The sequence below is a fragment of the Ambystoma mexicanum genome, chromosome 9, assembly GCF_040938575.1.
Source record: "Ambystoma mexicanum isolate Mex_15411 chromosome 9, UKY_AmexF1_1, whole genome shotgun sequence".
NCBI classification, from domain to species: Eukaryota; Metazoa; Chordata; class Amphibia; order Caudata; family Ambystomatidae; genus Ambystoma; species Ambystoma mexicanum.
Window position 1 is genome coordinate 908190082 of NC_090931.1, and position 144179 is coordinate 908334260.

Below are 144179 nucleotides of genomic sequence, written 5' to 3' on the forward strand. Positions count from 1 at the left end.
TCACAATGGCTACTATTTACCAGCCACCTGTTCAGATCTCCCCTTTCCTCTCCGAGTGGGCAGACCTTGCTTCCACCCTCCTGGCCTAAACCACTCAACTCTGTCTCCTTGGGGACTTCAGCATCCACCTGGATGCTTCCTGTCCCTCCACAGGGCTCTTTAGTGACCTCTGCCACTCTCTTTCCCTCTCTATTCTTCCATCTAGCCCGGCTCACTCTGCAGGGCACACTCTTGATGTTCTGAACTCCTCTCTAATCTTCTCACCACTCCTCTCCTGGAGTGACCGCTTTCTCCTCTCCTCTCATCTCTCTCCACTCATTAAGCCAAGACTACCCCCACACTGCCACCCACATTCTCAGTCATTCGACCCATGCAGCGTGTGTCAGTTGAGGCTTTCGCCGCCTCTTTCCCTCCCCCTCCTGCACCTCTAGCTGACTCACACCCTGACACAGCCCTTTCCATGCTGCACTCTGCTATCTCTGATACTCTAAATGTTCTTGCCCCTGTCATGAGGATCCGCATGAAGCCTAAAGCCAAGTGCAATTCCTGGTATGACTCAGACCTCGTCATCCTTAAACGCAAGTGTAGGGTAGCTGAGAGGAAATGGTTGGCATCTTGTACATCCTCTGACAAACTGGCCTGCCGCCTGCTCCAAAGGCAATACTGACTCTCTGTCCTCACTAAGAAGAGAGCTCACATACATACCTGCTTTTCTGTGGCATCTAACAACTTGACCGAACTCTTTCAAATCTGCAAGGAGCTGGCCAATCCTGCCATAGTAAATACCTCTCCTGTTCCCTCCCAGGCCCTCTGTACAGCCCTGGCGTATCACTTCATTTCTAAAACCCAGGACATCCTGTCCAACCTCTCGGCTTCTCCTGCCTCTCCCTCCTGTCTCTCCTCTTCCTCCGCCCCCCCTCCCTTCTCTGCCTTTCCTCTCTTCTCCCCTGACAAGGTTTCTAGGCAAGTCCGATCTATGAAAACCTCACCAAAACAGTTTCTTCCCTGCTCTACCAAACCAATCAAAGACCACATTGACACCCTCGCTCCAGCCTTGGCCGACTTCTGCAACCACTCCTTTGCCTCTGGAACCTCCCCTTCCCCTCTGAAGCATTCTCTTGTGCACCCTCTTCTCAAGAAACCCTCAGCCGACCCCTCCCTTCTGGCTAATTATCGTTAGATCTCTATCATACTTTTCCTGGGCAAACTCCTGGAAAAGCTGGCCACCTGCCAGTTAATCTTCACACTTAATCTGTTGGTTGTCTCCATGATCATCAGTCTGGCTTCAGAGCAGCCAGAAGCATGGAAATTGCTCTCCTGAACATCTGTGAAGACCTGCTCTCTAACCTTGATTACAATCTCCTCTCTGTCCTCATCCTACTTGATCTCTCCTTTGCTTTAGACACAGTCAACCATGCCATCCTGCTCAACCGTCTCCGTAATGACCTGGGTATCACAGATCAGGCTCGGGCTTGGCTGACATCTTTCCTCTCTGAACGACCCTCCCACGTGCAACTTGGGTCCTTCCTCTGCTCTATATCTCCACCTGCGGTGTTCCCTAGAGGTCTAACCTGTCTGCCTGGTTGTTCAACCAATACTTGGCACCTCTCGCCCACTGCATTGCCACACTTTGCTCCAACTTCCAGTGCTATGCGGCTGACACCCAGCTTGTTTTCAGGCACCCCTCTGCCTCCTTTTCTCCTTCTCTCATCCCCGATTGTCTCTCTGCAATTCGAGAATGGTGTGCCACCAATGATCGCTTCCAGAATGCCAGCAAGATGGAGATCCTCCTTATCGGCACACCTACACCTCTCTTTCCCTGCAATCTCTTCCTGCTGCCACCTGCGTGGCTAAGAACCTCAGCCGTATTCTTCCTTTCCTCTCCTTCCCCCTGAAGCTCACTGTCTCTAGAGCTCTGGTACTCTCTAGGCTTGACTACTGTAACAGCCTCTTTTTAGATCTGCCTGCCTCTACTTTCCGTCCTCTCCAACACATCCAGAACAGGACTGCAAGACTTGTCCTTGGCCTCAAGCCCAGGGATTGTATCTCTCCAGCACTGAAATCTCTCCATTGGCTCCCAGTGGCTGCAAGGATCAAATTCAAGACCCTTTGCATTGTCCATAAGGCCTTCAGGGGTCTGGGACCAAAATATCTCCAGCTTTCTCTTCTGAAGTATCTCCCTATTCGAGCTCTTCTCTCTTCCACCTCCAACTCCTTGAGGGTCAATCGCTTTTTCAAGCAAAGAGCAGGAGGCAGATCTCTCTCTTCGGCTTGTGCCTCCCTCTGAAACAGCCTCCCTGAAACTTGAGCAGAGCCATCTCCGTTTCCGGAAGCTGCTCAAGACTTTCCTCTTTGCTTCTGCCTTCTCTCTTCCCCTTCCCTGCTGATCTCCTCTCTGTCACTGCACTGGTTACCTGGCTACCCTCTGACCTCAGGCCAATGCCCCCCAGTTGCACACCTGCACCGCTGCCTGGCAACCCTGCACTCAGGGCTGTATCTGTAACCCTACCGTCCCCTTACCATTACCTGCACTCCCATTCACCTGCTGCCTGCACTTAACCCTTGCACTGCCACCTGCTGGCCGCACTTCCTTTTTCTTGTTTTGTTTGTGTTATGTCCTGCACTTCTCCCCCTCCCCTTCCCCTGGCACTTCTCCCCCTTTCCTCTCCCTGCACTTGCATGATCCCAATGTCACTGGGCCTAGTAAGATTGTTGTCTTGTTCCCTTCCCATGCCTCGTCGGGCCTTGAAACACCTGTGCACAGGCGTGCTATAAATAAAATATCATATATCATATCATATCAACCAGTCTAGTCATTTCTTACTGTGGCATGACATTTTTACAGGCATTCTCTAAAAAAGTAAGCATAGTAAGTGTTATTACCCATCTAAACTAGGTGCAGCCAGTCTAGCCATGTCTTACTGCATCATGGCATAATTTCATGGGCATTATAATGAAGTTGGCATGATAAGTGCTATTGCATGTCTCTACTGGCTTTTTGCTGCAGCTAGATTAGCCATTTCTTACTGTAGCTTGACCTTTTGTACTGGGAATCTCTGATAAAGCAATCACGATAAGTTTAATTACCTGGCTAGACTGGCATTTGGGTACAGCCAGTCCTTTCTGTGGCATTATATATTTTTTTGGGCAGCTATGATAAAGTAACCATGATAAGTGTTATTACGTGTCTGGCCTACATTTCACAACAAGTTTTGACATGCTTTCTTATGGTAGCATTGTATTTTTAATGGCAAACCAGTAATATAGCTCAATGGGTTGAGTGCTCGCTGTGATCACTGTGTGATCTGCAGGTCGCCGGTTCAAATCCTGGCAAGGCCAGCTCAGCCTTTCATTCTTCTGAGGTTGATAAATGAGTACCAACTTCGTTTGGGATGATCATTGTATCTAAATATGAGTCTGATTATGGAGATTGTCATATTCTTGTGAACATCATAGAGAGGGGTTGATTATGGAGATTGTGACATTTCTGTGAGTCTAAGAGAAGCAGTCTAGTCACAGGATCTTCTGATACAATGACTCAAGTAAGGATGGAGGCTATCCGTGCTCATTTTTGGGCTCCAAGAGGGGATGAAGGCAGCTTTTCAACTCCTAGGGATCAGTCATTCACACACGCACTCACTCACTCATGCACTAACACCCTCACAAACCCTCTCTCTCATACTCAAGGGGCCTCATTATGAGCATGCCAGTACAGAAAAAATGCTGGTAAAACAGCCAGCACTATCGGCTCTGGCATTTTTTCCAGATCAGCATACACTGGGTCTGTCGGTAGGGGCAGTGAGCCACCAGCAGGCCTGTCCTACTGGTAGGTCAGTCCCCTCCCGGCAGATAAATCACTGAAGCACCGGCACCGTTAACAACAGTGCCAGTGTTTCCCACTCCATGGGAATGGGAACTTACTGTTACTCCGCCCCCCCTAATATTGCAGTAATACCGGGATGTCGGGTGGCGGGCACGGTATTGCAGCTTTCCCAGTATCTCGCCGGAATTACCGGTGGGATACCGGGAATGCTGTAATGACATCCAAGGTCTTGTGCAACTTCTCACGTTCACTGGAATTTTGTACCTGACAGTCCGTTTCTCTGATGGCTCAAAGAGCCGTGACTGGAATGATCTGGAAAGGCTGCAGAGGAGTCTGTTGCTTTGGTTTGGTAGTTAAGGGAGGGAAATGAATGCCTTCTTCTGAGATCTGTCTGGAACCTGCAAGTCATAGGTCCTAATCTGGTTTGTGCCGACCCGTATTTTAATTGTATTGAGGTCGAACAAATGATTGCCATTAATTTTAGGAATAATTTTGCAAGTACTTAGTGTCTAGAAACAATTCAGTTTGTGGTTCGAGTCCCGTAAGTGCCCATTAATGTTATGGTTATGGCCACTGTTGGGGTTATTTTGGCTCCAATGAATAATAGAATCCTATTCAGTTTTCTGCATCACCTCAGGATTTTCTTTCTGTTTTTCAGCATGGCTCAAGCAGCTCAGACTCCGACTGAAGAACCGACGACCCCCGACTGAGGAGCGGGACCCTGTGACACCAGCCCCGTGACAGAGGACAACACTTGTGCTTAGGATTTCCTTCCATCTCCCTTTCCCACCCCTCTTCAGGGTTGTCTTTGAGGCAGACAGCGTTTGGTTCCTTTTCTTCTGTTTGCATTGAGGGCTGGGGCTTTTTAGTTTGGGGGGATTTACAGGTCGGGGTTCACCAGGCGAATGTCTATTGTGGATGAACCTTGTACAAGTTACGACTGATTTACAATTGTTTTTCCTCTTGTGCTATGTTTCTGGCGCACTTACCTTATTATTAAAGAAAGCTGTTGTTCATGAAATCCTCTCACTTCTTCTTTTCATATCACGTGAAACAATGGGTGTTCTCTGCTTTTGCCTCCTCCTGACCCCCACCCCGTATCACATATTTGATTGGTTCCTTGTCCTCAATGAGCAGGTCCAGGTTCATGACAGATATATGATTAGTACCCGGCGAGAGACAATCTGAATGCAACAAGCATTCTGATTGGCTCTCGCCAGGTGCCTACCAAGCCGGGAATCCCTCAGTCGGGATTCCACAGCCTTTGTCCCCGGCGGAGGGCGTGCAACCCTTCAGCCAATGAGGAGGCTCGAAGCGGGGCCATCCCCGCTCCGAGCCTCCCCGCGGCTGAGAGGCTGCCTTGGCCCCCCGCCGGGGACTCGGGTGAGGCTTTTTTTTTTTTTTTAAATTCCCTTCCCTCCCTCCCACCTGCTCCCCCAACTTACCTTCTTGGTCCTGCGTCCCCAGCGGGGGACGAGGGAAGCCTCCAGCCGTGTGGAGACTCGGAGCGGGGCTATCCCCGCTCTGCGCCTCCACATGACTGGGGGCTTCCCTCGTCCCCTGCCGGGGACGCAGGTACATTTCTTTTTTTTTTTTTCCCTCTCTTCCCCCGTCCCACTCCCGCCCTACCAACCCCCACTTACCTTCTTTTTAATCCTTTTTCGGGAGCGGACGCGCTGGGAACACTTGTGTTCCCAGCGCGTCCGCTCCCGATGGCTGCCATGGAAAGGGAAAACAGACTCCGTTTTCCCTTTCCATGGCGGCGGGAATTTTCTTGGTGGTTTTTTTTTTCTGTCCCGAAACGCTGCAGCGTTTCGGGACAGAAAAAAATGCTTTTAGTGCCCCGGTCACTCAAATAATGCGGGCCGGGGTACTAATAGCAATAGAACCCTCGCAGCGGGGGCATTACCGACTCAGGTAATGCCCCGGGGCCTTCGGTAAGGCCCTCGCTTCACTCGGGGCCTTACCTATGGGCCCCGGGGCATTACCTGAGTCAGTAATGCCCCCATCGCTCGGGTTCTATTGCTTAATTATTTTGTCCCATATGCCCTAGAAAAAACATTTCTGATCATTTTAACATACCCTTTCAAGATTTACAATGTTTTACTATTGAACATGGCATCATATTCTTATGAAATACAGCAAAGAATACCCCGAACAAGCCTGTGTTCCTTCATGAACTAGTCCTGGGCATTTGGAATTATGGTGACATCTTTACCCCGCCAGGGGATTACCATTAAGGCTTGCTCAGCAGATCTTTGGCCAATGAAGTACTGGGGAGCGGTCCTTCACTCAACTGCACTGTGCTTCTGCAGCCATATGCACAGTGTACCTACCGCCAGATGCATAGACAGGAAACGGCCTCTACATGCCATGCTTGAAGTAGGTGATTCTGCCCGCTCAAGACACTGCAGAATAGTGAGATCAGATACGGAAGGTTCTGGAAGAGGTTTGATCACTGATTGCAAACAGGAACCGGAAGTACATGGAAACAGTGCCCCATTTGTCACAGCGCTGTGTCACATTCCCAACTGTGCCCTGTTATTTACAAAGACGTGTTTGAAGGAACCCATGATTAAACCTACATGCCCTGTGAATATAAACGGTTGGGCCTTCAAGATGGAATCATAAATAGGAGGATAACCTGAGTCAGTAAGGAACCAGGAGCGCTACATTCTCAACTGTAGCTATTAAGGCTCCAAGTCAAGAGAGGGCACCAACATCCCCTGTGAGAAGGTTTGAGAACCAGAGAAAATACAGTAGGACCCCAAACACCCAATCCCGCAAAACGAAGTTCTCAAGAGCGAGCCATCACGCTAGGGGCCCCCAACACCAAACCCTGGATATGAGAAACGTAGAGCATTGGAAAGCAGAAAAGGGGCCCCATAACTCCCACACCACACACACAGGACTAGGGTCTTGTGAAAAGAGAGCAGGGCCTAGAATTCACGAATCCTAAGTATAAGTATCCTAAACCCTAAGGGAAGAGAGAAGAGCTTCAAAAATCCTAAATATAAATGTGATGGTCAAAGATCACAAAAGAGGGTGCCAGGGCGTTATTCAAGTCTTGGCTTGAGGTTTTAAGCCCTGAGAGATGACGATATCACAGCCCTAAAACCCCAACTATGGGCATATCTCTCCAAGACCCACAGAGAAGACAGCAGGGCCTCAAAACTCCAACTCGGGACAAATGTGACCCGGACCCTTGTTGAACATAAGTGGGCCCATAACCCCAGGCTTAGTCATACACGACCCATACCCTGAGAGAAGGCAGTGGGGATAGAAAGTATATAATAGATCCCATGAGAGGAGTGTAAGAGAGAACCCCCAACTGTGCACGTGGAGCTGGAGGCCCCAGTCCCAGAAATAATGACCCAGACCCCAGAAACACCCACCATGGGCCTATGCGTTCCAGAACTTAGTAGGATACATGATGGCACAGCATATACACCCTGGGGACAAAATGGTCTCCCCAAAAATGGTCTCCCCCTGATAACAAAGCACACACAAATGCCCCAGCACGCCAATTTTTAATGTAAAGGTTTAACGTGAACAAGACTAGTAACAGATGAGAGACAAATTGTCAAATGTACTCACAACCTCTGTATTAAACCTGTAAGAATAGATCTGATTACAGAATCTGTTTTAGTTGTCTATACACATGTGACCGGTTTAGAGTTGCATTATATGCCCAATCATTATCTCTGGTTACCTTACCCCGGGCAATCATTAAGACATTAGTTGCCCAATGCTCTATTGTAAACACACAACGCTCCTTGGTCTTTGGCAATGCCTCTTGGTCTGGCTCTTGTATGGTTAGGCCCTACTGCTGCATACGCTGCTGCAGCATCAGTTTGATTAGCACCATGGGCGTAATTCTAGAGGGAGGGCATGCCACCCCCCCCACTCCAACTTTAATGGCGCACCATTTTGTCCCCCTCATTTGGCAGGTGCCAATTTCCTTTAGATGTCATGTCCCTCCACTCCCAACATTTTAAGCAAAGTTACTCCACTGATTAGCACCAAGGATCATTATGATTGGTTATTTATAATGCACTTACTACCCAGAGGTTTCTAAGCGCAGACCCGGGGATCGAACTTGTGTCGCCCCATGTCGTCTTGCTTCCAAAGCGTACGTGTTGCCGTTTCGCTATCCTCTGAAGACCAAGACGGTTGTGCGTATTCCACTGAGGATACTACAGGACCTGGACTGTCGGCCCTTGCAGGACTAGGCCTGAATAGTACTGCAAGGCTTATCAGACGACTAGTGAGACTTCTACAGGGCTGGTACTGTATTGCACCGAGGCTCCATTAAGGCTGAGAATCGCACTGCAGTTCCTGCAGGACCGGGTGAGGTTACCGCTAGGGCTCTGACACAGCTGAGACTGACTAATGAAGTGACTCCTGAAGGGACAGAGTGATCACACTGAGGTGAAAACAGGCCAGGGAATGTCTCCCATTGAGGGAACTGACAGAACTAGACCTAATGGCATTAAGGCTCCTGCACTGTCAGGCCCAACTGCCATTCAAGGCCCCTCCAGGGCTGGGACTGACTACCACTGAGGCTCCTGCAGGGCTGCAGCTCACTACCAGTGGCACACCTGCAGAAAAGGGGCTAGCTACCATTGCGGCTGCTGTGGAACTGAGACGAGCACCCAACACCCCAGATGGACTAGGCCTGACTACTGCTGTTACTTTACTGGTCTTGGGGTGACTGGCAGTGAGGCTGCTGCTGCAAGACTGGGACTGACTTCTATGACGTGTTGCAATGGTCCAACAGTTACTGGGGCACCTGAAGAGAATGGTCTAGCCCATACTGGATGTTGTGCAGGTGTGTGACTACTTCCCAGAGGTGAACATTGAAAGGCTCATTCAACACCAGTTGGTGTCTAAAGAGTTCTAACACACACATGCAGAAGGGCCTGTCTGGAATGGGTAGCTGTGCAAGGAGCGGCCTGCTTAGCACCGGGCGAAATGCACCGAGATACTCCAGGAGGGCCCTGGCAATTATCTGGAGAGCCAGAGAGAGCCTCCCGAAGAGTACCAGCAGTTACACAGCAAGGGTCTTTGATGGCACCTGGAGAGGTGCAGGGAGTGGTGCGACTATAGAGGGACCTAGCTAGCACTAGGGAGTTCGATAAGGTGACACTATGCTGTGAGAGGGCACGCAGTAAATAGACCATGTTTTCCCATTGCATTTGCCAATCATAGCTGTTTTTGTGGGTCTGTGAACTGGTACAGCTGCCTTTGTGCATGCATAATTGATGGAAATGGGGAACAGAAGAGGGGCATACTGCTGGACCTCTCACCTTAGCCCAAGCCACATTGGATTGCACTCATTGGTTGTCCCATCACCTGACAATGAGGCTTTGACACCGGGTGCCTGAAGACCCTCCCATTATTCCTTCCAGTCTCCCTTGCAATGTCTCTGTGCAGGCTCACCTCACCTTGCGCTATTTAGCACCATGAGTGGGAAACGCAAGCCGCTTCCACACAATTGCACTCAAAGACATCTGACCACGGATTTAAAAAAATGATGACCTCAGTAATTCTTTGTACAATTCAAACAGAACAGCACTAACACTTGTAGGACATGAAAAGGCTGAGTAAAAAAAGAGGGAGGGGTCAGAGGCACAATGGGTTGGGGAGGAAAGTGATTGGGGCTACAAGGGAGGTGTAGGGTCATTGTTGTCTAACATATCCATCTGATGAAGCGATCGAAGAAGCTGGGGTGGGAGAGACGGCTGTAATCCTTCTCCCTGAAGATGGCCGCCCTGTCACCAAGGCCGATTTGCATCAGGATGTCCATGTCCAGATCGTCACCGATGGCCACCACGGTAGGCATGACGTCCTGCTTCCTCATGGAGGTGACGGCCTCACTTAGGCTCTTGTTACCAGTGATGCCATCGGTAATGAATACAAAGGAGAGTTCGGTGTTACGCCGGGCACCCTGCAGCTGATTCAGCACAATGTTGTTGATGGCATAGATGATGGCCGAACCAATGTTGGACGATGAGTCGAGGTATTTAATCTCGGCCAATGCCTCTGAGATGTCGGTCAGGTTGTAAGAGAACGGGAAGGCAAGTACTTGCTCATTCTCACTGCCATACTGCAAAAGAGCAATGCGTGCATTCATGGTGTCGTCGTCGCGCTTGGCCAGGGTCAGCCGCCGGGCCACCTCCTCCACAAATGTGTGAGCTCTCTGGAAGTTCCGCTCGCCAATCCTCTCTGAGCCGTCAAGCAGAAACACTATGTCCACTGGCCGCTGTGTACACTGAGCCACAGCCAGTTCTTCAAAGAACGTGGAGGGGAGAGAAAATAGAACAGGGAACTCAGAACACAGATCAAATGAGCAATAATAGGACAGGAGCAATGAGAAGGCAAATTGATGGCCACAGACCACGTAAAGCAGTAGAAGGAATAACATAACGAATAAGGAGAATGTAGCATGTGTAACACCAGCAAAATGAGAAGGTTTGTGGGCAACACAAATCCAATAGAGGCAACTTGAGCATCTAAAAACACTTTGGAGAGCAGACAGTGTGGAAAACACTACATGAGGAGACAGCATGAAGATTATGGAGCCACTGAGCAGTCGGAGTACTGAGTTAAAGGAGAGGAAGTGCTGAGAACATACAACAAATTGGGAGGATGAGCTGAGGACACAGAGCCAAGGAGGCGGTACCACCACAAGGAACACACAACTCGCTAGGAGGCATCATCAGTGGAAAACAATGAAGCATGTGAGGCAACAGGAACGACAGCACACAACAAGGAGACATCGCTGGAGCACATTGATTACACAAATCAGCAAAACCTAAAGCAGATGGGGTTGTATCACTACCACACTGAACTTGTACTAATGAGAAGGTGGGATACAGAACAGACGTCCCGCAGGTAAACATTCAGAACCATCAAGCCAACAAGGAGGGAGGCTACACAAGGCCACATGAGGCAAGATACAACACATGCGGCGAATGACGTAGTAGCTCACAGGACACACACAAGAAAGCTGTCTTTCAGAATAGAAGGCGGGCAAGGAGGCTACATAGAGCACACATATAGCCAATGGTAACCACTGCTTTTTTATAGCCCCACCGCATTGAGGGACATGTCCCTCATAATCACGGTGGGATTTGGGAGGGACGTTGTCTTTGTCAAAGACCCAATGTGTGTATCCAAGGCCAGAATGGAAGCAGCAATAATTCACAGTACTGCACTGAAAAGTAAGATATACCTTGTTTAATAGGTATACAATTATCTAACGAGCAATGTATGCTCCTAACACATTTATCCTTTTTATTTGATCATTTAGAGCCGAAATAAATGTCTATTCTGAGTAGAGTGGTAGATGGTTGGATATAATGTAAACCGTGGTGCCAGGGTTGCTGCATTTTCCAATGCAAGCATCTGAAGCACTGATTCTCATGAAATACCAGCACTTATTCATACAATCCAGCACGTGACCAAAGCTTACCTGCCTCAGAAATTATCTGATAGCAAGAGGGACAAAAAATACTGGCATATATTTTGCAAGACATGATCTCTATGGTCCTTGCGGGGAGTGTATCGTGTTAGTTTTGGGAAAGATCCCCTTCGACATTAGTGGATCTCGGTGCTGCTCAGGGTCTTCTTATAGCGATCATGTTTTGTGTTTGGATCATCTGAAGCGTGGTGGCATCAAATCCTGATCACTTGCCGGAGATACGTCAGCAATACAAGGACAATCCCCCACCCAAAGAAATACATTTAGGAATAAAAATCAGATGAGTAAAATAGTATAAAGGAACCCAGATGGAGGTGGCGAGCTAAAAAAGGGAATGTCATGGGCTACCCTTGATCTCTCCTTCCGGCCTCACTATGGTTTACGCCATTGGACCACCCTTTGCTTTCCTACGATGGGTGGATCCTCCTTCCCAGGCGCGCTCCCTGCCTCTTTCTGTGCGGCAGGGCGCGCGTCTATTTGCAGAGCCCAATGGCTGTCGCAGGGTCCCCTACAATGTCTGTGTGCACCATTTTGAAGGTGTCAATGAAAAGGTCGGTCCAGTTCTGTCTCTCGTCTCCGCTGGAAAACTTGGCACGCTGGGCAGTATAGACCATGACGCCCACCAGCTGGGAGTAGGGGCTGGAGTCGGGCTGTGACTTGGCAGATTCCAGGAACTCCGCGATGAGTGGGATGGTCTTGGGGTAATAGAGCTCAAGACCTTCTTCGTTAAAGTCGAAGTTAATGTGGGATTCAGCGTTGGGTGTCCTCCCATCTGCAAGTGAGCGTCAAAAAATACTTTCAGCTCTGACCAGCAGAGGAGAATCCATTTACATCAGGGTTCACAGTCTAGCACACAGCATCCTGCCAGGAAAGGAGGGCAAACTCACTACAGGTTGTCATTTTGTACCATATGGGTCTGTGCAGGTACGTTTGGCTTTATTTATGTCTGGGTATAAGAATCAGGGATGTGATATGTGTAGACTTTCCAGATGCTCGTGTATTTTGAGTTCTTTCCTCTCTGTGATTTCGTTCAGTTTCTTTCTGCTATCCCCTTTTCTATACGTACGTGTCTGGGTGCTATGCAATCAGGCACACATGCAGCTCATTCAGGGTGCCGTCAGCATGAAGTCCAAACTGGCAGCCTGAATTGTGCAGTCTCTCATGGGGAGCTCTGAGTTCTGGGTAGTTTCCCTCCCGCAGGCTTGTCCAGCAGTTCCTGCCTTTGATGGACCGCACATGCATGAATGGATGCGTGTGTGTGTATGTGTGTGTGTACATTTTCGGGCGCTAGGGTGGCAGATTGTGACTCCAGAGATAGTTTAATTGCCTCTTGGGACCTGCAATATCTTTTTGTGAACTGCCTTTGGGACTCTGTGCTAGATTAAGCTTGAGATAACCTAGCCTAATAAAGGGTCCTCAGCTGTCATGGTCTTCATGTCGCTTATCTTTCCCTCCTTTCTAAACTATTCATTAGTGGGTGGTGGTTTGGTGACCTTCTGATCGTCTCCTTTGTAAAGCCTTGGTGTGTATTTCTCTAGCTAGACCTCGTGTAACTTAAAATGCCCAGAAAGACTCCTCTGCTGTTGCTTTTGTATATGTATTGAAAGAGAAAAAGGGAATTTCAAAGTAAAAGTGACTTTTGAATGTCAAAGCTTTGCCCTGATGAGTCCCCTAGATGGGTAATGCTAGTGGCTGTGTCCTTGGGGATCCAGCATAAGGCTTTGTAGAGCCCAACAGGTATGTGGGCTAAGCCTAATCAGGTTTCCCTTCTACTGCAGCTCTCTTGGCATCCAGGCCTCTCTTACATGACACTGTCTAGTTCTGAGAAAACACCCTTTAGAAAGAATCACCCTGCCGCTGTGAGATAGCGAGATTATCACACACATCATATCCGTATTTTGGTGTAACAACCGTCTCTCAGTCCCTTTGTGTTTCTGGATATGCAGCTCTTAAGGAACCTTAAAATGGTTTTCAGTTAGGTGCAAAGGCCTATGTTTACGAGGTCAGCTTAATGTACTTCGTAATGGGCTGTTTAACTGTGTATCAGGGCAAACAGGGTTGCATCCACCACATAGTGGTTGCAGTGCGGGGGCATCATTATCTGCCTATCAAAGACACTGCAATGGCAGATATTCACACACCAAAAGGCCTGAATCTAAGAACCTGAGAATGTGAGGCTAAAGTGGGGGAGAGATCAAAGAACAACACTGCAGAATGGGGCTGAGGAGAGATGGGAAGCTCTCAAGGCAACCAGAGCAATAAGCAAATCATCAGTGTGAACAAGATCCAAGATTGCTGCATGTGGGATCAAACCCAAATTATATGCATCCGGGGACCTGGGGTACTTGTTGGAATGCATGTTTCATGTCCCAACGTAGGGAAGAGGTTCATGTTGCACACGTCATATTAGAACAATGGTGTGGCTAGGTCAGATGTGATCTTGCAATTTAACATGTGTTCAGTGTAGGTAAATGGAGTTGGGTAAATGTTACTATAAGTGTTACTTTGTGTTTAGTTTGGATAGATTTTAGATTTGCATTATGTAGCATCATAACAGATAGTCATGGGGACACGATATAATTGTGCAATGTACAATGTCTAGTTTTTAGAGTGGGAAGCAAGGAGCTTTATGCATGCAAGAAAGAGAAGCCCACAGTGGGAAAGCACTGTGAGGGGTGCTGTAGTCCGGAACAATGTACATGTGAGATTCAATAATGGTTTAGATGGGAGACATGTTCTGGGATATTAGGGAAGTATGGGGTTCGTTTTGAGTACATGGGAATATTACAGACCACCGTTCCCCCATAGCTGGGTTTCATGTAGGCCATGGAGAGTTTGGTTTGCGGAGCTGTACTTTGCATGGCCGGAAAGGTTGAATTACCAGGTCAAGGAAGGAGGAATGAAGCAAACCACATTTGGGTAGCTTGCAATAGCATGAAATGGTTACTTTAGGCAAAGATTATATGAAGTGCCTTTGGGTCGTGGGTTTACGACTAGATGGGTTTTTTGGATATAGAGAACAAATCTTCCTGGGAGCACGTAGTCTTGTAGTTAAGTCTGGCCAAATGTTGAGCCAAATTGGGGTTAATTAATAAAACACATGAAAGGGATGCTGAAGGGCAGAGTTTGCTGGTGTTTTATGGGTCTCGTTTGTGCTCTCAGGAAGATAAGCAGGACGTGATCTGGGCCCTGTGTGATCTGAGATGGCAGTCGCAAATAAGGTGACATGAAGGAATGCAGAATGAAAAACATCGGACACCAGCGCGTCTGGGATGATAAGATGCTTATTGCTTGATCAACTATATGGTTGTTTGTTTCTCTCCCTCCTCTTGGTTGAAGTGTTCTTGTAAAAGCCTCACACAGCATGTACTGGGTTAAAGGTTTCCTACCAAATGGGACAAGTCATACATTGAATTGTTTTTAGATTATAAGGACATTATGTTTAGAATGTCATGATTGATTATGGAAAGAAAACACGTTTGTAAGGGGATTGTGTTTTGTCAATGTGTCCAATAGGGTAAGAGATCATAGGGGGATTAGATTTCCTTGTACTTGGTTAGCCTATGGGATTTTGGGGGATGATGTTGTAACAGAATATGTGTGAATATGTAAATTGTTCAAATGTGTATAAAAGTTGCAAGTTTATTTAGCACTGGAAGGGACTTTTTGTTTTTAGCTTTTTGAGACTGACTAACTGCATCCGGCCACCAGCATGCAATAAACTTGCTTTTCTGATAAAGTGCACTTACTCTCCATTGGGACTGTTTTTTCGCATTGGATTTTGGAGTCACATTCCTACATTTGGTGACCCTGCGATGTGATCTTCAGGCCCTCTATTGGGGGATTTCCTGGCAGCACATGCTCAGCTGCGGCTTCTATCTGCAAATAATCAGTTTATGTGCACATGAAAGAATGGCCTGCCGGTGCCATATTGATTTCAGACGTGCCTGTTTACTCAGCCAAGGTGCTGAGGTCCACCTGTGCAGGCTATTTGATGAGGCACCGCTTCAGAGAGCTTCGAAGGACCTCTATTTATGTGAGGGCACTTTGCGAGAAAACCAAGGAGGGCTACAGGGAAAACGTTATTTTTTATTTTTGGGATTGTGCAAGAGGTGAAGGGAGTCAGAGAGGTTGTTGAGTTTTGTTTGGAGTCAGCAGGTTAATTGAAACCAAATGAAATGGAGAGATTAAACTTATGAATGTGATCTTATGGCAAATCGCTATATCTTGTAAGACCTTTTTTTCAATTTTTTACTTTTACTACCAAAAATAATAAACAAAGTATGAGAGGAGATCTTCCCATAGTCGGGGAAAGACAGCGTTGTAGAATAAAGCCCTCTACTAGTAATAAAGAAAAGGGACCAGTGTTGTAGTAGAACACATCGTACTCCTTTTTACTCGAGTGAAGGAGATATATACAGAGATATATGTATATTTTTATATATTATGTTGTCTTATCCGCAAGAGTGTTTATGTGGATTAGTTTTGAGGTGAGTGATTATTGAAAAATCTAAAGAATTCGGGTGAAGGAATTGGCTTTTGTTTTGTAATTCTGGTAATTTTTGGAGTGCCGCAGGATCGGCTTTTGTGAAAATGTTATGCCTATGATAATAAGGTAGGGGGTATGGAGACTCCATTGAATGTGTCAGTTGCTCTCATGGAATTGGGAGGAATCCTTGGAGTGCCACCATGAAGGGCACAGGCAATTAAAGGCAAGATGTTTCATCTTGGCCAAAGGAGGCAAGCATGGCAGGAGTATTTTGGAAAGTAGGAGCAGCTGCCGTGGACTAGCAGAGTTTACAGAACTCCATTCCTGAATGAAAGGGACAGGGGATAGCCTTGGCCTCTGGAGTACACCAAGATAGCTCAGTGGGAAAAGCATTAGTAGCTGAGATGTTCCTGTTTTGTGGCGCACTAGGTATTGTTCAGGAATAGACTTAAAGCGGTGATATTGGTCAGGTTTCAGTGATATTTCTTTGGCCATTTTAAACTTATTACAAATAGTTAGTATACATCCCCTTAGATAATGCATGAGAAAAGGTTATCTGAAGACAGACCCATTCCCCTAAAACAATTACACATGTATGCGCAAGTGTACAGCAAGGGCATAGGAACACACACACACAATCATGGCAGTACACTTATGCTGAGACTACTCTGTCACCTGCAGTCACACAGGCAGCACCCAGCAACACTGTTTTTAGTGACCCAGGCACATGCGGACCTATGCATAACAACAACCTATGGCTACATAAGTGTATGTGTACGGCCCTGGGATAAAATTACTGTACCGCAATGAACAGTGACACACTATGCAGGGGTGAGTGTTTTAAGGGGCAATGCCTTCCTTTTGCCAGGAACAAATACATGGTGAATAGATGTATCATGTTTTTATTTTTGGTAGACATTGGTTGTTAAATTGGATGCAAAGGAAGTAGGATACTATCTGAGATTTCAGTTCAATAGGGTTTGAATTGGTTAATATTCATACATTTAAAATGAAAATCATTGATGCAAGCATATAGGGGAGAATTACAAATAAAGCGAAGGGAGTAATTGGGTAGACAGCAGCCGGCATGGGTATACTTGGTTATAACATGTATATCATGGCAATTGGAAGAAAGATTCATTATCAGTGGTTTAGGCTTATTTTATAATGTGGGAACACAGTGTATGTGTATTTGTTGGATAATAGGGATAAGAGTAGGTGATAATGTTAGGCAGTGATGGAAGGTGGAAGAAAACGTATCACTATAGTGATCCAGGGGAAGAGGACAATTGGTTTGAGACAATGGAGCCCTCTTTAATTACTGGTGGTATCTTGGGCACAAAGTGTGTTCATGGGAGGGATTGATTTGGGAGACAGGGGTTTTGGTTGGAGTTGAGGTGGCATTTGTTGTGCCTTTGGTGGTAGGGCAACATGGTCCATAGCCTGGGCATCTCATTTCTTGAAAAGGGTGCTGTGTGGATGCACACGGGGAGAGTTGAATAGCAGGGGGAATTCATTTGTTGATCCTTATTTGCATCATGTTTTTATTTTTCAGCTTAGGACAGTATACTGGAGGCCTGTAGGGTGGTCATATGTGAGATTGGGGATCTATATAGGATTTACAGGATATATTGGGGGAATAACTTGACTGTCTATATTAAGCATTATTATGGATTTAATGCTCAGTGGGGGCCCAACATTTGAGGAATTTGTTTTCCAGAGTACAGGTAGCGATTGAACGCATTAAGGACAGACATTATCAAGAGGCTCATCTATCTGCTTACATTTATCTCATTATTGAGTCAATGTTTTAGTAGGACAGGTGTTAGGCATTAAAATTAAAAAAATATGTATTTCAGTAGAGTCTTTTTTAGGCTGACAGTAACAGTAGTTAGAGCACTAGGAACAAGTAAAATGATACGCATTAGAGTAGTAATTATTAAAGTAGATTTATCACACTTCTTTTAACAGGTGATGACCAATTGAATCACACAGGTGAAAGGGGTGCAATAGTTTTGATGTTTAGATACATCACCAAGGAAATAGATAAACATGGGGAGGTGCCTTATACCATGCTTTTAGTATAAACAATGACACAACCGCAGAAGGAAGGTCTCTCGAAAGTGCCAGCGTACTTGTGGATAAGCAATTTGCATAATGCAGGACTTTTGAAAAATATTGCAATAGTGAAGATTAAATTAAAGCTAGGTGCAAATATATCAAAAGTAGGGTAATAGCATATGTCAAAAGGAATGGATGAGGTAATATAGCTGACCATTATGCCACTATGAGAACAGGGGAACACAGCAGTATTGCTTGAAAAATATATGGGTTAGTAAATGCAGAATGTCACACTCACAGTGCATTTAGGTTTTTTCAAGACGGCAGAAAGGGGGGTTGCAGGGGATGAGATGGTACATAGTGCCACATGCAACTCTATTGCTGAGGTTAATAGAAGTATTGGTAGAGCACAATACTAGGGGCTGTGGAGAAATGCACAGTATAGAAGGAAAGCACATATTTGCCAGCATAGGGAGCAACAGAGTAGAGGTAGTAGCCAAAAAGGCAGGTTTATTTGTAAATAGTGAACACTATGACACAAATAGAACTAGTTATTATTGTTACAGATCCCTAAAGCGCCCTTTATGGCCTCACTAGTATACAGCTTATAGACCTGCAGGCACGAGCAGCATAAGAAAGAAATGATTGGAGGATATGAAGGGGATGTGCATCTTCCCCTATGGACTTTCTTTGGAAAAGGAAAAAGAAAAGAAAAGGGAAGTGCAAGTATAGTTACTTATATTTAGAACATTGTGTAGGGTAGCATCAGATTAACTGTATTTGCCAGCACATACAAGATGAAGGAAAACATTGAAGAAGTATTACAGGTATAGTATTTTTAAATATATAAGAATATTTTTTTTGGTTTTTTGTCCCACTTTTAGAACACGGAGGGAGACCTATGGATAACAGGTGCAGTAATTTTATTATATTATGTGTATATCTTGTCTTTATGTGTACAATAGTGAATGAATAAGTAATCAATAGAAGAACAATTCTATTGTGTATTGTTTGTATTGGCCAGGGACAGATCATTACTGTAGATCGTAGTAATTAGTGGTAGGCAGATGCATGCAAGCATATCTCACACCTGCCTGCAGAACCCCAGCTGTGCAAAATTCAGCTTAATTGTTAGGTGAGGATTTCTAAGGATATTTTAGGCATTAAACAAAATATATCAAAGTATCTCCCGACAGTTCCAACCATATCTGCAACAGCAAGCTGCACCAGCGATCGATAACTCAGCTTCAACTTCTTTCCTGGAATGTGGATCAATCACTTAGATGATCAACGAGACACTAATACTAATCCTCATCTGGAGACCAACCCCAGGATCAAAACGATGAGTATACATACGAGTCTTGTGACTTTTTGTTAGAGTGGGGCATCCATGTGGACCAATGGACAGTGATTTTTCTTCAGTCGCCCAAGAAACAGCTCACAGGAACAAGAATGTTGTGCTGAATATGTGTCTGTTATTTTCCTTTTGTCTCTTTTGTGCTTGTCTTTGTTTAGGTGTAATGGGAACTGTGGGAATTGGAGAGGGTAGGAATGTAAACGTTTTTGTTAGTAATGTAGGGTCTCATGACATAATAATGCCCAGAGGAAAAAGGGATATTGAGTAAAGAAATATTGAAAATGAAGGGGTCGGTGTGGATAGTACCGTGGATGTGGGTTTGCCTCAGATAATATATGATATAGTGACATGAGAAGGGTGGGGAGAGAAAGGTCTGCAGATTCTTGTCATATCTGCTTGCTTATCCCCCACACTTCTGACATTCCCAGAATGTTTATTTCAAGCAAAGTGTCACCAAAGATAGCATACCGTTTAGTGCACTTAGCTTAATGCAGAGTACAAGGGCAATTTAAAGCACAGTCAGTCCAGGCATCGATCATATCTGTTGATGAAAATGAGTGTGTGAAGAAAAAAGGAGCACGAAAATGTACGCTGTAACCAGAGACCAAAATTGAAAATCGAAGGTTCTGTTTTTTCATATAACTGATGGGAGCAGGGGGTAATGAGTTGCAGACCAGGAATAATGAGGGAGGCTCAGTGAAGCAGTGGCACAGATTAATGATGATTGCACTGAGACATGAATCTGTATGTGAAATGTTTGTGTGGCTCAAGGAGTCAGAGAAACCTGTTAAGATCCAGTTACTTACACATTTTTCTCTGTGTTTTACGAGTGTCGGCACGAACACGAACTGTATTCAAGTCCTTTGTATTGCTGATCTTGCTGGAGGGATGTCTGCACTGCTTGATCTTTACAAGTCTTGCAGGCCCTTTGCATATCTCCAACTTCCTCCAGCTTGGTAGGGAGTGTGCAGTATAATCACACTGCACTCCCCAATCGTGGTAGTGCCTGAAGCCCATTTGGCAGTCTCAGGTACATTGCCTCGAGCCACCTCTGTACCTTTTTTGTCCCCTGCACCACTTGCATACCTTTATTTCATCTAATGTGAATTAGCTTAAGACTCTGAATGGACATGACAGAATAGAACTTTTGAGAAGACATAAGCGAAGAAACGATCTGTCATCAAGTTCTTCAGAGGCATTAAAGAACATTCCAGAAAGGTTCCATCTCTTCAGCAGGGCCAAAATGGTCTAAGCTTCCCAGGTATGAGTTATTCCTTTTCATGAACCACTCAGAATGTGTGTTCAGTCGATAAAGGAAGAAATGAGAGCCTTGCGTATTATGACATTGCTGAACCGCTACACCCTTGACCATCTGGAAGCTATGCAAGGCAGGGACTTTCCCAAAATAGGGAGTATGTGTTGCATGTACGTGTCCCCCCCCAATGATTTGGATAATGGGACCATATCCCAAACAATCGGAGCGCTATACAATCTTAGAGTGGTCATGGAGAAGGAGGCCTGGATTGAAGATTATACTTGGATAAACTCATTATTCTCCTGGATGACCTCCTGGATGAGCACAACTGTGAAGATACGCATACCTATTTTTTTCTTTTTGCTTATCATTTTCTGTTCCTGCCAGGTACTCGTGAGATGCTGTTCTGCCAAACTACCTAGAACAGCTGCGATGATGTCAGTTCCTCTGTCTACTGGGTAGGGCCACTTCCATCTCAAATCATACAGGCACACATACTGAGTCAGTGATGAATCCAGGGTTAATTGGGCCTTCTGGTTCATTTTGTGTCCTTCACCTGATTTGGGTAACTATTTTGAGCATTAGGTAGATTGCGGAAATGGTGGATGGATGCGTTTGTCTTGTACGCTGGAGAAGCATGCCCGAAGTGGGAAGAGCATGCAGGATGTTTGCAGTGTTTGAGTTTCCCAAGAAGATTTTTTGAAAGAGCGAGAATTAGATTTAGTAGTTAATGAATTATCTAAAGGGGGGAATGTTAGGATGCAGCTTTCAAGTCCAAACGTAGGGAAGAGGTTCAAGTGTGCACATCGTAGTAGAACAATGGTGTGTCTAGGTTAGATGCAATGTTAACGCAATGTTGCAATTTAACATGTGCTCAGTGTAGGTAAATGGATTGGGATATGTGTTACTATAAGTGTTACATTGTATTTAGTTTGGATACATTTTATATTTGTATTACATAGCAACATAATAGAAGTCATGGGGACACAATTCAATTGTGCAAAGTACAACATATAGTGCTTAGAGTGGGAAGTTAGGAGCTTTATGCATGCGAGAAAGAGAAGTCTGTGATGGGAAAGCCACTGTGAGAGGTGCGGTAGTCCTGAACAATGTACCTGTGGGATTTGATAATGGTTTAGATGGGAGATATGTTTAGGGATATTAGGGGAGTATGGGGTTCATAGTGAGTACATGGAAATATCACAGCTCACCATTCCCACATAGCTGGGTTTCGTGTATGCTGGATATGTGGATACAGGGAACAAATCTTCCTGGGAGAATGGAGTCTTGTTTTTAAGTCTGGCTAAATGGTGAGTCAAATTGAGCCGAATTCAGGTTAGTTAATAAAACACATGGAAGGGGTGTTGGCGGACAGAGTTTTCTGGTGGTTTATGGGTTTTGTTTGGGCTCTCAGGAAGATAAGCAGGACGTGAGCTGGGAGCTTTATGATCTGAGATGGTCACAAATAAGGTGACATGAAGGAATCCAGAAGGAATAACATGTGATGCCAGCGTGACTGGGACGATAAGATGTTTATTGCTTGATCAAAGACATGGTTGTTTGTTTCGTTATGCAGTCTTTCCATCGAATTTATTTCCATCGAATCATTATCCATCGAAATGTATTAAATGAAAAGCTTTTCCATCGAAAAGCATATTAATTGAATGCATTTCGATGGATTTCCAACTCAAACATACCTTTAAAATAGATGTATGGATGTTTGGGTTGGAAATTCAATGGAAAGGGTTAATTCTGTTGGTAATTCATGGGTTGAGGAATGGGGGTTGGTGGGGGGATTAGAGAGAGGGGACCCCTTGTAGGTGGGGGTTTTTGGGGAGACCCCCCAATAAGGACCAAAACATGTAGAGGGAGCTGTCCAGTGCTGAAATACATTATAGATTTCAGCACTGGACAAGGGTTAATTTTTGAAAATTGGGGTTGGGGGGATTAGGGAGAGGGACCCCTGGGAGTTGGGAGGGTTTGGGGGAACCCTCCCCCAATAAACACCAGAAATGTTAGAAGGAGCTGTCCAGTGCTGAAACACAATATAGATTTCAGCACTGGGCAAGGGTTACATTTTTTAAATGGGGGGGTGGGTTGGGGGTTTGGGGGGGACCCCACTATAAACAATAAACACCACAAGTTAGAGGAAGTTGGCCAGTGCTGAACTACTTTATAGATTCCAGCCCTGGACAGCTCCCTGTAACATTAAAACGTTATGCATGTTTCATAGACTTTCCATGCAAAAAATGTAAAGTGTTTATATAACGAAACACTATTTGATGAAACGGTTTTGATGCACTTTATGTATGGGAATTCTATGAAACATCTTTCAATGGAAATGATTCGATGGAACAAACCATTGATGGAAAAATTTCGATGGAAAGACGTAACCGTTTTGTTTCTCTCCCTCCTCTTGGTTGAAGTGTTCTTGTAAAAGTCTCACACAGCACATACTGGGTGAAAGGTTTCCTACGAAATGGGACAAGTCATGAATTGAATTGTTTTTAGATAATAAGGAAATTATGTTTAGGATGCCATGATTAATTATGGAAAAAACATGTATTTGGGGAAGGGGATTGTGTTTTGTCAATGTGTCCAATAGGGTAAGAGATCATGGGGGGATTAGATTTCCTTGTACAGGGTTAGCCAATGGGATTTTGGGGGATGATGTTTTAACAGAATGTGTGCGACTATGTAAAGTGTTCAATTGTGTATTAAAGCTGCAATGTTGTAGAGCACTGGAAGAAACTGTTAGTTTTCAGCTTCACAAGGCTGACTAATCCCCTTTTTGCTCTCTTGACAAAGTGAACTGACTCTGTTGGAGCTTTTATTTCCGCACTGGATTTTGTAGTCACATTCCTACAAACCTTTGGACTTCAACTCCCACCAGCCCTAGGCAGCATTATCAGTGCAGAGGAATCATGTGACTTGTAGATGCAGCGTATCAGGAAATAGGTGGCGTGTAGCGTGTGGGGGTGTTTTCGCAATAGCACTAACTGAAAGCGCTCACATCCAGGAGCAATAAAATGATCTGGGACTGGAACATCCATCAATGCAGGAGAGGCTAATTCTCAAAATGGTAATAACGTAATAAAAGAAGTGCCGTCTGCTAGGATAATTAGAATGGAAACATAGAAATAACCCAGTGAAAATAAGTTGCTCAAGGCATCTCCGAGAATACTAGTTGGCATAGTGGTACGATGCCATTGTAGAGTGCACAGCAATGATGGGACTAATGTCAGGCCAGTGGCACTAAATGGACTAGACAGAGGGTCAAGCCACATCTCCATCAAGAGGAACCTAACATACAAATAGGCATCAGTGACATTTGTGTAATGTACTGTCTGAAAGCCAAGATTGTGGGGAAGACCCCTCATCCCAGCCGGGCGTGCTCTGGCAGTGCCCCCCAGAGACCATGACAGCAGGCAAACGGGAACCGGGATAGCAGTGGGGGAGCAGTGGTCAATGACTCAGCACATCTGAGTCTTTGACTCGGAAAAAGGCTCTCTGCAGTATTACACTGCCTTCTGCCTGGTTCTGGCTGCTTACTGCACTATAGTTGTGGGCATTATGCAATGAAGATGGTGGTTAGGAGGATGGGCTGTTGTAAACTAGCTTTCAAAATCCAAAGGGTACATCCTGGCATGCCACAGTCTGGTAAAACATATCCTGATAACGTTCCATGTCACTTCGCAAACAGTAATTACTGCATGGTACTTTACCACGCATAATTACTTCTACATTTTTCAACAATTTTTATTTTATTTTTAAGGGGTTCCTCCATGCCCCTCCCTCCCCTTACCTTCATTACTGCCCCTCCCGAATCATTCCCTCCAACCCACTACCCACAAATACCTATATTTTTTTCGATTACATTTCGAAGTAATGACTTTGTGGTAAAGTACCACAAAGTAATTACTGTTGGCGAAACAACGGCATACCCCTGATAGAGCACAGCCTGGGAGTGTTGAGTGAAGGTGAGCCCACAGTGCAGGGGTCACAGTTCGGAAGACTATCATTTGAGAGCCCATAGTTTTGAGGGTATCAGTGTGCGAAGTTAGTCCACCAATATGTGACTAGAAAAATAGATCTGTGATTATGATGTGCCTATTGCAATGTCTAACTAGAATATGCACCTGCCTGAGAGGTCATCATTATTTGTGGCGAGGTTTTAGCAGACAATGCTGTTGCGTGTTGAAACCATTGTGCAGCGCGTGGCTGTGCACAAGGAAGAGGAACCAGAATCCTATGCTTGTAAGAGTGGAACGGCCAGTGATGGAATGAGGAAAGCTGGTGGATAACACTGCTGCAGACCCAATCCTAGTTACTTTCTTTTGGCCCCAATATGGTGGACATTGGTTTTCTTTCATTCTAAATCTGTTTGGAGGAGTATTGGCGGTTTAAGAACGATGGTAAGTACTGTTGATAGTTACCTCAGTACGTTTGTGAGAGAGACATGCCAGATGCACAATTGCCTCTCAAAATCCTGCACAAAAGTGTGATCTTAGTAGTTGAGTGTGTTGCAAAGTAGAAACCCCATTCTCTTGAGGTTGTGTAATCCCTCTGGCTAGGCCATGGCTCATTTTGTCTTGCTGATGCTTGTAGACCATTTGAAGACTCAGTGAATACTGTGACTCCTTGATGGACTCTCTAAAGGTAATCTTTTTAGTTAGATGCAACTCAGGGACATTATTAGCTGACATAACCCAGTCTAATGAATTATTTTCCACAGGGTTTATCTATATTCTTGGCAGATTACTGCTGCATTACATACATGCTTCTTTCCTGTCCACATTAGACGGCCTGGGTTTGTGTATTTACCAACTCAATGAGTGTCTAGTCTATTTTTGTATCTTTATAGAAGCTGCTCATGGAAGAAGCTGGGCCACAGGAAGCCAGAGCAGCGGAACCATAAATCAGCATTGCATTCTGGGGGTGGACATTACTTGACTTGCCTAGTGCCCAACCCGCTTCTGTGCATTGTTCGCCTTTGACATCTATATATATGAACTTGAGGTCCTAGCTCTATATTTCGTTACGAAAACCCCTATGAGAACCTTTCGACGAACTCCAGAGCAAGTGCTGAGTAGTACTGAACCATATCGTTTGGCTGAATTGGAATATATGACCTAGAATATATGTGCCTGTGCAATGAGAAAACTCACTCTCATCTGGGGTTCCGATTAAGGGTGTTTTTCGAAATTTTATGACTCCTACTAGTGAATGGGAGTTCAGAGTTAGTTTGTAATGAGGAACAATGTGTGGGCCTCCTAGTGGAAAGACTGAGTAGTGCATTCTAAAGAAGACAGCCGGAACAGTGCCTTGAGCCAAACTGTAGGCAAAGGCACCCTTTTGTGGTTTCCTCTATCCTTTGCACCCCTTGCACTGGGGAGAGCAAGCAGATGCAGACTGAGATGCTTCGTAAGGTAGTGATATTTGCATAAAACCAGTTGAGGCCTTTCCTGTCGCATGAGAATCGGGCAACAATTGCATGGGCGATTATTGGAGCTAAACTAGATTACGGCTCCAGCTTGCTACATGGAGTAAGCAAAGGAGAGATGATGAGTCTCCAGATCACGCAAAACAATGCAGTGAGAGCAGATGAGGGATTGAAAAGGAATGACCATGTCTCGGAAGCCAGGAGAGCACTGCATTGGCTGCCCATGGCTAGCAGGATATCCTTTCATCTTCTGTGCATTACTCATAAATGCCTGTGTGGAGTCAGTCCGGCTTACCTATCTAACTGTATTTCTTGGTTACCGTCTCCAAGAACACTGAGGTCCAACAATGTGGGTCTCCTCCAAACTCCTTGGGCAATGCTTTACATGGTAGCCCAGGGTACTTTTTGTGTTGCTGCACCTAGTATTTGAAATGCTCTTCCTCCAGATCTGAGACTGTGTCAATCCATTGGAGGTTTCAAAGCTGGACTAACGATGTTGTTGTTCTGCTGATTTTGGATCTTACTTCTTACTAAAGCTGCCTGTGCTGCTGCAGGCCACGTGTGCCATGCAGTGGAACAAGCCTGTAGTTCCTGCACAAGTATACACTAGAGGCCATTCATGGTTCCCCGATGTCCATGCCATTTCTAGCAATACTTTGTAAGTTTTGTTTTAACCTTCAACTTCCACAGGAAGCCATTTTACAATGATTTCCCTTTCTGAAAGCTGTATCCTCCGACTGTGATGTCATGACAGAGGATTACGGAATTCATACTCAACTACTGACGTGACAGCAGGGGAGTACCGCGGTTTCGCTGCCAGGTATCATGTGTGTCTACTTGTTGGGTTGCTGTGGGGTATGGAGAGGTGGGATCTGGTATTACTAGTGATGCATAGAATTGCCTCAAGTCTCCCCTCTACACCCCTTGCAATGCTGGTTATGGGGATAGTGAATTGGATTTTAAAGGAATGTGGGGTGTGTGAGGTGGCTGCATATGCAGCATAAACTACTGTGTGTGAACGTGTGGTTACACGTGGCATCAGAGACAACAATGGCTTTGTGTCCATTGTCCTGAAGAAGTCACTCATAACCCCTGGATGGAATATGTCATTGTGGTTGATATCTACCCATCTGTAGTTTGCCCTCAAAATATCTGATACAGTGGGAATCTCCTGGTTCTAATTTCCTGTTCCTCTATCGTTCCCCTCAGCTTTAATCTGGCAAACAAACAATGGTGCATAATAGCTCATCCACACCCAATGCACACCATCATCCACTGCACACAGCACAGATAGGAAACTGACTACTGGGCATGCAGGCACGGGAAGCAAAACACACGGAGCCACTGACTGCATAACATAGGGAAACATTGAATCCAGCAAACAGGAAACACACACTCTCTGTAGGGCACAGGGGGATCATGAATGCGGGTTGTAGGGACTCGCTGGCTGCAGAACCCAAGGACACAAGAATGCAGAGACTGCAGAAGACAGGTATACGCTGACTGCGGGGCAGGTGGACACACTAAATATAGGCCAGAGGTAGGTAGCTCCTGCAGGGCTCAGACACTGACTGCAGAACCGAGGGATACCCTGGATGCAGGGTGTAGGGAAAAGCTGGTGCCAGGAGACACTGACTCCGTGACAGCTGATGACAGACTGCAGGACTTGTGGTGGCGCTGGCTGCAGGACACAGGAGCACACTGAATGTAGGACAGATAACAGTGAACATAGCATGCAGGTTCCCAGACACCAGGAGACAGAAAGAGAATGACGTCAGGACACAGGGAGAGAATGACTGAAAGTCACAAGACAACACTGGCTGAAGGTCTTGTGGTGAAACCAGGGTATTCTGGCTGCTGGGCACCATGGTTGCCTGACTGCTTAGAGACTGACTGCAGGGCACAGGGGCAGTGATAGATAGATTGGGAACCTCGAGAGTAGGGCACAGGGAGACACGGAGTGCAGATCAGGAGGGGAGGGGGTGCCTATTGGACAGAGGGAGACGCCGACTGCTGGACACTGATAGACACTGACTGCAACCTATGACAGGGAAATACTAACTGCAGGACATATGTTTGCACTGCCTGCAGGACACAAGGAGACACTGGCTGCTGGACACTGGATGACACTGGACACTGGCAGACACTGACTGCAACCTTTGGCAGGGAGACTCTAACTGCAAGGCCTAGGTGTGCACTGCCTGTTGGACACAGGGAGACACTGAATGCTGGACACTGTATGACATTGGACACTGGCAGACACTGACTGCACTCTATGGCAGGGAGAGACTAACTGCAGGACATAGGTGTGCACTGCCTGCAGGACACAGGGAGCCACTGCCTGCTGGACACTGGACGACACTGACTGCAACCTATGAAAGGGATAGACTAACTGCAGGACATATGTTTGCACTGCCTGCAGGACACAGGGACACACTGACTGCTCGACACTGGATGACACAGGACACTGGCAGACACTGACTGCAACCTTTGGCAGGGAGACTCTAACTGCAAGGCCTAGGTGTGCACTGCCTGTTGGACACAGGGAGACACTGAATGCTGGACACTGTATGACATTGGACACTGGCAGACACTGACTGCACTCTATGGCAGGGAGAGACTAACTGCAGGACATAGGTGTGCACTGCCTGCAGGACACAGGGAGCCACTGCCTGCTGGACACTGGACGACACTGACTGCAACCTATGAAAGGGATAGACTAACTGCAGGACATATGTTTGCACTGCCTGCAGGACACAGGGACACACTGACTGCTCGACACTGGATGACACAGGACACTGGCAGACACCATGACTGGGAGACGCGGATCGCAAGACACAGGGAGATCCTGATTGCGGGACACAGTGAGTAACTGACTACAGGTGTGAATTAGGGAGACACTGACTAGAGGACTCAAGGAGAGGCTGTTGGCAGGACACAGTGTGAAGCTGATTGTGGGAAGTATAGAGACACTGACTGTGGACCACACAGAAAAGCATTTTTTTTACCTGTTTGGCAAGGAAGATCCGGGCAGACAATCTGAGGGTCTGTAATGGAAAAGAAACGGTGGTGGTTAAATAAAAAGGGAAAACAATATCAGTGTCCGGTACAACTGCACAACAAGCAATGCTCAGCAGTGAGCGGCTGGAGACAGGTCATGCTGCAGAGTGGTTGAAGTGTACGGAAAAAAGTAGTGGAACTATGTTCTCTGCCGGCCTGCCCCGCTCCCCACAAACCCTATCATCAAGCCCCCTCCCACGCGCAATCCAACCCTCCAAACAAGCCCATCTGCTGTTTAAGAGAAAGTTCAGGGCGCTGCACTGAACTGCAAGTTTCAACTTCTTCCTACACTTTTATTTTAAAACGAAACCATTCCGGAACGGTTAATTTTGAAAATAGATTGAAAGCAGAGGAGCACCGCTCCCAACCGCCCCCGCCCACTGTGACCAATGCTGAACACCAGCCCTCGAGAAGCAGCCAATGAAGAGCAGTATCAGACCTGGGCACAGCAGCTCCTCCATGCTGTCGATGAACTCCTCGGCCACGAGCTCGGAGAAGAGATTCATCTTCCTGACTCGTGAGGGGTCATTGCAGGAGATGGAGCTCAAGGTCTCGTCGTCCTGCTGCTTGTGGAACATGTCCCCGATGCCGATGGCATTGACAATGACATCGCCCTGGCAGAGTGCGTTCAGACCAGCATCTGGATCGCGAGGGTCGTGTCGCCCATCGGTGAGCACCACAGCGAACACCTTGGCCTTTTCCCGCTTGGTCTCTTTGATGAGCTTGTTGTAGGCGAACTGCAGGGCAGATGGTGTCCAGGTTCCACCCGCAATCCACTCGAGTCGCTTCACTGCCTCCTTGAAGCTGGACAGTGAGTCAATCCGGTCATCATTGAGTTGGATAGCTTCAAAGGTACCCTCATGACTGTACTGCACCACACCGACACGGGCACCTACAACAAATAAGGCCAATATTAGACCAGCAACAGGCCGGAGGGAAATCCAATCACACCTGGTCAAAGGTAGACCAACTGGATTAAAGCAGGCACTCACAAAACAACAAAGGCGATATCAAACCAAAGACACATAGGTGGTAAACCCCAAATCAACCACCTGCCGGATACTGTGTCAAGATCAGGCTACGGGATAAGGGAGGAAAACCAAATAATAACCGCTCAACACAAACACCTATAGGACAAAAACCAAGAACAAAACCATAATGCATCTTACTTACCTGTAGCAATAGTTTCATTGGCTATTGTATTCTATATATGTTCATGATTTACAATGTGCTGCAATTTAATGGGCATGGACATATGCTAAAGAGACTTTAGACTTAATAAAATAAAAATGATCATGGGCATTTACTTGAGGACAAGTATGTAATCAGACCCTTTCCCTGGAAATATTTAACACCTCTTGATTATTTTACTTTCTGCATGACAACAGCTCATTGTGAAAAACGTCTTTTACCTCCTGCACTGAGGGGTACAAGAGATTGGGAGGCCATCAAATGACTCTTTAAGCCACATAACTACTGGTAAAAGCGCCCCCCCTTTCCTTGTGCAGCTTGGCCCTTCTATAGATGAAGGCCCATCATTCTGATCTTTCAATCTCCTGCGTAACCCTCTAAACGCTGCCAAGAACATCACCTGTATCAGACTTGGGGTCTTTTGCAATGGATCCGAGTCTGCTGACCACGTTGATGACGAAGTTCTTCTCGAGGGAGAAGTTGGTGTAGCCAATGCTTTCAGAGCTGTCAATTATGAAAACAATGTCCAGAGCCCCACATCTCTTCTCACAGTCTGAGGAAAGAAAACAAGTAGAAAGTGTCACACTCCTGGGAGGAGAGCAAATAAGAAGAGGGCAGGGATGTAGAGAAGAGGTAAGGTTGAGTGGGAAATGAAGCCAGCAACACCGATAACAGAATCACCATGCCTCTAACCCTGAGAAAAGCAAACATTGACACTGAAACACCCAGCCAACCAGCAAACCCCCAGACCATCACACCATTAAAACAGAAACTCATTAGATTGGAAATTGAACGTAAGACACTGATCACACAATCTAAGATGGAGAAATCTCCTCATTTAATGTAAGCCCTGTATGCGCACATTCAGGCTTCTTCTCACATTGTTTAAAAAACACCATTGTCCACTCCATACTCAACAGGCCATCTCCTGGCCATTCCAATTCCTGCCTCATCTCCTTCCTCTTTCCTCTCAAACCTCCCAAAAGGTTTGTCTAGGGCAGACTTACCCAATACCTCACACTATTTCCTGAAATCTCTACCAGTCTGTTTTCTGTAAAAATGGACTCCACTGTGAAGGTTCTTCCTCGTGCCTCAAACACCATATCCTACATTTGTAGGACTGTTATTCCGCTCTAAGAGTCAGCCCTATAGAGTTACATCACTGCGGGGCACCAGACGTACCTCCACCTCCAGCATAAATCATCTGGACCTTGTTGATACATTTCATAGTGTTGACCATCACCCCCAGAACCATGCAGTGTTGGCTATTACTGTCCTGGCGTTAAGCCAGCTTCCTGCCAACCCTACAACTGGCGAGTGTCCCAAAAATCCTGGCTCTGAGCGGTTTCCTGCCTCTCCGCCTAAAGTACCTTCCTTGCTAATGGCATCCGCTAATTTAGCATCTCCTACTATCCCTTTGCTGATGATGCCCAAATCTTCATTTACATCTGTTTCCTGATTCCTACAAGCTTGTATAATGACCAACTGTTCTGCCATGCAATACTGGATGGAAGCACAATCTGGCCAGGTTTGCAATCATTTATTAATCCTCATCCGCTGCTCACAAATCTATTGTATCTCTCAACACTTTCGTAGACTCCCACAACTATATTCTCCCTTGAAGCCTTGCCCTGAATTAATTTCATGGTCCTTCTAAAGAGAGAAACAAGTCTCTTTATTGTCATCACGTCAATGATATGATATGATATTTTATTTATAGTGCGCCTATACACAAGTGTTTCAAGGCGCGACGAGGCAAGGGGGTAACAAGGGAGGACAAGACAGCGATCTTACTAGGCCAAGTGACATTGGGATTGTGCTAGTGCGTGGGAGAGGGAAGCAGAAAAGTGCAAGGGGAAAGGGAGGAGGAGAAGTGCAAGATATAGGATCAAGACATAGGAAAATAGTGCGGCCAACAGGTGGAGGTGCAGTGGTTAAGTGCAGACAACAAGTGTTGGATAAGTGCAAGTAGGGGGACTGTAGTGATGCAGATAGAGCCCCCAAGTGCAAAGTTGCCAGGAGGCAGTGCAAGTATGCAACGGGGAGGGCAGGGACCTGGGTCCATGATTCGGTGGGTAGCCAGGTAACCAGTGCATTATCAGACAGAAAGTAGATCAGCAGGGAAGTGGGAGAGAGAAGGCAGAAGCAAAGAGAAAAGTCTTGAGCTGCTTTCGGAACCGGAGATGGTTCTGCTCAAGTTTCAGAGAGGCAGGGAGGCTGTTCCAGAGGAAGGCCCCAGCCAAAGAGAGAGATCTGCCCCCAACTCGTTACTTAGAAAAGCGACTGACCCTCAGGGATTTGGAGGTGGAAGAGGAAAGAGCGAGAGAAGGAAGATACTTCTGAAGAGAAAGCTGAAGGTAATTTGGTCCCAGGCCCCAGAAGGCATTGTGGACAAATCAAAGGGTCTTGAATTGTATCCTTGCAGCCACTGGGAGCCAATGGAGAGATAGGATCCCTGGGTTTGAGGCCAAGGACAAGTCTCGCAGTCCTGTTCTGGATGAGTTGCAAAGGACGGAGCGTAGATTTAAAAAGAGGCTGTTACAGTAGTCAAGCCTAGAGAGAACCAGAGCTCTAGAGACAGTGAGCTTCTGGGGGAAGTAGCGGAAAGGAAGAATACCTCTGAGGAGGTGCAGTTGGTAGTTAGACTTCTTAGAGATGTCGGAAATGTGAGGGGAGAAGGAGAGGGTGGAGTCAAAGATAACCCCAAGGTGTGGGAGCAGGAAGAGGGCAAAGGGAGTCTGGCCAGAGAGTGGCAGAAAAGGGGGGTGCAGGTGTGCCGATGAGGAGGATCTCTGGCTTACTGACATTCAGGTAGAGATCATTGGTGGTGCACCACTCCTGGATTGCAGACAGACAGTCAGGGGTGAGGGAAGGGGAAGAGGTGGCAGAGGGGAGCCTGAAGGCAAGCTTGGTGTCATCCGCATAGCACTGGAAGTTGGAGCACAGAGCAGCAATGCAGAGGGCGAGAGGTGCCAGGTATTGGTTGAACAACCAGGGAGAGAGGTTAGACCCCTGGGGAACACCACAGGTGGAGCGAGAGATGGAGTAGAAGAAGGACCCAAATTGGACCAGGGAGGGTCGGTCAGAGAGGAAAGAAGTCAGCCAGGCCAGAGCATGATCTTGGTTGACCATGTCAAAGGCAGAAGAGAGCTCCAGTAGGATGAGGACAGAGGGGATGTTAGAATCAAGGTCTTCACCGATGTTCAGGAGAGCAGTTTGCATGCTTCTGGCTGCTCTTAAGCCAGACTGATGGTCATGGAGACAACCAACAGATTCAATATGAAGATTAGGCTGGGAGATGGCTAACCTTTCCAGGAGTTTGCTCACGAAAGGAGTGATAGAGATCGGCCAATGGCTACAATCTATATTAGATTTTGAGTATCTGCAAGCTCTTCCCCATCTAACCTTTCCCTCCGCCACGATGCTCCTAAGTGCAACGGTCCTCAGCAAGCTTGACGAGTGTGACAACCTGATTAACAATATTCCTTCCAATCCTTTAAAGAAAGTATTGAACATTGTCACTCGAACCCTTTTCAGTCATTCCTGACCCACCTCTAGCCCTTTTACCAGCTTCAACATGTTGGCTTGCATTGTGACATCACACTTTGAAGATGCCTCGTCCTAATACTCACATCCATTCCTGGCCTTTCGCTTTCTCAATAGACACCAACACCCCTCATTGTTTGGATCACACATCCTCCCCTGCCTCTAGGTTCCAAGGTTGTCTTTTGCTACCTTGAGATTGGGGCTGAAATGCAGCAATGCCATTCGCAAGAGCGGCCAACGCACCGAGAGCTTTAAAGAAATCCCCAGACAACACTTGCAGCCTACACTACTCTATACCCACCACCAACCACCAACACGGTCACTGGAAAGCAGACCCTGAATTCTGACAACTCCTTGGAGCCCATTTGACTGTGATTAGTTTATTTGCTGTTGTTGTCATGTGTGGTCGCCCTCTCCAGCTATACCATTCTCTTGTCATGCAGGTGACATGTGAACAACGTTTCTGATGGAGATGCTCAGCAAATCTAAAAATACAAATACACATGAAAACAATCCTTAAACCACAACACTGTGCCACCAGCAAGTCAACAAACAGGAGGAATCTTTAAATCCGAAAAAGAACATCTCACCAGACAAACACACGTAAGTCCGGACTCCTCCTATCCACTGTTGCAGCAATTCCCCACACCAGGAAACCACCAAACACCCAACCAGGAAAACAGCTACATCAAGAAACCTTTCATCAACTAAATAGTAAAGTCCGTCAAAGGAGCACCTCTAATAGAAACAATGGGCCTCATGAAAAGTTTGCCGGTCTGGAAATAAGGGTGCTGGTAAGCTCACCGGCACCCTTTTCCTGACCGGCAAACTACGTGTTTGCCTGCTGGAGCCACTGTGCCCGACAGGTCTGACCCTGCTGGGCGCAGCGGTCAGCAAACCCTGTCACGGAAGCACCAGCACCGTTAGCAACGGTGCCAGTGCTTCCGTGTCCCCACTCCATTAGAGCCCCATGGGAATGGGGATTAACAGATTTACCGGTGCCTGATTTCCCGGCCGCTGGACTCGTAATGAGCCAATGGCACTCGGAAGTCAGGCGCCGGTATATTTTTATGGGTCTGGCAGCAACCTGGACTGGCGGACCCATAATGAGGCCCAATGTCTTTAAAAAAACAGCAGCACGTCTTCTCTCCCAACTAGGAGACTTCTTTTTGGCCATCACCCAAGAGACATAGCTCTAAAACAAGTAACCTGCTGATCTAGCAAAATAAGCGACCTCAAAACACAAAAGGCCTCAAAGGAGGAACACTCTGAAGCTCAACATTACCCAGAGCATTGCAAAATACATTCACCAAAAACGAGATGGTCCTGTAACATGCACCATCAATTCAAGGCTGTTTGCATAAAGGTGATAAACAACACAGGTGAGTTCAGTATTTATAGAGTTTACTCCTTTGTTCTTACTCCTCCTTTTTTGATCAACATTTTATAATCTTGTCAGGAAGTGCAGAAGTGGCCACCATATGTTTTGCTAAAAATCAAGAGGTTTTTCAAAGACAATTATGTTTATTTCGGTCCGAATAATTGTGAGCAAAAGATTGCCTCTTTGGAAAGTATTGCCTGTGCCGTCATAATACACATTGGGGCTCTTTGCAGGATTCCCGGTGTCCCGTCTCTGTCACCTGATATCCTGGTATTACCGGGATATTACGGTCGGCGGAGACGTCGGTAATCTCCCATTCCATGGAGTCCCATAAGACTTCATTGGATGGGACTGCCGGCCGGTGCAGGGGATTCCAGCATTTATTTGCCGGTAGGGGCCTGATCTGCTGGCAGGTCAGGCCTGCTGGTAGATCAGAGCCCCCACTGGAAACTTGGGATTCCCTCATCCAGTAAAAATGCCAGTGCCGGTTTAACCAGCAGATTTTCCACCATTTTTACCAGACCGGGGATCACATAATGAGGTTCATTATGTTCTTGAGAGGGGAATGAAAAAAGAAAGGACTAAGCTCAGTACATATGTCACTGAAGACAAAGGTGTGTAGTGTGAAACCTTACTACAAATCAGCCTTGAATTGGCGCTACACAGTGCAGGACTGTCATTTTCGTTCGACGCATTTGACATGATTTTCCAGTTGGGGTGATAGTGGCACAACTTAGACCTTTGAACATAATTGTGGCCCAGCACTAGTTTGAATCTTATATGACCTCATAATTACAGTCAACAGAAAGCACGACAAGGCCTCCATCCATTTTAAATGACCCTAAATGGGCGTGACCAGAAGACCGTGGAGTCTGTTGGCACGTGCGCTTACCACAACGCTCAGCCCAGATACAAAGACCAACAAAAGCCTCACATAGGAGACACTGCGAGCATCTAGAGCACATCTTGCATTAGTGTCACTGCAGGTGATGGTCTCTGGATTCTGTGTGACGTGGGCACCTCTGTGTGGGACCCAGATTGAGAGCTCTTGCACTCACCGCAGCAGCCACAGGTTTCCCTCACGTATGTCATCACATCACAGTCCTGTGGAGAGAAAGAGGAATCAGTGGGAAGCTCTGGGATAGGTGGTGATGATAGAGCCTGTGGAGGGAAACAGATTCTACCCCACAGAGATCAGCAAGCGATTTAATCGTGGTCGTTGTCAAAAGCGCTGGCAGTGTAGGAACTAGTGATGTTGAAGCTCCGAAGGGCAGAGGCCCTATTTCTAATGTGGTGGTGAATCTTGGGTATTGCACACACATAACAGAAGGATATAGGCTATCTAGAAAATGCACAGTACTTGACAATGTCATTAGCACATATTATAGCACGTTTCCTATTAACCCCTTAAGTGCCAAGGACGAGTATTCTCGTCCTTTTTGCATAGATTGCATAATAGCCTATCAAAAAGAAGTTTCCTCACCACGCATCTGCGCCGACAGCTCGTGTGGTGGTGTGAAACACTGCATGGCCATCAAGAACATGGTGCCCAGATCTATGCACAGAATAACAGGCATTTGCTCTTGCCCATAAAAGGGCTGTCTCTGCAGATGCCAAGGAACCAGAAAGTGCAATATTCATTGTGTAGTGCTTAAGCACATCACAGTAGGTGAAGGAACTTGGAGCAGGCTAACTTCCACTGACCAGTTGTCTCCATAGATCTCTCAGATAGAAACATTTGGAAAATATTTAAAGGGTTTAAGGTTTATCAACTTTATAAAATCAATGTCACAGAATAGAATTTTAAAAGGAATAAGTGGATCTCAAGTTTGGCAGTGGAAAATGGAGACAGTTGCATCCTTCTGTGTTTCACATGTGAAAGCAGCCAGAGCAATAGCGGATAATTCACCAGTGAAGGGTGACCTTGCTATTTAGATAGTAGCCGATTGTATAGTTATACTGTTCTGGACAGATTGTGACAGGGATCCGCGAGAGAGCGGATCCGACGCAAACAAACTGATAGTAAGAGGCTTGTATTGGTGGGAACAGCATGTTAAATGTCAGACCAGCTTACTAAGGAGAACCATGCTACATGGATGGGTGGCAGAGTGGGTGAAAGACATACAAGGCATGATTATGACAGTCTCAACCAGCTGGGGTTGTTCTCAACAGTATAGAGGAAGCAGCTGGGATTTGACTTCTCAGTACAGAACTATAAAGGGCCTTGACCATATTTTGCATGGGAAATTTGAAGTCACAGAACTATTGGAGACATTGCAAGGCATTTGTTTAGAATATGAACATTCATGCTTAGGAAAGGAAGCCACTTCTTTACTCCTAGCCCCGAAGACCTCCGATGAACTTCATGAAGGATGAATCGCACTTACGGTTAGTCCTGGGTCGCCTGCTGCTCCTGGGTTTCCCTGTAAAAATTTGACAGAATGAGTGGGGGGTTCTCTAGCAACCCCGTCGCAAGGAAAGGGGTGGGAAGTGGGAGTAGACAGTAAGGGGAGGTGGGAGTGTAGAACGACACAAGTCGGCACAGAGAGGGGGAGGAATGGTGCAGGAATTACAGCAGGAATGAGTTCGCCTGGGTTGTGAAAGGATGCTGAAGAGAGGAAGGTAGAACTATGGAAAGAGGTGGCATGTGGAGGCCAGAGAAGCTTGGAAGGGAGGCGGAGAATCAGGAAGAAGCGCTAATGAGTGAAACCAAGAAGAAGGTAGGGAGTGAGCAGATGCCAGCCTAAAGCCTCCAATTTGTGTTAGCAGGACTCTGGAAAGTATTGCATGCTACTTGCCCTACTCTTCTCCCAATCCAACTCTTTAAGGTAGATTGTGAGTGCACATAACCAATCAGGCATCTGTCTTCACTGGGGCTGTGAGGTAGGGATTCTGCACACTGCATATATGATCACTTTCACAGATGACGCCCAAAGACCTCTACATAAGCAGATGGGCAGACGGGCAATCTGCCATTCTCGCACCATACCCTCCTCTGAGGTGCCCCCCTGCAATAATACTCTATGGCCTATATCTTATTTTCTAAGCAGCAAGCGTTACCTTGGCCAACCTGGAATAAGAGTAGTGGTACAACGTTCCTTACTGCCAGCAGGCCTCGCTCACAAATACAGCTCGTCTCCACTACAGGGTGGAGAGCAACGCGTCGGTTCTGATGACAGGGCATGGGAGAGTAATGGGGCAGTGCTGCAAGAGCAGGGAGGGTGCAGAACTGACGATACGGACGAGGCACGATCAGAGAGCACAAATGAAATGGAAAGCAGGGGATGGAGTGCAAGAAGGAGGAAGAAAGGATTGGCAGAAGGAGTAAAAAAGGGGGTGGCTTTGAAGGGAGCATAGAGGAGCGGAATGAAACACAATCATGGACTTGATGGACAGTACCTCAGGTCCAGGATCCCCCTGAGCTCCTCTTGGACCAGGTTCTCCTCCTGGTCCTGGATCCCCCTGAAAGGAAAGTGAAAAGATTTCATCAGGGATTTTAACATCTAGTTTCTGTTTTCACCCAAACCAGTGTCAAACCTTGCAACCATGATGCTATGACATCACTCCACTATAAACCCAACCTCAATATACCTGATACGTGTATCAAACTCCATTCTTAATGATCTGAAAGCGTTGGTACTTAGGTGCATGACCTTACCTCACTCATAATAAAATGTAAGGTTCCTGGCATGCTGGCCTCCTCTCACATCTATCGCAACCTCAGGATCCATGATACAGTGAGGTCCCTCAGCTTCTAACACAAACTTAATATCCAGGATCCCTTGAGGTGTCTCCAATCATAACAGAACCGTAAGATCTTGGCTACGCTGATCGAATTCCTACACAACCTCTCGATCCCAGAGACCCCCTTTTTCTCCTTTAAGTCATCATGCCATCATGGTGGCTTGTCTATCCTGACCTCCAATACTGGGTGGAGACCGATGCCTTCTGGGCATCAGAATTCTTGATCCCGTGACCCTCTGCTTCAATGTCCTTTTAAGATCACTGATATCTGACCTTAGTCCCCTACATTTACAACATCTTATCTTATTCTAGTTGGAACCCTAGCTCAGCGCCTTCACCTTGTGCACATCATCCCATGAGCGTCTTTGATGCTACACTGTGCAGGCATTGAAGACTACAAAGCATACACTCCGGCATCAATCAGGGATGTCAGAGCTGTGCGTCATGTGTAAGCATGTTCCAGACATACTCCCATAGTTAGTTCCCTAATAGCTCTGGCTCGCACCCCAGATCAAATCACAGCCTATCTCTGGGCACTACAGGTAAGGCAGTGGTGACTTTAACTTTGGGACATGTTGTAGCAGTGAACTTACCGGCACACCCTTGTCTCCCTTTGGGCCTGGAGCACCCTTTGGTCCAAAGTCACCTCTTCCTCCCTTTAACACAGGAAATAGGAACATGTTTCGATTAGAATGCAAAACATATATATATATATATATATATATATATATATATATATATATATATATATATATACTTAAAAAAACACCAAAATCTCGTATAAATTGAAAAGTTAGAGATACGAATGTGTTATAATGTGATGTTTAACTCTGAACTATTGGAAAATGTATACAATGTGTATTGCCACAGTTTTGGCCAAAGGTACAACACTGCATGTTCACTTTTGGGAGGAGATTTTCTCCAATAGTCACGACAGCATTTTGTGTGCGTGTACCTCATTGAGCAACAGATAGCTAACTCGCAACAAGGCAACATCATGATCCACCCCTATTTTGTTCAAATGAACTATTTCTGTTTAATAATAGTGTATCACAAACTGATGTATCGGTGCTGACCTTGCTTTTTTGTTCGAAACGTTTCTCTCCCCGCGCCACTATTTCTGTGATGCCTGCGTCAACACGTGTTAATGGTATGTATAATTTCCCTCCAATGTAAATCCCATTGGGGGTCTTATGGTTGACTAACTGTACACAGAATCATATGTCACGTACCTGTGGGCCTGGGGGACCCTTCTCCCCATTGTCTCCCTGCAAAGAGAAGAAGAATTGTTAGACAGTAACAGCCGGAAGTGGTCAACAGAGGAAGAGGCTGCACTACCTCTTCCTGTGAACATGTAGTGCATCTGCCCCATGCGCCAAACCATGGAGAAGGATGAGAAGGGCAGGAGTCTTCCTGAGGTGAACACCAATGAATGAATGGTTTAAAGCAATTACTGTGTGTTGTGGTCTTCATGAGTGGGTTTAACCCAGGGGCGTGGCTAGGGGGATGCTGAGGGGCTATAGCCGCGGGTCTGTTGGTTGGATCCCAGGATAGAAGCTCAGGGGCTACAACCAAAAGGCCAGCTAGCCCCGAGTCCCGACAGCCACAACATTAGCATAGCCCCAGATCTTTTCCAGACCTAGCAACACCCTAGCCTGATCCTGACAAAGGGGTCCGTGCTGTTCCCTGTGTTTGGGGGAGACTGACGAGTTCTCACTCGTTTCTGAAGTTGGCTAGGACTCAAGTACCCACTCAAGTTGGGGACACTCGGGGTGGGGAATCCCCTCTTCCCTGGAGTGTGTGGTGATGAAGCAGTGGTTCGCTTATGTTGGGGACATTAAGTGGGCGCCTCATCATTTACTATGCAAGGTCAAGGCTCAGAATGGCAGGATATGTAACCCTGAGGGGAGGAGACGGGAAGTGAAGCGCTTACTTCAGAGATATGTGTGTGAGCCCTGCCGTCACATGTTAGAATCCTGGCAGGCCTAACTCCGCCATTCCTACTTCAGCGTCCTGTATATTAAGTGCCATTGATTGGAGTAGTAATAAAGATTATTATTCCAGCACTTAATATAGGGAAACATCCTATAGGAAAATGTGACATTATAAATATGTTTCTATATTTTCTCAGCAAATGCTAAAGATGGGTGCCTACACTACACGTCATGGGTGATGTAAGCTCTTCCAACATCCCATGCACCATTAACACTTATGATGCGTCGTAAAGGCTCTCTCCCGCTGTCTGGAGATGCCCCTAGTATCCAAGTAGTTTCCATCAGCATTATCAAACCAGAGCTCATCTCTTAAGCTCCGGAGACTGGAGTCCCGTTTCTTTGTGGGTGTTTTGTAAGGCGCCAGTAGCAAACATAGCTGCTTCGCAGCGCCCGAAGCGGAAGGAGGAAGGAGAAGGGATTCTGAACCTTCAAAGCCTTGGAACATTCTGGAACAGTTAAGTGCAATGGAAGGGACGGGGGGGGGGGGGTTTCATGACAACCAAGTGAGATAATCATGTATGACAACAAGTGCAAATAAGCGCAGCAGTACGACTCTCAAATTGATCCATAGACCCCCGGGCTCAACACCTCATTAGACTCCATAGTACCCAAATGGCCACAGGCTCCGTTGAACATCTCGATTCAAATGAGAGCTTGAAAGGTACGCCTCGCTCTTAAGGAGGCGGGGGGGCGGTGGGGGGGTTATTCATTGAGAAGCTTCCAGTGTTCACCAGCCGGACCCTGAACTTCCTTTTTCTGTAGCGGGGCAATGAGAGGGAGGAGTTAGCAGACCATAAAGCAGGTGCACACATTCTTAAAGGCAATCTGCCTTTAAACAGGAAGCTAGTGCAGGCTCAGAGGGCCGATATGATATGAGCCCTGGGTGTCAGGCCCCAAATCTGCCCAGTGGCCTTATTTTGGTTTACATGCATCTGGTGTAGCAGTCCTTTGGAGAGAAGCAGGAAAGAGGTTCTAGAGTTTCAGAGAGCAAGAGGACTATAGCCCTCATCATCGCCCGCCATTTTGTGAGACATATTTAGCAAAGGCAGAATGTGTTTCAGCATATGCAGGTGCTAACGCCATTTCCTAGTGATGTAATGGATCTGGGGGAGAAGGAAAGTATGGTATCAAAAGTAATCCCTAAGTCTTCTGCCACTGCTATGAGAGAGGGGGCAGCACCCAAGGTGATAGGTCAAGTGACAGGCAGGGCAGGAGGGATGGGAGAGCCAAAGGTAGAACTCTTGGTTTGTGAGGGGTGGCGGCACATGCGGTTTTAAATCATCCAATCATTGATAGTAGACAGGCAGGTATATATGTAAGCCACATTTGAGAAGAATCACCCAGATTTAAGTCAATCTGGGTATCATTAGCTAGGGCCCAGAAGGATGTAGAGTGGGGAGCCGTAAGGCCTGCAAGTGGCTTGACAGTTGCATTAAAATGGCACAGTGGGAGGACACAGCCTTTGGCCCACACGTCATATAGGTAATCACTCTCTGCACACTCTCAGCCGGGCAAGTGGCACCGGGGCCAAACTCAGCCTTTCATCCTTCCGAGGTCGATAAATGAGCCCCACACACCGTGGGTAATAATAAGCAGCGCTCAGATACCTGAGGGTTCGTAGCGCTATATAAATGCCTAATTATTATTATTATATATTTGTGATTTAGCCCGTAAATGTAAACATTCAGTTTAAGTTCTCATGTGTAGGGTCCTATGTTAAGCTCTATGACCCTACACATGAGAACTTCTACTGAATGTAATCACATAAACCTTGATGTTTAAATTTACAGACTAAATCACACATTCACAAATAGATGTGTGCAGTGAGTGCTAACAAAAATACCCTTGCAGATGTACAGGTGAAATGATAGATGAAAGCACATATCCGCAAGCACATGGACGCACACAAAGATTGATACATGCCCAACATACTTTCAGTATGGTTACAGCCAAAGAATAAAGGACTCCTATATGGAGATAAGGGCATGCACACACTAAATCATCCCTCATCAATGTATTTTATATGGTTAACTTTACACTGACACATGGACCCCAGACGTATGGGTGGGATTGCACAAAGGTCGGCTAATGATGTTGGCCACGAAGATGCACGTTTTAAGCCATGGTGGCATTTATATCTATCTATATCTATCTATAAGCATACATCGATAACCAAATCCATATGTGTTTACATGGATGTGCACAGCAACGCATGCATCAGTAAATGAAACCCATATATGACCTTGTAGAACAAATGAACCAAAAAGAGTTGAGTTGGTCACCTATGGATAAAAGAATGCATCCACAGATATGGAAGCCTCAATAAATAGGCAACATAGGCACCGATGAACAATGTCCTCTAAATGAAAGCGCAGCGACACACAAATCTAAAGCACCTATAGATTAAAGCAGAAGACCACAATCACACCCATAGCAAAGCAGGTGCTTATGTATGTGTGCAAACCTGCAGACTAGAACCTACACAAACACAGAAAGGAATCCGTATAGATGAACCAGTGTCCCCTATATGCACAGGTGTGAGGCACAGGCGGCGAGTGCAGTGCATGAGCCAACGATACGTCAAATGATGGAGACCAGTCTGCCTGGCGTAAACCTTGCGTAGGAGCCTGGCCAGCACTTCCGGCCAGAGCACCGCTGCATGGGAACCTACGCATTAGACAAGCAGGGCCCAATCTGGAGATGAATCGCAGCCGAGTCTGGTGGCAATACATACCGGGGGTCCTCTGGAGCCGGGGTAATTGAAGCCTGGCCTGCCGCGGTCACCCTGCGAGAAGGGGAAATAGATACAGGATAGTTCATATATTGTGCTTCAGATAATATCCCTATCATCGACATGTTCATTATTATCATGTTTTTAAACACATTTTATTGAGCCATGCTGCAAAGTACCACCCTGGAGCATCATCATCATCATCAGAAAGCGAAGGCCATAAGGTAAGTACACACTTGCATTGTACCAATCGTTCCCAAGGAGTGAGCCAAACTATAGGCCTGTGTGCTTCAACAAGGTCCATTCTTTTGCTTGTATCCTCGTCATATCATGTTACTGGGTTGCATGTTCCCTTGCCATTGGCATGGGCTCTTGGTTGCATGGGATCTGAGGGAGAGACAGCTTGGGTTTGGTGAGTAGACATGGAGGGAAGATGCAAGGTAGCTCTGCTGTTGTGCTGGTGTGTGCAGACTGGAAGCAGCCGGGGTCTGGGTGTGGGTGTGTTTTCACTTGTGGTATTCAGAAGGGGAGCCTTGTGTGCACAGAGAGGGAGGTTCTGCTGGCTGGCACTGTGTTGAACAAGCTGGTGGGAGAGATGTAGAGTTTGGTTGATGGTTTTAGTGGGGTGCACGTAGGAGAAAAGTCCCACGCCCAGGAGGACATCACAGTGGAGGCCCCAATGCAGTCAGATTGCAATATAGGAGCTCCCGGAACAGGCCATTGCGGGGGAGTGCCTTGGAGGAGTACACAGTGATTGACAAACTACAGCAAAACATGAGCGGGGGCTTCCAGGAGCAGAATTAGAGTGCTTATCCCCCAGGACAAATTACAGTGAGAGAATCATGACTATTATTAATATTATTATCACCAATATCACTATTTGTCGTCATCATCTTTATGTTTATGATTTCTATATTTATTTATTTAATTCTATTATTATCATTACTATTTGCATCCACATTATTATTGCAACTATAATCAATGTTGCCATTGTTGTTGTCGTGATCCTCAGTCTAACTATCACCATGTCCGCCCGGAGTCCATACCAATGGCAGCGGTGTGTGGTATACATCCCAGTAACACAATATTACATAATTATACATATATTCTTTGTTAAACTATCCCTATCCCTAATATAATTACCATTATTGTTATCATTATTAATATTATGATTCATATTAACATTATCATCATTTTCTAGTAACATCAAAACATTTTCTCTTACATTTAATTTCCCTATTTATAAATACTAGTGAGTGTACTATTATCATCCTTGGTAAACATCATCATTATTGCTATTATTATGACCTTTTGGGGCATACATGTCACCTTCATTGTTATCATTATTGTGTCCTTATTAGTTCAATTATTATTGCTTTTATATAATATCACTACTGGTAACCTACTGGGATTGTCATGTTATAACAATGAGCATGCTATATTAATTGCGATCAGTATTGATGTTAGAATTAACATGATTACAATGATCATATTATTATTGTTATCATGGTCCTTTTTCATTATGGATAATAATAATAATACATATCAACATTATTATTATCAGCACTACTATCATTATTCCAATGGTCATAATCATTATTAACCACATCAAGGTTTTAACATAAGCTGCAATTTTCAAGATGATCATCTGTGATCATGACCTTGATTACTATTATTATTGTTGCTATTGTTACTATTCTTTTGTATTAACTTCACTATCATTTAACCGAGCAAATCCCTTGACTTTGGGAGACATATTGGCCAACTAATAATATAGGATAGTGTAGCATCCTGCTCCCTAGTCCACAGTGAAGCAACTGCTCACATGTTCCTCTGTGGTGCTACGGATGCTGGTTGCTTTGCTCGAGAGCCCTGTGGTTTATACTTTATCTTAAGTAAACTAACACAAAGAGGCTTTCTAATGGCACCATCCGTTCAGAGAAGTTTCGTGGGTGCATTACAAGTGCACATCAAATGCACGCATGCGCACATTGCTTAAGAAAGCTCTGCTCCGACGTTAAGAAAATGGCCTCCATTCAGTGATGTAAAAAACTAGGACACTTTTGTGCGCAGCAGCTGCCAATTATTTTGCCATTAGAATTCACTGAATTTCAATGGGAAATTGGCAGGGTGTTTAAGTTTTAGTGGATTGCTGCCCGTTTGCTCGATAATAAGGGCCATAGCTCTAGTGACACAAACTAGATGACACAAGACGTCAAAGTTCATGTGACAAACAGGCGATGTTGTAGCAAAAATGGGATGGCGTTACTTTGTAGTCAAATAAAATGAAAACGCAACTCACCTGTAACAGTCGTTTTTGTCATAACTGTTATAGAGAGACACACTGTGCAGGATCCTGCCATCCAGCGGATCGGTGTGGATATTTCTAAAGGTGTGTCTACATTTTCCCTAACCTGTCTGTCTAGGGGTGAAGAGGCTGTGTGTAAAACAGGCCAGCCCTGTAAGAGAAAGACAATTTTCTAGAGCCTACGGCTTGCTTTTGGGCTAATTTGCATACCCACAATGCTTTGCGGATGTAGCTGTGAACTGGTGGTGAAGCTCCAATGATAATGACTTACTCTCCACAACGCCCCCCATACACCAGCATCATCTCCAGATGGCTATTGTGGACTGACTGTGTTTATGTGTATGTGTGTGCTTGCCGGTGGGCACTTGGTCTCACCTCTCTTGAAGGAAGGATGGATGGGTGGGTCGCCTGCCAATCTGACACCGAGATCAAGCTGCAAAACGCCCGCAACAGGTCCTTCCGCTTTCCGGTTGCAGCCTGGTGGCATCGCTGTAGACTCGCGCCCTGCACCTACACTACTAAGCCGTTTTCTGCGCTGAGGAAATGGCTCTGATGTTGCCACTTTCATACATAGAGTTCACGGCACTGTCCGTCCAAAGCTTGTGTCCATCCTCTCTCGTACTGGATTCAATGGAGAAATGCGTTGTAACTCTGTTACATGAGTTCCACGCAGCTGCCGCTGCCTTACATATGACTTTTGAAAATGTAATGTCTACAGATGTGACAGTGCCACTTTAGCACGGCCCCCTTCCCCACGCCCCATGTATTTTTTTAGTAGATAGATTTAACATGTTTGCACGGTACACGCAGTGTACTTAGCTAGTCACGCAACTGTGATTGCTTTGCACCTATTTTGGTTTCTGAAAAACACCATTTCATTTGATGAGAAGACACGTGTGTGGCTCTGTTTACATATAAAGTAGCGCCCGGTCTGAAATCTAGTGTATGAAGACTCATCTTAACATTGCAGTGTGGCGCATCCAGAGTATGAAGACTCATCTTAACATTGCAGTGTGGCGCATCCAGTGTATGAAGACTCATCTTAACATTGGAGTGTGGCGCATCTAATGTATGAAGACTCATCTTAACATTGCAGTGTGGCGCATCCAATGTATGAAGATTCATCTTAACATTGGAGTGTGGCGCATCTAATGTATGAAGACTCATCTTAACATTGCAGTGTGGCGCATCCAATGTATGAAGACTCATCTTAACATTGCAGTGTGGCGCATCCAGTGTATGAAGACTCATCTTAACATTGGAGTGTGGCGCATCAAAGAAAATGGGTAATTCAAATGTCTGATTTGTAGGGAAAGTAGTTACTGCCTTGGGTGTAAAGCTTATCCGTGACTTTGTAACATTTACACCATCAAAATATGCAGTAAGAGCTTTGGGGCTAGTCTGGGACCAAGGTTCTGTGCCCTTTCAACACCATCTTTGAAGCCTGCGGGCCGCTGGTGCCAACATGTAACCCTTGTACCTTGATTCAAAGTAATATTAATGGCTGGGCTTTTGCTGGTTCCCTTCTGTGGATTTGTGTTTTAGAGGTTTGTGTATCGAAGATGCCTCCGCTTTGGGGTGCCTTGCGGGGGGGTAAGCAGATCTTTACCATATATACTGCTGCTGATGTTTTCTGATGAATAGACTGAACCCCTTTTTGGTGACCATGTCGACTCAGGTTCCCCAGGGGTACACCTTCTCGGACGCCTCCATGCTTTCTTCTCTCTACTCTGCTTTCCCTGCCCCTTCCTTGGTTGTGACATTGACAGTCAAGGGGTTTTCAAACTGGAGCCTTTGAGTTTGCCTTGAATCTCCCACAGGCGCTGCTTAAGGTATTGTTGTGGTCCCTTGGTGAAGACTGATTATTCACCTGATATGTGTCTGTCTATTCAATAGAACCTACGAATGCAGCCGGCACAGAACTAAAATTGAGTGTTTTCATCAAAGGGACTGCAGGTACTCCAAAAATAGTGAACATTCTCATATGGCCCGTCCTACTAAGAAATGCAGAAACGAATCTTGGATTCTCCTTCGTGCTTGAATCTTGAAAGTTCGTCTTTTCTTCACTGCCCTTCCTCCAAGTATTATTACCAAAAAAGATTTGAAGATTGCACAGATGCATGCGGATATCACAGAATATATAGCTAACTTGTGTATAGGCGCGCTATAAATAAAATATCATATCATATCTTAGGGGTGACTCATCACAGCTGCACTCATTCAACCAACCCTTTAAAATTTGCAATAAAGCAAGGGACATTTCTGCACCGAACCACGAGATGACAGGATTATTAGGGATGGTAAAAACAGAAGTGGGATGACTCCCAGACTGAAGATGTGAACTCTGGGAAGGTTTGGCTGATAGATCAATGTTGTTACTTTTGTAGTGTGTACATGATGAGGCTGTAAAAACACAGGGCCTCATCACGAGTTGGCCGGTAACGCGGCGCTATTACCGCTGGCACTATTAGCCCTACCGCCCAACCCCCCGGCGCTATTAGCGCCGGATCACGGGTTTGGCGGAACAGTTAGTGCCCATTCCCCATTGGGCCCATTTGGGAATTCCTCATTCCCCATTGGGCCCAATGGGGAAAATTTGCGCTATTACCGCCGGCGGATTTGCCGCAGATTTCCCCCCAGCTAACAGCTGGGGGGAAATCCCCCAAGGCCGTAATCTGGCGGACCCTTAAATGCGGCAGTAATAGCGCTACCGCCGCATTTAAGGGTTACCGCCAGACTCCTGATGAGGCCCACACTCTTGGCTTGGCCAACACAATTCAGCTGTTCAGGAGTTCTGTAAATGTCTTTAGAGTCAATGAATCATGCTGACACTTGTGTGCACTAACACAGACATGGAGCTCCACAACTAGAACACATGGGATGCAGCCCAGAAGCTCACTTCCCACATACTACTAGACCAGCATATACTTCTCCTGCATCTGTGAAATGACTTCCATGTCATATTGTGCCACTCATCTGTAAGAAGACCCCCCTTTATAATCTTGGATTGCTGACACTAACCTTGGGTCCAGGTGGTCCAGGATTTCCTCTTTCGCCCATGTCGCCTGGATCTCCACGAGACCCCTGCAAGAGAAGAGAGAAGGATTGGAGACGACCACTTGCTCAATCATAGCTGGGAGCACAGCGACAGGAAATTGGCGTAGCAGTGCCGGTAGCCAATGTAACAGTGATTGTGATTGGGAAAGACCGTGATTGTGGCTGGCGATAGCCGTGAGTGCTGCTGCAGAGGTCAGTAGTTGTTCCTGAGGACAGAAGCCATTGCTGCTCTGGATGGCAGTGCTTCTGAAATGGGAGGACAGTGTGTTCACTGGGAAGGGCAATGGTTGTGGCTGGGGGCGGGGGAGCCTGCTAGCGTTAATGGCAGTGGTTCTCGGTGAGCTTGGAAAGCACTGTAGTTATAGTTGACTTTGACCTTTAGATATAAAGGCCAGTGGTTATGTTTGTGGCTGGTGTTGAGTGTTGCTGGGGATGGGAGTAGTTGTGGCTCAACATGACAGTGACTGTACCTTTGGCTGGCAGTGATTGTTGTTAGGCTTGGCAGTGGTAGTCAGGTCAGTGGTACCAACACTTTGCTTATTGTACCCACAGCATGGTTAGGAAATGGATTCCGCTAGATTTTGTTCGTGCAGTAGCTGGGGATTGGACTTCACTGTGGCTGAGCGTTGATCCACACTGTAGCTGGGATCAAGACTTGACTGTAGCTGGGGTCTGGCTATATCTCCACCAGGGACTGGCTATGGCATTTGCTTTGATCCTGGCTACAGCCTTATTCCTCATTGTCATGGCTGAGATTTGGTGATGGCTGTGTAGTGGGTATAGCGCAGCGCTGCAGTTGGGGTTAGTTCCTGACTGCATCTGTAATTTGGTCCTGACTAAAACTGGGTTTAGTCTTTTACTTCCGAGGGGGAAAGTGATACTTCCTCTCGGACGAGTTCATGCCTCTCCACCTGCTGAGGCTCCCAGCATGGTGTGAAGTTGGGTGTTTTAGCAGGGTGGTCGTCTGGAAGCTAATGGCAATAAACACATTTTGAAAGGTGATGACTGTTTTCTGCGGCGATGATCCCATTGAAGTCTGTCAGGACATTTGCATTGTTGAGAGGGTGAAAATGAGGCAGGCTGAGAACCTTAAACTGAGAGATATGGCCCGGTCACCATTTTTTAGGTCACTTACATTCCTTCCAGCTCCTCCAGGTGGTCCCTGGGCTCCTCTGGGTCCAGGCAAGCCCCGATCTCCCTGTGGAAAGAGAAGATAGACTGTATGCGTTACACCCTGTAAATACCCTCTGCTACCCCGGCCCTAAGCTTAAGCCCTCTGCTCCTGAGCCCAGGATGCGAGAAGCAGCAGTACTTTCAGAAGAGGAGGCAACATCCCCTACAGAAGCCAAGGCCCAGTACAGAAGAGACTGCCTCTACAAAACAGACCATGATACACACATTCACGTGACAGTCCCAGAATGCAAGACGCCACCTAGACCATGAGAAAGGTTGGTGTCCATTTTGGAATGGGAAACACATAAGTATGAAAGGCAGTCTCACCATAGAACAAGCAGTGTATGCACTCTGCACAAGAGACCATGTAAGGCCAGTGGAAGGGGCACTCGTAGCACAGGAGAGATTTTGTTAGTAGAAGGTGCAATCTAGCACAATCAGTGCCAGTACAACAGACAGTCCCACAACCTACATTATTCCATCTCTAACCCCTGTCCCGCTTTTGACAGAGGTGCACACTCACCTTGGACCCTTTGGTTCCGATCTCTCCCGCTAAACCGCGAGGTCCGTCTGTACCGGGGTCTCCCTGTGAAAGAAGAGCAGACCATAGCATTTTAGTAGACTGCGCATGTGCGCGTTGCCGCCAATGGCTGCGGCAAGACAAGCCATGGCGACATCGCCTGCCGCTCAAGTATCTGGCTGTCATTTCCATGCTGAATCCCCTGCCCACTCCTCAGACACAACCGAAATTTCCTGCCCATCCCTCACACACAACCGAAATTCCCTGCCCATCCCTCACACACAACCGAAATTCCCTGCCCATCACTCACACGTTGTATCCCCTGCCTGATCCAACCACACGCACGTACTCTAAATCCTCAATGCACATGCTTACATGTGCTACCATGACACCTTTTACATGTTTGGGACGCTGGCATGTTTATGCCTGGCTTTCATGTATTTTCACCAGTGCTATTCGTTTGGAAGATTTTAATCTGCTGGTTCATCACTGAAGGACCACAGAAGAGGTTGCACCAATTGAAGGACATGCCACATATGCCTAGATGAGTAGGTCTGCTCCTTTAATGCAGCTTGAATAAGAAATACACCTGGATACTCACTAGTTATGTTATGTTATTTTACTTGGCATTTATATAGCGCTCTAAATATCATTGGTATGACCTCAAAGCATTGGTAGGTTGAACGCCCTCGGGAACCATAGTTCTGGTCAGTAGAGAGAGAGATAGTGTTGTAGGGTGCGTGGGTGCACCAGATGTGTGCAGCTGATGTAATTGCCGGGTGGTAGCTGCATCCTAGCGTTAGGTGTGGTGCAGAAGATATCAGTTGGATGTTTGCAGTCTGGTGGGTGGACACCCAGACTGGGCTCTGGCTGCGTTAGGCCTGAAGGACGCATATGTGAGCAACTAGGCCGGAATGTGCACGGCTAGCTGCGTTGTTTTAGGGTGATGAGGTGTTCATTGGGTCATATTCGTATTTGAACAGCTAGCCCGAATTAGTCAGGGGTATAGCTGTATTAGTTGACTGATGGTGTAAAGTAGAGAGTAAGCGTAGTGATGTGATACGATGGTTATCTTTAAAGCGCCCGAGACCAGGCACGTGAACAGGATGACAGGGAACAGGGCGACACACAGACACATAGTGGCTCAGGACCCGGGCTAAACCACATCAGGAAAGCTCCTCATTGCTCAAAGTCACAGAAAGGCCTTTGTTGCTCTCCCTAGTGTGCGCCTAGAGGGAGGTCTCATGTGCATGTGTGATAGCAAGTGTCATAACACAGTTTCCCATGTTTTTATTTTGTGTATGGGAGAGAAGCTGGGTCTTCCACGAATTTAAGCATGAGGTACACATGGAGAAATCTACTGTCATCGTGGACTCTTGCAAATCTGCCCTGTACATCTCATTTCATGCAGCTGTGTGCCTGTTGAAACAATGACAATAAGCAGGTGACCTTATAACAGAGTCTTTTGTTGCCGTATAGTTGTAAAATGCAGAGCTGTTTTGGGCTAATGTCACTCTGCATTATAGAACTTGTATCCTGCCACTTATGATACAAAATCTACAGCCATTCTCTTTTTGTGGAACTTGTTTTTATAAAGGTTTAAAAATATATGTTCCCAGATTCGTTTATTTTAATGTGTGTACTCACTTGCAGGTGAGCGCTATAAAACAGAATATTATTTTAGTTCTTGAAACCCAAATATTCAGAAATAACTGTTTCTTGCTGTAAAATCCGAGTTGCAAAACTATGTGGTGAAGTGCCTCAATTGCAGATTCGGCTCACATTCTAGCTTTAGCATCCAACACAAGAGTGTGATCCCTGGTACCTCAGTCAATCTCACTGTGTCACTTATCTTCCAATATGAATGGTCCCTGGGGGTGATGTAATCAGTTTCCACCCGTTATAAAATCCCACTCATGGTTTAGGAATGTAGGCATTTTTGTGCCGTGGGCCTCCCTTCTGTTGTGAGGGCAAAGCTGTACTCCCCCTTTGATCCCGTTTAAACTTCCTGAAAAGGCCAGCACTGTGAGGTAGAGGCATGGCAGCGAGCCAGACCTGCGAGTGGAGTTGCAGTCTTAATGTGGCGCTAAAGCCTAGCCTTCTGTGCTTAGAGGCAATGGTGGCCCACGCTGTCCTCGAGGAGGAGAATGAGGCAAAGGGAAGAACAGGGAAGATGTCTTCAGCCAGGCAGGCCCTGCTGTGCTGCAGCGATGCAGTCTCGCTGGAGTGACATGAAATGGGAGGTCCCTCTGCATTGGCGGGACTGTGGAGCAACACGGCTTCTCAGGTGTATGTTCATGAAGGGCTACCAAATGTCACAGCCTGGAATATTTAGGCCCGGCCCATCTGATCCCCTGGCATGCAGCAGGCCTCACATGAGCAGCTGGGTGGGAGGGAAAGCAGGGGGAGAGGGGTCTTTCGGAGATAGGACATAGGTTTAATGAGCACACTGTGAGTCACCAGGATTGTCATGGGTGTGTGGGGGTGAGGGGGGGATCAGGTGAACTGGGAATGCGTGGAGGACCCGCAAGATAAATACATCATGGGCCCAATTGAGCTTAGATTCAACACCTGGCTTCCAGCATGAGCTAATGCAAGAGGCTGAGAACCGTTTGAACCCCAACGTCTCCCCCAAACATAGCCCGCATCGCCTTCACCCCACAGCCCAAAGGACCTTCTCCCCTGCCTCACACACATACATACACATGCACAATCCCCCGCATCTCCTTCCAGCTTAGACTCCATGGGGGACTCCCATCTGCATATTTATTAACCGGAAGTTACTCGCCATTTTGTCAGTTTCCCTTCCTGTGCCTCGAGTTACCCAAAGACCTTGTCCCCTGGTAGAGAAGTATTCTGACCTCTCTCTTTGCACCGCAGATCGTCTAGTGTTTGGTCATCCCTTTCATGTGTTTTTTAATTTCTATATGTAACTTGTACTATTCACTTCCGTCTTCCCTCCCTAGCACTTCTGCTTGGATACAATTATCTAAAGGCCCGGAAGGGCGGGGATACCAGTTTGTCAATAGAAGGGTGCATCATGAAAAGCAATCCAATACGCCACTGAACATGGAGGGGAAGGGTAGACAATGTGGGTGGTTCACGTGTGAATGACAGGTGGAGAAAGCCAACCAGTAGCTCCTGTACCTAGTAACTTCTCAGGCACCTCCATTTTGAAAGACTGGACAAACCCTTGCTCTATCTGCTGTCAGACCTTTCATGAAAATCTATAACTGGGGTCGTTAAACGCCCCAGTTCCTCTACTTCTGTCTTAACGGAAGTAGCACCACATTGAATTTCTCTGGTTAACAAGTATGTTGTTTCCGCTGTAATCACTCACGTTTCAACCTGCGGTCATTGTTAGTTAAGACCATCCAAAGGGGACACTTTCTGATCCTTGGATGTTATGCTCTAATCATAGTTAGCCTTCACAAAACCCTACTTCCCCTATGCTTCCCGCATTCGCAGTATGCTATCTTCCCCCGCCACCACACACACTGAACCCCTCCCCCACACGGGCTATGCTCTCTCTCCCATGTTCGCCACCCCGCCCCAATCATTAACGCATACCCCCCCACTCGCTCCCAACTCACCTTTTCTCCTTTGCCTCCGTCAGGTCCTTGGCCTCCCTTTGGTCCTGGGTCCCCTCGCCGGCCCTAGAAAAACAGATGGAGATCAGTAAAGGCATGTCTGCAAGGTGTGGGGGTGTGGCAGGGTGAAGGGAAACAGAGTAGAGCGCGAGGAAAGGAGGGACGCAGGTTATCACTGGTGAGTGGTGGCTGGAGATAATACCGACTTCAAAGCCCCACAGAAACAGAAATCAGGGCACACATCTCTTGTCAATGACATGCAATTATTGCAAAGCAGGGACAGCACCTGCCTTGCAATAGGGCAGGGTTCTGGAGCAATGCTTTGGACTACAACACCCATCAGTCCTAGCCAACTAAGTCAATGGTGAGGGAGGATGGGAGTCATAGTACAACACATCTGGACAGATTGCAAATCCCTGAGATAGAGGAAACCCTGGAAGACTTGATTAGATTTTTAAAAATACTGCAATGAAATCCCCAACTTTAACCCCTGCTTGCGTCCACCGAAAACGATGCCAATAGTTCTCCCCAGGGCAGTTTATACACCTTCCTGGTGCAAGTAAAATACCTGTATGGGCTAGAGCAGACTATGGGCAGTGCCTCCCCAGACCGGTCTTGAACACATGCAGTGCCCACATCAGCAGGGGCCGCATCTGCACTAAGCTCCCCCAGAGCAAAGCTTCGCAGGCTCTGAGGTGGCCCAGGACGTGGCTGCAGACCACTAGGACAGATATGCAGAACATTTCAAGGCGAGCATGGCAGGTCATGTTATGCTATTGTGATATATACCACACCCCCTTGCCATGTGCATGATCTCGAGACGCTCTGGCGGATCTGAAAAGAAAGAGCGGAAGGAGGGGGGTTTGTCGGTGGGAGTAGAGGGCGAGTGCAAGAGTGCTTTCGATCTTCTGTTGGTAGTTCAGTTCAGAAGAAACGGTCGCTCAATGTTGGGTTGGCAAGTAGGTGGTATGGGTTCTTGGGCGGAATCTTAGGAAATTGATACTCTACAAACACAGAGCCTGCCTGGAGCACAGCCACATGTTTGCCGGAGTTGCACATGAACAGAATCATCTCAAACCAATGCCAAGCTTCTGTGTTGTATGCCCAGACCACCGACATCTCTTTCTCCCATCTGAGCTGGTATGAGGACATAGGATCCATGGTGAGGATCAGGGTCTACCATTGCATGCTTCTACATCGACCGGCAACAGTCCGGTGTTTAAGCGCTCCCTGCTTTTACAAATGTATGGGGACAGAAGCATGGTTTTGCCCAATAGAAGACCAGGAGGGGATCATCCTTTGCTTGGCTGAAGGACCAGTCTCCTCCACCAATTGGAAAACATTCTGCTGGCCCATCTCCATTGCTCTCCTTCAGAGAAAATTACCCATTCACCTTGACACTGCCCACAAGGTGGACAGCCACTTTACAAGCCTTAGCACGGTTCATTCAGGGCTCTAGAAAATACCTAAATAAATAAATGAAAGACTGCATAAGATAAAGACTGGACAAGAACTGGCCCCATCCAGTCCAAGACTGTCAAGGCCACAAACCCGGCAAAACCAAAACTACACATTGATAGAAACTTCAACTTCTCAGACCTTGGCTGTCTCGGTCTAAACCGGTATTCAGTAAAAAATACAGAAACAATACTGAACATTTTAAATCAATATACATATGGTAGTGGGGTAGGGGGTTAAAATGGGTGGGGATGGGGTTAAAAGGGTAGTAAACCAGGGGCTTGGGAGGTACCCACCCAAATAAAATAAGAAATAAATTCGGCATTTTTTACCTTGGTAAAACGTACTACTCTGAATTTTACTTCAGTAAAATCACATATAACCGTCTGAACCTTTTCATACCAGGGCCACGCGTGCCCCAGACCTGCTATGACTAGGGCTGCAGAAGCCCAGAACCTGCTCAGATCAGGCATGCACATGTGCAGAACTTGGCCAGACCAGCAGTCGAAGTGGGCCCTGTTATCAGATCTGCGTGCTTTCACTTCTTACATTTCAATAGGGGAGTTTTAGTTCCTCCCAAACCAGTGGTGTACAGGATGGGGAAGCACCCCAAACCAACTGTGCACAGCGCCTGCAACAGGCATAACTGGGGCATAACTGCTAGGTGTCATGATCTGATCAGGTTAGTCAGTGTTTCATGAACTTGGCAACCAACAGCAAGAGAGACTTTTCTGAAAGGCAAGATTTGAGTCTGTTCGGGAGGATTTTGTACAGTCCTCTTTGTGGGATCTGACGTGATCCTATCCTTAGTGGGCGATCAGGGCGACCACCAAGTTAGACAAAAACTCTCTCAATGGGCAACGCAGCAAAGCAGTCAGTCGTCACGCCTGGAGAGAATGGGCTGGCAACAAAGGCCAGTTAGCCCCAGACACATATGTGCAATCACATAGGCCACACTCCTGTCAAATATATATGCCATTTATTTAGGATTTCATTAGAATAAAAAGGAACTGCCAAGTAAGTACTTTAAGGTATACAAACAAAGTATATAAGAAAAACACAGTAAAGGGATAAGACATAGATTCCACCCCACACCAAGAAACATGTGCTAGTGGACTACCCTAACATGGGGCTATTAGGACTACATGGGTTCTGGAAATTGGGGAAGAAAAGGGTTGACGCTATAGAAACAGGCTCGGGTGGGCCAACACACAGTACAGAACATCAGATGCACAGTTCTGGGCCTAGAAATGCCCAAGTGCACCCTACAGAAAAATTAGCAACAGTGTAATCACAACCGGTTACTGTAATACCATTATATCCTATGGGCAGGAGCGAACAGCAGTCATTTATTTGGCTAAAATATATATACAATCGCTGCTACTAGCTAAAATTCGACTTTCTGTTACAGAAACTACAAGGCTCCAAAGGGGGCATGGAAAGGGACTCAGTCCAGGGGAGGAACTTTGAAAGCAACTTTTTAGAAGTTCACAAAGTTTCCAATGGTTTCTCTCATAGGAATCAATGGAACAAATCTCAATCAGCCTGCTGCGGTTATGGGACCGGTCAGGTAAGTTATCTTCTATCTCACAAGGGCATCAGGAGAGGCGACCAGCCAGGAGGCGGGCCCAGGGAATTCTTTAATAAGAGTTGCAAACCAGGGTTTGAGAATGAACAGGCCCGGAAGAGCCGGTTACTGAGGGCGCAAAAGGCCCATTCGGGAAGTGGAATGTCATCAGTACAAGTGGTGAGGGGGATTCAACGCCCCACTACTCTTACACTCAAGGGACCCCTGAGAATGGGTCCAACTGCGGGAAGAGGATTCCAGGACCCTGGACAGTTACTTATGATGCTGGACACTCCAAATTCGCCCCAGGAACAGCGGGACTCTAAGTGGTGTAACTCGAACCCAAAACCGAGCAAGTACCCAGAGTGGGAAGACCCAATGAAGAACGTGCCTGGAAAGGTGACCAATGAGGTGAAGAACTCTGCATCAGCAATGATAGCGACAAGAGCACTGCAGGACGCAGCAAGGATCACAGATCAGCCCAGAGGAGCAGGCGAGTACAGGCAGCCAGCAGAACAATTGTCCCATAACGGAGACAGCGGCTGGTGGTGATCCAAGATGCCTTACGATGGAGCCGAGGCCGAGTAATATAACGTTACTCAGCTTTCCAAGCCAGGTAGACAATGTGGTACCCCGCCTACCTTATGCAAATGGGCTAGTAGGATGTTACCGGTGGTCAGCAAATACAGGAGAAGAAGAGTCCAGCAAGGATATACAGTCTAACCAGCTACGATGGAGAGGGAAGTGGGATGCACAGGACGAATCAGCCAGGGCCCCGACCGCACGGCCAAACTAGGAGCGTCGGCACCATCCCATCTTCACAGCAGTCTTCTGATGAGTCCAGGGACCAATCTGGGGAATGCACAGGGTCACCCTCTGATAATGCATTCACCCCAGGGTCTGATCTAAACCAGCCCACGGTTCACACCCCAGGCAGCGCCCAGAGGTCTTCGTACCAACCCATCAAGATGGCCGTACAAACCGCCAACACACACATGCGCTCCGACACAGGATGTGGATTGGGATATCCAGCTTGTACTGGTCTAACCCTAAACAGAGCGTTCCTTTGTTGGCTTAGGATGAGCCCATGTCAGCACAACAGCCATTTTGGTTGTGCCTTGTGACCCACACTGACAAAGCAATGGACAACAACAAAATGGCCCGGGACAGGACTTAAAAAATACATTACTACCCCAATGGGTACGAAATAGGTTAATTGGGCTACTAACATGATATCAGTGGTTGCAACCAGGTGCAGCCCAAACAAAATCACATCTGTCACCAACTTACTCCACAGCACATTTTCAGGATGATTACTAGATCCAAGGAACAGGTCCTTGAAGCTGGAAGCTGTAGTGGAAGGCCCTGTGCCCAGCTGCAACAGAAAGACCAGGCATGACATGTTTATTTCCGGACGGCTAGCTCAAGCACCACAGGCTCACCTTACCGGGGCAGGACGATGCCAAGTGTCATGGATTTACTATCCCAGTCAGACCTTCCTCACCCAGGAACTGAGCGAAAGCCCATACCGCCTAAGCTGACTTCTCTGCGGCCATTATGGACCATGACAGGAAGGATGCGGGCTGCTGAGACCCCGCAGACCGCGTACAAGTGCCACAGACTATTTTTGATGTGTTTCCCTCTTTTTGAACATTTGACTGCTTTAAGTGAAACCAAACTGACATTTGTTTCGGCCTTTTATTTTTATTCAATTTCCATAAAAATGATCTGATTTCTACATTTTCATCCAATACCAGTAAGACATTATTAATAAATGTGTACCATTTTTTATAAATGCATCAGTTTGGGCAGAAAGATCTTTATTTCGTCACTGCTTTGCAACTTTGATTCCTTCTGCAACCTCAAACAAAGAAGAAGGGGCGGGGACAGGAGATCGGCCAATGTGAATCAGGAGTTCTCTGAGGTAAAGGCCTTGTTGAGATTTAAATTCCCTGTTAAAATATCTTTCAAGGAGGTAGGAATACCTTTTTTGCGGAGTGTGTAAGGGCGGAATACCTCAACATATATGCAATATCCATTCCACACAGGATATCAATTTACTAGGGCAAACGTTGAGAGGATTATGCATGTAAATTCGCAAAAGTCAATCACCCGGGTGATTTCTGTATGTGGATGTGTGCCCGGCTGGCTTCTTGGGCAATGAGCAACTGGTATGGGCAAAAGATATATCTCTTTAGTATTGGGTGAAAACTCTCCCCATCGCCAGTTTAGAAGGCATGCTGGAAAACAGACCCAATCTAGAATGCATGCCCTTCTCGGTACAAGAGGGGAAATGTGATGGGACGCTTCCCTTGTTGTAGTGGTTTCATAGGTTAATGGGGGAGCAGGGGACAGGCAGTCAGTTCGGATGGCCAATCGCAAGGTTCTTAGAAGAGACGTTCTCATCTGTACATCTTAGAGGTTAAACCCTTACCTTTGCATGACAACTGGGAGACCTGAATTTTAAGAGATTAACTTGAGTCTCAAACATTGTGGGGCAAAGAGGACATTTACAGAAGGGGTCTGACCTGGCAGCTCATGCTGGTCGGCCCCTGTTGGGGTGGGACGGGCCTGATTGGCAAATGATCTTTCTTATTCTGTATTGGTTTGGCACACTGGAAAATGATGGTCCGGGGGTTGGGTGGTTGCCCAGAGTAATGCAAGGTCTTATGATTAATTTGCGATCTTCTAGCCAGTTGTGCAAAGATGACAACAGATGAATTACTTTTTAAGCTATTCCCTCTTAATTCCTATATCCTTTTAAGATATTCCCTCTTAATTCCTAGATCTTTTTAAACTACTCACTCTTAATTCCTATATGTGAAAAACTTCACAGGTCACGTAAGGGCTATTGTAAATGTACCTTTCTAATGAGCAATCCCATTGCTATTGTTGGTAGTTGTACGTTTCCAGGTGATGTTTTACAACAATTATTATGCTCACTTACTTTAAAGTCGACTAGTGCGTTGTGATTTGATTTTTAGAAAAAAAGGGTCTGTAACTCCCTACCCCTCCCGAAACACTTCTTTGCGCAGACCGCTGGCCCGCGTGGTGTTTACGTTTTTAGGAGCAAAAAATTAAGTAGTAGCAGATCGACTTGAGAAGGATAGTCTGTCCTGTTATACCATCGCATGGCAGGAAGAGGAAGTAAGACATGCATAACTCACCGTAATAGCATTTATGATGATTGTATCTGTTTAGATTCACATGCTGTGCCATGTCATTGCCCCCTTTTGAGCTTCCAAAGAAAGATGCAATACTCTGCGATTACCACATGCACAGCATGTGATTTTAAGCAGATTGAAAAGCATCAGAATTATCGATCTTTCAAGTGAGTCACACTGTAGTATGTTTTGCATAGCGCAGGAATCACCATGCAGCAATCTCACCTGTTCCCCTTTGGGTCCTCCGGTGCCAGGAGGACCTTTGCTTCCTTTAGTGCCTGGAATTCCGGGAGCTCCGCTGTTCCCTTGTCCCCCCTGCCAGAAGAACAACAGCAAGAATTAGTTAGGATCGTCCTGCTACTCCATCACTCTTATCTTTGCATTCAAGTAATTCCCCTGGGATTACGCCAGCAGTTCTCCCTTCTCCAGCCCATTTTGTAGGAAGGATGCGGACTGATGTTGATCTGGGACTATTGGTTCCTCAGATAGAATTCAGAGCACTCAATCTAACAAATACCCCAAAAGGCTCCCAGTGTGCTCCCAGCGCACCAGGTATCAGAGATCATAGAATGCATATCCCAGTGTCCTTTGCTCCTCACATTATCACCATTAGGGAACCCTTCTCAAATGGGAACCTGGAGATGGGGGTGAAAGAGTTATGGATTCCAACATGATGAGCTGTACTGCATCATGGGCTTCTTCCAACGCCTTGGTATGGAAATGCATCAGAGGTGTTGCTGTTGGACCGCTTCAGAGGAGTGGATGCTGGCTTTCACCAAAGGTGCCATTTTTTGGCTTCTTGGAAGTATGGGCTTCATTAACAGTGCTGTTATTGGCTTGCTCAGGGTTTTTGACATTAGCTTATTCAGGGGTGTGGCTATTGCTCTTTGCCAGGGTGTTAGCTGTTGTACTTCTTTAGATGTTGGCTCTTCTCATTTTTCCAAGGTGTGGCTATTGGCCCTTTCTGAGGTGTGGACGTGGACCTTCTTTAGAGATGAAGGTCTTGGCCTTCTTCAGGGTTATGGGTGTTGACTTTGCTTGGCATTGTGGGTTTGGCCTTCTATAGTGATGTCGGTGTTGACCCTCATTAGAAATGTCGGTGTTGGCCACCTGGGGTGGGGTATTTGGCCATCCTTGCAGGTGTGACTGGTGACATGATATTCAGCATTTGGGCACTCTCAAACCACTCTTGCTTGGTCATTTAGTCCTCATCTCTCTCAACATGCTCTTAGTTGCCTTTCAGATTCCATCTCCCTTGAGATCCACTGCGTAGAAATCATGAGTTGAGATGGAATATGTGGCATTTTTGAGACAGTTCTAGGATGACAGGTTGCTAATGTTCCTGTCCCGCTTAGTACTGGGTTGTGGGGCTTGATCCCCACAGCCCTGTGATCATGTGATTGATAGGCATATGTACTAAATGGATTACTTTACCTTGGATCCCTTCTCTCCTACTTGTCCTTGTGGTCCACTCTTTCCTGGGCGACCGGGATCACCCTGAAAGACAAATCAAAGTATTAGTACATGCACTGCTCGAACTCTAGTAACACCACAGCCTGCATATTGGTTCAACTCAGGCAGTATCGGAATGTGTGCTGCTCCAACTCTAATAGGACCCGAACCAGCTCTGCTCAAAACCATGCAAAAATAGGAAGATGCAAAGCTCAAACACACACAGGATGGATAACTGAAATTCTCCAACCTAAGCAGGCCTCCAACTCAAACAGGACAACATCCTAAACACTGTTCAAAGCCAAGAAAATCCCAAACATGTGCTGGTTCAAGTGAGGCAAGTCTGGGAACCGTAGTTACTGCGTTTTAGGCAGGCTCAGAGGATGGATACTGCTCGAAATAAGCAAGACCACAACCTGCCCTGCTTCTCCTCAAGCTAGATCACAACCTGCCCTGCTTCTCCTCAAGCTAGATCAGAACCTGCCCTGCTTCTCCTCAAGCTAGATCACAACCTGCCCTGCTTCTCCTCAAGCTAGATCAGAACCTGCCCTGCTTCTCCTCAAGCTAGATCAGAACCTGCACTGCTCCTCCTCAAGCCAGATCAGAACCTGCCCTGCTCCTCCTCAAGCCAGATCAGAACCTGCCCTGCTCCTCCTCAAGCTAAATCAGACGCAGTCCTGCTCCTCCTCAAGCCAGATCAGAACCTGCCCTGCTTCTCCTCAAGCTAGATCAGAACCTGCCCTGCTTCTCCTCAAGTTAGATCACACCCTGCCCTGCTTCTCCTCAAGCTAGATCAGAACCTGCCCTGCTTCTCCTCAAGCTAGATCAGAACCTGCACTGCTCCTCCTCAAGCCAGATCAGAACCTGCCCTGCTTCTCCTCAAGCTAGATCAGAACCTGCCCTGCTTCTCCTCAAGCTAGATCAGAACCTGCACTGCTCCTCCTCAAGCCAGATCAGAACCTGCCCTGCTCCTCCTCAAGCCAGATCAGAACCTGCCCTGCTCCTCCTCAAGCTAGATCAGAAGCAGCCCTGATCCTCCTCAAGCTGGATCACAACATGCCCCACTCCTCCTCAAGCTAGATCAGAAGCAGCCCTGCTCCTCCTGAAGCCAGATCAGAGCCTACCCTGCTCCTCCTCAAGCTAGATCAGAACCTTCACTGCTCCTCCTCATGCCAGATCAGAACCTGCCCTGCTCCTCCTCAAGCCAGATCAGAACCTGCCCTGCTCCTCCTCAAGCTAGACCAGACACAGCCCTGCTCCTCCTCAAGCCAGATCAAAACCTGCCCTGCTCCTCCTCAAGCAAGATCACAACCTGCCCTGCTTCTCCTCATGCTAGATCACAACCTGCCCTGCTTCTCCTCAAGCTAGATCAGAACCTGCCCTGCTTCTCCTCATGCTAGATCAGAACCTGCACTGCTCCTCCTCAAGCCAGATCAGAACCTGCCCCGTTCCTCCTCAAGCCAGATCAGAACCTGCCCTGCTCCTCCTCAAGCTAGATCCGAACCCGCCCTGCTCCTCCTCAAGCTAGATCAGAAGCAGCCCTGCTCCTCCTCAAGCCAGATCAAAACCTGCCTTGCTCCTCCCCAAGCTAGATCAGAACCTGCCCTGCTTCTCCTCAAGCTAGATCAGAAGCAGCCCTGATCCTCCTCAAGCTGGATCACAACCTGCCCCACTCCTCCTCAAGCTAGATCAGAAGGAGCCATGCTCCTCCTGAAGCCAGATCAAAACCTGCCCTGCTCATCCTCAAGCTAGATCAGAACCCGCCCTGCTCCTCCTCAAGCTAGATCAGAACCCGCCCTGCTCCTCCTCAAGCTAGATCAGAAGCAGCCCTGCTCCTCCTCAAGCCAGCTCAAACCCTGCCCTGCTCCTCCTCAAGCTAGATCAGAACCTGCCCTGCTCCAACTAAAGCAGGAAAAAGGCCTGCATAATGTTTCAATCCATGCAGGACCGGAACCTGAATGCTGATCGGATAGAAGCAGGACTTGCATTTGCATATCAAATCAACCAACACAAGCTCAGTACGGGCATACTATCCGAGCTCAAAAAGGACCAGAATCCGAACTGCTCCAACTAAAACAGCATCAGATACTGCAGCGTTCCGGCCAAAGTGAGATCAGGCTCTCCACTGCACCAACTCAAGCAATTCTGGGAGATTATGCAAGCATGAAACTTAGAAAAAGGGGGGCAATGCAATGGCCAAAGGGTAGTCAGGTGAGCGAAAAAGGCAGGTACACATGTAAGAAAGAATTGGGCAGGGCAGAGAGCGTGGTCTATGAGACAGAAAAGAGGGGGATACCTAAGGGCGCAAGGTCATTTCATCTAAGCACCTAATTATTGGGGCACTAGATTGGATGGATCACCATCCAATCACATTTGACACTGATCTTAAGAAACAATTGTTGAGACCCCCAGTGCTACAGATCAGATTTTGAAATGGGAGTATGTTACTCTCTATTTTTTAAAGTTGGGAGTAAAATTAGTTTATAGGGCGCACAAACTTAAGTCCATTTCCCAATGGGAGTATTTTATAAGCGAGCAAAAATGTTTTACCTTGAAAACTGAAATGTTTTTTAACAATTATTTCTTTAAACCTAATGATTCATGCACATTAAATTATACGTGCTTAACCCCTTAAAATGCCAGGCTATTATGCAAGTCTATGCAAAAAGGGTGTGCATACTCGCCCTTGGCACTTAATTAACTCTTCAGAGGCAATCATAGTGGTTTCTTCCTGTGCTACTACTTGCTCTACTGCTCCAAACATATCCATGGAGATGTGTGAGTGAAAGCAGGGAAAAAAGGTCTGGCGTCTCTGTTTCATATTCTCTGTTGGGTGTATTTGTATTCCCTATTTTTATTCTTTGGGAGTATTTGCCTGTTTTTGTGAACCCAAGTGGCCAATACACCCCTTATCTGTAGGACTGGATACCCCAATAACTAAAACTCCCAGGATTAGGAAAGATAAGAACACAATTATGAATCTGAGTATAAAAATACTTCTAAAATTACAAACAAACCAATTGTCAAAATTGATGATGTGTGTGCACTTTAAAAGACAGCATATGACACGTATGCAAGAACATGATTAGTGCCACCCCAAGCCATCACAAACAGAAACCTGAACTAAATCACAACGATGGCTTGATGGTCTTCTGGGATGAATGTAGAGGCCAAATGAACAAAAGAACCAAACAAGTACTGCCATAAAGTGGGACGAGTTATCACCAGCTCCTCTTTGACAAGAACGAGGATAGGACTGAACGAATAATAAGATTGGCCCAGAATCTCATGCAAGAAAAATACAAAAATCTAAGGGGTCTCCAAAGTCTATTCATTCTGCCAATCTATCTCGACATTGGCAGCAAATGGGTTGAGGATATGATTGCGATCTGGAAAGAAATATATCAAGTAATCATGTCAGCTTCGTTCCTGAATACAGATTTCACTAAGCCAACTGTAATAGTTTTAGACCACTAGTTCAGCCCAATATCTTGAAGTGATCAATCGGGCGGTGAATCCAACAAACTGCCTGAACGCCACATACACGTAAACATCTCAAAATAGCATGCCATGACGTAGAGCCTTTGATCATGACAATAAGTAACGCCTTCTTGAGATACTTAAGAACTATTGTCTCTCTCCCCCTTAAATAAAAAAGCCTTCCTTTGGTCAAAATGTCACTGCTAACTATAGGCCAATAATGGACATCCAAGACATTGCTAACAGCTGCTGGAAGGCAGCACCGATACACCTGGATGAAGCCCACATATCCCTGCTTGTCCTTAATAGTTTCTTTGTTTTGCTTGATATCTAAGGTCACCCAACTTTACTGAAGAGCATTGCAGAGGGCGGAGTGCAGCGCAAAACAAGGGACTGGTGTGTGTCCTTCGTGGGAAACAGGTAGGCTTTCCTTGCCAATGGTGGAATCATGATTGAAGCCCTGGCCATGAGCTGTGGAGTCCAACAGGGTTCGGTGTGGTCGCCAAGCTGAACCAAATGAGCGCTCCCGATCTTCTGAGTGCTCAAATCAATTTTTAATACAAATATGAAAGAATCTCCTTTGGATTTGAAATCTTCTAAAGAGAACTACTCACACTAACTAGCTTCCCTAAAAAAAGATACATTTTCTCTATTTGATGTAAAAATAATGTGTTTTCTTTGTAAAGAATGTTTTCTTTCTTAGGCAGCGGAGGTGTGCCACTTATCTAGAAAGGGAAAGCAGAGAAACTGCAATACACTGGGCCTCATTACGAGGTATGCCGGTAGCCATGTCGCTATTGGCGGCATGGCTGCTAGCAAAACCGCATCCGTGTCCTCGGAATGAGGACTTACCGGACCATTCCGAGTTCGGATGGCCCGGTAATTCCTCACTCGAGGACACGGACACGGTTCATCCCCATTCCCATTTTAGCCCTCATAGGGCTGAATGGGAATGGGAGAGGGAGTAAACAACGGGCCATTACGAGATGGCCCGTTGTTTGCTCCCTCTTCCCCTCGCGGGACCTGGTATGCACGCCTGGTTTTCCCAGGCGTGCTTAACGTGTCCCGCGAGGGGACCTCGTAATGTGGCGGAACGGGTTGAACGGCGCCGCAGCCTTTTACGGCGCCGTTTTACCCGTTCCGCCAGGGTCGTAATGAGGCCCACTGTCTCTCTTCGGATGTTATGCAATTAACATAATTGACAATCAATCACATTATTATCGTGATATAAGGCAAAAAGGAATACATTGGTGGGACCCAAACCACCCACCACCAGAGTGTCCCTATAAACATTTGTTAAAATGGAGTAGAAACAAGGGAACTTTAGTCCTTTATTCTGCCCTCTTTTGCACTTCTTGTAAAAAACTATTATTATTTCTCATCAAAGCACTATGTCAGGGTATCATCGATAACGGCGATAACCGTGCAACACTTGGTCTAAAGATGTGGAAAATGTAGCTTTTCTGTGGGGAAACTAGTTCGTGTGAATAGTTCCCATAAAGAATCAGCCATTTTGAAATGCGTTTCTATCCCTCCGTGAGATATAGAAATGCAACAGGGACAGCAGAGGTTCAAACCATTGCAGACCCAGTAAAACTAAAAAAGCACAGAAGGGTGTGACGCGACTCTTCTATGCACTGCGCACCCCGCTGCTGCAGAAAGGCAGTGGGGGATGTTTGCTTTGCTGTGCATTTCAAGGAGCATAATGCTTGTGAAACAACAACACGTTTTTCAAATGCATGGACACTTGATTGGGAAGGGGGCCTCTAAATGTGAGCGTCTATGATGCAGATCTTCAGATGGCATTTGTGAATTGGTCGCAACTTGTAGTGCGAAGGACTCAGAGGGGGTCATTACGACCCAGGCGCTAATTGCGCCAACTTTACCACCATGGTGTAAACTATGTTTACACCATGGTGGATGGCGGATTTATCTCCCCATTCCAAGGTGAGTGGGGCGGTAAATCCCCATTTCCCATTTTCCCTTCCCCATTCCCATTTTTGCCCCATAGGGCATAATGGGAGTGGGGAAGGCGCTAATTACGCCACCGTAAACTACGGTGGCGTAATTAGCATCATGGCAGGTTAGCGCCATGGATTTTAACGGCTGCTAAAAGCAGCCGTTAAAATCAGAATAGGCGTTAAGGGTTAACGACGGCGTTAACCCTTAACGCCTGGGTCGTAATGAGGCCCAGAATCAAGAGCCAAATAAATCAATTATATTGCATTGAATTGTGTGCGAGCTGGTGCAGTGGACAAAGGAGCGGGAAATGTGAACGAGAGGTTCCGGATCTGGGTGTAAGTCACACACACACACACACGCACACAGATACATGCGTGCTAGGTGAGTGAAGTGAGTGGATGTATACAAATTGATCTTTTCACAATTAATCTCAGGAGAATTGACCTTTTCACAATCGATCGTGAACTGAAGGTCAATTAGGACATATGTGTGGGGGGAAGCCCCCTGCAACCACCCCATTCAATCCAAAAAGACCTGCAACCACCTACCCAATCCCATTATATTATTTATTACCCCAAACCCACCCCCCACACATATATATATATATATAATAATGTCAATTGTAAAAGGTCAATTTGGGTAATACCAAGTGAGCAAGAGAGACATAGGGGTAAAGTGAGAGACAGAGAAGAGAGATGACAAATGGGATTGAGGGAGGTAGGGAAGACTGAGAGACAAAGCACAAAGCAGACACAAAGACGGGGAGAGGCAGATTGAAAGACGAGAAAAAGAATGAAAGGGAAACGCAAGAAAAGGAGACAGATGAGAAATCTTTGGTTGACATAAAGGACATCAGCAAAGGCAGGCAGAAATGCCATAAGGGAACTACTGTGACCAAAGGATAGTGAGGAGGGCGAGTGAGAGAGAAACACACACAAAGGAAGCACAGTCCACGTCAGAAAGGAGGGTTCAGATGGAGCATTGCAACCCAGGAGCATGACAGGGATAAAGCATCCATGTCAGACAGGATGAAGTGTGGACATGTTATTCAATAGTGCGGATGGCTCGGGCTTCAAAGCGCTGTGCAGAGTAGCTGTGGGATGGACTGTACAAACCTTCACACCGGGGTCTCCATCTTCTCCTCTATTGCCCACATCACCTGGGTATCCATCGGGGCCCTGAAACAAGCAACAAAAAAGAGCTTAGGACGTTCATGAGGTTTGAGTCACGAGCGCGGTATCGTGTGCCACAGCATCTGCAGCAAATAGAGCTGCCACTGCCAGACTTGGGCCAATCGCTGCCTTTACAGTGACACCTGCTGGTTGACTTGAAGAATGACAAACACCAGCCCTGCAGTGACACCTGCTGGCCTACACTGGGAGAACATGTGGAGTAACAGCCCTGCTTAGGCAGAGACAAGTAGTGCTTCGTACAGTCATGCTGTCTGGCTGATGGCTGGGAGTGCAGCCGAAGTAACACAGAAGCACAGCTCTTAGACAGGGCTATATGCTGGAGAAGGCGTAGTAACAGCACCCAGGGGGCAAGGGTTACGCCCAACAAGCCCTGCTTTCCCAGTACTCTATGTAGACGGAGGGCAGGGGGTGCAGCTGAAGTCGAAACCTTGTGTTGGGAGTGCAAGCACTTCTGTTCGAGTGACACCTGCTGGTCCTGGCTGGGAGTGCTCGATGGACAGACCCTCAAGTGAAGCATGGTGGGCCCTTTGCCCCATTATGTTTCAAACCCTGAAGGTCACTGTTTGGCTTCATATGTCAGAGCTCTGGGTGGCAATGAACATGAACACGGAATCCGTATCTAACCAACCATAATATCTCACGTTCAAGGTGCCAGGCTGTCAAAAGACCATGCCAATCCCCCTGCAATTCGCCAATGTATGGGCAAGGCCAGGCGCTCTGAGAGGACTCACTTGGTGACTTGATGCCGTGTGAAAGCCTCATGGCATAACCCTGTGCCTTACCCAGCATTACTCAGTGGCTGTGGGCATCTGAGATGGGAACCAAAGGCAAGGTGCCACCCCCACACGGGTGTGCCCTGGCTCCCAGGCATGGACCCACCATTGGCACATCCTGCACGAGTCACTTGATCACCCTGCTGCCATGCTTAAACTAGGGCTCCCCGTCAGGACAGTGTGCACAACCCCACCTCTGGGCATTATTCTGAGTATTTCCAACTGTGAGTATTGCTCAGAGTATGCCCACCTCAGAACATAACCAATACTATTTGTACCTGCACAGATTACACCGATTATTTTCACGTGTATGTATTGTCCAGAATATTCCCAGATATGGCCATTGCCCGGTTTATTTCAAAACAGACATATTTCTGAGACATATTTCTCATGTGTCTGTTACTTATAGTACTTTTATATTTATGTATTATCTAACGTATTTTTCGCATTTAGATTTACCCCCCATAATATGCTCTCTTGTGTTCATTGCCCAGAGTACTTGCACTTGCATGTATTGCTCAAAGTATTTCTAGATGTGTATATTGTCAAAAGTATGTTTGTTCAGCTGTGTGTACTGCCGACAGTATTGCTTCCTCCTTGGAGTATTGTCCAGATTAATTGTGATCTTTGGCCATTGCCCAACAAGTATTGTTAAGGGTATTTCCGTGTATTGATATTGTCTAGTGCATTTAAACGTAATGTCTTTCCCTGAGGTGCTTCAGCTAAGTACATTGCACATGACAGTTGAGCTGTTAATTTTGGAAAGTGTTTACCCTTCTGAGTATTGCCTAGAGTACTGCAAGCAATGATGGGCACTCTGCAGAAGAGATTCATCTGCGTGCATTGCCCGGAACCATTACACATGTGCATGTTGCCCAGTTATGCAGAACTATGCGTAATGCTCGGTGTATTTCCATGTATGCTGGGCATAGTATTTTCAGGCGTGGGTATGCAGCACGCATTTCCATTTGTGGCATTTGCTCAGCATATTTCCTGATTTGCATGTTACTCTGAATATGTATACCTATGAATATTATACAGAGTATTTACGCCCTGCAGTATTTCCCAGAGTGCTGTAAACTATGGACAATGTCCAGAAACATTCTAGTTATGTGCATTCTCCAGGGTACTTCCAGCTGTGGGTATTGCCTACTGAGGAATCACATATGGGTGCTGCCTAGAGTATTTTGACGTGTGGGTATTGCCCCAGCATTTTCAGCTGTCCATATTGTTCAGAGCACTTGCACCGGTGAGTAATGCCGAGTGTATTTCAAACTGTCCATATTACTAAAAGCATTTGTAGTTATGTGTATTGTTTAGGGAATTTCTTCCTGGGATTTAGTACTCAGTACATTTGAGCTATGGATATTGCTCAGAAGAATTTCTTGTTGCTATTGGCCCTGCTCAAAGTTCTTCAAGATTTGGGTGATGTCCAATGTTCGCATGCATGTATTGTCCATATTATTTCCATGCGCAAGCATTGCCCAGAGTCACCCGTGTCTGTTGCCGAGTATTTCACATACCTGTGTGGACTGAATGTAGCTGCCTGCATGTTGGTAAATGTAGTTGTCTGCATGTTGGTAGATGACAATGGGGGTCATTACGAGTATGGAGATACCGGGTACCGGGTCCGGGTTGCAGGAATAGGGAATTACCGGGCCATTCCGACCTTGGAGGGCCGGGTAATTCCCTTTCCCATTCCCAGGACCCAGTACCTAGGGCTGAATGGGGAGGATGCTAATAACGGGCCCGTTGTTAGCATCCTGGTCTGCCAGCGGGTCCTGCTAAGGACGCCTGGTCTGACCAGGCGTTCCAGAGTGGGACCCACTGCAGACCTCGTAATGGGGCGGCCCGTAATGAACAGAGCCGGTCCCTTACCGGCGCTGTTCATTACGGGTCCGCATTCCTCATAGTGATGCCCAATGTCTTCCTCTATAAAAATGAAAAAAGAGATTTCCTCACCTTGTTTCCTGGGTCTCCTTTACAGCCGGGGGGTCCGATCCGTCCCAGCTTCCCCTGGAAAGTGAAATACAGAGAAATAAGCAGAAGATACAACAGCATAAGAAAGTAAAGAGGACATAAAAGAGAGATACTGTGAGTTCATCTGGCCAGTCCTTACGAGTGGGGGTGAGATTGTGATGAGGATCAAGAAGAGAGACATCACTTCATGAGAAATGCACCCTTTGCATAGGAGTGAGGATCAGAAGTGGTGTCATTACTCCATGTGCTATTTACCCTCTGAGTAGGAATGAGGATCAGGAGTGGAAATATTGGTCAGAGAGCTATGCACCCTACGAGTGGGAATGAGGATCAGAAGTGGTGTCATTACTCCATGTGCTATTTACCCTCTGAGTAGGGATGAGGATCAGGAGTGGAAATATTACTCGGAGAGCTATGCACCCTAGGAGTAGGAATGAGGATCAGAAGCGGGGTCATTACTCCATGAGCTATTTACCCTCTGAGTAGGAATGTGGATCAGGAGTGGAAATATTACTCGGAGAGCTATGCACCCTACGAGTGGGAATGAGGATCAGAAGTGGGGACATTACTCCATGATCTATTTACCCTCTGAGTAGGAATGAGGATCAGGAGTGGTAATATTGGTCAGAGAGCTGTGCACCCTACGAGTGGGAATGAGGATCAGAAGTGGGGACATTACTCCATGAGCTATGAACCTTTTCAGTATGAATGAGGATCAGGAGTGAGAACATTTCTCCATTGGCTATGCAATTTAGGAGTAGGAATGAAGCATAAGAAGGGGGCATCATTATTGTTTATTGTGTAATGGTTTATGTAGTGCACATGATGAAGGTATTCTGAGGCATGTGTCCCTGTTTAAAAGTGCATTTCACAGGAGCAGGGACCGAGCGATGGAGGGCGAGGGGTGGTAATCCAGGGATGCACACTGGGTAGACAACATCGAAGAGGATAGAGTGAACGCTTGCACCATCTGTAAGGAGTGGCCAAGGGCTAGCGCCATTATGATGGTAGCGGCCCACAGAACGGCCCCAAAGTTCAGCAGGGTTGAAGCCCTATATCTTGAGGAGGAACAGTCACTCATTAAAGATCTGCCGCCTGAGGAGTGCAAATGCGGATGTCACATCTTGTAACTTTACATCACAAGAGTGTGAATAAAGAGCAAGGATTAGGGCATCACCGTGAAGCTGTGCCCCACAATAGAGTTAATGCAAAGTGATCACGTGGATGACATTTCATAAAACTCTGCCTCCTAGGATTGTGATCAAGGACTGAGAATGTGGACATCATTTCTAGAACCTCTTGATGATGGTAGTGTGGATCAAAGGTGAGGCTGCGGATGTCACCCCTTAGGTCCTGCCTTGGTGTCTGACTAGGAAGAAAGCATGTGGATGTCCTTGAAACTCTACCTCCTAGGATTGTGAACAAGGAGTGGGAGTGTACAAATCATTTCTAAAACCTTTTGATGATGGCAGTGTGAATGAAAGGTGAGGCTGCGGATGTCACTCCTTAGGTCCTGGCTTAGTGTGTGACTCGGAGGAGAGTATGTGGATGTCATTCGTTGAAGCTCTACCTCTCAAGACTGCAAAACAGAATTGAGAATGCAGTACTCTGCTCTTTGAGCTCTAGCTCCCAGGGGCGTAACACAGGGCAGGGAATTCGGACATCTTCCTATTATGTCCTGCCTTAATTACCAACAAAAGTGTTTTTTTAGCCTGTCTGCGCTATTGCAAAAGGGGTCCAGCCATATGCAAATAAGTCAGGTACTGCCACCAATGGTAGCAGCCCAGCCTGAACCGCTAGGCCTGTCTTCGTTACTACACGCAGCAGGAACTGTGCAACGATGAAATCCCAGTAAATGTAAGCCATCTGAGATTGCGGCTTCTGATATAGAGTTTGCACAATCGGACGTCAATCATTGTTTCTCATTTTGATTGTTTACTTAAACCATTTCGGAAAGGTCAGAAAGATGAAGAGACCCAGTCTGCCTACCTTTTGCCCATCGGTTCCATTTCTTCCTGCCAAGCCAGCTGCTCCCTGCAAGAGACACAACGAGGTTTCAGTTACGCACATCAGGGCACTGGAGAAGAGGGAAGCAGTGAAATTCCATGGGAAAGAATGATAGGATTGAGGAAAGAATACTAACCTTCCTGCCATCTCCTCCATAATCTCCCTGTGGAAGGAAAAAATGGGGAAGTGAGAGAGAGTAATCATCCCATTGAGACGTCCTTTACAATGCTTTGCGTTCTGGAAGGTAAGGATTGGGGTTCTTACCTTTTCTCCTTTCAATCCAGGACCCCCCTGGGATAAGGAAAAGAAAAAAGACAATGTTACATTAACAAGACTTTTACAGAATGAGTGAGTTTCCTTCATAATGCAGCCGTCACCACTAATGGTTTCTACAACTTGGAAAACTGTGCTGTAAAGAATGCATTATAACAATAGAGCATCGCCATCACTGGTGATTTATTTATTTACTGTATTTATTTTTACATTTATAAAGTGCACTAAGCACAACACATCAAGGCTCTGATTCCTCTTGGTAGAATTCCATGCCACCATTTCTATCTTGTTTTTTCCAACACAGAAGAGGACCTGGCACCTTGCTTTGCACACAAAGGGTACTGGGGAAAGATCCTCTCTACAATGTTAATGGTAATGTTTATTTATAAAGCGCCTATACACAGGGAAGTGTTTCAAGGCGCTCAAGGAGGGAGGGAACATGGGAGAATAACAACAATCATTCAGAGCCCTTGAGTTTCTGAATGATGACCGGTCTGCCAGGCAGAGTAAGTGCATATAGTACAATTAACAGTGTAGATAACAACAAATAGGTCTGATGGCGATTCTGCACTTTTTCCAAGTGCATAGAGGCGCCACCATGCAGGACGGGAGACAAGGGGAAAAGATAGATGATCTTCAAGGCATGGGACGGGATGTTCAGATTGTGCAAGTGCGCAGACGGTGTACGAGAGGGGAGGGGGGAGGAGAACAAGTGCAGGGGGGAATCCAGATGCGTCCAGTTGAGACTGAGTAAGTGCCGAGAGATGCCATTCTCAATGTGTAATTGACCGAGTGCAGTAGCAATGAGGCAAGTGCAGGCCCTGAGGCAAGTGCTGGAGGACTGGCGAGGGTGCCGGTCACCTGTGAGACTCACAGGTACTCCCGGCAGCCAATCGGTATGATGTGTGGAAAAGGAAGGAGATAGGGAATAGAGCGGAGAGAGAGGTCAGCAGGGTAGAGGGAGAGAGAAAGAAGAGGAGACGAGGAATGTCTTAAGGAGTTTCCGGAACGTAAGGAGTTCAGGCTCAAGATGGAGGGCGGAGGGAGGCTATTCCAAAGGGCGGCCCATGCTGAGGATAAAGATCTCCCTCCAAATCTCTGCTGGGAGAACCAGCTCACTCGCAGAAGGTTGGAGGTAGATGAGCGGAGGGCTCGGAGGGATAGTATTTAGGAAGGCATTGATGGAGTTAGGTGGGTCCCAGGCCCCAGAAAGCCTTGTGAACAATGCAGAGGGTCTTACACTTGATCCTTGCAGCCACAGGGAGCTAGTGGAGGCATTTCAGTGCCGGAGAGATGCGGTCCCAGGGCTTGAGGCCAAGGATAAGTCTTGCGGTTCTGTTCTGGATGAGTTGCAAAGGGCGCAGACAGAGGCAGGGGGGTTGAGAAAGAGGCTGCTGCAGTAGTCAAGCCTTGAGAGAACCAGGGTTCTGGAGATAGTGAGCTTCTGGGGGAACGTGAGAAAAGGAAGAGTACCTCTGAACAGGTGCAGTTGGTAATTGGATTTTTTACTGATGTCTGAAATGTGAGTCGAGAAGGAGAGTGTGGAGTCGAAGATGACCCCAAGGTTTTTTTTTGGCCGAGCAAGGGGCCAAGGGAGGCCGGCCAGAGTGAGGGTGGGAAAGTGGGAGCAGGAGTCCCACTGCAAACTATCTCAGTCTTACTGGCATTTAGGCAGCGGTCGTTTGCAGCACTCCATGACTGAATTGCGGACAATCAGATATGTGCGAGGTAGAGGAGGTGTCTGAGGGTAGCCACACTACTCCCCGCCCTTAGGCTAAGCTGGATTAATGCGGCTCAACTAATGCTGACATGGTGCAGCCCGCAGGGGTACAGTGATGACACATCGAGGGTGGAAGTGCCACACCGAGGAATGCCCTATTATCACATGGCTGTCCCCATAACATCAACGTTGAACACCTCACGCCCCCCTCTAAGGACTGTAACATTTACCACATTAAGTGTAAATATTAATCCTTCCCTACTACATTAATTGCCAGGCCAGTAATGCATGCTATGTTGTAAGGACTGGCCGCTCTGCAACCACCTGAGGTATGCCTGTTTCCGTACTGTGAAAAAATGATTAACTATCTAGATTGTCCACCCAAGCTCACCACGACTATCTTTTTCAAGGAGTCCAAAGCCATTTGCCCCATTTCAGATTAGTCCTTGCGTTAGATGTCTTATATTTTTGTTACTTATTACTTCCATATGTCTGACTCATAGCTCTGTGAAGCATCTCCTGGTGGCACACAGCGGTCATTTAAAGAAATGTCAGACATCTGGATGCTGGGGATGGCGAAGGGCTCACCTTGGGACCAGGGTATCCGATGGGACCTTCAATGCCGGGATCTCCCTGTGAAGAAAATGAGAAAAAACATGAAATGCAATACGTTTGGAGCGATTCCTGGGGTCTGGCCAGCAGTTTAAAGAGCGTGGGGTCAGCCAGATACTCACCTGCCTTCCTTTCTCGCCTATATCGCCGGGCTCCCCAGCGTTGCCTTTTGCGCCCTAGGAAAAAGAAAACGCGACATCACATTAATTAGGTCGGAGATACTGCTAGCTGGGAACCGCGAAAAAGAGCAGGAAGTACAACTCGTACGCTGCGCCTCCGAACTTCTACCACACGATGGCGATATAGGACTGATAAGCCCAGGAGCTTCTCTAGGCTCTGCCCGTTTGTGACGGCTATGGACGTCAAATTTCAGATGCTATGCAGGAGGTGTGGGTGGTACAAAGCAGAATAGCGCACTTTATAAAGGGGCCTTTGAGCCAATCAAACTGCGTGCAGTCCCCGCGCTGTGGTGCGTGGCTTCTTACCTTCTGCCCCTGTTTCCCCGCATCGCCAGGTTGGCCTGCAATTTGCAAGCAGGTCATCTTGTAGCACTGAAAGAAGGAGAAAGAGGAAATGATCAGAAAACAAAGTAGAGAAGCCCCCCCCCCCCCCCAACCCTATAGCTCTCAATCGACCCTCGTTTAGGGGGGCTTCAATCATTGTTAGAAAAAAATAATCAATTTCATGCTGTTAGTATTCCAAATATTAGGTATGCTGTCTTCTTTCAACTGCTTCTTCCTTCTATTACTCGTCTTTTCACCTCGAGCGCTCGCGTGACTTGCTTCTCTCTGCCTTCCTCTCCCTCTCCCTCTACTTCTCCTGCTACTCTTCTCTTCACCTTTAGTGCTTTCAAATGGCCTAGCAATAATACAAAGCACTACAGTACCAACCAGCATAACATAACATGATACTGGGCCTCATTACAACTGTGGTGGCCACGGAATGAACAGTGTCGGTAAGGGACCGGCACTGTTCAATCCGGGGCGCCGCATTACGAGTCCTGCAGCGGGTCCCGCTCTGTACGCCTGGCCAGACCAGACGTGCAGAGCGGGACCTGCTAGCAGTACAGGATGCTAACAATGGGCCTGTCATTAACAGGCCCATTGTTAGCATCCTCCCCATTCCCATTGAACCCTATTGGGGCTTCAATGGGAATGGGGATGTACCGGGTCCGGGTCCTGCGAAAGGGAATTACCGGGTCCTCCAAGGTCGGAATGGTAAGTCCCCTTTTGTGGTATCCGGACCCGGAACCGAGTTTGGGGGTAGCCATGCCGCTAAAAACAGCATGGCTACCTCCAAACTCGTAATGATACCCATTGTCTATTCACCTTATCCATAATATACCCCCTCCCACCCTTCTAGGTCCCTGAACGTGCCCGTTACGGATGAAAACCTCAGTCCCCTAGGGTGTCTCACACTCTTCTCAAAGACTTACACGTTTTGAGAAAGACTCTAAAAAACACTCAACTACCTAAAAAACAGCACATTTCGCTACACAGTCAGTGAGGGGAATGAGCAGGAACAAGACGAAGTGGCGCGCTAGCAAAAAAACATCTTGCCGGAGCGCTTCCAGAAGAGCGCGAGTCTCCTGAAATGCTTGGTACAATGCACGCACGAGTAACCGGTTTTTCAGCTGAGCTTTCAGAAAACTCAGCACTCTAGGCAGAAACTGCCAAATCTTCACGTGCGGTATTGCAGCGGCCCAAACTGGTATACATGTCCTACAATTTACAGACATCTCTCTACTAGCATGAATATTGTGACCAATCAAAACAGAAGAGTCCATTATTCATTTAAAGGGGCTTCTAACTGAATCACTATAAGGCATGTTTTTTAAAAGTTAAAATTGTGGACATTATGATGTTCCTGTAATGCTCTTTGCTTCTATGCAGATTGCTAGGATTGGGTTCTATGAATGGATTCTGTGTTGCGCAACCTGGCCAGGGACCACACCCATTGGTCCCGCCCCCTCTGTTCCACAGCCCCACCCCTCCAAAGAGTTGACAGGTCCCCCAATGGCTTTCTCCCCATTTCCAGCCCTGTAGCAAGCCTGCTAGAAGATATGTGAAGAATGCTGTCAAATGTGGCAGTCAATTACCCCATGTGTAACTGCCTACCACACAAACGGTAATGCACAGCTTGTGTTGTGCGGGGCTGAGCGGATTGCAACTGGATAGGTCAGATAGGGTTCCCCCCTACCCCAAGAGTTAAGACTTGGGCATAGCATCGAGCCAAAGGCCAAATACAGTTGAATACTGAGGTGGAGCCAGAGGTACAGCAGTACAGGGCGCCTTCCTCCATCGGAGCTTGGACATCAGTGGACACAAGGGCCTGACCCGCTGCACTGTCCCCCACAAGGCCCAGCGTACAATAAGAGAGTGGCAGCGCCTGCGCAGAAGGGCCTCACACATGAAGATATATAGAATTCCCCTCATATTGTTCGATAGGTACGGCATGCAGCGGAGCGGCAATCAGTCATGCATTGTTGCACGGGCATTGGACATGCAGCCCGCGGACGGACAGTCCCCTGCGACAGGGTGCGCCACATTCACTCACCTCTGCGTATGCTTCGTGTTTCTGTTGGAAGAAAAGGGGAAAATAGGAAATGCGTTAGACAGGGCTACCTATTACTCAACCCTCCCCCTGTTGAGCCCCCCTCCCCCACCCCGGGCGCAGCGATGCACTGGCTACTTTTACTTCCTGAAGGTAGGCAAATACTAGGGTGACCACATTGAAAAAGTAAACTAAAATAACAGTAGGACAAACTCTAGGAGGTGTCTGTCGAGGCACTACACTGCAGTAGCGGTTGGAGGAGAAGGAGGTTTAAGTGTTACTGGTGGAAGAAACACATATTGTAATGAATTTATCACAAACTAGCACTATCTTAAGTTGTATGCAGCATTTCTTCTGTGTGGGATTGTGCATTCCCGCCTGCCAGCTATGAAGACCTACTCCCAAAAAAACCCGGGCCACTGCAGTTTCCAATGGGAAATGAATCTTGAGACAGGGGGACAGAGCTCCAAATACCGGGACACCTGGTCACCCTAGCAAATACTATGAGGAAGAAAGGCGGGAGTGCAAGTAGCCGCAAAGGAAAGGAGCCTGCCCTCTGCTTCCACTCACACTAAGGCATAGACACGTTGAGACCAGGGGGACAAGCAGAGACATTATCACTCCCTGATCTGAACTGGAACTTTCACTTAAAAATGGATCTTTTAACTTGCATGAATTATCAGGTGGAAAGAAGTATGAATAACAAAGTCTTGATTAGATTTGTACTCTGCCTGAAAATACTCCCATAGGGAGGAGGGAACTACTTTTTTTTTGTTTACCAATTAGTCTCCAGCCCCCGATCAGGAGAACAGGTGTAAATGCCAACCCTCATGTCCAATAGTTTTGCAGTAGTGCTCGGATTGCATCTCCAGCCTGCCGCCCAGTGATACAATCTGAGGCCACGCTTTCTGTATCTTACACTAGCAGACGTTGATGGATCTTCAAAATGGCTGACAGTAGCCCAGGCTGGGCGCTGTCCACCTTTACCCCGAAATGCCCTGCATAGTATGATGCCTATGGGCATGCGTGACCCTGTGCATCTCCTCATCCGGGCGTTATAGCACTACTTACCATGACCTGGATCATTTTGTCGATGGTGTCCTGGTCAATTTTCAGTTGATCCTGGCTGGTGGTGACAGCGTAGTTGCCGCGGTAGAGATCATGCGGCACAGCAGCTATCTCCCGCAGCCCCTGCTCGTGCACATCGTGACTGGCTGCCACAGCAAACAGCTTGATGCCCGCGAGCTGGGCCTGGTCTGCCTGATGTTTAACTCCGCCGCAGGGCTTGCCCGTCACGTGGCCGTCGGTGATGATCACAGCGTACTTCACTGCGTTGGGCTCATGGTTTTGTTGGCCGATCATGCTGATCAAGCGGGCGATGGCGCAGTCTGTGAATGTTCCTCGGCCAATGTACTTAATGCCCTCGAGTCGTCTGAGGTAGTCGGCCTTGTCGGACGTTATGTTGCTATAGATCTCCACCGTGTCTGAGTAGTGAAGCCCAGCGTATTGCCAGGTGATGGCCACCTGGTTCAGGTAGGCCTCATTCTCCATCTTGTTCAGGAATAGGGGGATGAACTTCTTGATGTTGTCCAGGAGGCTCTGGATGGGCGCCGTCTGGAGGATAATAGTCTCCGACGTATCAATCGCAAAATAAACGTGGATGGGGCAGTTGGTTTTATCTGTGCACAAAAACATACAAACTTAGATCAGCAGAGGCGTAAACACTGGTTGGTGGTTTAGAGGGGCCACCTATAGCTGTGGGTTTCTGTAATAGGCCCTGGCCTATCCTTGCACGCTCAATTCAGGACTGCTACCACAGCTCTCTCCCCCGTGCTGCTGGTACGTTCCATGCCCCACTCCCTATCTGCTTTTACTGTCACTCCTTTGCCCACCTTTTTGCCAATCCTCTTTCTTCCGCCTCCCGCCTCCACCACGGTTTACAGTCAGCAGACATCAGCACCAGAATCAATACATCTGGGTTTTGTGGCCGGGATGCAGTGTGGGAAACCGCGTTGGGTTGGGAACCAAAACATATTGACAAGAGCGCGTTGAGGGGAAAGCCTGCGAACAAGGGGGAGGGAGAAGCAGGGTGGATGTTGGAATATGGGAAAAAGAGACCTTGACTCCCATAACAAAAAGTGGACCCGTGTATTTGGCAATACATAGTTGAATATACAGATGTCAAGAATGAGGGTGTCACAGAAGCGGAAAGTGGGAGTCTTTGAATAGGACACAGACCTGTGGATTTCTGGGGTAGAGGCTGGTCCTGGGCTTGCATGTTACACAGCTGTATTAGGTGTGTGTGTATTGAGCTCGAGTATGGATTTCTATGGTGGGCTCTGGCTGTGAGTGTTGGGTCTCGGTTGTGGTTTGTGCAGTCTAATCTAGTTGCTATATTTACCTACTGGTTTTTGGAAGTCTTTTTTTTGCAGCAGCCTCTGTTTGTGTCGGGGGGTGCAGTCAATATAATTGATAACGAAAGATCTTCAACGTCCCCCCGACCCCTCTCCATTAATGTTCTGGGGACAGTTTCCCTGAAGAATGGACATTTTGTGATAGAAGGATTCGTGGTGTGCCTTTTGAGATGGTTTCCGGGGCAACCACTGGGATGGAGACAAAGGGAGAACATGACAACTGGAGTAGTGAAAAGGAATTGTGGGTGTCGAGCCCCGCTTCCACTGATGGAATGATCTGATCAGAGCTTCTCGGCTCCGGTCAAGATACCAAGCATGGCCAAACATTTGTTTACAAGGAACTGAGCATGCTCGGGCGGAGCTTACTCTCATTGGTTCATTCCTTCTGCAGTGGCACCAAACTTAACATGACTAATATCCTGCTCAGCTTTTCCAGGCCTTGGTCTTGAAATATTTTGCTGGGCATCACTCAATGCAAAGTGTAATTATCTTCACTTGCGTTAGTGCTTTGCTGCAGTTGTTGGAGGGCACCAATGTTCCGCTGGTACATGAGTAAGTAGGGACACTGGTCAATCTCTTGTCATATTAGCGGTTGTCTGTGTTTTACTTGCTTATCTAGAACATTATTCTGGATGCCGCCCATGGCGGAGAACGGTCTAACTGTTCTAGTGGGAATCCTCCATCTGGTGGGAATCCTCATCTTGTGGGAATGCTTCATCTAGTGGGAATCCTCATCTGGTGGGAATCCTCCATCTGGTGGGAATCCTTCATCTAGTGGGAATCCCCCATCTGGTGGGAATCCTCCATCTGGTGGGAATCCGTCATCTAGTGGGAATCCTCATCTGGTGGGAATCCTCCATCTGGCGGGAATCCTCCAGCCGGTGGGAATCCTCCGTCTGGTGGGAATCCTCCATCTAGTGGGAATCCTCCATCTAGTGGGAATCCTTCATCTAGTGGGAATCCTCCATCTAGTAGGAATCCCCAATCTGCTTTGGTGGGATCCATTCCTATCCCGCATGCTTTGGGACCTGGCGTTTTTCATTCTATGGTGCACTCTGGTTGGGGGTATACCTGGTGGTCTCTGTTTGCAGAATGTTCCAGCAGACCCTTGTGTGTTTGTATAGTGAACGTGGGTTGTAGAGTGGTCTTTGGATTTAGATGGTGACTGTCTCTGGAGGGCTACAGGTGCAGATTGTGGGCAGGGCCTGGATGTGGGTTGCATCCTGGGCTCGGGAGGTTGGCATGTGCGGTGGACACTTGTTGAGAGGTTTTGCGGTGCGCTCTGGTTGCGGGTCTATCTGTTGTTGTTTGCTTGTACGACTCTAGCCATAAGATAAGCAATTCACTGTGATTGTGAGTTGTATACTGGAGTCTCCTTTGTATTGTGCATTGTCGTTTTAAGGGTGTGTGGTGGATTATAGCTGCAGGCTTTGCGGTGGACTCTATGGGTTGTGTTGTGGTCTCTGGTTATGGGTGTGTGTGGGTGTGTGTTGTGGACATTCGTTAAAGGCGTACGTGTTGGACGTAGGATCTTGCTTGTTGTGTGGTGAAGCCCTCTCACTGGTTTGTGTAGTGTGCATTGTTTGGTGGATTCATATGGATAGACCAAGTTAGGTTTGTGTGACGGGTTTTTGTTGGAAGTAGTTGCCTTGTTCTCTTCATACCTGCACATGAGGCTGCACCTGGCACATCCAGCTGGGCGAGGAGGGACCCCAGCATTCCGCACAGGAGGCAGGAAGCGAAGAAGCCTTTGGCCAACATGTCGGCAGCTCCAGCTCACACCGTCTCTCCTGCCAAGAGAGCAACACAAAGCGTCATACAAAGCAATGCTATACATTCAGGTATTAAAAGAAGTCCTGGGTCAATATTATCAACATGGGAGAGCGCTGTTATCCGAGGCCAGGCACTCCGGATGTTTTGGACTACAATTCCTATCAGTCCAAGCCTACGTAATCCATGATGATGACCCATGGGAGTTGTAGTCCAAAACATCTGGAGAGTCAAAGTTTGCAGACCCCTGACTTAGGGGAACACTGCGCCGTGTGGGAGCATTGCGGGTCAGGGTGACCCCGTTGACCTGTTGGTTTCTCCCAGCACAGGGCAACGCTGCTGAAGTGGGAAAGCACTGCCAACCAGTGGAACACCCCTGACTGCGGAAATAACCGTGCCCTGGAGGATCCTGCTGACATGGGAAACATGGCTGACATGCGACATCCGACAGACATGCGGCAAAACTGAGGTTTTGGGTAAACACTGCTGACCTAGGGAAAACACAGCAGATCCCCGAGTAACAGTAACAGTAACGTCCTGGGAAATAGTACTAATCTGTAGGATTACTATCAACCTGAGTGACTGGCTAACCAGGGTAGCACTGCTGACCAGTGGAGCACTATCCAACCCGGGCAAACTACTTACCTGGGGAAATACTACCATTCAGACATGCCCTGAAGATGGGTTCCATGTAATAATGTCCCGCAAAAATGTCTCCTGACAAAAAAAGTTGCCATTTTTTGCGGAGACATTATTACATTGAACATGGCGGGGACACCCCGCAACCCCTGAATTATTGTTTTTTTACAAGGGCAGCAGGGGACATCACCGCAACTCACCCCGATACATAATGCCACCATATACAATGTCGCCAATGGCTTTCCCCGGCGACTTTATGTATGGGGACATTATTTGTGGGGACATTATGTATGGGGACATTATTTGTGGGGACATTATGTATGGAGACATTATTACCTGATACCCTGATGATCTAGGAGCCTTAAGCACCTGTGGGGTGCAACTGATGTAGGGAACACTGCTGATGTGAGGCAGCCTGCCACCCTGAGAGAAGGAACACTGCCAAGCAGGGGACCCTTGCTGACCTAACACCCTCTACAAACCTGAGTTAACACTACCAGCCTGGCGCCGAAATGTCGAACGGGGGAGTCTCAGCCGAAGTGAGGACCCTGCGGAAATGCAGAACTGGAAACCCTGCCAATTTGATGGAATGCTGCTCCCTTACAGGCTTTGCCTGTCAGGGGGCACCCTGCCAACCTGCAGAATATTGGTAACCTGAAGAACTCTGCCGTCCTGTTGTGAGGATACAAACCTGGAAAACACTGCCACCCCAGTATCGCTGTTGACCTAGCAAACCTCTGGCAAGCTGGGGATGCCTCCTGACCCGGAAATTGCTTCTATCACAATTAGACAAACACTGATAACATTGCAGCCTGGAGGGCAGTGCAGGGCAGTCCAATGAGTTTAGGGAACCTGTTAGCCATGGGGAACACTGCTGCCTTGGTGAACACTGCTGATCTATGGCCATGCCCACCCTGTGAAGGAACGGCCTGGGGCACTGTTGACTTCAGGCATGCTTGCTACAAGTGGAAAATGGCGGAGGCGGCAAACTGTTGACTAGGAGTCCTCTTGATAACCTAGGGTAACACTGATGAGACAGAGGACACTGCTGACTGGGTGAATGCTGCCATGCTGGCTGATACAATTGACACTGCTGACACAGGGGGTGGCGGTAGCCTGCTGACCTGGAGAACACTGGTAAACCTGGGCCTCAATGCATACCAAAGAGAACATGGTGTGGGGGAACGCTGATATCTTAGAAAGCCTCCTGACCTGGGGCCAACTGTTAAGAAAGGGAACCACTGCGGAACTGGGGAACAGGACCAAACCATGGGAATCTTCAGAACGAGTGATGGTTGCGGGGGAAAAAAGGCAGCATGGACTGAAGGGGTTAGGAGGGAGAGACATTGCAGGAGGAAGAGGAGGGGCCTCAGGGAGGAAGAGGCAGGCAGTTAGGAATAAAGATAGCTTGATGTACGACGTGTCCTGTCGTCCTTGTGTGTATGGAGATTTGAGGGATATAACAGGGACCTCTATTATCTGCAGCTCATGTCAATGCACAGTTCTTTAAGTGCACGGCAACAGAGGCTGGGGCGAAGTGGAATGTTCCAAGCGAGTGTGAATCGGTGATAAGAAGTGGATGAGCCCATTTGTACCTAGGAGCCCTCTACAGCCCCCCCCCCCCAACTCCAGTTAACTATCTGTACCATTTTACAAGACAATGGGCCTCATTACGGCTTTGGCGGTAGCCATGCCGCTATTGGCGGCATGGCTGCCTCCAAAACCAGGTCGGGGTTACCTGAATGGGGAATTACCGGGCATTCCGAGTTTGGAGGGCCCGGTAATTCCTCCCTCAGGGAACCCGGGCCCGAACCTTCCCCATTCCCATTCGAGCCCCAATAGGGCTCAATGGGAATGGGTGCAGGGAGCTAACAACGGGCCGATTACGACCGGCCCGTTGTTAGCTCCCTGGTCCCCTCGCGGTACCCGGTAACGACGCCTGGTTTTACCAAGTGTCCTTACCGGGTCCCGCGAGGGGACCTCGTAATCAGGAGGAATGGGTTTAACGGGTCCGCATCCATTAGCGGCACCCGTTAACCCATTCCGCCTGACTCGTAATGAGGCCCAATGACACTGGATACGCTTTTTTGTGGAACCTTTTCTCCACAGCCTGCACACTTATATATTACAGATCTGTGTCCATACCAAAGAATGACTCTTGGCAGGTGGCCTTGTCACATTTCTTTTTAGATTTCGCATTGAAACCACAACTTGCCTTCAACGGCTGATTTTTTTTAGTACATTTCAAATGTTTTTATTACAGAAGTTTACTTTTTTATATATCCTGTGTGCCAACGTGCCATCATGGCCAGTGGACACTCTTCCTGAGGCCATAGGCACCACAAACACAACTACAGTGCCCGCATGTCCAGTAGACTACATGCCCGGGCAAAGCACATCAGCCATGCCCAGTAAGCTGACCCTGTCTGCTTTGTCTACTTGACACCATGGGCCGCTGTGCCTGGGCCATTGCACAAGACATATACTGTGCGCAGAGTCAACGCTTTATATATATTTATTTAGTCGTTTTTGTACTACAGTTCTGCAAAATATAATGGGCAATGTTCTATTTTAGCTTCCTACTATAGTCCTGGCCCCTGAGACAGAACTTCACAAACCTTTCGAGTGAGTATGTTTTCTGAAAGGTTTCATCCTGTTCTGTCCACCGGTGGCAGGTAAACCTTTACAAAACCGCCCCACGCACATTACACATGAATCCACCTCCGGGTCCACAAACCTTGTGGCCAAAATGTGCTCTCTGTGTTTCTTGAAATAGCATATTCCACCCCTCTGCGGTATCTGCCCATCATTGCTTCAGCGCCACCTATAACTTAAAACTATTGCAGTGAGTACGGACACACAGCTTGTGGGTGTTTGGGATTGCATTGACTCTGCATGGCCAAACTAAGCCATTGCCCCCAACTACCTGTCCCTCCCCACCCCAAAAGAAACCCTCCTGGTAGCTGACCGTAGCTCTTTGAGGTAGCTCTAACATGCTGTTACATCAAACGCTGTGTTTTCTTCTAAGTGCTAATGGCAATAATGCATCTCCTGGTGTAATAAAAATGTCTTAAGCAAGTGTGCCTTCGGCCACTTCATTTATTGAACTATATGTGTGTTCTCATATCTGTTCCTTACACTGTAATCCTGTTAACAAGCAAAACCAACAGTGTTGGCTTGTTTATGGGTATTAGATAGGCGTTTGGCAGTCACCAACATCATTTGGTTAGGTACTCACACAATTTTACAACATTTTATGACCAGGCAGTAGCCTTGTAGCAGTACATGGCAGATGCCTGCACTTGCCTGCAAAAAAGCCAAAACGGTCTGCTTTCTCAATGCTTGTTTTTCCTGTAGGAGAGAGCAAAAATTGCTTATGTGAGTTTGCATGGGAAGTACAACTTTAATACTACTCCCCGTAACGTTGCCCCCTCCCAGTCTAACTGAACCTCACAGACCGTTCTGAAAAGATGCAGTTGTATCTCGATTGATTGGGAGGGTTTTGTGTAGTTTTGATAAACACTGCCAAAGTTACTAACAATTCAAAAAGTGATAAAACTTGCCCTTTATATGGGCAGTCAAACGTATCCATAATTAGAATTGCTATTTCAGCGGTACGCCATATTTTGGGAAAGCCGTATCGTCGCCAGCTGTTTTGGCGTGGTGCAGTGTGCCCGGTTGGCTGCAGCCAGCGGGACGCGCCGAAGTATGACCCAACACCGCACAGCACAATTTCTTGAAAATGCTGACATCCAAAATACTAATAAATGCACTGTTCTGGATTTCACTGTAGTCAAGGAATGTGCGGCCCGCTGAGCAAGTGAGGTTGACAGCTCAGCATCACGTGTTGAGAGAGCAGTTCATTGCTTCCATATACTGACATCCCTACTTTGTTTTGCATGTCAGCATATTGAAAGAATGCATGGCCTGTGACGAATCGACTTCCGGGGCACCAGTGGTCCTGGGATGAATATCGGTTTCTAAACCATCATTCAGCCCCACACTTCTAGTACACCAGAGAGGATTCGAACAGATTGGCAAACAAGTCAATTATAAACCTCCTTGTCCAATTTTGGTAACATGGATGGAACGGCAGGCTTATTTCTGCAAGGTCGTGGATCGTTGGTTAGTTGCAACACAGCGAAAATACAGTTATTACCCAATGATAAAAGGGACTGTCCAGTCATGGTTGTATAAAAATATCTACTTTACTATTATTAAAACAGACAGTTCTAGCACACTACAAAATACAACCCACCCTGTAAAGGAACGCAGAGGACAGACAGTTTCATGAAGGAAAGGGATGCACTCTGGATACTGACAGTAGGGTAGTCGGTAAAGCAATCAGTCTTAACTGTTCAAGGTTATTTGGTTTCAGCACCAAGGGGTCATATATATCAGTAGGGGCCTTCAGGGAAGGACTAGGGTTACAGAACCACAGTGTAGCTCGTGCTCGAGATGATCTTGATGCGCGACAGGGTCAAGAGGGTTCTAGGATCCCTTGCAGCTCCTGCGACAGAGTTCAAGACAGGAGACAGCTGCGAGTATCAGGCGGCAAACAGTTCGGCAAGCGAGGCCTGAGGGACAGCTGCAGGCTGGCCTACACGGCAGCTTGGGGTCAAGAATCGTTGTCTCTTTGCTGGTTGGCAGATCTGGAACGCTGGACGAGGCATCTTGGACGGCTTTAGTGACTGCAGCATGACAACAGTCAGTGGTGCAGCTGGTCGCGGTTCGTGGGCTCGACTGCCTCAAAAATGTCCTCAAAAGATGGACGCTGGTTGATGCTTGTTGTGGCACTACACCTAGCTTCTTCGCTGGGCATGTGTCGTCCTTTAAGGTGGACGGTCCAAAGCTGAGGAGAGTGTTTGCAGGCAACTGCCTTGTCCTTTGGTCAGAGACCCTCTGGCACTTTCCGACTAGGAAGCTTCCTGGCAGAACCTAGCAGGGCACACTGTGTGCTGGCTGGGTACCGATTCTGGAGTTGCTCCCTCTGTTCCTTGGGAGATGTTTAGGGGAGGGATTTTGCTTCCCTCTTGGAAATCCTGGCCTTCCTTCACTAGTGGAAGATGTAAGGCAGACTGTACCTTTATCCAGGGTCCAAATGAGTCCTTATTACCCCTTTCAAAGTCATCGAATGGTCTTCTAAGAGAGAGGCTCAGCCCTCTTTTAAAGCCAAATGCAGCCCCAGCGATTGGTGCATGCTAAGCCTACCCTAATGAACCAATCCTGGGTCCCCATCAACAAACTTATGGTATGCGTGAGGTCATAACCAGAGTGCTTTGCAACAGGAAAGGTAAGGGGTGACAACATGTACTACTAACTCTCACCCATCTTCCTGTCTGTTGTGTATCAACGTGTCTCCCTGGTTAATTGAGCTCGCTGTAGCTTCTATTCAAAGCGCAGGTCTCCCTTAGAGTTTGTGGCAAAAACAGACTTTCTGTCTCCGTCAAATCACATACTTCTTCCCTCTTAAAGGGGGTCCCCCATCAGGTGTTGCCTACTGTAAACAGTTGTCCCAGACATGACATTCACTGCCCTTCATACGGAGGGGTGAGAGCTAGCTTCAAGCTGAACCATTGCATATCAAAGAGGTGATGATTTCCTGTGACCTTTTATCAGTTCTGTGATCAGGCCTCCCACAGGGCTGTTTCAATTATCTCTCATTGGTATACGCTGCCACCAGCAGAAGTTTGACAATTTAAATTCTTTTTTTCTCAAACGGGGTGGATCCATGGAGCCTTTGAAATTTAAATAGGCTGGCCATAGCAGGAGGACAGTGTTCCCTTTCCTCTTCCTGAGATGCTTTGATGGACTTGTGGCTGTCACATTCCAGCTGAAAATGACAGGAGGACTGTGCCTGTAGGCTCTATCCCCCCAGAGTACACTTGACTATGTGTTTGTTATGCGGCGAGCATAGGAAAATGTGTGCGGATTAGCCTAACACATTTTCTGGATGTTGATCTTCCAACATTCCAATTAATTACAAAATTTCTAAAAAGTCCAGGCGAGCGCACACTCCCTATGTGAATGGTCGAATTCCTCACACGGCCCCCCTCAACAAGTGAAGCTGTGCTGTCAGTCTCACTTGCTGAGCGAGCAGTGCGTTCCTTGAATATAATGTCATACATAACACTGCACTTAATAGTGTTTTACATGACATGAGACAAATGTTTAAGTGCGTCTTTAAACACAATTATCATTTACATTTTGCACTGATTCTGTAGTTGGTAGTTAAAATAATAAAATTGGCAAAACATCACATCATAATCAAACTGAGTCTGAGCCAATAAGTGCCAGGGTTCAGAAATAAGTGCCAGGGCTGAGCCCTGGCAAACACCCCCACAAATGAATCACTGAGTGGCAGACTGGAACTTTGCTGGTTCAGTCAACCTTAAGCTCAAATAACAGGACTCCTCCTTCCCAAACAAATTGATTCACCCGTCAACCTATTTCACCCTTTCACTACAAACCTGCCTCCCCCGCAGGGCAGCTCTGTGCTTGATAGGACCACCGCCACTGCATTTACCTTGGCAAAGGACTCATTGCACCGCCTGCTAGATCTTAAGCTCTAACTCTGACTGCCCCACCCCCTGCCAGACCGTTTGTTTTTACTTGCGTGTCGCTGCTACATACCACATAGAACTAATACCGCACTCCGGTCTCAGGTGCTTCAGCCTGCAATCACCAACACCGCAGGACTTGACCCTGCCCCACCCTCTACTGCACTAACGGCTCCCAGCCACTCCGCTTTCTATGTTGCACCACATGCCAGGAGGCTGCTGCTACAAAATGGCAGATGTGCTGCAGAAAGACTTCCCACAGTCCCTCCCTCATTCACCAACAAACACCTGCCTCGTGCGGTGGGATGCACCAGCAAAGCTCATCCAAAGTTCCTTTACAGAAGTCATTTTCATCTCTAGTTGCAGCACAACTCTTTTGCATTTTATTTTTGGATTTGATGTATCTCCTTATGAACTAGTCATCTTTGTAAGGGGTTAACAATACACTTATCATTAATAGTGTGCAGTTTCAAAAAGCCTTTAAACTGCAAAATTAGAATAAGTGCTCTAGAGACACCCATAGGAAAAGAATCTCTGGGCTCCTAATGCAGGAGGTAACACCCATGGCTCACTAGAAGGAGACACTGATAGCCTTGCACGGTATGCAGTGATTATATTGAATACAAAACTAATAAAAAAATAATGAATGAAAAAACAACTAATACCAATATAACTAATTTTGAAAAAAAAGAATTGGGTTGTGAGAGGGAATAGTGGTTGTGGGGGTGGGGAAAAGTATTATTTAAAACATGGAGGGGCTTTGGGAGGAACCCCCCAAAAACAACGAAAAATGAATTTGATATTTTGGGATTCGTTTTTTTGTATTAGTTATTATTCCATTAGTTATTATTTCATTTGTTATAATTGCATGTAACCGTCTTGCACAGTACACGTGGTAATTTAACAGGTCAGTGGAGCATATCTGCAGCCATGGAAAGCCAAGACAAGGGTTGGGTAGCATTGAAATGGATGTTTATTACATCCACATTTGCACTTCACAAACCCTGCATGGTGGTGAAAAGTTGGAGACCAACCAGGACGTAATCACAAGTAGACAAATGAAGGCCAAATACCCTGTGGAAGGAAGAACGAAGCGGCTGCTGGAGGTTTCAGATGGTGCAGGGAGCCTCTGATTACTGGTAACTTTCCTTACTTGAAGCTGTATTCCCCCGCATCCCGGGAGACACATTCAGGGCGGTGTGCACCCATCACTCAGTCCTTCAAACAATGGAGGAGGCAGTGGGCAAGAGCGGTTGGGAGCGCTGCTCCTCTACTTTTAAAAAAAGTTTTCTTGTTCGTATACTTTTCTTTTTATAAGAAACCATTCCGGAATGGTTTCATTTTAAAATAAAAGTGTAGGAAGAAGTTTAAACTTGTACTTCAGTGCACTGCACTGAACGCTCCCTTTATCAGCAGGCGCATTTGTTTAGAGACATAATTACACTACTTCTTTTTGTACACTTCGACCACTTGAAGGAGGGTCCACACCACAGACAGCAACTCTATTGTCAATCACCTACTACAGAAAGAATCATCAAACAAGTGCCCCCGTTCTTGGATGGTCCATGCCAGCACCTTCACGCCTTCCTTTTTCTGTACTTGTCTACATCAAAATCTGACAATCATGAGATTAGGAGAAGGGGGACGAGGAAGAGTGGGGCTCAGAGTAGTAAAGATTACTTGTAAGTAATCAGGAAATTAGCTCCTCACTGCGGTCCTTAAAACGGCAAGGATGCAGCAATAAAACAGACTTTAAAGTAGAGAGAAAAAGAAAACAGGCCAGAAGCACGAAAGCTGCAGCACATCTATTTCACTAGAAGCAGAAGATAGCCTAGGCCGCGGCCTAAATATACGATGAAACCATATTTTTTAAGAACCATCACCAATCACAACATTATAGTGACAAACAAAAGCTGAAGGTGGTGCCCAAGCCGTTTCCCTAAAGATCTCAGAATTCAAGAGTCCTCCAGCTTCTGCCCAAGAAGCAGTGATCCCTTGAGTGGACCTACCCTGAATCGAAGGATGGGACGAAGACTGATGATCTTCACAGGCCGCAATGCCCACTTGTTTAACCCATCCACTCAGAGTCTGCATGCGGGTCTTTGTATCCCCAAGACCAGAGCCAGAATTCTGAACGGCTCTCGCATCATGGCGAGAATGAAATAGAAGAAAGGACAACATCCTCATCATGCTCAAATCTGGGAACACGTGAAGGGGGAGGTCTCAAACCAGACCTTTGGGTAGGAAGTGAAGGAAAAGGTGTCCGCAAATCAGCACCCACAGCTCTTTCAATCCGCACTATGGAGTGATCAGAAATAACACTTTCCTCCCGAGGAACTTGAGTGTTACCTCCTCCAGGGGCTCGAACGGTGCACTGTTCCAGAGAGCCTGTGCATCAACAAGAGATCCCAAGCTGGAAACAGAACCCTCTAAGAAGACGTAAGACCTAGGGTTCGTTCCTCTGGTGCAATGTCCTTGAATGTCTCGTTAAACCCTTAGATAGCGAAACGATGAGCCCTCAGCATAGAGACTGTGTAGCCTAGAAAACATCACTATCGTAAGAATTCCAAGATGTTTTAAGGACCGCAGTGAAGAGGGACCACATTTTTGCAGAACGCCTGCAAGAACTAGAGGCACAAAGTGTATTATGGTATTTTCAAGTTGTGGGTCACCTGGATTGCTGACCAGCAGAGTCCACATCTAGAGAATGACCACTCCGAGGACCTTGCCCCTCAACATCTACAGCAAGGGGGGTAGACATCTCAGTGGCTGACTGTAAGAGAGGAGCCACCTCAAGGTAGATGCATCCACGGGAAGGCCCCAGACACGGGGATGACGCCAACGAGGGCACTAGATGGAACCAAGATTTACTTGTCCATTTTGGAATCACTAACAGTAGCCAAGACTTCTCTGAAATGGGGTATAGAACCGTGGCTCAGAGTCCATGTGCTGTCTCCGGGCCAAACTGGAGGAGCTGAAACTGAATTGATGACCGCCTAATACAATTCAAAGGCCCTTGCAGGGTTTCTCTGGGGCAGGAATGTAGAAGTATAATTTTGGCTTGGTGAGACGTTTTAACATTGAGTTCACTGGCTTCCTTCTGTAGGCTTCAACCTGAAATGTTCCATTGATATCTTTTAGATCTAAGTCTTCCCGGTCATGATTGAAATCATGGCGTTGTTTTCTCCTCTGGAACTGGAGAGATGGCTGTCTTGTCCAACACATGTTCAACACCATAAAGAAGGCCACGAGCTTTGAGGGTATTCCTGAGAAGGCTGGCCTCTCTTAAAGTAGAAGACTTTGGGGTGCGAAAGAAAGCAATGGACCAAACATTTTGCACAATTCCTATCAGTGAAACCGTAGAGTCTATGAATGTGTTCTCCCACTTGTGCATTGTGTGGTTCTGTTGTAGACTAAATGCTACTGAGGATCTTGGGAAATAAGCAAAGGACGAGGTGAAAAAAAGACTGGTATTTTTAAGTCTAGTAGTTGGCCTGGAAGACTGAATGATTTAGAGGTCTAAAGGGAAGGTGGGCTCCTAGCAAACAAGGTCTAAGTCTAACCCGAACGAAGAGTTTTGTAGTTTTCAGCCATCTTCTGAATTCACTGCCCTGCGGTCATTTAGCCAAAAAAGAGCTTTTGGCCCTGCACATGAGTTTTTCTGGGCTGCTTTAAGACAGTGCAGCCACTTCTAACATCTTGCTGCAAGAGCAGAACCTGAAGCCAAACCTGCAGACTTCCTGGAATGGGCCGCTGTGTTGAAAAGGAGTCGCACTTATTTCTCCTTCGTGAATAGCCCACCTGCACATTCGGACGCCTCCACTGCTGAGGCCCACGAATGCAGCAGAGTCCCGGAGCAGGACCTCAACAGAACAGGCAGCATAAGTAGGCGCTCTCAGTGTGATCTTCCTACAGGCAGTAGATCCATTTGAACGAAGACTCAGCTTTGTGATCTAGCAAATCTTTGGGCAGGCCATCTTCAGTTGCAACCAGTGTTTGACCAGAGAAGCTCGGCAGCGAAGGATCCACCATCTCCTGAGAGGATGTGAAGGGATTTAGAAGCTGGCCTCATCTGTTTAATCGGGTTCCTTCTAGTCTTACTCCAAGCAACCTATACAACGGGTAAACCGGCCATGACTGGTGCCTTCCGATGGTGAAATTTCCCTCCCTCAGACAAGGACGATGTGCAGGCTCTGCAAATGCTAGCCTAGTTCCCACATGTGTACCTTCTTCTTCAACGTACACTCCATGCGCCATCACCGACCATGCGCAGCAAGTAGGCCACGTTGCGGTATAGGCCCTGCTTGAAGCCCCTGCACAGCTTGGCACCTAACACCTGCGCGCTTGCGCACGCTGGCATCGCAGTCTGCACTTGAGAAAGGACTCCCATTTGAATAGGCCTCTTACAGAGGAAAAATGTCAGCACCGCTATAGCAGGGTACTCAAGAGGTAAGTACTGATACTAACCCAGCGCTGCTGCACTTAAAAAACAAAGAGAAGAATGAGGAGGGGTAGAGGGGGTGATTTTATGGACTGCCCTGAGGGGTGGGATTGGTTTGAGGTTTCTTTCCATGGCCATATTCTTGGCAGTAGGCTTCTCTCTCTGGGGTGCACTCCCCTCATTTGTTTTAAGGACAGAGATGACTAAGGGCCTGGGATGATAATGGTTGACGCTGACTATGGCTTTCGTGCACCGTGAAGCTGTTGTCTGTCACCACCTCATGTGACTGTGGATAACCATTGGACCCCGAGTATTTGGATAGCCCGGGCCTCATAACACTCCTTGCCAATGTGTTGAGCTGTGCAGGCAGGGTGTCTGCAACACAGCTTAGTCTCTGTAATATGTGTTGGTGATTTGGGATTGTACAGTGCAGCACACTGGAATTGTGTAAACTGTGTGCTTCCTGGGAATGTCAAACTATCAGGCCTACTGGAAGTGTAAAACTGGGAGCTTTTTTGGAATATCAAACTGCAAGCACAAATGGGATGTAACGTTTACTGGGAATGTTAAACTGGTAGCTTACTGGGAGTGCCGTCAAACTAGAAGGTTACTGACAATGGCAAGTTTACTGGGAAAGTCAAACTGGGATCTTAATGGAAATGCTAAGTTTACTGTGAGTGTCAAATGGGGAGCTTGAAAAAAATGTCAAACTGGGAGCATACTGGGAATGTCAATTTTATTTCGAAGTTTACTTGCAATGTCAAACCGGGTCCTTAATTAAAGTGTCACATCAGGAGCTTACCAGCAAGATGTAGCTTGCTGGGAATGTCAAAATGGAATCTTACTGCAAATAACAATGTTACTGGGACTGTCAGCTTTACTGGGAATGTCAAACTTTGAGTGTAATGGGATTTTTTTTAATGTGAGAGATTAATTACAAGATCAAGCTTACTGTGAATGTCAAACTAGCACCTAATTGAGAGTCGCAACCTGTGAGCTTACCAGCAAGATAAAGCTTACTGGAAAAGTCAAACCGGGGGCGTGCTAGCAATGTCAAATTTACTAGAAATGTAAAGTTGGGAGTTTACTGCAAATGTCAAAATGGAAGTTTAATGGGAAAGCTAAACTGGGAGATTACTGGGGATGACAAGCTTACTGGGAATGTCAGCCTGGGTCCCTACTTAGAGTGTCGCACTGGGAGCTTACCAGCAAGATCAAGCTTGCAGGGGATGTCAAAGCAGGATCTTTCTGCAAATGTCAATGATACTGCGAATGTAAATTTTACTGGGAATGACAAACTTTGGGTTTACTGGGAATTTTAAGATGGTACATTAATTTCAAGATCAAGCTTACTAGTAATGCCAAACTAGCACCTTATTGAGAGTGTCAAACTGTGAGTTTACCAGTAAGATCAAGTTTACAGGAAAGATGAAACTCAGAGCTTACTGGGAATGCCAAATCAACTACAAGAAGTGGAATTGGGTGCTTACTGCAAATGTCAACTTAGAAGTTTAATGGTAAAGTTAAACTGGGACATTACTGGGGATGCCAAGTTTGCCGGGAATGTCAAACTGGGGTATTACTGCGAATGTCAAATTTACAAGGAACACCAAACTATGAGCTTTCTGGCAGCGTGAAATGTGGGGCTTAATGAAAAATGTCAACCTTACTGCAACTTTATTAGGAATGTCAAGCTTCTTAAGAATGTCAAACTTAGCACTTATTGGGAACGTCAAACTGGGAGTTTATGGGCAATATTAAGCTTACTGGAAATGCCAAAGTGGGCGCTTACTGCAAATGTCAAACTGGGAGTTTAAAAGGAATGTTAAATTGGGAGATTGTAGGGGCTGCCAAGCTTACTGGAACGGTCCAACTAGGATCTTACTGTGAATGTCAACCTGTGAGTTTACTGTGAATGTCATATTTACAGGGAATGTCAAACTGGGGGTTTTATTGGAATGCCAAGCCTATGTGAAATTCCAAACTCGAAGCTTACTGGCAATGTCCAATTGGGAGCTTACTGGAAATGTCAATCTTACTAGGAGTGTATTTGAATACTTACAGGGAATATCAAGCAGGAGCTTTTACATGCAACATCAAGCTTACTGTCCGGGAATACTGAACTGGGAGTTTACCAGTAAAATTAAGCTCATTGGGGAACTCAGGCTGAGAGCTTACTGGGAATTTTAAGCGTACTTGAAATGTTAAATTGGGAGCTTAGTGGAATGTTAAACTGGGATCGTATTGAGGATGACAAGCTTACTTTAGTGTACGACTGAGAGTGCTGTGGGAATGTTAAACTGGGAGCTTAATGGATATGTTAAGCTTACTGGGAATGTTAAATTTACTGGTAATGTCAAACTGGGAGTTTGTTGTGAATGTAAAGCTTTCCTTAAATAAAAATGAGGAGTTTACTGGGATGTTAATCTGGGAGTGCTTAATGAGAATGTCAAGTTTACTGGAAATGTCAAACATGGAATTCACTTTGAATGTGAAGTAGGAGATTACTGGGAGTGTCAAGCTTACTGGGACTTCTAAACTGACTGAGAATATAAATCTGTTAGCGATGTCACAACATATCATGGCATGACATCATGCCATCTTATATCATGAAATATAGCTTTGACATATCATGTAAAGACAGATCATGATATGACATAATGAATTCACAAGGCATGTGATATGAAATATCGTGACATTGCATGACATAAGATATGGCATGGCGTGACACAGCATAACATATCACGACATCATAAAAAGGCAAGTCACTGCATATGATGCTGTGACGTATCAAGACATGATATACCACGACACATCGTGATCCGTCATGTTGTGACATGGGATTTTACGAGGCTTGCTAGAGTTGTGACGGGGAATGCTTTCATTTCCCAGACTGCATTGCTGGTTGTGCATCCAGCACAGTGATAGAGTTAGACTGGTCTCGCACTGGTGCAATGCAGTGATTTTCATGAGGGTTTCGATCAGCGGAATAAACCCATTGACGCTGGCATCCGCCGGTGCTAGCAATTCTGCGTATATTGTCATTGCACTACGGCTAATACCATCTATAGCTGACCACTGTGCTGAGGATACAATTAGCAATGCAGATACAATTAACCATTTCGGGGGCATTCTGCCTGCCTCTATGTGATATCATACAAACTGATGTATTGCCCTACCACTGGTATAAGAAAAGGATTTGGGCTGGTGCTTCGAACAGAGACAATACTGGCACTGAGCCAGATGCAGACCCCTGCATATGTATTAATATACTGCCACTGCATCCAGAACACACGCCATCACTGCACCCACACTGAAGGCAGTCCAAAGCGGGGCACTACCAGGGCAATGCAAGTAAAGTGTGTGTGCTTGGAGTGAGTTCCTGGAGGGGAGTGCTGCCAGGTACCCATAGAAGCCTCTCTGCTTGAAGGTGGCCTGGGCCTTGCACTCATGTCTGGTCTGCGTGGATGCGAGTCCCAAGAATTCTGAGCTTATAAACCCATGGCACGCCTCCCTGGTGATGCCCAGTGGGGCTTATACATGCTTCAGAGTCCCTGTGGTCTTGTGCAGAAAAGATGGGGCCTCACACCTCATGCTGGACTGTCGTTTTGGGGGGGGCAAGCCTGGTGTGCATGCGGTCTTTCTCCTTTGACGGTATGGCGGCCTGAAGAATGATGGTTTGGAGGGTTGCCCAGAGTAAAGCCGGTGGTTATGATTTATTCAAAACCCTCCATCCACCAGTCTTCAGTTCTGTTTTAGTTCAGGCCACCCCAGCAAGCATGGAAGCCTGGAGCAGGGACTTCGCAGCCTCCCCCACTGCTGGGTTCAGCCTCGCTGCAGATCGAGGCCTGGACCAGCAGGTGGCGCACTGGCCTCCCTCTTTTCTGGAAACAGATCGTCACATGTGCTGGTACAGAATAGCCAGGAGCAGACAACGATGGGTTAAGTGAGCTTAACGGCGATTGGTCCCGATGTGGAGCCTATGGGGAAAGTGACATGGTGTGCACATTGCGCATAATGCAAACTCGCCGTGATGGGCTAAACAGGCACAATGCCATGGGATGCCAACGCGTGATGCACACTGGTAGACATGAGAGTAACACCTCAGGAAGCAGAGCGCCCCCTCTGGTGACACTTATCCCGGAAGCACTTCAGATGACCGCTATCCCTTAATCTACACACATCTCAGTGACGCCTGGTGCAGCTGTGCTCCCCATCAGATTAGACGTATTGCAGGTCACCTCTCGGCCCTGCATGAGACAGCAGCGCTATCTCTCAAGGTATACACCTCTCGGCCCTGCATGAGACAGCAGCGCTATCTCTCATTTCACAAAGGCGTCAGTGATGACTGAGAGGCTAGAAATATACACTAGATTGAACAGCTCTCGGCAATGGTTGAGAGAGCAGGTCCAGCTCTGAGGTTAAACAGCCCCCAGTAACCCCCGAGACAGCAGGTCTCTCGCTCGAGTTACAGGGGTGGCAAGCTCAGTCCCAGAGAGCAGGCTGGTCGCAGAGGTCACTCAGATCCTCCATGGCCAGGACCCAGGAATCACAGTTATCTCCTTGCATAGTACACACCTGAGTGCTGAATACGACCGCAGAGATAGCCCTCCTGACAGAGAGCTCTCGGGGTGCCCGTTGGAGGTTTTGCCATAACAGAGGGCCTTGAACTCTCAATAGAGTCCTCAAAGGGACACCCCTTGGAAACACCCACCCAGGCCTACTGGCTTTGCCAATGTGTGTTCAATGATGCTGTTGGTTTTATCTCCAGCACTCCTGTCGGAAGAGAGTGTCGTGTGCGAAGGACATATAATGACCCCAGAGTCAGCCACCCCATGACAATGACCTCTGAAGTGTGCCTGCCTCTCTTGTGGTGTGCCCCTGAGCAGTCACGTGGGGTGTCATGTACAGTACAGCAGCCCTGTTGAGAAGAGCCAGTCCTTTGCTACTGAAATTGTAGCAGTGCCGGTGCTCTCCATTATAAGCATGGCTGGCCTGCTGGTCCATGCAGGTAATGTGCTAGCATACAGGGCAGCTCCACCCAGAAGCGTGGGTAATGCACCAATAACGTGATGGCCACCCTGCTAAGAAGCGGGAACATGTGCATTAAAAGTCTAGGAGCCCTCCTGGGGGCAGATAGAATGCACAGTCCAACGTACAGCAGCCCTACAGAGAAGTACTGGCAAGGAACGCATACACGTTTAGCAACCGTGCTGAGGAATGTGAGTAATGTTGTATGGCACATCCAGCAGATCCACTTTGAAATGCTGGTAATGTACCAATAAAAGGGTAGCGCCCCAGCAAAGTAGTGCAGGTAATGCACACTGAAAAAGTAGAGCAGCCTTTCTGAGAAGTGCAGGCGATGTACATTAAAAGCATGGCAGTGCACACACACACACACACGTTCTCAAAAGTAGAGCAGCCCTTCTGAGAAGTGCAGGTGATGTACATTAAAAGCATGGCAGTGCACACACACACACACACACACGTTCTCAAAAGTAGAGCAGCCCTTCTGAGAAGTGCAGGTGATGTACATTAAAAGCATGGTAGTGCACACACACACACACACGTTCTCAAAAGTAGAGCAGCCCTTCTGAGAAGTGCAGGTGATGTACATTAAAAGCATGGCAGTGCACACACACACACACACGTTCTCAAAAGTAGAGCAGCCCTTCTGAGAAGTGCAGGTGATGTACATTAAAAGCATGGCAGTGCACACACACACACACACGTTCTCAAAAGTAGAGCAGCCCTTCTGAGAAGTGCAGGTGATGTACATTAAAAGCATGGCAGTGCACACACACACACACACGTTCTCAAAAGTAGAGCAGCCCTTCTGAGAAGTGCAGGTGATGTACATTAAAAGCATGGCAGTGCACACACACACACACGTTCTCAAAAGTAGAGCAGCCCTTCTGAGAAGTGCAGGTGATGTACATTAAAAGCATGGCAGTGCACACACACACACACACACACACACGTTCTCAAAAGTAGAGCAGCCCTTCTGAGAAGTGCAGGTGATGTACATTAAAAGCATGGCAGTGCACACACACACACACACGTTCTCAAAAGTAGAGCAGCCCTTCTGAGAAGTGCAGGTGATGTACATTAAAAGCATGGCAGTGCACACACACACACACACGTTCTCAAAAGTAGAGCAGCCCTTCTGAGAAGTGCAGGTGATGTACATTAAAAGCATGGCAGTGCACACACACACACGTTCTCAAAAGTAGAGCAGCCCTTCTGAGAAGTGCAGGTGATGTACATTAAAAGCATGGCAGTGCACACACACGCACACACACACACACGTACTCAAAAGTAGAGCAGCCCTTCTGAGAAGTGCAGGTGATGTACATTAAAAGCATGGCAGTGCACACACACACACACACACACACATACTCAAAAGTAGAGCAGCCCTTCTGAGAAGTGCAGGTGATGTACATTAAAAGCATGGCAGTGCACACACACACACGTTCTCAAAAGTAGAGCAGCCCTTCTGAGAAGTGCAGGTGATGTACATTAAAAGCATGGCAGTGCACACACACGCACACACACACACACACACGTACTCAAAAGTAGAGCAGCCCTTCTGAGAAGTGCAGGTGATGTACATTAAAAGCATGGCAGTGCGCGCGCGCGCGCACACGCCCACACACACACACACACACACACACACTCTCAAAAGTAGAGCAGCCCTTCTGCTTCTGAGAAGTGCAGGTGATGTACATTAAAAACATGGCAGTACACACACACACGTACTCAAAAGTAGAGCAGCCCTTCTGAGAAGTGCAGGTGATGTACATCAAAAGCATGGCACTACACACATACGTACTCAAAAGTAGAGCAGCCCTTTTGGGAAGGGCAGGTAAGGTACATTAAAAGCATGGCAGCACACACACACACACGCATGTACTCAAAAGACGCACAGCCCTTCTGATAAGTGCGGGTAATGTACATTAAACGCACGGCAGGACACATGTATTGAAAGGTAGAGCAGCCCCGTTGAGAAATGCAAGTAACGAACCAAAAAACAGGCAGAGCAGCCCCAGTGAGCAGTAAGTAACGCAATGAGCCAATAAAAGTACGGCCCCCTGCTGGGAAGAGCAAGAAAGTCGCCCGGTTGCGTAGAGGGGATCATTGGCGCGCCAACAGAACTCCAGCTGCTAAATGCCGCTTGAGGGGTGTTCCCCTGGCGGCCGCAGTGGAGGGGGGAGACTCCGGCGTCTGTGGGTGACTGTCCGGGCGGCAGGCCGACGTCCGGACCCGGGAAGGACATGTGGTACGGGGGTGGCTATCTACAGGCAGCTGATGGACAGGCGGAGGTGACGGCCGCCGGAGGTGATGATAGGCGGGGGGGACGGACAGGCAGGGGTGACGGATAGTTCCGCTCTCCGGACCCTCGGACTTTTTTGAACGAATTAACCCGTTTACAACAAAAGTGATCTTTGGCAGCATAGAGAGGGTTCTTCGGCTGTGGGAGCTTCTTTGCACCCGCATCCTCACCATCCCGTTGCCTCCCCCTTCTTTCTAAAGGAGTCCCTCTTTGGGAAGCACCTCCCAGAGTGTGACAAGTTGCCGTGTCTGCATGCCTCTTCCCCGCCAGCCCCCAACCCTCCCAATGCCCTTCCGCGCACTCCGTTCTCCCCCCTGGGCACCTCGCTGAAAAGGCGGTGGGCGCACCTACACGCTCAAACAGCTTTACACGTGCAGCGCGAGTGACACGACCCCCGGGATAGCACCCAACCCCTCCCTGGAGCCCCTTTGCCTAATACTGCAGCCCTCGCCCGCCAGAACACTCCTGCTAAGCCCCTCCGGCACCTCCCATCCCCACCCGCAGCTCCTTATTGTGTATTTGACCCCCATAGGGTTACTGCTTGAGAATTAGTTGATGGCGAGGTGGGGGTGCGTTTAGTGGGCAGTTGATGGTCAACGCTGTCCCGATGGGACGAGTGTTGCAGTGGCTGCCACTGTCCCAAGTGTACACCCCGGAGCTTATTCGAACCCCCAGTTACTCCTACCTGAGAAATGAACGCGCTCTCCGAGCCCGGGACCCCCGGGACCCTCCGAGCCTCGGACCCTGGAGCGGCCGACTCAGGCTTTCTTCATGGGACGTCCTCCCGCAAAAAAGGTCCTTTTTCCCGAGGAGAGGCAGGCAGGGAGTGACCGAGGCTTTCCCAGAACACAGCATCTGCCCCCCGAAAGAGGTCCCCGCCCCTCGGGCCAGCCCTCCCCAAAGTGGGCACTTACTTCCCACCCTCAAACACACCTACCACGGCTGCACTGCGCCGCTTGGGCACGTGGCGGCGCTGTGGGACCGCAGCACCCGGAGCTGGCGCGGTGGGGCGCCAGAAAGAGCGCTCGGCCAAGTGTAAGGTCGGCGGCCTAACGCTCAGCACCGCGCCAGGCCCCCGCCCCCACCCTCGCCTGGGTGGGGGCTATTCCCCTCCCTCCTTCTCCACTTGGCTGAAGTTTGAGGGTCCACATTTTACCCCCTCCTCTAGTTCCGTCAGATGCAGGATTTGAAAAGGCGGGAGAAGGCGCGTTCCGCCCCGCCTCGAGGGACCATAAAGCAGCCGAGTTTATTAGCACAGCGCGCCTGGCACTTCAATACACACTCAGTACATGAAGGTAAACATACGTGATACTTGTGTACACTGCGTAGGCGTGTGAAGCGAGGCCCTCGCTGCAACGCTTCTTCGCCTCAGAGGCGTTTCCCCCGCGGCCCTGGGGAGATGCCAGGAGCAGGAGACACGAACCTAGGTCTGACTGGGGGGTTCGGTGAGACGATGGGGGAGATAAGAAAGGCACAGTTCAGAAAGAAGAATAGAGAGAGCGAGGAAGGGAGAGAGGAATAAAGGGAACGCAGAGAGAGAGAGAGAGGGGAAAGGACCGGTCCAAAGGCAAGACAGGCAAATGTGTGCTCGTTTTCTGGGGCCAATTAATGGGGTCACTTTATAATGACACTGGGAACAGTATAATGACACGGGGTGGTAGTTTTACAATATGTTCCTCTGCATATGTGCGTTGTAATACACAATCTCCCAACCATTTACGCCCAAAATGTTACCCGAAAGCTACTCTCTGTTTACCATGAACAGTCATGAATTACAATGTCCAACTGCGCGCCACTTTTTTTGGTGCAGTTCCGGCCCTGGGAGGAATAGAACGAAGGAGAAACAAGCAGGACATTAGACGGAAAGAGGAGGAGAGAGGAGAGTCTGAGAGTTGGAAGATTGGGGGCGATGGGGAAACACGGCTTTAGCTCTTGGCCTAGAGCTGGAGACCAGAGAAGCAAACGTGGGCACCTGACCAAGAAGGTCTGAGCGTCGCTTAAACCGGGGAACATTCCTTGATCTCCACGTGGCTCAGCCTGTAACTGTGTGCTATTATGTACAGAGCTATTGTGTAACCCACTCCCCCCATTAGATGTCCGTTCGGCCATTCCCCGCCGCCGCCTGCTTTCTGCCAGCCATGCCGTACTACCCACAATGCCACTTCGCACGAACTGTAACTAGCGCCTAGATGCCCGAGGGTTTTTCGCGCTGAAATACACGCAAAAACAAATACATAAATAAATACAGCAGCCCACTTTGGTGACGCCTCTGCCGCAACACATTTTCCGTATAGCGCTCCTCTGATTCTCGGAGCTAGGTCCTCTATATCAGATGCCTGAAAGAGAAAAGGAATGAAAGCTAACGAAAAGACCAGGAACAAAAAAAAATAATAATACACTGCAAACGTGGTATCGTTTATGTCGAGAAACTGGGAAATCAAGACACCAATTATTACATCACTTGGTAGCGACACACATCCAGCTTGAAGCACTGTTGCAAAATCTGATGTTATTATAATTAGTATTCGTATGTTACATCGGACGAGAAGATTTTTTGAAGTTGAGAACAGATCAACTCTTCTATGATAAAATTTCATTTTCATTTGCGTAAATCTTCCCAGAAAGCACCGCGGTTCTTGTGACCTATCACCAAGTTCTTCGTTCCAGCTCTTCCGGGAAAACACATTTTCCAGAGTTTAGTTGAGTCCGTTAAAATGTGCAGGACTGGAAACTGATGCCAAAAAATAGCTTTCATGAAAAAGCCCGTGGCTCCACTGAACCCGGCCACAATGACTGGAGAGTAAAGGCCCCGGCTCACCTGCCCGGCACCTAGCCTAGCCCCCCCCCCCGAGGATGCCGGCACCTAGCCTAGCCCCCCCACCCCCCTGAGGATGTCCGGCACCTAGCCTAGCCCCCCGAGGATGCCAGGCGCCTAGCCTAGCCCCCACCCAGAGGATGCCCGGCACCTAGCCTAGCCCCCCGAGGATGCCTGGCACCTAGCCTAGCCCCCCGAGGATGCCGGGGGCATAGCCTCCGCCCCCGTCCCCCGAGGATGCCCGGCACCTAGCCTAGCCCCCCGAGGATGCCTGGCACCTAGCCTAGCCCCCCGAGGATGCCAGGCGCCTAGCCTCCGCCCCGTCCCCCGAGGATTCCCGGCACCTAGCCTAGCCCGCCCCCCCGAGGATGCCCGGCACCTAGCCTAGCCTAGCCCCCCCACACCACCCCCGAAGATGCCAGGCACCTAGCCTAGCCCCCACCCCCGAGGATGCCCGGCACCTAGCCTAGCCCCCCGAGGATGCCAGGCGCCTAGCCTAGCCCCCACCCCCGAGGATGCCCGGCACCTAGCCTAGCCCCCCCACCCCCCTGAGGATGCCCGGCACCTAGTCTAGTCCCCCAAGGATGCCCGGCACCTAGCCTAGACACCCCCCAGGATGCCCGGCATCTAGCCTAGCCTAGCCCCCCCACACCACCCCCGAAGATGCCAGGCACCTAGCCTAGCCCCCCGAGGATGCCCGGCACCTAGCCTAGCCCCCCACCCCCGAGGATGCCCGGCACCTAGTCTAGTCCCCCGAGGATGCCCGGCACCTAGCCTAGCCCCCCCCAGGATGCCCGGCATCTAGCCTAGCACCCCGAGGGTGCCAGGCGCCTAGCCTCCGCCCCCGCCCCCCAAGGATGCCCGGCACCTATCCTAGGCCCCCGAGGATGCCCGGCACCTAGCCTAGCCCCCCCGAGGATGCCAGGCACCTAGCCTAGCCCCCCTAGGATGTCAGCGGCCTGTAACCCACGGGCACACGTGCTGTAGGATACAGCCCCCCGCCCCCCAGCTTCCACAATATAGTCCAAATATCCCCAGAACCCGCCAAGCACAGGTGGAAGTTCCGCGACACCCCCATTGGGGTGTCTGCTCACAGAACTGGAAGCTTCGGCCCAGATACACCTGAGATCAATCTTTCCGCAAAAAATCCATCGAAAAAATGACTGTCGAAAAATGACCATAAAACCTTCATTTTTTCGACATTTTTCGATGGGTTTTTTTGTCGCATTTTCCACTCAAAAAACCCATCGAAAAACATGGGGGTGGGTAAGCGTATATAGGCGTGGGGTCTCGGGAATAGAATTACATTAATAGGGGATCAGAGTGTCGGGGGACCCCCAAAAATAAAAATAAACATTTTGGTGTTTTTTTTTAAAGAAAAAAATTCGGCAAAAAATCCATCGAAAAAATGACTGTGGAAAAATGAACATAGAACCTTTGGAGACACGGTCCAGTTGAGGTAGATACCATCTTGGACCAGACCGTTGGACCGTTGGCCAATGAGCGCAGGAGCCTTTGGTGACCACCAGGCGGTTCCAGCGAAAGGCCTCTTTAAACTCCAGTCCAACCTTCACTCACAATTATGCACTATAAGTAATCAAAATAAAGAACAGCCATGTGCAATGCTTCCCAAAACTAGATGAGAGCCCGCCAGCACCTCTTACACAATAAAAGACAGCAAAGAAAGACTGAGGCAGCAGAGAAAAATACAAGACACATTCAAAACAATGTTCTGGAAAGAGATAATGAGTTTACGCTGCAAGGTCACAGGAGCCCACACTCAGGTGATTGGCGCCATTGATATGTTATGGAGTATTTTCTAATTTTTACGCCCCCCCATGTGGGTTTTGATTTTCCCTTCATGGGCTACCCCTTGGAGGTTGGATCTTGCGCCCTCCCCTGTATCCGCGTCTGTGAGTGGAGCGCATTGCTATGATGAGGTGTCGAGTGTGTTGGCCTAGCTGGGCAGAGAGCGCCATTTCTGGTGCAACTTGGAAGGCTATCATGTGAAGGGAGGGTGCTGTGGAGTAACATTATCGACCCAGCTTTGAGTGTGTGCTGTGCCCCCGCCCACCCCTGGCGTAACCAGCAGTAGTTTGAGGGGGCATGTCTGACACAAGAGGATTAGGTGTGGCATAATGGTGCAGGTTTGCTATGATGAGGAAATATGGTGGGGCAAGGTGTGGCGTCATGACGCACGATGGGAAGCGTGGGCCGAGGCGTGACGTAATGGCAATGTCATGGGGAGATTTGTGACATGATAAAGTGAGGTTAGATTTGATGGATAGAGGTGAGTTGTGGTGGGGGGAAGTGCCATGTGGCAAGGCATGGAATCATGTGAGGGGGTGAGGTGACATGGTGTGGGGAGGTGCAATAGATTGGGGGGAAGGCAAAGGAGGGTTGCTCAGGCATGCTGGCATGCAAGTCCCACGGCGAGACAGCATACGGCGTGGCGCAATAGCTGGCAATGTTGTGATGTGAAGGCGTATGTTGTGTGATATGATAAATTATGGTGTGTCATTATATGGGCTTGTGGTGTGCTGTGATGAGGTGACGTGTGATACAATGCGGCGTGCTGGGACTGGAAGGGGCCTTGTGTGATGCTATGCAGGAGGTGAAGTGCACAGAGTGATATGGCGGGGAATGTGAAGTGATGTGAGAAGTTGTGGTCAGGCCGGGAATGGTGTGATGTAAAGGGGAGTGGTGTATTGGAGTCTGTTGTGGCTGTTGTGGCTGAGTGCAATGTGATGAGTATGGTATGATCTGTTGTGAAGAGGTATGATGCAGTGTGGTGTAATGGAATGTTACGGGGCATATTGTGTTGTGCAGGGACGTGGTGTGAAGGGGCCTATAATGGTGTGAACTGATTGTGACAAATCAACTTCGGGGACACCGGTGGTCCAGGGATGACTCAATCAGCCCCACACCTCTAGTACACCAGAAGGGACCCGAACAGATTGGAAACACAAGTAAATGATAAACCTCCTTGTCCAATTTGGAGTGGACTGGCAGGCTTATCTCTGCAAGGTTGTTGATCATTGGTTAGTTGCAACACAACAAAAATACAATTATTACCCAATGATAAAAGGGACTGTCCAGTCAAGGTTGTACACAAAGGCCACCAACAGCACACCACTGCTCTATTGCACTTCTCCAGCTCATCCCACTAACTCCCCCCACCCCTCCCCTTTTCTTTGAGAGCCGCCAGAGCGCCAGGGGACCACTCCGGTGGTGATAATGCATGGCACAAATATCCTTTAACATTAACAAATATCTACTTTATTATTACTACAACAGACAGTTCTAGCACACTACAAAATACAACCCACGCTTAAAGAAGTACAGAGGACAGTTTCAAGAAGGAAAGGGGATGAACTCTGGATACTGACAGGAGGGTAGTCGGTAAAGTGATCAATCATAATGTTCAAGGATACTTGGTCTCAGCAAAAATGGAGCAAGAGGTTGTAAAATGTCACTAGGGGCCTTCGGAGAAGGACCAGGGGGGGAGAGCCACACTGTACCTTGTGCTCGTAGAAGTTCTTGGTGCTCGACAGGGTAGATGCTCTCCTCCTAGCTTCTTCCCTGGGCTTGTGTCATCCTTTAAGACAGATGGTCCAAAGCTGAGGAGAGTGTTGCAGCCAAAGGCCTTGTCCTTCTTCCGGTTTGGTTCAGAGACTCTCTGGCACGTCCCACCTAGAAAGCTTGCTGCAGAGCCTAGCAGGTCAACCTGTGTGCTGGCTGGGTACCGGTTCTGGTGCTGTTGGAGGGTCTTCTGGATTTAGTATCTGCCTCTGTTCCCTGGGAGATGTTTGGCGGAGGGATCTTGCTTCCCTCTTGGAAATCCTGGCCTTCCTTCACTGGTGGAAGCTGTAAGGCAGACTGTACCTTCAACCAGGGTCAAATAAGTCCTTGTTGCTCCTTGCAAAGTTTTCATATGATCTGCCAAAAGAGGGGCTCAACCCTCTTTTAAAGCCAAATGGGCCAAAGTGATTGGTGCAGGCTAAGCCTACCTTAATAAACCAATCCTGGGTCCCCACCACCAATCTTCTGTCATGTGTGAGGTCATAACCAGAGTGCTTTGCAACAGGAAAGGTAAAGGGGTGAAACCATGTACTACTAATTCCAGCTCATCTTCCTGTCTGTGGTGGATCAAAGGATCTCTCTGGTTAATTGAGCTCTATGTGGTCCCTGATCAAAGTGCAGGTTTCCCTTGAAGTTGTGGCGAGAACAGACTTTCTGTCTCCATCAAATCACATACTGCTACTCTCTAAATGGAGTCTCCTTGCAGGGGTTATTGTCATCCGCCAGGCCGGCCTCAGCCGTGATTGGCAGTTGCTTCCACGTTGGAGCTGGAGACGCGGAGGTAGAGTTTAGTCCTCTCTTTGTTTCCGTGTCTCCAGCGATGTAGCGCAGCGCGGCCGGTCGTATTTAAGGCCCCGCCTTCCAGCACGACGCTGCGTTGCAACCCTCCTCTGGATTGTTTTCCCGCTTCCGGGTTAACACGCTGTGTTGTTTCTGTCCTCCGGCTTCGGCTTTCTTTCGGAAACTTCCTACTTGTGCTGTTTCGGTGCCTCTGCTTCCCTCCAGTCTCTCCTGTTCCTCGCAGTCGGCACCCTCCTTCTCCCGCTCGCGGAGCAGGGCTCTGCTGGTCTCTCTCTCTCCCTCTCTTTGCTGCGGCTCTCGCCGCTTGCTTCCTTTTTCTCCTTCCCTCTCTTTACCTGGCCTCTCTGCTTCCCTGAGGCCCTACCTCTTTCCAGCGGTCCCATTTCCCAGGTCCAGCCTTCCTTCCTGCCTCTCTGGTCGCTGCTACCCGAACTCTGCTACTACGGCACTCCTGGCATCTGGACTATCCCTTCGCTACAGACACTGTACTCTGCCTCGTATTCGACCATTGCCAACGGTCCATACTGACATCTGGATTGAAGAGCGTCACTGCTTCTCTACAGGGTTTTTCCCCTTGGGGGTTTTTCCCTGATTTCTGGCTTGGTTCCGTAAGGGAGTCGCGGGACAGCTGTTTTTACAGCAGTCACCGTGGCTTCCCTCCGTGACAAGCACCATCTTCCCAAAAAACAGAAGGACTACCTCGCTAATGCCGCCTGCAAGACCTTGACACTTCCAGCAGCTCAGGTGAGGAGAGTGTGTGTACTGGGGAGGCCGAGGTCGGGGGGTGCATACTAGATCACAGATTGCAACGCCAAAAGGAATCACGATGTCGGCGGAAGGTCAGGTCCTAGAGTTATGGAAGGCATTCCAAGCAATGGGCCTCATTACAACTCAGGCGTTAAGGGTTAACGCCGTCGTTAACCCTTAACGCCTGATTCCGATTTTAACGGCTGCTTCTAGCAGCCGTTAAAATCCATGGCGCTAAACCGCCTTGGTGCTAATTACGCCACCGTAATTTACGGTGGCGTAATTAGCGCCTTCCCCACTCCCATTATGCCCTATGGGGCAAAAAAGGGAATGGGGAAGGGTAAAATGGGAAATGGGGATTTACCGCCCCACTCATCTTGGAATGGGGCGGTAAATCCGCCATCCACCATGGTGTAAACGCAGTTTACACCATGGTGGTAAAGTTGGAGTACTTACTGCCTGGGTCGTAATGACCCCCAATGTCTCAGGAGCTACAAGAGGTAAAGACTGAGAACGCACTGCTAAAATAGATGGTCTCCACTAGAGAACCTGCTCCCCCTGAATTACCACCCATGGCACTGTCCTCCGGAAAATTTGACGGCTCTCCCAAGAAGGTGAAGGAGTTTCTAGAAGCATGTATGGTATATTTCACCTTTCGCCTCCGCACTTTTTCCTCTGATCAAGCCCGAGTGGGTTTTCTGATTTCGAATATGACAGGAAACGCACTATCCTGGGCTACCCGCTGGTGACCAGTGGTAACGCCATTTTACATGATTTCTCGGCGTTTCAGGATTTGATAAAGCAAACTTTTGAATGCACAGAATTATCGTTTACCGCTTGTGAAGAATTGCTGCATGTCAAACAGGGCTCCCTCGATGTCTTGTCTTACATCTCAACCTTCAAAACGTTGGCGGCCGGATCAGGATGGGCCGAATCCGCACAATACGCCATCTTCAGAAGGGGTTTGAAGGAAGAAATTAAGGATGAGCTTGCGAGGTCACCTCGTTCACCTACATTCGCGGATCTGCTTGCTGCGGCCCTTCACATAGAATATCGCCTCCAAGAAAGGAGGGCTGAACGTCGCAAACAAAAAGGCCTTGGTTATCTTGCAGAACCCCTTACACACTCTTCCCCTGGGCGTTCCACAGTCTCTCCGACGGATGAACCAATGCAGATCGGTACCACCCGATCACCACTGACCTCGGCTGAAAGATGTCGCAGACGGGAGAAAGGTCTGTGTGCCTACTGTGGCTCGGGCCAACACCTTCTGAAAGACTGCACAGAACTGCCAAGCAAGAGGTCAGGAAACGGTCCCCCTTGGCGTCAATAGGGACAGACGACCGAGGGTCTCCAAATGTTTCTCCTCGTCCCTATGTCTCCCTCTCAGTTTCCTCACCCGGGTCGCAGGACGACTCCAGACTTATGGTGATTCCGGTACTTCTGGACCTTGACGGCCAACAAATTAAGACCCTAGCTCTACTGGATTGCGGTGCAGCGGGCAACTTCGTCGACACCCTGTGGGCAGACTGAGTGGGTCTACGCCGGATACAGCGGAAGGAGCGTCAGAAGGTTGAAGGTGTGGATGGGGCCCCTTTATCCTCTGGCCCCATTACCCAAAATACAGAGGAGCTAGCCCTGACGATAGACCATCACAAGGAAGTCTTACGCTTCGACATCATTAGGCTGCCCACTTCCCTATCATTTTGGGGATCCCTTGGCTCCGCCGGCATAATCCCCGAATAAATTGGACTGAGAACCAGCTAAGTTTTGATTCCTCCTATTGCCGTAACCAATGTTTCTCACTGAAGGTCGGGGAGACCTACAACCGGTTAAGATCTCTTCCAACCATCACATAGGAGTCCATGCCTTACCCAACTTCTGTTCAGGATTCTCGGAGGTGTTTCAGGAATACATTCATGCTAAATTGCCGCCTCACCGGCCAGAAGACTGTACCATCGACCTGGAAGCCAACTCTTTGGTGCCATTTGGATGAATGTTCTCTCTCACACAGACGGAGAGACAGGTTCTTCGGGAATACTTAGACACCAATTTGGAGAACTGTCTGATTCAACCCTCAAAATCACCGGCTGGAGCACCGCTATTCTTTATCAAGAACAGAGACTCTACCGATCTCAGGCCCTGCATAGATTATCGGGGCCTAAACAAGGTTACTGTTCGTGATAGGTATCCCATGCCCCTCATCACGGACATCATTGAGGCGGTACAGGGAGCCAAAGTATTTACCAAACTGGATCTCTGGAACGCTTACCATCTGCTGCGAATCGCAGAAGGAGATGAGTGGAAAACCGCATTCCGGACCCCCCTAGGATTGTTTGAGTACCAAGTTATGCCGTTTGGATTGGTGAATGCCCCAGCGGCATTACAGAGGTTTATGGACAGAATGTTTTCTGATATGCTCTTGATTTTGGTTGTCATCTATCTGGATGACATTCTGGTGTTCTCCCCTAACATGACCGAACACATTGAGCAGGTCAGACTGGTACTAGAACGCCTTCGGAAGAATCATCTACTCGTTAAAGCAGAGAAATGCAGATTCGCTGAACCTTCTGTGCAATACATGGGTTATGTCCTGCCTGAGAGAGGGATAGCCATGGACCAAGACAAGGTGAATGCCATACTGGATTGGCCAGCCCCCACTTCTATCCGGGAGGTGCAGCGGTTCTTAGGACTTGCAAATTACTATAGGAGGTTCATCACAAACTTTTCGGAGGTGGTGTTTCCCATCACCAGACTGCTTAAAAAAGAAGCCTACCCTTTTTCTTGGTCTGCCTCGGCAGAGCAGAGTTTCTGCAGTCTCAAGAGCCTTTTTTGCTCGGCCCCAATCCTACAACATCCGGATCAAACACTACCATTCATTCTGGAGACGGACGCATCTGCCATAGTCATTGGGGCCGTGCTTCTTCAGACTATTCAAGGAGTTGAACACCCGGTGGCTTACCTGTCTAAAACGCTCTCACCCAGCCAACTCAACTACTCCGTTCTCGAAAAAGAGTTGCTTGCCATGAAGTCGGCTTGTGATGAATGGCGACATCTCCTTATGGGGGCAAGACACCCGTTTCTCATTCGTACGGATCACATAAACCTGAAGGCCTTACAAGAGATGGAATGTTCGAACTCCAGACAGGCAAGATGGGCATACCTGTTCTCACAATACGACTTTCGGATCACCTATATTCCTGGGTCACTCAATCGTCTGGCCGATGCCTTGTCTCGCAAGGACTCCCACACCGAAAGAGCGGCTATCAAGGTCGAGCCCATGTTCCACAGGAATCAAATACTGGCCGCGGTGGGCTCTTTTCTCCAAGAGGTTAAGGCAACTGTCATACAGGAGATACCCCATCTCTCCTTCCGTTCCGATTCCCCTTTTCAAATGAAGGACGGCTGGGTATTCTATAAGGGGAAGTGGTACATTCCAGAAGGTCCACTACGCAACAAGGTGTTGAGTTGGTGTCATGACTCTCGCATGGGAGGGCACAGAAGTGGCGACGGTACTCTTGAACTAATATCAAGGTCATTCCTCTGGCCCAATATCAGAAGGGAAGTGCTGAATTATGTTAAAACATGTCCCATTTGTGCCAGGACCAAGTACGCCTCGGGTAAACCCCTCGGACTCCTTACCCAAGTGGAGCTGCCGACTCGCCCATGGGGACTCATTTCCACTGATTTTATAGTGGATCTTCCCAAATCCAAAGCTTGTACCTGTATCATGGTAACGATGGACGCCTTTTCTAAATTGACTCATTTTTCTCCCTTAACGGGTCTCCCCACCGCAACCAAGATGGCAGAGGTGTTTGCCCGAGACATTTTCAAACTACACGGGTTTCTTCAGGTTTCCATCCGCAATCCAACGGCCAGACGGAGCGACTCAATGCAACACTTGAGCAGTACCTGCGATGCTTCATTTCCAGACATCAGGACAACTGGGTCTCCCTACTCCCAACGGCGGAGTTTTCTTACAACAACTCCAAGCACTCTGCCACAAGTCTCTCTCCATTTTTTTGTACCTACGGGGTCCATCCCAGATTCCTAATTTCACATGTGCCTAAGTTCTCGAATTCTCCGACGGCAGAAGCGGTTTTGAGGAATATTCAAGAGGCTCAGACCATCGCTTTGCACAGCCTGGAAGAGAGCAGATGACAGAATAAGGCTAGTGCAGACAAACACCGCAGAGCGTCCCCGTCCTGGAAACCAGGGGACAAAGTGTGGTTGTCGACCCGGTTTCTTCCCAGGTGGACGAGACCCTCCAAACTCTCACCTCGCTTCCTGGGTCCTTTCTCTATTCTCTCGAGGGTTAATCCTGTGGCCTATCGCTTGAGACTCTCCCCGTCTCTTAGACGCATTCACCCTGTTTTTCATTCCTCTCTTCTCAAGACCTATTTCCCTGATCCACATCCCCGGACTCCCTTCCGGCAGTCTCCGGCTCCTACCTCCTCTCAGGAGGAATACGAAGTCTCTGCCATCCGGGATTCACGGTATAACCGGGGATGTTTGGAATATCTCTTGTCATGGAAGGGGTACTCTGAGTCGGAGGACTCCTGGGAACCAGCTTCGCAGGTACATGCCCCTCGCTTGCTTGCCAAGTTCCATCGCCTCCACCCGGGGAAGCCGGGGTGGGTGCGATTTAGGGAGGGGTATACTGTCATCCGCCAGGCCGGCCGCAGCCGAGATTGGCGGTTGCTTCCACGTTGGAGCTGGAGAAGCGGAGGTAGAGTTTAGTCCCCTCTTTGTTTCCGCGTCTCCAGCAATGTAGCGCAGCACAGCCGGTCGTATTTAAGGCCCCGCCTTCCGGCACGACGCTGCGTTGCAACCCTCCTCTGGATTGTTTTCCTGCTTCCGGGTTAACACACTGTGTTGTTTCTGTCCTCAGGCTTCAGCTTTCTTTCGGAAACTTCCTACTTGTGCTGTTTTGGTGCCTCTGCTTCCCTCCAGTCTCTCCTGTTCCTCGCAGTCGACACCCTCCTTCTCCCGCTCGCGGAGCAGGGCTCTGCCGGTCTCTCTCTCTCCCTCTCTTTGCTGCGGCTCTCGCCGCTTGCTTCCTTTTTCTCCTTACCTCTCTTTACCTGGCCTCTCTGCTTTCCTGAGGCCCTACCTCTTTCCAGCGTTCCCATTTCCCAGGTCCAGCCTTCCTTCCTGCCTCTCTGGTCGCTGCTACCCGTACTCTGCTACTCCGGCACTCCTGGCATCTGGACTATCCCTTCACTACAGGACACTGTACTCTGCCTCGTATTCGACCATTGCCAACGGTCCATACTGACATCTGGATTGAAGAGCGTCACTGCTTCTCTACAGGGTTTTTTCCCCTTGGGGGTTTTTCCCTGATTTCTGGCTTGGTTCCGGAAGGGAGTCGCGGGACAGCTGTTTTTACAGCAGTCACTGTGGCTTCCCTCCGTGACAAGCACCATCTTCCCAAAAAACAGAAGGACTACCTCGCTAGACGCCGCCTGCAAGACCTTGACACTTCCAGCAGCTCAGTTGAGGAGAGTGTGTGTACTGGGGAGGCCGAGGTCGGGGTGCATACTAGATCACAGTTATCTACTGTAAACACATGTACAGACATGACACCTTACTATCATTGATCCTGCAGGGCGGGAGCTGGCTTCAGATTGACACAGATGCATCTCAAAGGGCTGTTGGTGTTTCTGTCCTTTAATAGTTCTGTGACCAGGCCTCTCGCAGGCCTGCTTCAATTAACTCTCATCAATATGCGCTGCCACCAATAGAACTGACAGTGAACAGGGTGGATCCATGGAGCCTTTGATATTTAACTTGGTTGGCCATTGGCCCTCCTTCTCCTGAGGTGCTTTCATGTACTCCTAGCTGTCACATTCCAACTAAATGGGACAGGGGTGTGCCGCCTGAAGGCTGTGCCCATCTAGAGTACAGAAGTCTATGTTTTTGTCATGCGATGAGTATAGGAAAATGTGTGCGGATTAGCCCCACACATTTTCTGAGGTTGATTTACCATCATTCAATTTTCTTAAAAAATATTTTAAAAAGCCCAGGCGAGTGCACATCAGCTGTGCGGATGGTTGAATTCCTCACACTGATGTGGTGCAATGTAAATATACGTGGTTTGACATAATGGCTGATGGTGTAATGTGATTTATGTTGGTATGATGTAATGTGACTGAGCGCTGTGTGATGTTATGAATAGTATCAAAGGAGGACAACTTTGCATTTTGTGTTGTGAAGGTGCGTGGTATGAAAGGGCATGGTTGTGCTTTGTGATGGGGCGTGATGTGAGGGGGGATAGAATGGTGTGATGGGATATGTTCCAATGTAAATGTATCCGGTTAAGTGCATAGTTTTATGCAATGTAATGTTTGGTGTGTTAAGTGGAATATTCTATGTTGGTGTCATAGTTATGAGTCCGTATGATGTAAGCAGTTTGGTACATTTGGTGGTGGGTTCATTGTGTAGTCATGCCCTTCTGTGGTGCGGCCAGTCAGCCAATGTTCGAAGTTGTATGTCTGTGCAATGCAGAAATGTTGTATGGGTGAGTGTGGGTTTGTACTATCTATGTGGGAGGCGTCCATAGTGTTAGTATGATTGATAGTGAATGGTGTGTGGTGAGGTTGGATCGGCACTGTGGGGAGGCATGCATAAATCCCTGAGATTATTTATTTAGTGACTCCTTTAATAAGGTGTTTTTGTAGTGCTCAAATGCCATAAACTCATTTCAGAGTGCCCATATGTGGGCATAGAGCTGGGCAGAGATGTGAGGGGGGTATTGCAAGCAGTGTGTTGGTCTGAGTCATTGCCTGGCACCTAACATTGGGTGTCCTCAGTGGCTTCCAGAAGTTGAACTTGTCTACCACCAGTCAGAGTGGCAGTGGGAGGGAGGTTTTAGGCGGTGGGCCTTGGGGGGAACAGATCTTCCCCTAAGCATCTTGGATGACTGCGGGCCAACCGGTGGAGGTAAACTGACTGGAAGTGCTGGTCGGGAGGTGCGTTAGAGGATTTTGGTGAGGTAGGTTGCTAGGCCATAGTGTATTTTGCTTTTGAGGCGAAGCATCTTGAAGCCAATCAGTGTCTTTACTGGTAGCCAGTCACGGGCATTAGCACAAAGCTATCCTTGTCAGGAGAGTTTTGTGCTCGTTGCAAGCTTTGTATTATTTCACGAGGAAGTCCACCACAGTCCTCATTAAAAAACATGGAGTCTAGACTTGATTGCTTACAGGATGAAGTGAGAGTTTGGTGTTGTGAGGGAGGAGCCTGTGGTGGTCATATAGTTCATTGTTGGTACTGTGTGATGAATGCAGTCAACTGAAGAAGAGGGGTGTGAGGTGTGTAGTAGGAATGTGGTCCACCGAATTCTGTTATGAGACTGGTTCATGAGAGGGACTTCGTTCTTGTTGCTGTACCTGCCAGTATTTTGTAGAGGTGGCGATTCTCTCTCTAACCCTCTCGATTCTTTCTCTAACCCTTTCACCACTCCTCTCTCTTGGACTAACCACTTTCTACTCTCCTCTCATCTAAAACTCTCTGTCCCTCAGGCAAAGCCCCCCCCCCCAGCACTGCCACCTACCTTCTCGGTCATTCAGCCCATGAAGCATGTGCCAGTGGATGCCTTTGCCTCTACTTTCTCTGCTCCTCCTACTCCTGCGGCTGACTCACACCCTGACATAGCCCTTTCTAATCTGCATCTTTCGATTTTCAACACCCTGGACATCCTTGACCCTGTCTTGAGAATCCGGCTGAATCCTACCTCCAAGGGCAACTCTTGGTATGATTCTAACCTTGCCGTCCTGAAACACAAGTGCAGGGTGACTGATGGGAAGTGGAGGGCTTTGAAGAGGAAGAGGACGTTCGGTTTATCCTCTGACAAACTGGCCCACCGCCTGCTCCAAAGGCAATACAGACTCTCTGGCCTGTCCAAGAAGAGTGCACACATTCAAGCCCGCGCTCTGCAGCCTCTAACAACATGGCCAAACTCTTTAAAACCTACAAGGAACTGGCCAATCGTTTTGCAGTCTCTACCTCTCCTGTTCCCTCCCAGGCCCTCTGTATGGCTCTGGCCTCTGACGTCTCTACTAAAACTCAGGACATCCTGTCTTCTTCCTCGCTCGGCCACCCTTTGGCCATCTCCCCCTATCCTCCTCCTTTCTCCTTTCTCCTCTTTCACTCAGACAACACCTGACGAGGTTTCTATACAAGTCATATCTATTAAAGTGTTGTCCATACAGGTGCTCCGCTGCTCCTCCAGAACCATCAAGGAGCATACTGACACCCTTGCATCACCGTTGGCCAATTTCTGCAATCGCTCTTTTGTCACTGGAACTTTCCCTTCTCCCCTTAAGCACTCCATTGTGCACCCCCTCCTGTTGGTTGTCTCCATGATCATCAGTCTGGCTTCAGAGCTGCCAGAGGCACGGAAACCGCTCTCCTGAACACCAGTGAAGATCTGCTCTCTAACCTTGATTCCTGCATTACTTCTGTCTGCATCCTGATCTTTCCTCTGCTTTCGACACGGTCAACCACGCCATCCTGATCATTCGACTCTGTGAGAAACTGGGCATCACCGATCAGGCCCCGGAGTGGCTGACCTCCTTCCTTTTGGAACGCCCCTCCCAGGTCCAACTTGGTCCCTTTCTCTCCACCACCTCTCCCTATGCCTGTGATATTCCCAGGGGCTCTATCCTCTCACCCTGGCTTTTAAACCTCTACTTGGCCCCTTTGGCTCACCTGATTTCTACATTCTCCTCTAACTTTTAGTGTTATGCAGATGACACTCAGCTTTCCTTCTGGCTCCACTCATCCTCCTCTCCTCTCTCGCTCATTCCTGACTGTCTATCTGCGATTCAGGAATAGTGAGCCTCCAACGATCTCTGCCTTAATGCCAGTAAGATGGATATCCTTCTCTTTGGGATCTCTGCCCCTGCTTTCCCTCTCTCACTCTGGCCGCCTGACTTGGGCCCTCTTCCTTTGCCTTCCGTTGAGGCAAAAAACCTTGGAGTCACCTTCGACTCCACTCTCTCTTTCTCTCCTCACATCTCGGATGTTGCCAAGAAGTCCCACTACCAGATGCACCTCCTTAGAGGTATTCTTCCTTTTCTCACTCCCCCCTCAGAAGCTCACTGTCTCCAGGGCCCTGGTTCTCTCTAGGTTGGACTACTGCAACAGCCTCTTTCTCAATCTGCCTTCCACTACTCTCTGCCCTCTGCAACTAATCCAGAACAGGACTGCAAGACTTATCATTGGCCACAAGCACAGGGACTGTGTCTCTGCAGCCCTGAAATCTCTCTGCTGGCTCCTGATGGCTGCAAGGATCAAGTTCAAGACCCTTTACATTGTCCACAAGGCTTTCTGGAGCTGGGACCCGCACTACATCCAACGCTCTCTTCCAAATTGCCTTCCTTCTCAAGCCCTTCACTCAGCTACCTCCAACTCTTTAAGGGTTAGATGCTTCTCCAGGCAGAGAGTGTGGGGTAGATCTCTCCTCTGCATGTGTGTGAAAGCAAAAAGAAGATATCGAGGCTGAGTACCCCAAGAGGGAATACACCAAACGCGGGTTCAAAAAGATACACAGGTCTTTATTCTACAACTGAACAGTTTCAAAGGACAAAGCAACAGATAGCTATCAGGCCTTCAGTACAACACAGCGAAAACCAGCCCTGTTCGGTGTGTTCAGTGAGTGGGGCTGTAAATCAGAATAGTCACACCTTTTATACACTCCAAAACATGATGTCCAACCCACTTGTAAGTTAATTAATCTCAGATCTAGGGTTTGTGCCGAGTTCACTTCTAATTTATGCATCTATACATTTTACGGATTATCCTTAATACATTCTCCAACAAGTTACAATAGCAACAGTATATTCTTGGATCTAACATAAGCCTTAGTACACATTTTAATACAATGCAGTCCAACAAGTGTTCACGTTTAGTATTTGCACAACATTGTGCTTAATATATGTCCATGGATTAGTAACGTTGGTACAGGTAATCCTCTATACACAGGTCAACGAAGGACAAGGTCTCAGTACATGACCCGAACATTTGGCCAGCGGGCAGTTTAAGCATTAACTTGTACACAGAGGTCAAAAAAGCCATGCTACATTCAAAACAACACTGTCCACCATCTTAGAACACAGGGTGACTTTGGAGTGAGAATCAAAATGGCGGATGAACCTAAAATGGCGGCTAACACAGATCTAGAGTCAGGACCTTGCAATGCCGATTTCCTCGCAGAGCGACTTGGCCTAGACCAACATATATATAATGAAGAGGGTATAATACGATTTCCCATTCGACAGGTGCTTCCCTCTGGAATGGCCTCCCTGCCCCTCTCAAACTTGTGCCGGAACACCTAAAGTTCCGGAAGCAGCTCAAAATGTTCCTCTTCTTTGCTTTCTCTCTCCTTCCCCTGCTGCCCTACCTGACTGCTGTACTGACTGGTTGATTGACTACCCCTCAGAGTCTCACTGGGCACCAGGCTCTTTCTTGATCAGTCACCCTTGCACTGCCTCTGGGCCTGCCACACACTTAGGGGCTGTAACTGTAAGACTACAGCCCCCTGTGCTCCTTGCACTACCCAGAGCTGTGCTGCCCTGGCTGCACTTAGAGCATTGCTGTCCTGTTTTCCCCTCCCCTCTCCCTTGCACTACCCCTCTCCCTTTCCCCTTTCACTTCTCGTTCTCACACTTGCACGATCTGAATGACACAAGGCTAAGATAGTTTGTCTTGTCCTACCTCTGTCTTCCCTCCCTTGTCTTGTCGCGCCTAGAAACACTTGTATAGAGGCGTGTTATAAATAACTTATCATATCATATTGCATCATATCAAAGAGAGGAACCCAGGACTTCTTTCCTGGATCACAGACAGTGATGAGTACCCCAAACCTGGAGCCAACGATGTCCTTGACATATTTGATATAAGGTCAGGGAATAAACAGTACTCGTTATAAATTATTCCGTAAGCCATGTTTGAAGCTTATGGGCCTCATTAACAGTTTGCGATAATTACCATCAAAATCATTTAATGTTACAGATTTACTTATGAGTGGCTGACAAGCAATTGTAAAGCTTGTGGTGCTCCATGGGGAGCTTGTAAGATATACCGAAAGCATTAATTCTGCCCAACAATACATGAAACATTTTTTTTCAGAGAAAGCAGAGGAGGTACCTGAAGAAAATCCTACACTTCTCCAAAGTCATAAATTGGCAGTGCGGTAAAACTAGCAGAAATTCCGAACTACCAAAAAAGTGGCGGTAATGACATCACGGCAAGATATTTTCTTCATCGCTGAACTTGTAAAGAGGCAGCATGTGTTTCCTTTAGTATGTCACTTCATTCATTATTTATTGCAACAATTCAATATTTATTTTGGTACATGAATTTAGCGCTGTCAAATACACTCACGACAAGGTCCCACTTTCACAACATATAAAAAATGTAAAGATAAGTTAAAAAATAAAAAACAACAAATAAATACACATTAAATGTAATATTCAGGGAATACAAACAAAACGGGACTAAGACAACACATGAACAGGCATAGATGGTTAGTAATATGTCTGCATGTAAAGAAATACAAGATCATGCTATAGGCAGGCGATGCATATTAGCTGGAGATGAGAATAGCAGCCCTCCTGGAAACATTGGAGCAGTATTGTCCAGGCACAAAATCAACCAGGTAATGTTGGAAGTGCTACCCATGGCAAGGTACTGCTCTCGGGCACAAATGGATAACTGGCCAATGAGATAATCAGTTGAGGACTTTAAATGCTTGGGAATAGTCTTCCCAAGAGAACTATCAAACAGACACAGAGCACATTTCATTGGTTGCAAAGATCCACAAATGGGTAAGCTGAAATCCCAGTGCGCTAACCCTTGACCAGAGGTCAATTTGTCAGTCCGCTACACGTCCGTCTAGTATGGCGGTTCTACCATTCACCACAGTAGATTAACTAACAAGTGTAAATACTAGTCTCATGGGCTTAGCAAAACAAGTTTATTTATTATTTCCACAGCAGTCTGTTGAACATGCCATTCATGAGCAGCCAACATGTGTTTCGACACATCGTCTTCATCAAGGCATTGGGCAAACCTTTTTCAATCCCATACAGTGGATCGATTCTGTCTGCCACACTTTGTTAAAATATTAGGTTGCTTATGAGGAAAACGCGCTGTGTTGTATTGGCAAGTAAGCCTTCACGAAATTGTAAATAGACCATAATGGTCAACACCAACAAGTTAAATTACGAGTAGTTCTCTTAATTGCTGCAAACAACTTTCCTGTTGGGACTCATCTGATATGGCATCCTAGTAAAATCTCAAGTAAAATTTTAGACACTCTTGCAATATAATGCTCGTACTTGGGACACTGGACTACACGATTTTACAAGGGGCACTTTTTGCCGGACGGGGACATGCTCATGAACACATATGGGCCTTCCTCTACTGATTAAGAAATGTGTTATAAAACATTTTTATCTTTTGACTCAATGGTCAATAACAGTTTATAATTAAAATTAAAAAAAACAGTAAACGTTAAAATAAATGCTTTAAATGATTGTATTTTTCCAAACTGCATATTTTATTCACATAATGCATAATGTCCAGCGAGGATAGCTCAGCGGCAACGTGCTCGCCTTGGAAGCAAAACAACACGAAGCAACACAGGTTCGATCCCCGGGTCCGCGCTTAGAAACCTCTGGGTATTAAGCACGTTATAAATAACCTATCATATAATATCTGTTTGAAAGGCTGAATTGTGTGGCCCTTTTTTATAATACAGCTTTGTAAGTGATTTCAATCCGGCACTCCAACTAAGTCAATGCCTAGTATGGGATGCCTAATGGAAACCCTTATTTATATATTTTTATGTCAAAAGTTCGTTTAATTCTGGATGATGTACCCTTATATAACGCCCCTCTCTTTGAATTCCCCCGGTGTCACTGAACCAAGAAATAGGTTTGTTTTGCAAATTAAAAGATTTATTTGAAGAATTGAACAATATATATATCACACTTTTATAAATATCGATAATATTGGAATATCACACTTATTAATATGAACAATAATCAGCAATGGGTAATATTACAATATCAACAATCTCTTTAATCAGTTAGGAGTAAAAATAGGAAGAATAATGTAGCAGAGAATACTTTGTAAGGTTCAAGGAAATGCAATAATAGGAAACAATGCAACACAGAAATAAAACTTGATATGAATTCAATCAAAAGACAATATGATCACTCTTTCCCCCTGTTATTACTCACTCCCCCCACTAGGCAACATGAAGAGATGGAATGAGGGCACACAGGTATCAGGACTAACAATCAACCATGCAGTTCAATCCCAATTCCCCCAGCAAGCTTAGAGAGAACAGGAATGCTTTAAAAACAGGTCAAAAGGCTTTTGAATGTGATTTGCAATAAATGGGAAAATGCTAAAATGATTTTAACTCGCTAAAGGCGATTCAGCACTAGTGAGAGTGGCTTTGGATTGGTTCAGGTCAACACTAGCAATGATTGTAGAATGATTAGCAAATGGAAAACGAAATTCAGAAGTTGAAATCAAGAAACAGCTGTTTTTCAATGAAGTGAAATTGAGCCAAATGGCAAATTTGTGGCAACTTTTCCGCGTACAGGAAACATGCTTACGGCAAAACTTTAAGGAATTGGGTTTGTTTGAAAGCTAAAGATGTTAGCTCCAGAATGACATTTAAATTTCGCTTCTAGGACGTGCGGTTCAAATGTTACAGAGGTTTTTGTGAAGTTCGATTTTTCAGAAACAGAGTCAAGATTTCAAAATGACAGATTGCGCTTTAAAGATTCAGAACCAATATGTACTTATACTAAGGGGCTATGAAAGTACAAGATACCCAACGGGACAACCACCAGAACAGGGCGCCTTCCACTCTGGTTGTTGTGCGCCAAGACACTTGACTTTCTTCAAAATATCAGCGCATAGATGATTATCGCTACAGTTATCACAGACAATATAATGAGAAGAATTCAGGATGGACACAACATTCTATAATGCAGTTCTGGATAGGTTGAAATGGATTGAATAGGATTACTTTAAACCCAGAGATGACTATCGACAGTTCTAGACTAAATACTCACTCCTATGGCTTTGGAATGGAATGGGCCCGTCAAAGATCTGGTCAAGGGTTTGGCTGGGATTCTCTTGCCACCGGACAGGATTCAGGGCACCTGGACTCTGCTCTCAGCAAGGCACTCTGGTCGGCGCGGCCTCTTGGACTGGATCTGATGGGTTCTGGGTTACAGCTCTGCTCTGCCGGTCTGGATCTTGGTTCTAGCATGGGCTTCTTAGCTAGAACAGCAAAACAGCACAGCCAGGCTGTTGGATTTTGTGGTGTGCCCCTTGAAAGTTTAGGGGTTAGAATCAGGTTGCAACAGATTCTGAGGCCTGCTGAAAAAGGCTTCAGCTTCTTGGGTTAGGCCTCTCTGCTTCAAAGTTCTAGAGTTTGGTTCTAGAGTCTGGTCTCTGGATCTATGTCTTGTGCCTGGATCTTCCTGCAGGGTGCTTCACCAAGAAATCAGTTGAGGAGTGGAAAGTGTGTGTCCCTGCCTGTCCTCAGCAGTCCCTATTTATGTATTTCCAAAGTGGGTGGGGAGGCTGATTCTACTATGCCCAACCCTCTAAGGATCTGATAGGTCAGAGAATTTCCCCTCTCCTGATTTGAGACAGGAGCAGTGTGTCATCAGGTGTCAGAGTGATGCTGTGTTTATGGCCCAAAGGAAATCCCTCCCCTTTGCTTTTTCTTAGGAAATCTATTTTCCCCAAAAACATATTTCCAAGATACACAAGTTGTTCATAATACATAATTACATGACAGATTGCCTAAGGTACATTTCTGTTCAACTCCCATCTTCCTGCGAGCTTTGGTTCATAAATGACAACTTTTTCACACTTTTGGTGGGTTTCTCAATGTTAGTTCTGCACCAATTTTTATACATGCATGCACTTCCCCTCTGGGCACATTCCTGTAAATGTTCATGTTCCTAAAATAAACACCATGGCTACAATATAAATAATTTCTGGGATTCAGTCTCAGAACATCGCACAGATTCCAACTTAGTCTTAAACGGTGAGCAAATTTTTCATTTTAACAATCTCTAAGTTTCATTTTTTTGTCAGTTCAGTACACTTTGCTATAAGCATTTTTCTAAAACATACATTTACACCAACTTCAATTAACAATTTCAGTCTGGCCCGCCTCCAGAGCTGGGCTGAGTCAGAGGGCCACATGGCCTGCCTTCCTGCCAGAGCAGTTTGTTGTCAGTCACACCCAAATTAGCATTCCTATTCAGCCCAAGGAATCCATTGTTTCTTGGTCTGGGCAGCAGGGGAAATCTCCCCCCCTTCTGATTAACATGCCAATGCGAAATGCTCTCCTTTTGGTGGGAATGAACAAGGTGTGAGATTCTCTGGGGAAGAAGGCCTTTTGGAAGTTTTAACTGAATCAGGTTGTCTTCTGGTCAATTGTAACATAGTTCCTTGTGAAAGAAATACATTTATACATTTAAAATAAACAAACCCATCTTTACTTCCAGTCCTTTTTCAACATGAAAATCAATGTGTGACACTCTTACATGGCATTTTGATGGAAAGCTCTTCTTTGGCATAGTTTGAGTGCAATGTTCAACTTTACACATGATAAGTTTTAAATCACCGGCTTCTGACAGAGGTCAGTAACGGTACTACACCCATTTTTGACAGATTTCTTCCAGCTCAATCATCCTCAAAAGTGGACTTTGTTCAGAAAATATATACTTCTGTGGACATTGTATTTATGTGGATTCTCAAAGTAGAATGATGTTCAGCACCCAACAAGGAGGTTTGATCTTTTAGGTGGTTTGCGAGCCATGATTTTTGCACATTTTTGACAATCAAGAAAACGGATTTCCAAACAGCTCTGTGTTTCTTTTTGGCAATCAGCATTGCTTTTTCAAGTGATTTCAGGATACGTTGTGGGTAGCCCAATGGTGGGTTTTGGCAGTGGTCTCCTGTGTTACCACTGACATAGGCAAAAGTGGATGGCGGCCTATTTTTCAGATTTTTACTGCACACTTTCTGGTGATTTTCAGCGAGCAGCATGCTTTCCGGGCGGCCATTATGATGTTTCTGCTGCAAGCAATTCCCAGTAATGTTGCAGGGCTTGCAATAGTGGGTGGAGACATCCCACAGCCTAGAGCAAAGTGTACAGACATCTCAAGCCGACCTGTGTCAGTGTGAAGAGCACATCCAGCCCAATCTCCTTTCATTACGGTATCACTTGCAGTCCTGGATTCATAATAGAAAAGTAAAACTACAAGTACCAGAATACAGAGCCACAAAGAGTACACGATGCAGCACTCACACCTGGCATGGGGCATAGGTTAAATGCTGGGTTATGAATCTGTGGTATACACAGTTCTCTAAGTTGTGCTCTGCACTGTCATTTGCAAATGTTACAGACAAGTCAAGTTCTCCAATGTCACGTCGATCCAGGGCAGGCTTTCAATTTTTTTTGGCATTCTGGTACATGGAGTTCTGCCCTCCGGGTCACATAAGAATGAAGGACAGACACAAAGAAACAAAGAAGGCACGCCAAAACATTCATCCCCGACATTGTGTGACAGAGTCTAGCCCAGTTCCACACCCAACATACGGATGAGTATGCCATTATAGAAAAGTGGACGAAAAGTGGACTTTTTTTTGCTTTTTAGTCGATAGCACTCTGTATGTCATTATTTGTAGGCCACAATGAATGAGGAAATGCAAAATGTGCAGAATCCGAATGAAATAAAATGGACACGATGGAAGACAGCAAAGGGAATTACTCCTCACAGTTTTTCCGTTTCCATGGCGGCCATTGGAGTAGTGTCAGGAGTGAGGAAGTGAGGGTCCATGTAGCATGAGATGTTGGTGGGTGCAGGCAGGGGTATCGGAGAAGGCTCTGGAGAGACTGTGGCAGAGGCGGGTGGAGAGGGGCTGAACTAATGGTTGCACCCGGGAGGAAGATGGCAGCCTCCCTCTGCTTAATGGGCTCGGAAAGTGGGCAAGCTCCCTGATTGGGTGGTAGGCTGATTGACGTTGCCTCCCGGTGCTGATAGGGTATTTTATAACTTGAAGTAATGGTAATGGATTTATTGACCATGGAAGGATGAGCCACTATGTTGGCCTTATCAAGATTTGGAACTTTGGCCTAGAGCTCCCATGCATCTCTGACTTGCATTGGACAATATTCTGTGGAGTACCGCAAAGATGCATATTTCGTATAAGTACTTTGCTGGATTGCCTTGTAATCATTTTGCAGATACTCATTTTCTCTTTTGCCCTTTTGCCTTTTGAGAGTGAATCATTCTTAATTGTCTCAATGTGCTTTATTACGATTTCTGATATGTTGTTAGAGTGACTTAGCCTTTAGTTCAATATCTGGAAAGAAAGCTTTAGAGAAACAGAGTACTCTTTTAGCTTTTGAAAGACAAGTAGGCAGCAACATTATTTAAGCAATAAGCCCCGAGCTGCGGGGGCATTCCTGCTTCAGGTAATGCCCTGAGGCCCATAGTTACAGGCCTGAGAGAAGCGAAGGCCTTAACGCAGGCCCCGGGGAATTATGAAATGCTGTTGGTGTTTCACAACTGAAAAAAAGAAACAAAAAAGATGGCTGCCATGCAACGGAGAGAAGGGACTTCTCCCATTCCGTGGCAGCCAGTCGCACAGCTGCAGCACAAGGTAAGTGTGGTGGAGGTGGGAGGGGAGAAATATGTGTTAAAGTGGGTGGGGGGTGGGAGTGAAGAGGATGTGGGGCACAGGGGACCACTTACCTGAACACAAGGCGGGGGAAGATGGCGGCCACCTTCAGCAGTGAGGAGGCTCAGAGCAGCAGGATTACTGTATGGTAATGCCCCTGCTCTGAGCCTTCTCATTGGCTGGGAGGACTAAGCTACACCCCTGCCAGGTACTAATAAATTCACACAATTGTTCAGGTTCAGAACTTCAGATTGATTCGGGCCTTCACAGTCAGACTCTTCCATCACCTACACTAACCCAAGAGACTGTTCCTGCATCACCACTAAATTGCATCCCCACGTTCCCAAAGCACCACCAGACCACTCCATTGAACCATCACTGACATCATGGAGAATGTTAGTATGGTGAGAAGGTAGAACTGCAGTACACATTCCCCTACGTCAGTACATATTGATAACAACTAGGCCACCATCCATTTCAGTACAACTGGTAATCAGTTGTAAACATTTCTCAGGTTCACGCACATATATAGGTGAGATACAGGCTAACCCCTCCCTTTCACACTTGAAGGTATGTATAATGCACCACAATATGACAGGCCGATAATTAGTCTGCTTTTGATAGCAGATCATTGACTCATATCAGTAAAAAGCAACAATGTATTCATCATCTGATAAAAAAAAAATGTAAATTTAAAAAAAAACTAAAATTCCAACTACAACTACAGAAAAATGGGGCACCTACAGTTTCAATGTTTTAACTCATATAGAACTCATGTAGGTTAATCCAAACAATCAGTATTGTGAGGTTAGTATGCAGTGATTTAGTGTGTTTTTTTGGTTTCAATACACTTTTAAAGTCAACACCATTGGTGTTTCCAGCATGAGCGATATCTGCACAGAGATTACAGAACTTTCATGTAAATTGCTTCTCTCAAGCTTTCCTCAGAACTGGTAGACAAGGGTTTACACTGTCTGGTTCCAGCGTAGCATAGATTTCCAGACCACACTCGGTCTACTTCTGACAAAACACTGTTGGTATGTTGGGCTATTTTCTTACGAATACTGTCATTAGTACAGCAAAGGCAGGAGTGTTACAGGTTTCTCATCACTTGATTAGTGGTAGGTCTTATTCACTCAGAAATCTTCATGGTTTTCTGGCGTCGTCAGTGTTTCTTGTTTGTTCGTGTGGCTACCGCTTGTAACTTTCTCCCCATACGTCTCTGGAATGTAGACATGCGTACTAGGATGGTGCCCCATTTTTCTGTATTTGTAGTCGGAATTTGGTTTTTTAAAGTTTTTAAAAAAAATTGTATCAGACGATGAATACATTGTTGCTTTTTACTGATATGAGTCAATGATCTGCTATCAAAAGGCAGACCAATTATCGGCCTGTCATATTGTGGCGTATTGTACATACCCTCAAGTGTGAAAGGGAGGGGTAGCCTGTATCTCACCTATATATGTGCTTGAATAGTGTGGTCCCTCACAAGACAGGCCCCCCGAAAACAAAAAAGAGGGCTCTTAAACCCATACTTTATTTAAAAAATGTCTCAGGTTCATCCATGAACTCTTCCTCATACCTGCTCCTTCCTTCTCCATGCTTCCTCCAGCCCTGTTCGTGCGTTTTTAGATTGCTTGCCCTTGCTGGCCCCTGTTTGCATTTGCTTGCCCTTGCTGGCCCTTGCTTGCCCTTGCTGGCCCTTGCTGCTCTGGCATAAAGGGCAGCATGAGCTACCTTCTGTACAATGCATATCGTGTCCTGCAGTGCAGCGTTCCCAGCTAATCGTGCAATGTCACTAATAGTGTCCATTATAATGTGACTCCATACACTGTTGCCCTGTATATAATAACACAATTATCCAATTATATAGTGCATCCCACAGGATGAATGCCCCGTACCGCACGCATGGCAACTTCAGTTGTGAGCCCTGGTTCCTTCCTCATAGATAAGTGAAAGGATCTTACAATGGGTTGGTAGTCACGTGTGGGGTGGACACCGGAGGCTTTGGAGACTGCCATGTAGAGTTCTGGGTAGGGGATACGGAAGGATGGATGTTATCACGACTTAGAAGCAGACTGTGAATATAGGTTATTACAATGGCACAGCAGCCATATTAACTAGGATATAGCTTTTGATGCATATAAAAGTACAACACAACGCGCCGGTTCTGGTCGCTAAGGGACAGCTTCCTGTGCGGGCCCGGCGTGTGGTGGTCTAGTTGTGGGGGGATATTCTGCCTATGTACCTGACGGCTTTCTTGTTCTTAGGATGCTTGCGTCTGATTCCTTGAGGTGCTGTGTGTTGGTAGGGTCTGTACTTGAGGGTGCTGCGTGTGCTCTTTAGTATCTGAAGACGTTTGTGGTTGCGTCTGTGGTTTGGGAGCCACCATGCACAAACTCCGTGTAAGAAGAACTCTTGACTGAAGCCCTTTCCTGCACTGTGAACTCAAGATGAAACCACTTAGCGCGTGCTTATTATTTCGTATCCACTCTTTTAGACACTATTATTTTGGGGTTGGTGATGTTATGTGCAATTAATGAACACCAGATGGAAGGAAGCCATGCGCCATCGCTGCCGCCTGCAGGGCTCGGGATGGGGGGGTTGGAGGGGCACGCGTCTTTGATTTTGGATCAGCCTGGAATGTCCACATGCCTCATGGTCATCCTCAGCCTGGCCACCACATGGCAGGCTGCGCTCAGCTGAGCCAACACATGGTATCCCCTTATTGCCCGCTGCATCCAAGTCTGCGACTGCACCCCTACACACGGAGACGGGCTCCTTTCAACTCTCGGACTAAGGCTCCTCCACAACAATGAGACCTCCTTTCAGCCCTGAGACTTCTGATATTCCATTTCAGGAAGCGTTCACTCCAAATTCGAGAAGCTCTCTTCAGCTGAAAAATCCTCCCATTTGACGCCAAGTGAACGTGACGTTTTTAGCAACACTACATTGTTCTAATCCTGCAAAGTCTTGGTGATTCCCGCGTGTGGTGCTGGTAATTATAGCATGCAGACAATCTACCAACGTCATAATGCGGGCACACGCGTGTTTCACGTGATACATTTTACAACGTCCCCTTCCTGCATAGGAAACCTCTCTTTGTGCAAAGGAGAAGTCTCTTTCTGCGCAGTCGCTGCTGCGCGAGAGAGACCTCTTTCTGCGCACGAGATTTCTCTGTGAACCTCGAGGGAAGAGGTCTCTGTTCTGTGAGGTCTGGTTTTGCTCTGCACCCCGGTCCATCATTATGTCACTGGAGCCCCCCCCCCCCCCTCACCCGCAGCATCTGCGCTTCATTTCTCTTTCAAAGACACGGGCAGGATATGCAGAAAAGGGAGATTAGAGAGAAAAGAAGACCAAATATTTTACGAGATGAAAGAATTTTCTGTTATGCAAACGTTATCGTTGCCATGGTAACATCATCTCGCAGGAAAGGGCCATAACGTGACCAGGGGGATGAAGCGAGCTACAGCCAATCCCTTGATATCCTTGTGTATCAAAGAGCGACAATGCGGCCAGAAGGGACTCTCAAAGGACAGGAAGGAAATGTGGCCATTGTAGCCTTTTGCAGGAAACTGTAACAATGAGTATGGCCGGGCTGGCGGGCAAATGTGCCCTCGGCCCCCAAAAAAGTGGCCACGTTCACAAATGTAGGAACAAAAGAAAGACAACCCAAATGACATCTAGACAAGAGCATTCCAGGAGTCAACCATATTCATACACATGGGGCCCTTGTAGCAGAAATGTGCTGGAAAAAAATAGTGTGTTGATCTTAGGAAACCTACACAATATGACAAACGTAGTCAAAACACATTTTGTATCCTTTCAAAAGATTATTTCAATTGTTAATAGTGGTAATACTAGAGCAGTGAAGGAACCGGACTGCTTATATAACTGTGCGGAAAAGTACACAATAAATTAAACTAAGCACATTGTATGTTTGAACACACATTAGTGGAGTGTTTTGACAGATTGCCAGCTAAATTTATAATATTTAACGGAGCATGAGGAAGTTTGGAGCTGTAGTAGAATATATCAAAGGGATGCACGCCTAAGACTTAGTTTATTTTGGTTGGGCGTGACGTCACGTCGATGTATTTACATGTAAAACAAAATGGCGACTGCAACCCTGCAGATATCGTCTAGCGCTCCAATCTTCACAAGGACAGCTGACCTTCACAGAGACCTGCACATCGAGATGTTGGACGAACATCTAGAGAAGCTGAGTAAGAACTTCTTCCAAGGGCTGGATCAGAACCCAAACCCTCTGATCAGGGGACTCACTGCCACCACTGCAAAGCCCTTCGATCGATACCCGCCGCCCATCACAGCGAAGACCCTGTGAAACCAGCCCTACTGTGACAAGTCCACACAGACCATGAAGAATCCTAACCCACGACTACACACTCAACCTGAGAAGATGGAGTAAGAAGGCTCAAGCCTCGGTATCCAAAATCACCCCTGATGGATACAATCTATCAGCAAGAAGAAGAAAGAAGACTGCAAATTAACAATAGCGGAACGCCAAATGCGGTTGGATGATTCCTTGTAGGACATCCCTAATATTTGCTATGTTAATTCGAACTACAAATGACTCATGTTTATCCCAGGACTCAATTTAAATACTACAGTATTATCAAAAGATGCATATATATTATTCAACAGGGTAAACATTTTGAACTATATGATTCGAGTATGAGATAACATTACTCAACCTGACCAATGAAAACCATTTAACACATTCACTAATTGGAAATATACTTTTGTTGAGTAACAAGGAATTATCAATTCGAGCACGGTCACCATAGTAACAGGAATGACATTAACTGAACTCAATATGTATTTATACATGAACAATTCATCAGTTAGGCTTTAACATGGGCCGTCCTATCTTATTATTGAGAATACAGATTGATGGTGAGTACTATAAGGCATAGTTGTCATCACATACTGGTTAAGGGCACGTTTCACTCACATATTAGCAACATTAGTATAGAACAATATCGCACCAATAGTGCACTGGAGGAGATATTATATATAAAAATGTGAACAATATTAATAAGCGCGTCCGTGGTTCCTCATATTGGAGTGCGTTTGCTTCACTGTAGCTGTGATTTTTATGGAGTTTTTAAGCATGATACACTATCAGGAGAGGTGATACATTTTGTGTTATTAGAAATGTTATGATAATTTTCTCCTTACAACGTAGCTCAACTAATGGCTTTCTTTGTCACCCCTTTTCTCCTTCCCGATCTGTGTACATGTACATAATGAATGCTGTTTGTCTTTTGATTTGAAGAGTTTAGAATACTATTTACGGAAATGTATAATTGAAAAGTGTCTATACAAATGCCATCCTTGAGAAAGTTGTGAAGTTCGAAACACATGTCGGCTAGAGTTAGGATCAGGCCTACAGGAATACATTGGGCCTCATTACACGGTAGGCGGTGGACCAAGGTGCTATTAGCACCTTGGTCCATGCCGGTAAAATACCGGCACCGCCTTGGCGGAAAGGGGATTTACCGCCCCATTCCATGGTTGGAGGGGCGGTAAATCCCCTTTCCGCCATTGCCCTTTCCCATTCCCATTTCTGCCCCATAGGGCTCTATGGAAATGGGGAAGGCGCTAATTACGGCACCGCAATTTTGCGGTGCCGTAATTAGCTCCGAGGTCCCTTAGCGGGTTGGAAATTAACGCCTGCAAGAAGCAGGCGTTAAATCCTCCAACCCGCAAAGGGACCTCGTAGTACGGCGGTAAGGGTTAACGGTCACCGTTGCCATTAACGGTGACCGTTAACCCTTACCGCCGTCCGTGTAATGAGGCCCATTGTATTTACTACACACTATCTGCTATGATTTGTGTGGAAATATGTGATTACATTCTTTAATACACTAGTTGGATTAGAGCAATAATTTTGGTGGATCAATGTGTACATTAAAAACTGTTGCACATAGACTTTAGCAAAACAAAAGAGGTGATGGCTGGAAGGTTTAGAATTAATCTTAACCTCTGTCATTGCTCTGGGCAACCCTCCAAGCCATCGTTCTTCGCCTGACAAGTAATTACTAAAGGAGAAAGACCATATGCAAATCAGGCATGGTGCTGCCCCAAAAGGGGCAGTCCAGCCCAAACTGCTTGGTCACATCCCTTCTGCACGAGACCACAAGGATCCCGAAACATGTTTTGGCCTCATTGGGCATCATCAGTGAGGAGTTGCTTGGGTGTCTAGGCCCAGCAGGGACGGGACCCACGTCTGGGCATACCCGGCCCACTGGGGGTGACTACTGCAAACCAAAAGAGGTGCTGGCTTAAGGTTTTGAATTAATCTTAACCTCTGGCATTGCTCTGGGCAACCCTCCAGACCATCATTCTGAAGTGGGAGAATGGAAAAACAGGCTCCCGTCCTTCCCCTCTCGCGCCTGGCCTAAAGGATCACGGCCCAGGCACCCGCCACGAGAAGAGTTTGCCCATCTACCAGACGACCAAATACCCTGGTACAGGAACATACGGATGTGTCCATCTGCCTGCCCAGCAGCCCGCCCTGCCCATGCCGACACCTGCGGCCCGGATCAACTAGACTAAAACCTACACGTCGTTAGAGATGCCATGACGACCTAGCCAACGGTCAGCACACCTGTGCAAATATACACACTGGACACTCCCGCACCAATCTACACGAAGAATATACTCAGTGCTATGACGTAGGCGACAGACATACTCACGGACGTGCATCTTTATTATTTTCCACATAGGCTCTCAAAATGCAGAAACGCAAGACGCATCATGAACTCATCTAAAGAGCTTGCTTACGCTTCTCCTAAACCCAGGTGCCATAATGAGAAATATAACGAAGACACGATACTGGTCATAAGACAATATGATACTATAACCTAAAGCGCCTGTGCACCAAACGGTTCCACCTATACACTAGGCCTAAGTAGGCCGCAAGCAAGAGCTCCCATGGACATTAAAAGAACAAGAGTCAGGTTGCTGATCCTGCAGAATGAGCCTGGCGAAAGCAGACAGCCAAGGTCGTTATGTTGCAAACCCACATTCCGAAAGCAGACCATCAAGGGCACGATGTTGCAACCTCGCACGACGCGCACCAACGTTAAAATCACACCTGCAAATTAAACCAGGCACACAGTGGAAAAACAATATGAATTGTGCAGAATTCTGCCTCAAACACGGTCCCACTCCACGTGACCAAGCCGAACCTGACAGGATGCCAAGCCCAGGAGGAAGAAGGCGTCTGGATCCCTCGTTACAAGACACAGGCAGATACACTTAAAAGGCTCAATGGACATCTGCGACAGTGGGAGTAGTCGGCCTTCCAGCTCATGAATAAGTCCTCACATTGTCTGCACGTACTCATAGTGAAACATTGTTGCAAATGACAGGTACACCGAGAGCTGGGAACAGCGATGGTCCCAGGCTGGGAAGCTCGCGGGCGCACCAATCAGAACATGGGGCTCTTATCACTGACGCCATTAACATTAACCAATCATCAGGAGTCTTCATGTAACAATTCTCATGTATCTAATTGTAGGGACAACCCAGATATATCACCTGACTAACCCTTGTCCACTAATATTGTTCTCTATACGTATGCTATACTAACCCTACCACTCGAGCAACCAATTAAGAGTGGCGATAGGTTTTTTGCTAACTTTCTAAGGTGACGCAAGTAGCGCGTCATACTAAGGTAAAAAGGGCCTGCGAGCCCCACGATTGTGTGTGTGTCAGGACGGACGCGTACGATCCTTGACCCATCCCTGCCGTTTTTGTCTAATAAACAGCAGAGTCACCTTGCTTCTTGCATGTGTCTCATACTCTATCTCTTCTGGGATATACGGGAGGAGTTGGGGCCTCCCTGCCCGGAGGTCTGCGGACGGCCCGGCCGACCCCGGCAGAATTCCCCCCCCGACAAGTTGGAGGCACTGCTGAGATCTGTTTAAGATCCGCCTTTTTATTTTTACTTTTTCCAGGCACTCCAGTTGCGAGGAGGCCCGGCGGCGCGGCCCCCTCTGCCGTCGCCCCCTTCTGAGGACTACAGGACCATCGCGGAGCTGCGAGAAGACCGGACAGCGCAATCCGGATATTGGCCCTCGGGAGCCGGTTGAGAAGTATCCCGCCTGCGGTTGGCGAGTGTCCAGACGTGGTCCAGACGAGGGGAGGTGATGAGCCGCTTGGAGGGGTGCACGCAGTCGAGCGGCCCAGCATCAAGCGAACTTGGTGAGCATGCCACGCACAACAAGCAATGTGAAATTGTGAGGGAGGGGGGAGGAATTAAATACGGGAGGTGGGAGGTGTTGCACAGGTGCGCGGCGAAGGTTTGACAATTTAGTGTTGGAAATGGAATGAATGGTAGCCGAATAAGTGCGAGAGCAGTCGGCTACGTTACGCGAAGGGGGGGGCGGAGCACGAAAACATCACGTGCGGCCGCTCGTAGAAACTGATTGGCCTAGGTCACGACTACGTGCAAGGGTGGGTGTGTGTGGTTTCCTACGATTTGGCATTTATTGATCAATGAGTAGATGAGGAACCCTATTGTTCGAGCAAGACACTCGATAGGTAGATGACGTTTCCCTGTAGGCGGTAGCTAGTTAGTTGCCCAATACGGAAGATAATTGGCTGGTTAAGCCCTCCTGTCGAGGGGCGTATCACACGCGAGGCGACGCAGCGTGCGCAGTCCGATTATATTATTGATTTGATTACCTTGTTCCAGGAGTGACAGGAAGACAGCTGTAAGGTTAACGGGGGTAGATTGCAAGTGTATTTTGAACTTAAAGAATATATGAAGAACTTACCAGTAGCTCGAAGAGATCGGTGACGTCACCAGTAGGGCTTTCATAGGATATCGCGAGCACAAGGCATCTTCGTTTTGAGAGTGGTGGGAAGAGAACTGTGCTAAGGGAGTGGAAACGGAGATAAGCGGTAAATGAGTTGATCGGGGAAAGGCGAAACAGGGAACGTGGCTGCGCACGGAGAACGCCGGCCACGGCAAGTGTAGAAGGGGGAGGAGCACGTGAAATTAGGACGACTGTATAAGAATGTCATAAGGGGTACGCAGCCGCAGGGGGCTACGTGCGCCTCGGCCGCAGGGGGCCGTACGGGTGTTGTATAAAGAAAGAAAGACAGAAGAAAATATACAAATGTAACATACTATATTTTTTATAATTTTCCTTAGCGGACTATCGTAAGTCCCCAAACTTACGGGGCCAGGTAACGATATAAGGCTGTATATTGTAAACTACTAGTGAGATAAACTGCTACCAGATAGGGGAAGGGTAGCAAGTGGAGCGCTACTATGTCATACGGGACAGGATCGGGAGGGTGAGGGAACACCCTCACTACCCCACTACAACACATATGCACAACACTGCCACCCCATAGGGAGAAACTGATTAAGTATAGCATAGAATGGACCCAGGGGACGGATAACAAAATACTAACACCGTGGCCGCCTAATGGTAGCTTCGATCCATATGCCCAACATTCACTATTAAACCATCGGCACAATACATATAAAGGGAAGAAGTTGGCAAACCACGTGGAGGTGTTTAACTTATGGAGGATGTTCCAGAGGTCCCGACCAGGACCAAATGGAATGTTCACTATGGGGGAAATACCGGAAGAAAAAGAGGTTAAGGAGGAAGGAGAGGATGGGGAACAGGGGAGTGAGGACCCAAAGAACACGGGGAACAGAGGAGAGGGAGGAGAAAAGAATAATACAACAGATGAAATAAAAAAGGAACCAAGCAACGATATACCCCTAGCAAAGGGAGTGAAAACAGAGGGAATGGGGTTGTACCCTTTAAGAGAATTAGGAGAAATAGAAAGAGGACAGTTAAGGGCGGCTGAGGGATACTCGAACCCGGCATACAGCCCTCCACCATATGTAGCTCATAGGAAGGTGCCAGCAGGGGAGGGGAGGACTGGAGAAGACCAGACTGTGGAAATAGGAAATGATGAGTGGGTAGCTGCACAGATATTATTAAAATTACGAGGTTCATTAACAGGAGAAGAGAAGGAGGTAGTAAAGAAAACAGACGAGGATAATGCCAGGGAGAGTGAAATGAGGGGGGATGAGCTGTTAAGACAAAGGGAAGAGATTTTGGAGGAACGACTAGCAAAATTAAGGGATGAGCAGAATTAATTGATCAAGCAGCTTGAGAGGGAGGAGAGAGAGAGAGCGAGGAAAAGGAAAGAAGGTAAGAACGAATTGGAAAAAATAAGGGAACGAAATGAGGAGCAAAGGAGAGAAGCTGAAAGGGTAAAAGCAGCAGCAGAAAGGGTATCAAGAGTAGTGCTGCGAGAAAAGAAAAGGGAAGAAGAAGAAAAAGAAAAAGAAATGGCAATGTGGGAGAGGAGGCTACTATCAGAAACAACTAAGAAATACGAAGAAGGGAGGGTGATAGAGAGTATAGTAGAAAGAGAAAGGGTGAAATGGGAAAGGAAGAAAGAGGATGAAGGAATATTAGAGCAGATGAGAAGTGAAGTAATGGAGGAATTAAAAAGGAAAAGGGAGGAAAATAGTAGGGAGATGGAGGAGAGAAATGAAGGAGAAAGAGAAGATAGGAGAAGGGAGAGTGAAGCATGGGGGGATGTATATAGAAACACAGAAGTAGCAACAACATCAGCACAAAGGGGAGCGGTTGATAAAGAAGAAAAAGGAGAACTGGACCTAATAGACTTACAAACAGTAACGATCAAGGGGAAAAAGACAGAGTGGGGGGTGCCGTTTATGACTGGCTTTTGTAGTGAGGAAGAAGAAGGAGTGGAAAAGGAAGGAAGAAACAGTGAAAGGGAAAGCCTAGATAAACTATACATCACCCGGACCAACACAGACTCACCATGGATCAGTAGAAGAAAGGATGAGCTGGGGAGAAGTGAGGAGGGAGAGCAAGGAATAGCGGAAAGACAGGCACATGAGGCAGCACCATCCCCATCCCCATCACGTCCTCCCCCATCGCACCCTATATGTTCAACCACCTCACGCTCGTTACGCAAAATAAAACTTGCGCCCTTCACAGACGAACTGACACCCTATGCATGTCGGCTTAGAGACCTCCCTAGTCGCAGGCAGGAAAGACGAATACACATGCCCACATTAAATACAGGAAATGATGGAAGAAGGGGAAAAGATGGAGAAGAAAGAGTTACGAGCAGGGAAATATGGACGAAATTGAAGATGTAGAAGAAAGGGAAGAGGAGGAAGGGTGTGGGGACTCGATATTATGGAACACAAAGGGTGAAACGAGACATAACTTAATGCCACTTTTGGAGAGAGGAGGGGTTAGACCACAGTATGTCCCTTGGAAGCATACCGATAAAGAAAATATAAAATGCAGGCTCCCATCATTAAGTGGAGGTGCGGGTAAGTGGATATATGAAATGGAAAAACACACCGCAGGACTGAAACTGGCAGTAGGAGATGTAAAGGGCCTTTTAATATCAATATTAGGGGATAGAGCGGATGACATTTGGAAGAGAGCGGGATTCCATGGGGTAACAATAACAAACACATCGCATGATGGGGCACCATTCGCAAACTGCAGACATGCACTATGGCAGGCACTGAGGGTACAGTACCCAGACACATCAGACATAGGAGCCATTACCTCCCGCAAGATGCGTGAGAACGAAGATCCTGTTGATTATATCCAGGAAATCCAAGAGAAGTGGCGCATGGAAACTAGAGAACAATGGGATAAAACACCAGCACTATTTTACCATATACTGGTACAAGGGCTCCCAGAAGGAGTTCAGAAACAACTAAAGAAAGTAGTGGGAATGGAAGCAAAACCATGGCCAGAAATACAACTGACTATAGTGCATCATTGCAGGACATGGCAAGGAAAAATGAAACAAAAGGAAGAGGACAGGAAAACGGAAGAGGCTAAACTAGTACAGAAAAAGCTTACTAAATACACAATGGAAGGGGCACTAACAACTACGCCTACAACAATGACCCAAAGCCCCACACAAGCAGTGGCTGCACAAGATTCCGCCCAAATACCACCTTCACCGACTATAACACAACAGGCACCGCCAATCCAACCATACACGACCAACATGGGAGGAGGACATACAATGGCAGGGGCTGGGTATTATAATTATAACAGGGGGAGAGGAGGAATTATGAGAGGGAGAGGATACGGATATAACACCCAACAGCAGGTGGGAGGACTTAGAAATTCCTACCCCACAGGGCAACCAGTATACCAGGACAACACAGGGAGCTTTCCATGGCAGAGTAGGGAACCACTGGTGTGTTGGAGTTGTGGACTATTAGGGCACATGTCACGCACGTCTAGAGTTAGACCAGGAACATCATCATGGAGTGAACAGGGACAACCAAGGCCCTCACAGGAACAGCAGGGCCTACAACAACAGCAGACGTTGCAACAGGGAAATGAACAACAACAACAATTGACACAACAACAGCCACAAACATATTCACTGCCACAACAACAGGTAGCGATGACACAACAACCCCAAGCACAACAAACACAACTGGGTAGGGTGACGGTTTTGGGACACAACCCTTACACCGGAAATGGCCAGTCGTTGTACCCTCAATAGGACAGCCCACAGACGGCCTTGGTGTGTCCCATCCTGTCAGTAACACCTAATAGTGCGGAGGAACCACGCATAGAGGTAACGATAGGTGACAAAAAATTATCATTCCTTGTTGACACCGGGGCGACCCGGTCTTGCATAAGGGAAGGTAAATTCAAGATGTCAGGCGAAGCCATGAACACCCAAGGATTCTCTGGGGCTAGAGGGTTGGTTCCCTTTACGGATAACATTCCCTTATCTGTTGGAGATTATGATTTGTCAGTTCCACTTTGTTGGGTGTCCTGACCCACGTTTAAGCTATCATGCTGCAACATTTGGTGCAGTGTGCTTAGAAAATTCAAGATGGCGGAAAACCCACATGTGCGCTGAAATCCAGGAAAGCTGCGCAGTTTGTGCGCACACTAAAATGGTTGCCTCACTTGCCACCCACCAGTGCGAGAATGAAAGGCTGGGTTGCCATGAGGGAAATGGGTTGCCAAAGGAAAAACAGTAGCGCCGGTTAGCTTCAAAGCGCTTTAAAACCACCATTGGACTACCCGCACAGTAGTCTGAAACCATTGGGAGTGGCAATGCTGATTGCCAAAAGCAAACCCATAACTGTTGGGAATTCATTTTCTTAAATCCCAAAAATGGGTGCAGTACCAGTACTCACCACTATCCAAAAGCCGGCAGTTTAAAACCACCCTGCGTTTCTCTGAAGGCAGGCTCAAACTGTCTATTTTAAACATTGCAACACATCTAAAAACTCACTGGACACCAGCAGACATTTGGTAGAATGGAGTGTTGTGTGCCTACAAAATCTGGGAAATGAAGAGCCCAAAACAATGCTTATAACAAAACTGCTATGGAGTCAGCAGTTTAAGTTGCACTGGATTTAAAGACACTAAAATCGAAAATGTTTAGATTGACTGAGTGACCTACTTTTGAGTGTCACATAGGTTGCAATTGTTTAAATGTCATAGTTTTGCACTTAGAATCAGCATTCTAGCTGCATGTGTAAAATTGCAAGTTAATTTAAAAAGCAACAAATAACATGACAGTAGCTGAAAGTCTGGCTTAAGGAACTTGATTCTGCCTGGCAACTACCCCCATCAGCAGTGAAACTTGAGTCACCACTGTGTTCCCAGGCCAACCTTCCTTTTGCTGCCCCCACTGAGGATATGCCATCTATCTGATAACTGAATTACCTGGGCTCTGCAAGAGAGTGGACAAAGCCCTCTTCACTCAGGCAAAGGTTTTTATTACCGCAGTCGTAAAATGTAGCTTCCTCTTGGCAGGAGCTGGGAGGAGCACTGCCTGTGAGAGCAAGCTGGCTTGGCAGAAACTGGAAAGACTGGTTTCTATACCATGTGACCTGGGAAACCACACCCCTTTGGAGCCAGAACATAACTTTAAAAAGATGAATAACTCATAGAGCGGACATGTGAAAATTTTATAAATGACACCATAATTCTTGTGATTTTTCTGCCCACATTTTAAGAGGTTTTTCGACCCGGTGGCATGTTCAGGGGGGTTTTAGCGGAAAAGTGGATATTACTCTAAATGTATGCATGTTAAAAATCTGAAACTTCATCAGTTAATGTCCCTACTCCCTGCACACATGTATGTAAAGTTGGGTCAATGTCAGAAATTGCAAAATCAGTTAAAAAGTGAAATATGTGCCATTTCTGAATGCAAGCTCCCAGGAAGAGCAGAGTTTGAACAGGGTATACCTCCTGTAATGCATGATGGGTGCATATGATTTTAAAACAATATGTACCTCTGCAAATATGTATTTGTTTCAAATCTAGATTTGTGTGTAAGTTGACAGGAGGAGTGGACTTTCTGCAGGTTGTAAAATGACATCACTCTGACTCACAGTTCATTCCCCAATCAAATGATAAATGGAAGTTTGACCAATTAGAAGCTGAGAGAGAGGTAGGGTCAGTGATGCTAGAACACACCCACATTCTAAACACATAAAAGCAGACAGACAGGACAGATAGGGACTTTTCCAAATCCATCTGCAGCGGGACGCTCTGCCGGAAAAATCCATACTTCCATACCTCCATCAAACCTCCAGAGAGCCAAACTAGAGACTTCAATCTATCCAGAACTAAGAGACCAGACCAGAGAGAAAGCAGTGCTGTACCCAGAGAGAAAGCAGTGCTGTGCCCAGAGAGAGACCCGAGCCCAGTCCAAAACCCTGACCAGATCCGTGATGAGGCCCATTTCACTCAAGAATATAGTGTGAGTACCTAGAAAACTGTGCAGAACCAATCTCTTAGTTAAAATAATATAATTCAATCCTATTTTAATCTAAGTAGAACTGTCTCCTAACTGTCACCTGTCACTTGTAAAGCTGTCACCTGTGATTTGCTAGTTGCAAGCTGCACTTGTCATTTTGAGCTTTTAAAATTTGCAAAACCAAAAACGACCTTTATTAAATCGCTCATATCTCCGCGACCGTTTGGGCTAGAGACTTGCAGTAACTTTCCTCTGATAGCTTAGAATCGTAGCTTTGAATCGCACCAAGAAACGCATTCCTACCCCTTATAGTTTTACCGCAATCGCGGAACACGCATCCGCGAATTTTACCGCGATTTGCAATTTCTTCACATGTAAAAACTGCTGCTGTTTGCTTTCCATTTGCCAGAAATTCGTTTAACCTGTTAACTATCCCTGCATCATTGCTAGTGTGAGCCTGGACTAATATTAACTAGATACCACTTACCCTGAACCTCTGTAAGGGAATTAAAAAGCATTTCCAGCATATTTCTCATCCATTGCCAGCACATATCAAAGCATTTGGGCCTGTGATTTCAAAACTCCTATCTGTTTTCGGTTGTCTAAGCTTGCTGGATTGAACTGGTTACATTGATTGCATTTCTGAGAACTGTGTGCTTTCCTCCCATTTCCTTGCATTGCATAAAGAGGGGGGGAGTGAATAGCCAGAGAAAAGTGATTACATTGTTTGGTTGAAATCATATTGAGTATTTTCTGTACTGCATTCATTGAATATTGCATCCACCTGAGCTTACATAAAGCATCCTCTACCACATTATACTTTTGTTCCTATTTACCAGTGTGCTATCTTATCCATTTCATGTCAACTCATTAGTGATTATAAAGAAGTGTGCTAGTGCCAGATTCTCCATTGTTAATCTTTAACATATCAGATTAAGTGTGCTATTCAATTATTAATTTATTATAAAGTGTCATATATATATCTATTGTTTAAATTATCAAATAAACCTTTTAAACTTGCAAAACAGAACTACTTCTTGGCTCAGTGGGGTCAGGGGGATTCCAAGAGAGGGGTGTTATATAGGGGTAGTCATCCAGAACGCATGAACTGGACCTAAAGATATATCAATAAGGGTTTTCATTCAGTATTATAGGCTAGGCGTTGACTTAGCTGTAGTGTTGAATTGAATCCTCTTACAAATTGGGGGCTCGAGCCGGACGTTTGGGTTAGATTTACCACTTGTGCAGCTTAATACAGTGTGCTAACTGACGGGATACATACATCCGGTCGGATCACCACGCTGCATTACGCTGTGAAGCATTCCTCAAAAGGGACACCCCAAGAAAAGTTCTGTTCTGCAAAAATAAAATACAAACTTCTGTAAGTCAGGACAGAGACCAATCTCTAGAATGACGACCTTAGTAGACATGAAAATGGCCAGAGAGCACCTCTTGCATAAGCTATTTGTGAGAGGTGAATGGACCGAACAGGGCCAGGATGCGTGGTTGCAGGCAATCACACAACAGGTCACTGAAACAGGGTCAGATATATATAGAGATCAGGGTCCCTTACATGTGGCCCTGAGTGAACTATATATGGCTCCTAAAGCCAAAGATGAACACAATAAGATTGCCAGGGTAGCGGCGTATTTATATTTACATATGGGAGCCGTGCAGGACAAATGTGCTGAAGGCCAAGATCTGGCGAGTAGGCAACTGCTGGCATTACAGAAGGTCCAATCTGATCTGGACTCTTCTGAGCAGAGGCTGCAGAGGAGCCAGGAGTCAGAAGATGATAGTAGGCAGCACATCATTAAAATAAAGAAGGATATGGATGTGCTGCAACAGGAAAAGGTAGAACAGGATACCAGATTTCTGGCCTTGCAGAAGGAATACCAAGAAGGTTTGGACTCCCTACTGCAAAACCAGAAAAAGCTGGAGCAACAATTAGACTTTAACAGGGCATGCACGGAGCAGGTAGCCACCCTGCAAAGTCATCTAGATAGAGTGAAGGTAGAGAGCAACAAGCTGATTTTGAAAGACCTGGATACCCAGGCAGAGTTTGATGAAGAACGCCAGAAAGCTGGTGCCCTTCAAAGGCAGAGGGACGACCTGGCGGCACAAATGCAGACT

At 47.2% G+C, this 144179-nt stretch overlaps 1 protein-coding gene across 2 annotated transcripts; it reads right to left on the reverse strand.

Annotated features, from left to right (window-relative positions):
* Window positions 1-7334: 7334 nt before the first annotated feature.
* On the reverse strand, window positions 7335-102388 carry COL6A2 (collagen type VI alpha 2 chain). 2 transcript variants are annotated; one of them, XM_069616047.1, is made up of 28 exons: window positions 102246-102388; window positions 82482-82607; window positions 79475-80082; window positions 78407-78427; window positions 76336-76401; window positions 75973-76026; window positions 75827-75871; window positions 73510-73536; window positions 73382-73408; window positions 73228-73272; window positions 71221-71274; window positions 68408-68470; window positions 61833-61895; window positions 60624-60713; window positions 54213-54275; window positions 50623-50685; window positions 50062-50124; window positions 48891-48953; window positions 43565-43615; window positions 40069-40104; window positions 39430-39492; window positions 38492-38554; window positions 37480-37515; window positions 36151-36196; window positions 30566-30718; window positions 29414-29866; window positions 28923-28961; window positions 7335-10114 (listed from the first exon to the last, which is right to left on the reverse strand). In XM_069616047.1, exons 2-28 carry the CDS (start codon window positions 82576-82578, stop codon window positions 9516-9518), a joined length of 3051 nt encoding a protein of 1016 aa, XP_069472148.1. In that variant the 5' UTR covers window positions 82579-82607; window positions 102246-102388; the 3' UTR covers window positions 7335-9515. The 2 variants fall into 2 exon arrangements, with proteins under 2 accessions (XP_069472148.1, XP_069472149.1); XM_069616048.1 differs by lacking the exon at window positions 7335-10114 and adding an exon at window positions 11555-12081 and having other exon boundaries at window positions 102246-102386.
* Window positions 102389-144179: the final 41791 nt, after the last annotated feature.

Excerpts from the sequence above, each read along its gene's own strand:
- COL6A2 (XM_069616047.1), bottom strand. The coding sequence starts at position 82,578 with ATGTTGGCCAAAGGCTTCTTCGCTTCCTGCCTCCTGTGCGGAATGCTG. Across the intron at positions 60,714-61,832 it reads TAGGAGAGAAGGGATCCAAG|GGGGGACAAGGGAACAGCGG; the intron begins GTAAAGTAATCC and ends TTCTTCTGGCAG. Across the intron at positions 39,493-40,068 it reads AGGGTCCCCCAGGCCCACAG|GGAGGAAGAGGTGACTTTGG; the intron begins GTACGTGACATA and ends CCTGTGTTAAAG.